We start from the raw sequence: 107,589 nt of genomic DNA on the forward strand, positions 1-107,589 counted from the left end.
ACTGGCCTTTAGATAAATATGTCCCAGGGAGAGCTGCCAATGCTGTGGTGTAACTGGCCTTTAGATAAATATGTCCCAGGGAGAGCTGCCAATGCTGTGGTGTAACTGGCCTTTAGATAAATATGTCCCAGGGAGAGCTGCCAATGCTGTGGTGTAACCGGCCTTTAGATAAATATGTCCCAAGGTAGGCCTACCGTCATTTCCGGATTATATAAGCCGCTATACCTTTTTCCCCATGCTTTGAACCCTGCGGCCTATACAACGGTACGGCTATAGGGGACCTTCTAAATCTATCTCTAGGGCCGGCTATGGCCTCTATGCGGCTTGAATACAGTATGTACATATTCGTTTTTTCCCCCTAGATTTAGCTGGTGCGGCTTATATTCACGTGCGCTTTATAGTCCGGAAATTACGGTATATATAAATATGATATGATGGAACTTGTTGTTTGTTTAATGATATCTCTGTTTACTGTATACTAGCATATATCGTCATAGATCTGTTTACCTTTCAAATTGATTATTTATTAGATAATTGTAAATTCGTAAATGAACATGCACTTGTGGAATGACGGCACATCTGCTCACAGAAAGTAATAAATTAATGCATCGTAAAACAAACATATTGTAGTCTTTTGCTTCTTTGACGGTATTGATTTCAGCCGTTTACAATTCCAAACACTTTAATTACTTCATTCATGACTAGTATTAAATGACTAGTACTTATAATGACTATAACTAACTAGTATGTTATTGTCTTTTGTGTCCATTATAGTTATGTTAACAGTTCATAAAGTTAACTATAACTATAACTAAATGCATTTGAAATTCAATAAAAAAGGTTATTTTTCAGGATTCCAATTAAAAAATAGCAAAGAATTATTCAGGTTTTCAATTGAAATATATGAATGGGACCGCGTTTTGAGCTTGTAGATCAGCTATTTTAGCTACGATAGAAATATGCACTGTGGCCCCTCTGGAGTGAGGGTGGAAATATATTGGCCCTCTCCATCGTCAGATTTGCCCACTCCTGGCCTAGGTGGTCGTTCTTGCTTAATGTAAATCGCTCTGGATTAAGAGCGTCTGCTAAATGCCTACATTGTAAATTGTCAAGGTCGGGAGTTTTGTTTAACCAGCTCTGCTTTGCGTCGGTGGTTAAACCAGCCAGCTGTTGTGTTCAACGTGATTCATTCTCCACGCCACGGTGCTTTGCAGATGGGTTTGCTCAAATCGTCAAATAGACAATATTATGTCATTTATTTTATTCACCTCGATAAATACCGTCTCACAATATGGATACCTTGCATGATGATAAGAATACGCTGTTGTCCATTACATTTACGTACTTGTCTTCGGCACACCGGTAATAAATAAAAACATCACATAATAAATACACAAATGCATTAGAATACTACTGTATATAAAATGCATTCTCTGCAATAGCGATCATGGGCTGTGGGGATTATAGGTGGTGGAACCATTTAAGGTGAGACACCCCAGGTGAAATCATGATTTTTCTTTTTTTTTTTTTTTTTGCTATTTTGCTTCCTAAACATGTTTTCTTTCAAACTAAAGCAAAATACACATTAAAAATACAGATTTAGATGTTTAGTTGGATAGTTTATTTTAGCCAATGACAGCTCGTTTTTCGGGGTGAAAAGCCACCATCTCTATTTTCATGATTGGTTGTTGGTACAAAGGAAGTGACCATATTTGGATCAGACCACAGTCAGCTTGAGGTCCAGACCTTTCCAATGATATATGCCATTATATGTTGTTGCCAAGGTTTGGATGAGATATTTTGTCTCAAAATAGTGGCTTCAAATAAAACGTTTTGGAATTTTACAATACAAATCTTTAAAGGCCGTTTTCTCAAAATGAGTTTTCCTCATACTTGGGACAAAGAATTTCCACTTCAGTTGAACTCACATACACCAAACTTTCCAGTCTTATTCATAACTATATTCCGCAGACATTTACACATGGATTTGTTGATATATCATTCACAGCCTGATTTACATCACATTTTATACCAAAAAAATGCCGAAAATTGGGTTTTTTATGCCTGTTGACACTATTTTCTGATTTGTGGAGTGATAATTAGAGATATCAAAAATCCCATGTGTAATTTTCTTTGTCTCTAATGTGTCAACAAAATGAAATGATCATTTTGAACCTGGCTTTATCCGATCTTCAGATTTATCGTCCCGAAATGTATGCAAATTAGCGCATATAATGCCTAATTTGCATATTTAAACATATAATTTCAGAAAACTTGTAATACAAAAAATCTTAGTTTTAATATAAGTAATCAACTGGAGAAGTTTCATTGTGATAGCTATTATTTAACTTTTTTTCCCTATTCACCTGGGGTGTCTCGCCTTAAACATTTTCGTATTTAAATGTCCACAGCAGTCGGCACAAAGTCTTGTAACCCTTCTTTTAAGACAATTGATACCTCGTTGAAGGTAATTTTTTTAAATTATATAGGCCTACCGATATCTTGCAGATTTAGGCCTGACATCGAAATTAAAAAAATGTCTTCCTGACAGTTTTCTGAAATACCTCATGTTTCTGTATCAGTGGTGCTCAATATTTCATGTAAAGGACCCCAAAAATGCCTCCACCCCGACATCTGAAAATATGTTGTTCCTCCAGGGACCTCCCCAGAAGCAAAGATTTGAGTTAAAAATGTTCACTCTGTAATAATATAATATTCAAAGATATGAGGCACATTTTCACGATTTTTCAAAACTAGCAGACCTACAAGAGTGCCGCGCTATGAGCTTGTAGATCTGCTATTTTTCAATAGCTAAAGTATAACATAATGTTTAAAACACCAAAAGGGGTTCCCGCCCCAAAAATGGGTTAAATAGCTCACAGTCACACAGACTCAAATAAGATGCAAAAAAAAGCATATAGTTGCCAGAGGAGAATTGTTTATTTTAAGGCCTCAGGAAGTTGATACAAATGCCATACAGTACATTATAAGTGAATCACACTGTGTTACAGTATTCTGAAGCAGGCCCACCGTACAGTATGTATGTAATGTATACATTCTAACGTCCCACTTTAGATCTATACGGAAGACACAGTCGGGGTTAGTCTGGTGTTCAAAGAAATGTCAATACTGTGGTTTTTTCAAACGCCAAAAACATCGTTCAGAAGAAGGAAGGAAGGGGGTGAAGAGTATACTTCACACAAGTTAATGGCCATTTTGAACGTTTACATTTCACAGTGGTGGAAAGTAACTAAGTGCTTCTACTGTACTGTAAATACTGTACTTATAATAAGTACCATTTTGAGGTATTTCACAGCCAAAATGTTAACCTTTACTAATTATTTGAAAACTTTAGTTACTTGTTACTTTGGAGATTTAAATTTTGATTAGAAAACATACATTAAAACCACTTCAACCGCATACATTTCGGGCCATTTGAAAATAGCCGATCTACAATGCGTTGCGACGCATTGTGAGCTTGTAGATCTGCTGTTTTCAATAGATCTTGTACACATTTTGAACTTGCACATTCTGGCACAATGAGTACTTTTACTTTTAGTACTTTTAAGTGCATTTTGATGCCGATACTTTAGTACTTTTTACATTTTCAATTCCGTACTTTAACTTGTAACGAAGTAGTTCTAAATTCCATTATTGGTACTTTTACTAAAACAATGGGAGTACTTTAACTTGTAACGAAGTAGTTCTAAATTCCATTATTGGTACTTTTACTAAAACAATGGGAGTACTTTTTCCACCACTGTACTGTATTTGTAAAGTGTGTACTTTAGTTTACAACAAAGACGTGTACGAGAGTTGATGAAATGTTCTCAGACTCTGTTCTGCATCACAGGTGGCTCCGTAAAGGCATGGGGCAGCTGGCCAGTTAATTAACCCATTCTGACCTGAGATCAGATTCTAAAAAATGTCTTCTACATCCTGACAGTTTTCCATTCTGACCCGAGATCAGATTCTAAAAAATGTCTTCTATGTCAGTCGCTCTTCGATTTTTCAAAAAAATAGCAGACCTACAAGCTCATAGCGCGCCACTCGGTGGCGCGCTATGAGCTTGTAGGTCTGCAATTTTTCAATGGCTAAAGCATAACATAATGCTAACACCAAAAGGGGTTCCGGCGCAAAATGCGTTAATTAAAGGGTCCAATGGAACGCAAAACACTCGCATTTATTTTTTGTCATTCGAGGTGAGAAAAAAATATAAACTCAGGAATTATGTTGGACAAAAAAAGCCACGTTGTGAGCTTATAGTTAGTAGATCAAACTTTCGTTTACTTTGAAAATATGTTCACGATTTTGAACATTTTTTCTTTTGTTTTTTTGCAAATAGGGCTTATTAATAAACCACAGCATTCTACGAGGAAGTCATTGGTTTCTGTACCATGACAACAATCCTCTATTCTACCTAACAGTACATTTGGCATAGAAAAATACTTTTTCTTTTTTTTTCACCCTGTGTGCTTATATTTCTAACCCTAACCCCCCCCAAACCCCCCCCCCACACCCACAAAACAATCTAAATGAAGTTGAAAGAGACTGGATGACATTCTAAGTAACCCAGCGGTCGATCCGTGACCACCCCGAAGATAAATCACATTTTGAACAACAAGGGACCCCCAGAAACTAGATTTAAAACAAAAAAAAGGTCCTTCAATAATGTCACTTCACTGTCATCCCGGCCGGGACCCCGTTTAAGGGGAGAACACACTGTTCTATAACCAACCGTACTATAATAATATCTCACACACACACACACGATGTATTATCGGGACAAAATGGGCAAAACTTTAAGACTGAAGCGTTGCTTCTGAAAGTGGCAGGAATGTTGGGGCAAATATATGGCATATCATCTATCATCTGGGCAGGGGGGGGGGGGGGAGATTGCTTAGAAGGTACAGTACTGATGACGAGTGTACATTATTCATTCTATGAAATAAATATGGTTTTGATCTGCCCTCTCTCACGTAATACTTTGCATAGAGCTATAACAACAAAAAAAAACAAATTAAGTAAAATTCTTCATTTTTTTTTCTCTCTTCTCTCTCTCTCCACAACATAATGTGCAAAAAGTATGTACTTGGAACAAATACTTAGAGCTTTGGTAGTACAGTTGGGAATAAAATTCAAGCTATTTTTTTTTTAACATACACAAATTTAGAAGAAAAAAAAAAGAAAGTGAGGATAATCGAAAAGCTTGAGTGAATGCTGCCCTCTAGTAATGAGAAATTAAAACTACATACCGGTATGCTCTATTGTAGCACGTTGTGTTAAAACAAAATACAATCATTAAAGACAAAAAAGGTAGCAATGGCTCTATAATAATTATGACATCAGATAGTTTCTTTCATTTTCTCGAGCATGAGATCATTGTGCAAACGTAAAACAATGAAAAACAGAAAAAATAATATTTGACATGACGTGCTCTCTGCTCTGTTCAGTTCTTTGACTTTCCTCTTATCAAGCTGGGCTCACACTGCAAGGTGGTTGGGCTGATTTTGGGTCCGATTCGCCCCGGTCCGCTCCCGATAATCGTGCAGGGGATGTGTTCCCGATTCCAGGCTGGTCGGAAAACCGATTATCTGCCGAAATTATTTTTTCACAGCTTTTCTGAAAAACTGCACGAAAACTGCAAGGACCGAATCCGAAAAGTGCAGCAGCCATTTCAAATTCGTCGTCCGGGATTTCAAACAATCTTGAGTGTGTGTGTGTGTGTGTGACTGTGTGTGTGTGACTGTGTGTGTGTGTGAGCCCAGCTTTCAGTCTGAAAACAAGTCTCACGAGAATTGCTTTGAGGTTTCCAAGTATTTGGAATAATTATATTCCATTAGGCACAAATTAGCTTAATAATATCAAGAAACATTATTCGATACTTAAAGCTGCATTGTGCGACGTTGCATAAAGTTATAACAAACTTTTTTGTGTTAAGTTTGTCTTAAAGTCTGATGGGCGCATGTGGGGGGGGGGGGGGGGGGGGGCTTGATTTGACACAATGGAGCAATTCCAGGTATTTACAGTATGAGTACAGTACAGCAGGCGCAGCATATCGCACAATGTGGCTTTAGAGGTATAGAGAGGAACTCTGTACTGTAGTATCAATGGCCAATATTCCATTGGATAATTAACAGCCTCATGCATAGGAATTTCAAAGTTCTGGTATATTTTGACAATAAGGGGTGCATAAAAGTGCAGGTTAGACATACCAACAGTCCTAGAGCCATTATTATAGTCAGACCCACAAACACAGTAACTGCAGGTTAAAAATGCGTGGCGGGTTACAACTATACTCTGTGTGCTGCGGGTTAAAACTCACCCCTGGCCTCCTGTGAGGTTAGGGTTAGGGTAGCTCTGGTCCATAGCCCTAATGCCCTTTGCTGCCGTTGCATTGAGGCTCTGCCACTCTTTGCTTCCTGCCTCGAATTACACACAAAGCGTCTTTGTTTTGGTGAGATAAGGTAAAACGTTTGTTATATTTACGCTACAGACGAGAGGCCGGTCTGCATTTACAGGAGCGTATATAGGAAGAGAACAGGTCCATAGCTCTAATGAAAGGCATTAGAGCTATGGACCTGATCTAGGGTTTGGGGTTAGGGTGTTTGACTCATGGGGCTCCATTTTCGTCACCGCTAAACCCCTTATCCCTAAACCCCTTATCCCTAAACCCCTTATCCCTAAACCCCTTATACCTAAACCCCTTATCCCTAAACCCCTTATACCTAAACCCCTTATCCCTAAACCCCTTATCCCTAAACCCCTTATACCTAAACCCCTTATCCCTAAATCCCTTATACCTAAACCCCTTATCCCTAAACCCCTTATCCCTAAACCCCTTATCCCTAAACCCCTTATCCCTAAACCCCTTATACCTAAACCCCTTATCCCTAAACCCCTTATCCCTAAACCCCTTATCCCTAAACCCCTTATCCCTAAACCCCTTATCCCTAAACCCCTTATCCCTAAACTTCTTTGCCTTTTATTTTCTTTATTTTTTTTTACTATTTTGCAAAACATTTTTGAATAGTTCAACTAGCCAATCTACATTGACACGTTGTGAGCTTGTAGACTGGCCATTTTAAAACTATTCAAAAATGTTTTGCAAAATAGTAAAAAAATAAATAAAGAGGCAAAGCAGTTTAGGGATAAGGGGTTTAGCGGTGAGGAAAATGGAGCCCCTGGCGTGTCTGACTGTTGGTATGTCCAACGCAGTGCCAGGCACTGTTTGGACAGCCTTACGTTTCCTTCAAAAAGCTGCAATTCAGAACTTCTTTTAACCCATATATAATTATAAAACCCGGGAACCCGGTGTCATTTTAGAGTTCTTGCAACGACAATTGAAAAAAAAAAAAAAAAGAAACAGCAGATCTACAAGCTCACAGAGTCACAGGCAGCGCGTCGATTCGTGCCGCGCCGCGAGCTTGTACATCCGCTGTTTTAAAAAAAATTAACATGAAAAATAAATGTGTGAGAACTGATTATTTTTAGAAGGCATTTGTAGAATTGGAACAAATGTCACCTTTACCACTGGCATGAGACACCCCCCCCCCCCTACACACACACACACACACACACACACACACACACACACACACACACACACACACACACACAATAGGCCTATAGGGTAAAATCAGCATGGAAGATGTCCCGTTCTCATCCTCCGATGGCTATATGTGTTCTCATGTAAACTTTACCTTTTAATTATTGGAGATATATATACAGTATAATATATATATATCAGAAACCTTGCATCTCCATGTTTTCAACCTGTAATGTGTTTCTTTACTGTACAAATAATGCCCTAGTTTACAGTATGTGTGCTTTTATAGATCTGCTATTGTCACTATAAAATATTTAAATAAAAAAACACTAATAAAAAATGAAAAACATAAATCATTCTACGGCAAAGTGGTTAACTGTGACTTGTTTGTTTGTTTGTTGGGTTTCATAAATATTGAACGAATGAAAAAGGTGTATTTAAAAAAAAAAAGTACATGTTTTGGACATACAAGCTTTTCACTTTCGACAGTGACTCTCCTTCATCTCTCTGTGTAGATCTTAACGTCTGTCTGTCTGTCTGTTTACTTAAACCTTCCTTCAAGCTGAACCCCACATTAAAAAAATAAAAATAAAAATAAAAGCCAGTAAATCCGAATCAGATTCTTATGTTAGGCCCGTTGGGGAAATGGACCGTAATATTGCAACTATACATATATATATATATATATATATATATATATATATATATATATATATATCAAAAAGTGAAATAAACCTTCCAAGGAAGGAACTGCACACTCGGGGAACAAAGACGGACAACGTACTGCAGTGGCGTGCACATAACAGACATTTAGAGGGGCAGGCGGTGCTCAAGTGGAAATAAAAGGGCACCTTGTGTAGCGTGTGGAAACCGGCCGGTTGCGAGATTTATAGATTTTGGGGCCTAAATAATATATTAGGAGCTTTTTTTTTAATCAAGAATTGATCAATGTCACCATGGTCCACATACTGTACACTACAGTGTACACTGTACTAAAACAAATAAAAACATAAAAAACTAAGTTTGTTCCCAGAGTGTGCATTCCCTTTACTCCCTTCCTTAATTGGAAGGGTGGTTTCTCTTGTTGAAGTCTATGCCCGCTAACTAGACTTGCACCTCCCACAGGGTTGTTTTTTAATGTGCAGGAGTCCCCTTTTTTGTGTATATATATATTATGTAGAGTCCTCTACACTTTGAGGTTTAAAAGTTCTCAACTGTTTCGATATAAAGTCAAATGAACAAAAAACGTTTTAACCATTATGACTTATTATTAGCAGTGGTGGGGAAATAAATAGCACAAGTACATTTACTTTAAGTACCGTACTCCAGTACAATTCTTGAGGTATTTGTACTTTCCCTTGAGTATTTCCAATTTTTGATCTTGGAAACCCAAATATTGTACTTTTAAGTAAAAAACATGCGAGTACTTCTCCCTCACCACTGTCTCTTATTAGCTATTCCTGACAGTGATTACTGTAATTACTGTAACACATGCACTGAAGACGATAATAATCTAAATCAAAGTGAAATGCACTGGTTTCAAGGATCAACGGTATCAACGGTGGTTTACAGTACAGGAACTACTGTGTTCTTATTATTATTACATGATCATACCAACGTCTCTTATTCAGCACCATGGGCAGGATTACAAAATAGACTAACTAACTATCTATAGGCTCTGATTAATTGCATAATATTCCTGACAGCACCACGCAGGGAGGTCGAAGCTGCAACACACACACACACACACACACACACACACACACACACACACACACAGCAACACATACACAGTAACGCATGCATGCGCTCAAACACATGCACAATCTAACACACATCTACAGTACACACACACACGCGTGTACTACACACATACATAAACTACACACACACGCGCTCACACCAGACTCCGACTGATATATCGATTTGGCCAAAGTATATATATCGGCCATTATTTGTTGACTTTGACTTTTTTTTTGTGTCCTGATTTTTAAGCACAAAAAAAAGCCGATCTAAAATGAATAAGGGCTAAAGTGGTTAAATAAAAATAAAAGTTCAGCGTATGCGTATTTTATATTTTACTCGTTTGGTTGTTCATTGTATAATTGTAATTTCTTATTTATATATAAGTTAAATGTTCTCAAATATATATTATTATTATTATTATTTTAAAAACAAAAGTACAAGTAGATTTTGCTCTTTTTTTTTTGGACAAAATACCGGCCAAAGCAAATAAATGAAAGTAATGTAAATAAAAGGTAAATCGTTGGGACTGGCGATCGGTTCGGTCTCTTCCGTCTTATCTCACACACACTGAAGCATTCTTCTTCTCTTCTGTCTTATCTCACACACACTGAAGCATTCTTCTTCTCTTCCGTCTTATCTCACACACACTGAAGCATTCTTCTTCTCTTCTGTCTTATCTCACACACACTGAAGCATTCTTCTTGCCCTTGTGTGTCAGTCAAGACAGAGAGCTTCTACTGAGGTGATCTAGTTGGGTGTTTATATTCCAAGACAAAAAGCCCGATTCATGCTCTGCCTCGCGACGGTGTGGCGCTGCGCCGAGAAAGGTGGAGAGTTGTGAGCTTGTAGGTCGACTATTCGAGCGGGTGAAGTGTGACGTATTTGACGCATCCTACCTGGTCCCATTCTGAATCCCCACAGACGTGTTGAATATCGTCTCATACGAAGAACTGTGTTCCAAAAGGATTACAAACAAGCACGGCGGCTTTGACTCATATTATGGTTATGACACATCGGCTGACAAGAAAACTATCCTATACTACAAATGAAAACATGTGAGCAAAAGATGTGCGCAAAAGATGTGAGCAAAATCTTTCACAAGTCTATGAAAACAAGCCCACAAAAAAATGCCATTCAACACGCTACTTACACACACTACGACTCGCTTAAAACTCGCGGACCTGGCAACTCCACTGTTGCCTCCGCTTAATTAGTCACATTTTGGCCAGAAACAGAACAGTATGGAATCTGAGTGACTGACAGAGTCACCTCCCTGACAATATCACCAGGACAGTTGTTTATCTTTTTGGACCACAGTGCTTATATGACACGACTTCCACCACGAACCAGGTAGATGAACGAATGGTTGACGGCACGACTTCGGGGCACAACTCTATTTCTCGGCTTAGCGAAACACAGTCGCGCGACAAAAGTATGAATCGGTATGAAAGTGTGTGTGTGCGTGTGTGTGTGTGTGGGGGGGGATTCACTCTGTGAGGCATCCGTGCACGCCTCCTACTACCGCGGCGCTGTGGTGGCCCTTGGCGTAGTCTCGGTGGTGGAGGCTGCCGTTGGCGTGCAGGGCCAGGGGCCCACGGTGGTGGTGGTGGAGGCCCCCGTTGGCATGGAGGGCCAGAGGGCCACAGGCCGCGATGCCACAGTGCTTCAGGTTGGGGTTGAAGTGGGAGGGCGTGGCGGTGGTGGTGGTGGGGGTGGGGGTGTGGGTGGCGCAGGGAGGGGGGAAAGGCCTCATGGTGGACAGGATCATGGCCAGACAGTCGGCCACGTCCTTGTTAGGAGCACACGCCAAGGCTGGGGTGTGGCCTGTACGCACGGAGACAGAGACAGGGGACAGAGACAGAGAGAGGCAGAGACAAGGGACAGAGACAGAGACAGAGACAGAGAGAGGCAGAGACAAGGGACAGAGACAGAGACAGAGACAGAGAGAGGCAGAGACAAGGGACAGAGAGACAGAGAGACAGAGAGACAAAGACAGAGAGAGAGAGGCAGAGACAAGGGACAGAGACAGAGACAGAGACAGAGAGAGGCAGAGACAAGGGACAGAGACAGAGACAGAGACAGAGAGAGGCAGAGACAAGGGACAGAGAGACAGAGAGACAGAGAGACAGAGAGACAAAGACAGAGAGAGAGAGGCAGAGACAAGAGACAGAGAGGCAGAGACAGAGGCAGAGGGAGAGACAGAGAGACAGAGACAGAGAGACAGAGACAAGGGAGACGAGAGACAAGAGAGGCAGAGGGAGAGACAGAGACAGAGGCAGAGGGAGAGACAGAGAGAGAGAGAGAGAGAGAGAGAGAGAGAGAGAGAGAGAGAGAGAGAGAGAGAGAGAGAGAGAGAGAGAGAGAGAGAGAGACAGGAGACAAAGATATCAGGTTTGCCGACTCGGCTCCTCGTTTTAAAATCACTCCTGAAGACCCATTTCTATGAAGCTGCTTTTAATCCGTTATGGTTGTGAATGTTATGTATTTTCTGATGTATTTTTCACTTTCTGTTATCCACTGCTTTGCTATTATTATCGTGTTTTTTATTGTTCTCTCGTTCGGTGCAGAAAACCGTGAGTATCACCTCGTTAAACCTCGTTTTTCCACCAGAAACGACATTCATTGAAAGCAGCACATACAGTATTACAGTAGAGTGCAAGTGGATATTTGCAAGTGGATATTTTGGTCATTGTGTACAAGCATAATAAACAGTTTTACATCATGTGGTCTAGTGCGTTACTAGTCCCTGGGCCCCACTATGAGAACCACTGTCCAAGATTTGTCTAAATCACACACTGGTATAATCGGGTTACTCGGCATCGACCAATACACAAGTTATCGATCACTCAGTGATCGAAACGTTTGACGGCAATACAAATACAGCGAAGCTTTATAGGTGTATTTCTCCAGGGCTTACTGTACTTACCCTCATGATCATATAGGATTATTTCTCCAGGGATAACTGTACTTACCCTCATCATCAACAGCCATTACAGCTGCTCCTCTGCTGAGCAACACCTGCACTACTGTGGCCAGACCATTCCTCGCTGCAATGTGAAGAGGCCTGAGGACAGAGGACAAAACAGGACAATGTGAAGAGGCCTGAGGACAGAGGACAAAACAGGACAATGTGAAGAGGCCTGAGGACAGAGGACAAAACAGGACAATGTGAAGAGGCCTGAGGACAGAGGACAGAACAGGACAATGTGAAGAGGACTGAGGACAGAGGACAGAACAGGACAATGTGAAGAGGCCTGAGGACAGAGGACAGAACAGGACAATGTGAAGAGGCCTGAGGACAGAGGACAAAACAGGACAATGTGAAGAGGCCTGAGGACAGAGGACAGAACAGGACAATGTGAAGAGGCCTGAGGACAGAGGACAGAACAGGACAATGTGAAGAGGACTGAGGACAAAACAGGACAATGTGAAGAGGACTGAGGACAAAACAGGACAATGTGAAGAGGCCTGAGGACAGAGGACAAAACAGGACAATGTGAAGAGGCCTGAGGACAGAGGACAAAACAGGACAATGTGAAGAGGCCTGAGGACAGAGGACAAAACAGGACAATGTGAAGAGGCCTGAGGACAGAGAACAAAACAGGACAATGTGAAGAGGCCTGAGGACAGAGGACAAAACAGGACAATGTGAAGAGGCCTGAGGACAAAACAGGACAATGTGAAGAGGCCTGAGGGCAGAGGACAAAACAGGACAATGTGAAGAGGCCTGAGGACAGAGGACAAAACAGGACAATGTGAAGAGGCCTGAGGACAGAGGACATAACAGGACAATGTGAAGAGGCCTGAGGACAGAGGACAGAACAGGACAATGTGAAGAGGCCTGAGGACGGAGGACAAAACAGGACAATGTGAAGAGGCCTGAGGACGGAGGACAAAACAGGACAATGTGAAGAGGCCTGAGGACAGAACAGGACAATGTGAAGAGGCCTGAGGACAGAGGACAAAACAGGACAATGTGAAGAGGCCTGAGGACAAAACAGGACAATGTGATTTGAGCAATGAGTAAAATGCTCCAAAAATGTCTCTGTTAAACATCTAGGGGGCCACAATCTGCATTCAAAGATGTTCCTAGAAAGCTTTGTCATTGGTCGAAAAAATGTAAACCCCGGTCTAAATGACTAACCAATCAGGAAGTAGTAGACAGGCAAATCGACCAATCGTACACTATTCCTCATCTATTTTTTCCTAGTACAATATTAACGTTACAGATGGCCTACATCTGTAAAATGTGTAGATAGATGTGTAGATAGATAGATGCCCTAAACACATTTTAACTAAATAAATAATAGTCTTACAGCTCAGGAATTCATCATCATGATTCTCGGGCCCGAGAATCAATTTAGGTTAAAATGTTCCTCATTAACCCATTCTGACCTGAGATCAGATTCATACGAGGTTTCCACTGGACACACACTGGTCTGATGAACCCATTCTGACCTGAGATCAGATTCTAAAAATGTCAGTCGTTCTTCGATTTTTCAAAAATAGCAGACCTACAAGCTCGTATCGCGCCACTCGGTGGCGCGATATGAGCTTGTAGATCTGCTATTTTTCAATAGGTAAAGCATAACATGATGCTAACACCAAAATGGGTGCCCGGTCAGAATGGGTTAAAACAATGTGTTGTATACTTTGTAAACGTCACCACGATCTGCTCCACTGCTTTTCCCCCTCGTCTAAAACACTAATCTATTCACCAACGATAGACGATCTACCGCCTCACAAGTGTAGGTCTGCACGATATCTTTAATTTAAGTTGACGATGTCCATGTGTATTTCTGAGGTTTCGTATAAATCACGAATTGCAAATATTTACAAAATAGCGGAAATAGTTGATCTACACAAGCTTTTAAGTTTGTTTCAACATGGAAACGATTGACGATTATGCAAAACAATAATTGCGATGAGGGGGATTATGTAATAATTTGCGACAGGTCTACCCACAGGACAGGGGATGCTAGGGGTTCGAGGGGTTAACAGAAGGAGTGCTTGGGGGGGGGGGGTTTCAAAGGCCAACGTTCACTTTCACTCACATTTGGAGAGCACTGTTTGTAGCGTTTATGAGGGAAGAGCCACTGATCTCTCCTAGGATTAACAGCGCACACATCTCATGAGCCTGCAGAGTCAAATACATGATCCACAAGTTGTGGTTACAAAAAAAATGGACATTCGACCAAAGTAGCAGTCCATGCAACTACCGACCTAACCAGACTCCGCCAGCAGGTGGCAGCAGTGAGTTGTTCCTCCTCATCTGGTTCCCTCTCAGGGCAGAGACGATGCACTCCGGGTCATTTCTGACCCAATATGCGGCCGAAGGCAACGAATACTGATGACATATCGAAGCGCTGCCACAGCGCGGATGTAAACACAACCTAACAGGACTACAACTCTAATGTAAACACAACCTAACAGGACTACAACTCTAATGTAAACACAACCTAACAGGACTACAACTCTAATGTAACTAAGACCTAAAACTCAACATTGTCATGGAGATAATCCTTTTTGTCCCACTGCTTCCGGGTTCATCATTTCTGCTTGAGAGAGAGCCCAGATCCAGGCAGGAGGAGGGAACTGGTGAACTCAATACTGCCACCATCTGGCAGGGTCAGGTTACTACCTCCAACCAGTGGATAGTATATATATGTTTATAGTATATATATGTATGTTATAAGACTAGATATCGTGTGGGATCTTTGATATCGTAATATGGCAAAAGCCTATTTTTGCCGTTTTAATTACTTTATAGACATGCTTGTTTATACTAGTCAAAAATGGCAGAAATAGCCGATCAACCGGCTCAGGTGAAGGGCTGTGTTATCGTAATGAAGGGCTGTGTTATCGTAATGTGAACCTTAATGCAGGCCAGGTGAAGGGCTGTGTTATCGTAATGAAGGGCTGTGTTATCGTAATGTGACCTTCATGCAGGCTAGGTGAAGGGCTGTGTTATCGTAATGTGAACCTTAATGCAGGCTAGGTGAAGGGCTGTGTTATCGTAATGAAGGGCTGTGTTATCGTAATGTGAACCTTCATGCAGGTTAGGTGAAGGGCTGTGTTATCGTAATGAAGGGCTGTGTTATCGTAATGTGAACCTTAATGCAGGCTAGGTGAAGGGCTGTGTTATCGTAATGAAGGGCTGTGTTATCGTAATGTGAACCTTCATGCAGGTTAGGTGAAGGGCTGTGTTATCGTAATGAAGGGCTGTGTTATCGTAATGTGAACCTTAATGCAGGCCAGGTGAAGGGCTGTGTTATCCTGGGCATCGAGGAGGGTCAGGTCTGGCTTAGCCTGGTGCAGCAGGATCTCTGAAACACACAAAAAAACAAGACATCTCTGACATTAATAGCGCTTTCTTTCGCGTTGACATTTTGTGTCCATTTAGGGGACGTTCTAGCCGGAGTGATGTTACAACAAGGAAGGACAACATTAGGGGGAACAATCTAACATTCATACTACAAGCAGAAAATAGTCTTATATAGTCTTAGTCTTCTGTCTTTAAAGCACTTTGAGCCAAAGCGAGTCAAATCGACACTGACTGACTTCGAGTCAAATCGACACTGACTGACTTTGAGTCAAATCGACACTGACTGACTTCGAGTCAAATCGACACTGACTGACTTTGAGTCAAATCGACACTGACTGACTTTGAGTCAAATCGACACTGACTGACTTTGAGTCAAATCGACACTGACTGACTTTGAGTCAAATCGACACTGACTGACTTCGAGTCAAATCGACACTGACTGACTTTGAGTCAAATCGACACTGACTGACGTGACGGTCTTACCAACAGCAGTGGTCTGTCCCTGGTCCAGCCAGCCCTCCACCATCAGAGCATCAGAGGTAACAGGTTCAGGTCTTACCCACAGCGGTGGTCTGTCCCTGGTCCAGCCAGCCCTCCACCATCAGAGCATCAGAGGTAACAGGTTCAGGTCTTACCCACAGCGGTGGTCTGTCCCTGGTCCACCATCAGAGCATCAGAGGTAACAGGTTCAGGTCTTACCCACAGCGGTGGTCTGCCCTGGTCCAGCCAGCCCTCCACCATCAGAGGTAACAGGTTCAGGTCTTAGTCTTACCCACAGCGGTGGTCTGTCCCTGGTCCACCATCAGAGGTAACAGAGGTAACAGGTTCAGGTCTTAGTCTTACCCACAGCGGTGGTCTGTCCCTGGTCCAGCATCAGAGGTAACAGAGGTAACAGGTTCAGGTCTTAGTCTTACCCACAGCGGTGGTCTGTCCCTGGTCCAGCCAGCCCTCCACCATCAGAGGTAACAGAGGTAACAGGTTCAGGTCTTAGTCTTACCCACAGCGGTGGTCTGTCCCTGGTCCGCGGCCACCATCAGAGGTAACAGGTTCAGGTCTTACCCACAGCGGTGGTCTGTCCCTGGTCCACCATCAGAGGTAACAGGTTCAGGTCTTACCCACAGCGGTGGTCTGTCCCTGGTCCACCATCAGAGCATCAGATGTAACAGGTTCAGGTCTTACCCACAGCGGTGGTCTGTCCCTGGTCCACCATCAGAGGTAACAGGTTCAGGTCTTACCCACAGCGGTGGTCTGTCCCTGGTCCACCATCAGAGCATCAGAGGTAACAGGTTCAGGTCTTACCCACAGCGGTGGTCTGTCCCTGGTCCACCATCAGAGCATCAGAGGTAACAGGTTCAGGTCTTACCCACAGCGGTGGTCTGTCCCTGGTCCACCATCAGAGCATCAGAGGTAACAGGTTCAGGTCTTACCCACAGCGGTGGTCTGTCCCTGGTCCACCATCAGAGCATCAGAGGTAACAGGTTCAGGTCTTACCCACAGCGGTGGTCTGTCCCTGGTCCGCGGCCACCATCAGAGCATCAGAGGTAACAGGTCTTAGTCTTACCCACAGCGGTGGTCTGTCCCTGGTCCGCGGCCACCATCAGAGCCGAGCGCCCGGCGTGGTCCACGGCGTTGACCTCTGCCCCCTCCACCAGCATCAGCTTCAGACTCATCACGCTCTCAGAGTACGCAGCCGCGTGCAGCGGCGTCCTGCAAACGGCCACACACGCAGGTCAGTGCTGAAGTGTTTAATGTATGTTTTGCAATAATAATCGGTAGTCATCAATCATGCAGTACTGTACTGAGTTACTTTCCACCACTGAGTTTAACACAAGGCACCACTAACTGACCTTCCTTTGGTGTCTCTAATGTTAATCATACTGTAACTGACCTTCCTTTGGTGTCTCTAATGTTAATCATACTGTAACTAACCTTCCTTTGGTGTCTCTAATGTTAATCATACTGTAACTAACCTTCCTTTGGTGTCTCTAATGTTAATCATACTGTAACTAACCTTCCTTTGGTATATCTAATGTTAATCATACTGTAACTGACCTTCCTTTGGTGTCTCTAATGTTAATCATACTGTAACTAACCTTCCTTTGTTGTCTCTAATGTTAATCATACTGTAACTAACCTTCCTTTGGTGTCTCTAATGTTAATCATACTGTAACTAACCTTCCTTTGGTGTCTCTAATGTTAATCATACTGTAACTGACCTTCCTTTGGTGTCTCTAATGTTAATCATACTGTAACTAACCTTCCTTTGGTGTCTCTAATGTTAATCATACTGTAACTAACCTTCCTTTGGTGTCTCTAATGTTGATCATACTGTAACTAACCTTCCTTTGGTGTCTCTAATGTTGATCATACTGTAACTAACCTTCCTTTGGTGTCTCTAATGTTGATCATACTGTAACTAACCTTCCTTTGGTGTCTCTAATGTTGATCATACTGTAACTAACCTTCCTTTGGTGTCTCTAATGTTAATCATACTGTAACTAACCTTCCTTTGGTGTCTCTAATGTTGATCATACTGTAACTGACCTTCCTTTGGTGTCTCTAATGTTGATCATACTGTAACTAACCTTCCTTTGGTGTCTCTAATGTTAATCATACTGTAACTAACCTTCCTTTGGTGTCTCTAATGTTAATCATAACTAACCTTCCTTTGGTGTCTCTAATGTTGATCATACTGTAACTAACCTTCCTTTGGTGTCTCTAATGTTGATCATACTGTAACTGACCTTCCTTTGGTGTCTCTAATGTTAATCATACTGTAACTAACCTTCCTTTGGTGTCTCTAATGTTAATCATAACTAACCTTCCTTTGGTGTCTCTAATGTTAATCATACTGTAACTAACCTTCCTTTGGTGTCTCTAATGTTAATCATACTGTAACTAACCTTCCTTTGGTGTCTCTAATGTTAATCATACTGTAACTGACCTTCCTTTGGTGTCTCTAATGTTAATCATACTGTAACTAACCTTCCTTTGGTGTCTCTAATGTTGATCATACTGTAACTGACCTTCCTTTGGTGTCTCTAATGTTGATCATACTGTAACTAACCTTCCTTTGGTGTCTCTAATGTTGATCATACTGTAACTAACCTTCCTTTGGTGTCTCTAATGTTGATCATACTGTAACTAACCTTCCTTTGGTGTCTCTAATGTTAATCATACTGTAACTAACCTTCCTTTGGTGTCTCTAATGTTGATCATACTGTAACTAACCTTCCTTTGGTGTCTCTAATGTTGATCATACTGTAACTAACCTTCCTTTGGTGTCTCTAATGTTGATCATACTGTAACTAACCTTCCTTTGGTGTCTCTAATGTTAATAATACTGTAACTAACCTTCCTTTGGTGTCTCTAATGTTGATCATACTGTAACTGACCTTCCTTTGGTGTCTCTAATGTTGATCATACTGTAACTAACCTTCCTTTGGTGTCTCTAATGTTAATCATACTGTAACTAACCTTCCTTTGGTGTCTCTAATGTTAATCATAACTAACCTTCCTTTGGTGTCTCTAATGTTGATCATACTGTAACTAACCTTCCTTTGGTGTCTCTAATGTTGATCATACTGTAACTGACCTTCCTTTGGTGTCTCTAATGTTAATCATACTGTAACTAACGTTCCTTTGGTGTCTCTAATGTTAATCATAACTAACCTTCCTTTGGTGTCTCTAATGTTAATCATACTGTAACTAACCTTCCTTTGGTGTCTCTAATGTTAATCATACTGTAACTAACCTTCCTTTGGTGTCTCTAATGTTAATCATACTGTAACTGACCTTCCTTTGGTGTCTCTAATGTTAATCATACTGTAACTAACCTTCCTTTGGTGTCTCTAATGTTGATCATACTGTAACTGACCTTCCTTTGGTGTCTCTAATGTTGATCATACTGTAACTAACCTTCCTTTGGTGTCTCTAATGTTGATCATACTGTAACTAACCTTCCTTTGGTGTCTCTAATGTTGATCATACTGTAACTAACCTTCCTTTGGTGTCTCTAATGTTAATCATACTGTAACTAACCTTCCTTTGGTGTCTCTAATGTTGATCATACTGTAACTAACCTTCCTTTGGTGTCTCTAATGTTGATCATACTGTAACTAACCTTCCTTTGGTGTCTCTAATGTTAATCATACTGTAACTAACCTTCCTTTGGTGTCTCTAATGTTGATCATACTGTAACTGACCTTCCTTTGGTGTCTCTAATGTTGATCATACTGTAACTAACCTTCCTTTGGTGTCTCTAATGTTAATCATACTGTAACTAACCTTCCTTTGGTGTCTCTAATGTTAATCATAACTAACCTTCCTTTGGTGTCTCTAATGTTGATCATACTGTAACTAACCTTCCTTTGGTGTCTCTAATGTTAATCATACTGTAACTAACCTTCCTTTGGTGTCTCTAATGTTAATCATACTGTAACTGACCTTCCTTTGGTGTCTCTAATGTTGATCATACTGTAACTAACCTTCCTTTGGTGTCTCTAATGTTGATCATACTGTAACTAACCTTCCTTTGGTGTCTCTAATGTTGATCATACTGTAACTAACCTTCCTTTGGTGTCTCTAATGTTGATCATACTGTAACTAACCTTCCTTTGGTGTCTCTAATGTTGATCATACTGTAACTAACCTTCCTTTGGTGTCTCTAATGTTAATCATACTGTAACTAACCTTCCTTTGGTGTCTCTAATGTTGATCATACTGTAACTAACCTTCCTTTGGTGTCTCTAATGTTGATCATACTGTAACTAACCTTCCTTTGGTGTCTCTAATGTTAATCATACTGTAACTAACCTTCCTTTGGTGTCTCTAATGTTGATCATACTGTAACTGACCTTCCTTTGGTGTCTCTAATGTTGATCATACTGTAACTAACCTTCCTTTGGTGTCTCTAATGTTAATCATACTGTAACTAACCTTCCTTTGGTGTCTCTAATGTTAATCATAACTAACCTTCCTTTGGTGTCTCTAATGTTGATCATACTGTAACTAACCTTCCTTTGGTGTCTCTAATGTTGATCATACTGTAACTAACCTTCCTTTGGTGTCTCTAATGTTGATCATACTGTAACTGACCTTCCTTTGGTGTCTCTAATGTAAATAATACTGTAACTAACCTTCCTTTGGTGTCTCTAATGTTAATCATAACTAACCTTCCTTTGGTGTCTCTAATGTTAATCATACTGTAACTAACCTTCCTTTGGTGTCTCTAATGTTAATCATACTGTAACTAACCTTCCTTTGGTGTCTCTAATGTTAATCATACTGTAACTGACCTTCCTTTGGTGTCTCTAATGTTAATCATACTGTAACTAACCTTCCTTTGGTGTCTCTAATGTTGATCATACTGTAACTGACCTTCCTTTGGTGTCTCTAATGTTAATCATACTGTAACTAACCTTCCTTTGGTGTCTCTAATGTTAATCATACTGTAACTAACCTTCCTTTGGTGTCTCTAATGTTGATCATACTGTAACTAACCTTCCTTTGGTGTCTCTAATGTTGATCATACTGTAACTAACCTTCCTTTGGTGTCTCTAATGTTAATCATACTGTAACTAACCTTCCTTTGGTGTCTCTAATGTTAATCATACTGTAACTAACCTTCCTTTGGTGTCTCTAATGTTGATCATACTGTAACTAACCTTCCTTTGGTGTCTCTAATGTTAATCATACTGTAACTGACCTTCCTTTGGTGTCTCTAATGTTAATCATACTGTAACTAACCTTCCTTTGGTGTCTCTAATGTTAATCATACTGTAACTAACCTTCCTTTGGTGTCTCTAATGTTAATCATACTGTAACTAACCTTCCTTTGGTGTCTCTAATGTTAATCATACTGTAACTGACCTTCCTTTGGTGTCTCTAATGTTAATCATACTGTAACTAACCTTCCTTTGGTGTCTCTAATGTTGATCATACTGTAACTAACCTTCCTTTGGTGTCTCTAATGTTAATCATACTGTAACTAACCTTCCTTTGGTGTCTCTAATGTTAATCATACTGTAACTAACCTTCCTTTGGTGTCTCTAATGTTTATCATCTGAGTCCCAAACGTCTCCACCAGGAACATGGCGGCGTCATCGTGGCCGTTCATCCTGTCACACAGAGAGAGGGACACGGTTAAATGTCACACACATCCTGTCACACACAGAGAGGGACAGGGTTAAATGTCACACACATCCTGTCACACACAGAGAGGGACACGGTTAAATGTCACACACATCCTGTCACACACAGAGAGGGACACGGTTAAATGTCACACACATCCTGTCACACACAGAGAGGGACACGGTTAAATCAAAGAGATTCTATATAAAGAGGCGACACTCTCAAATATTTGGAATCACCACTAGATGGCGCATCGGTAGCGCTTTGACGTCATCACACCAAGATGGCGGCGGGAGAGGATAATCTTAGAAGTGGAATAGAATGACTTCAAAGACTCTTTTTGGAAGCGTTCGGAAAGAGCGCACTGTGCAATGCAAACTAATACGAGAGTGAGCTCCCGGTGAGCATTTGCGAACGCACCCATGTTTTTTAGAGCAACCGGAAGTTGCGTCATCACACCAATATGGCGGAGGCACTGGGCGCTGGTTGTTACTATGGGGTTTAATGAGAGTGTCGCCTCTTTATATAGAATCTCTTTGGTTAAATGTCACACACATCCTGTCCTGTCACACACAGAGAGGGACACTGTTAAATGTCACACACATCCTGTCACACACAGAGAGAGGGACACGGTTAAATGTCACACACATCCTGTTACACACAGTCAGAGGGACATGGTTAAATGCCAGATTATAGTCACCGATGTACACCGTTTTTAAATGTACAAATATCATACTCACAGGGCACACAGAACACGGTGGGGGGATACTCACAGGGCACAGTGCAAAGGGGTGAAGGAGTTTCCTTCCTGGATAGTGAATGGTTTGTTTTCAAGTAAAATGTGCAAACAGTCCTCGTGTCCTGAAAGATACAAACAAATTATTATTTTAGGTTTAATAAGAATAAAAATAATAAGAATAAGAAGGGAAGTCTGCACACTGTATAATTTCTGCCAGTAGAACATTTATTAGAGTGTGTACAGTACCTACTGCAATACATTTTATATTTTGTGCGTGTGCGTGTGTGTGCGTGTGTGCGTGCGTGCGTGCGTGCGTGCGTGTGTGTGTGTGTGTACGTGTGTGTGTGTGTGTTTGTGTGTGTGTGTGTGTGTGTGCGTGCGCACCGTGGTACGCCGCCCAGTGGGTGGGGGTGTAACCGCTGTAGTCCAGCATGGAGTCCAGGGCGTCGGCCTTGCCCGCGGCCTCCACCAATCGGAGGAGCAGCTCTCGGTGACCGCGGGAGGCCGCCAGGTGGAGCGGGGTTCTGCCGCGGGAGTCTCTGCAGAGCGCCGTGGCCCCGTGCTCCAAGAGCGCCGACACACAGCCCTCACTACCTATCCCGGCCTGCAGGGGGACGGGACCCCGCGGAGCAGGAGAGGGAAAAACGTCTGTGAATGATACCTCCGTTCTATGGTACAAGCATTTATTATTTTGCAACTCCCCTTCAATACCGAAGTAGAGGTGAGAATGTGACCGTAGTCGACTAAATTGTCAAAAACCTTAGTCTTTTAGTCTTAGGGCGCTTTCACACCGGACATGTACGGTATGGTACACGTGTACGCTTGTAGATCTGTTTATTTTAAGCATGCGTGTGTGTGTGTGTGTGCGCGTGCGCGCACATGGGGGGAGAGACCCGATATATTTATATGGGAGAGACGCAGAGATAGAGAAATATTTAAAATCATCCTGTCTCGCTCTAGTGCACGGCCGCACGTATAATAGAGAAAGAGCCAATGGAATGGAGCAAATGTTAAATAAGCAGGTGGTCCCAAATGATTCATTGATTGCATCACTATAGCAAAAGACGTAAAACTAGGTCAACTCAATTAGCTGCAGCGGAGCTGTTCTGACTTGAAGCTCAATACTAACTCACCACCTTCAAGTTTAAACCATAAGATGACATGGAAATTATTTGATGCGCAGAAATAACATATATCTAATCGGGTCAAGGTGCACACATGAAGTAAAGTCATTTTTATTGGGGATACCTTGTTGTAGGGAATGTAGGCTATAGCCTACGTCTCCGTGAATTGTATACATCAGCAGCAATCACATTATTGTTCAAACACCTGCTCCTCTGTTCACCTGTTGCTCTTATTTGGCTGATAAAATAATTATTAAGAATGAATGCAATAGCAAGTTGTTGCTGTGTTCTCTTCTCTCTCTGTGTGACTGAAGGTTGCGCCCAAAAATTGTAGACAGTGATTTCTCTTCATGTTCTTTTTCCCTCCATCGTAAAATTACCTTTTCTTTTTTTCACTATTTGGTTCGCCTAACATGTCCACGTGTCATTTGTTTACATATTTATTTGGTACGCTTTACAAAGTCCTGTGTGAACACCAAACGGACCAAAATCTAAATGTTAATAGTTGGTCCTTGATCCGGGACCTTCTAAGGGAACTTTGGGTGTGAAAGCGCCCTTAGTCAACAAAATGACCAGTGCTCACCGCTCTGTGTAAGGCGCTGTGACCTCTCCGGTCCGCGGCGTCACATCTGGCTCCTTTCTCCAGCAGGATGTGAACACAGTCGGTGTGACCGCCCAGCGCCGCCAGCATCAGAGCCGTCCTGCACACGGTCAATAATAGCACGTTACAAGTAATCCCCCTCACTCACTGGGGACAATTCCAGGAGGGCAAAACGGGCAAGCACCGGGGTGAGTTGTCCAGTACTATCCGTACCATCTGGTTAATAGCGCATCTGGTCTGATCTTTTTTGTTTTACTCAAATTACTTTGCTTCTGGGGCTCCCTGGAACAGAATATGTGACCAAATTTGACTAGGAGAAAGCAGGGAATCATAGCTTCAAATTGACTGGTTGTTCAGTTTGACCCACCAGTTTTGGAGATATGGCTTATAGAGTAAATGTCTTGCAGAAAACAGCGAGTTGAGAAAACAGGCTTGAAACGTTCACTTCTGTGGACTCTAACATTACACCTACAGTAGCTACATGTTTAAGCATTTATTTCATATTTGCATGTCTTCTGTGGTCTCTAACATTACACCTATAGCTACATGTTTAAGCATTTATTTCATATTTACTTGTCGATTTAAGCTTTGACACTTATTTCAGACATGCTCTAGTATGTGAGAGTCTGCCTGTGCTATTAACTCATTTTTTGGGGGGGGGGAAAAGAAAAAAAACTTTTTCTCCTCTGGTGAAAAGCTGGAATGTGCGCAATGGCAGTCTCTCAGTCAAATCTGGTCACATATGTTGTGTTGGGGGTTCACGGCCAAATGGATATAATTCTGGGGGACCTTGAGAGCACCACTGATAATATAGTATAGCAACATACATTTTGCATGTCTTAGAAGACTTTGTATAGAATCGAGAAGTCTAACAATTAGAATGTAGAAGAATTGTTATTTTTGATCGTTTGACTTTTATCTCTCCTATGGTACCAACATCAATACTGCATGGAATTGTGAACAAAATCTTCAACGTTTTGAGTCTGAGAGGAAAAATGTCATCAAATAATGAGGGGGTGCATACTTAGTTTAGACTAGTCATTGGTTAGACATGGGTTAAGGTTAGGTTTAGGTGTGCTGCCCCGTGGGAGGTTAGGGTTAGGGTGAGGGTTTGAGATGTCAATGAAAACGTACAGTATGTTTTCTCATGCCAATAAAGCTCCTTTGAATTGAAATGTAATGTGTGTGTAATGTGAAATGTAATTGAACTCACTGTCCGCGTGTGTCTGCGCTGTCTATGACGTCAGCACTCTCCTCCCTGTTGACCAGGATGAGGAGGCAGTCCATCTGGCCCTCGGAGGCTACCGTAGATAGATATATGCCAAAAGGTCAAATACCGACGGAATACAATTCAATCATAATAATAACACAATATTTGCGATTATCTCAAATCATCGCGATCAGGCGACTATGTAATAATGGTGACAGACACACACGCACGCACACACGCACACACACACAGTGTTGATTTTGTCGACTAAAACTAAGATGAAAAATTTCGTCGACTACCTTTTTCCACTGACGAAAACGAAATGGAAACTATATAAAAACGTGGCTATGGTGACTAAAACTAAGACTAAATATACTGACGATATCGTCAATGATTTTTTTTTTTTACAAAATCTTTAAAAAGGGACTATAGTGGACAAGAGATCCAGCATAAGTCATTTTACACTTGGTTGCATGCTGAAAATAGCCGATCTACAAGCTCACAACGCGCCGCAGCGCGACGCGTTGTGAGCTTGTAGATCGGCTATTTTCATCAAGTGTATAAAATCAACCATTACGACGGCATCAAGGCACCGCCAAAACACATTTCAGTCGACTAAATCAACTGTAGATTCAGTCGACAAAAATCTTATGACATTTAGTCTAAAACTAAAACTAGACTAAAACACTAAAACATTCCGTGTGAACTAAAATGTGATTAAAACTATTCAAGGAGACTGCGCCTAAAACTAAAATAGAAATTTGCTGCCAAAAACAACACACACACACATGCACACGCACACACACACACACACACACACACATGCACACACACACACACACACACAGTCACACACACACCTGCCACGTGCAGCGGCGTCCACTTGCGCGCGTGCTCCTTGAGCAGGCAGGAGGCGTTGTGTTTGAGCAACACCTCCACGCACGGGGCCACGCCCCTCTGGGCCGCCAGGTAGAGCGCCGTGCGGCCCCACGTGTCGCGCACGTCCAGGTTCACCAGCGTCTCCGCCAGGACCGTCAGCGCCTCGGTGTGGCCGTGGTACGCCTTTTAGAACAACAACAACATCAGGGTTGCAGATTTTAAATGACGGGTTTTCGATATATATTCCATAATAATTGCTGAGCCCTGTAAAGGCCCATTCATAGTCTGGATTATCGGTGGTGAGGTGACCACCGCTCCGGTGGTGAGGTGACCACCGCTCCGGTGGTGAGGTGACCACACCGCTCCGGTGGTGAGCTGACCACCGCTCCGGTGGTGAGCTGACCACACCGCTCCGGTGGTGAGCTGACCACACCGCTCCGGTGGTGAGGTGACCACACCGCTCCGGTGGTGAGGTGACCACACCGCTCCGGTGGTGAGCTGACCACACCGCTCCGGTGGTGAGGTGACCACCGCTCCGGTGGTGAGGTGACCACCGCTCCGGTGGTGAGGTGACCACCGGAGCTGAAATAACGTTGAGCGGTGGTTGAGTAAAAACAGAGAGAAGGGCTGGAGCGGTGGCGGTGGTTTGCTCTTCACCGCGGCTCAGTGACGTCATGTTGTAGTTCGGTGGTCACCTCAGTGACGTCATGTTGTAGTTCGGTGGTCACCTCAGTGACGTCATGTTGTAGTGCGGTGGTCACCTCAGTGACGTCATGTTGTAGTTCGGTGGTCACCTCAGTGACGTCATGTTGTAGTTCGGTGGTCACCTCAGTGACGTCATGTTGTAGTTCGGTGGTCACCTCAGTGACGTCATGTTGTAGTGCGGTGGTCACCTCAGTGACGTCATGTTGTAGTTCGGTGGTCACCTCAGTGACGTCATGTTGTAGTGCGGTGGTCACCTCAGTGACGTCATGTTGTAGTTCGGTGGTCACCTCAGTGACGTCATGTTGTAGTGCGGTGGTCACCTCAGTGACGTCATGTTGTAGTGCGGTGGTCACCTCAGTGACGTCATGTTGTAGTTCGGTGGTCACCTCAGTGACGTCATGTTGTAGTTCGGTGGTCACCTCAGTGACGTCATGTTGTAGTTCGGTGGTCACCTCAGTGACGTCATGTTGTAGTGCGGTGGTCACCTCAGTGACGTCATGTTGTATTGCGGTGGTCACCTCAGTGACGTCATGTTGTAGTTCGGTGGTCACCTCAGTGACGTCATGTTGTAGTGCGGTGGTCACCCCACCACCGAAAATCCAGACTATGAATAACGCTTTAGACATATTTACTTACAGCTAAGTGCAAAGGACTGACTGGAACGTTGCTCTCAGCTTCTCCCAGACAGTTGAAGGACATCTCCAAGAGCTACAGAACCACAGACAGAGACATGTTCCATTAGTACAAACACTACAGAACCACAGCCAGGACAGAGACCAATTGTTCAATTAGTATAGACTTGTACTGGATCTCTTGTCCACTAGTCCACTCCATTCCTAACATTTGAGTCTAGTTTTTATTTGTTGACGAAATTGTCAATATATTTAGTTTGTAGTCAGCATAGCTTAGTTACACAGACAGACAGACAGACAGACAGACAGGAGGACACCACCACCTACTGACCAGTTCCAGGTACTGCTTGTTCCCGTGAGCAGCTGCATAGTGCACGGCACTGTAACCTCTGGAGTTCTTCAGGGTGGGGTTTGACCCGTTGTCCAGGAGGAACTCCAGACACCTACAGACAGTACAGACACACATATTATGACCCGTTGTCCAGGAGGAACTCCAGACACCTACAGACACACATATTATGTACATACAGTAGGGGTAGGCAACCTTAGGCACGGGTGCCAACAATGGCACAGGGAACGGTAGTCACTGGCACACTGGCACAAGTGTGAGACGGATACGTTTTTTTTCTTTAAAAATGTCATATTCCAAAAAGTCAGTTCAATTAAGTCTACTCACATCTACGAATTACATCCTTCACATAATTGTACATTCATTCAAACTGCCAACTCTGGGACACAAGGAGTTTAATGATCATTACACCCTGATGTGAAAGAAAACACTGACTATCACGACAATTAAAACATGGCACTTCATGTGAAAAAGGTTGCAGACCCCTGAGTACATGCATGTATATGGACAGTCGTTATTAATTCATTCTTTGGTGTGGTTTGGGCTTCAGACATAATTTCTGTGACTTACAGGAAGGCATCTTTGTCTCTCTCCTCACTGTGGTAGTGACTTACAGGAAGGCATCTTTGTCTCTCTCCTCACTGTGGTAGTTACTTACAGGAAGGCATCTTTGTCTCTCTCCTCACTGTGGTAGTTACTTACAGGAAGGCATCTTTGTCTCTCTCCTCACTGTGGTAGTTACTTACAGGAAGGCATCTTTGTCTCTCTCCTCACTGTGGTAGTGACTTACAGGAAGGCATCTTTGTCTCTCTCCTCACTGTGGTAGTTACTTACAGGAAGGCATCTTTGTCTCTCTCCTCACTGTGGTAGTTACTTACAGGAAGGCATCTTTGTCTCTCTCCTCACTGTGGTAGTTACTTACAGGAAGGCATCTTTGTCTCTCTCCTCACTGTGGTAGTTACTTACAGGAAGGCATCTTTGTCTCTCTCCTCACTGTGGTAGTTACTTACAGGAAGGCATCTTTGTCTCTCTCCTCACTGTGGTAGTTACTCACAGGAAGGCATCTTTGTCTCTCTCCTCACTGTGGTAGTTACTTACAGGAAGGCATCTTTGTCTCTCTCCTCACTGTGGTAGTTACTTACAGGAAGGCATCTTTGTCTCTCTCCTCACTGTGGTAGTTACTTACAGGAAGGCATCTTTGTCTCTCTCCTCACTGTGGTAGTTACTTACAGGAAGGCATCTTTGTCTCTCTCCTCACTGTGGTAGTTACTTACAGGAAGGCATCTTTGTCTCTCTCCTCACTGTGGTAGTTACTTACAGGAAGGCATCTTTGTCTCTCTCCTCACTGTGGTAGTTACTTACAGGAAGGCATCTTTGTCTCTCTCCTCACTGTGGTAGTTACTCACAGGAAGGCATCTTTGTCTCTCTCCTCACTGTGGTAGTTACTTACAGGAAGGCATCTTTGTCTCTCTCCTCACTGTGGTAGTTACTTACAGGAAGGCATCTTTGTCTCTCTCCTCACTGAGGTAGTTACTTACAGGAAGGCATCTTTGTCTCTCTCCTCACTGAGGTAGTTACTTACAGGAAGGCATCTTTGTCTCTCTCCTCACTGTGGTAGTTACTTACAGGAAGGCATCTTTGTCTCTCTCCTCACTGAGGTAGTTACTTACAGGAAGGCATCTTTGTCTCTCTCCTCACTGTGGTAGTTGTCAGACTCGTGTTCGTCCACTCTGTGGAGAAGAAAACAATGGAGCAAATTTACAAACTGGATTTTGTTGAGGCTTGAAATGACTTAAGGCTCAAGTCTTAAGCGCTATATAATATATAATACACAGTCCATCCATTTGTGTGTGTGTGTGTGTGTGTGTGCGTACCTCCTGAAGGCGTGTGAGGCTGCAGCGTAGTGCAGTGTGTGTGTGTGTGCGTGCGCGTACCTCCTGAAGGCGTGTGAGGCTGCAGCGTAGTGCAGTGTGTGTGTGTGTGCGTGCGTGTACCTCCTGAAGGCGTGTGAGGCTGCAGCGTAGTGCAGTGTGTGTGTGTGTGTGTGTGTGTGTGTGTGCGTGCGCGTACCTCCTGAAGGCGTAGTGCAGTGTGTGTGCGTGCGCGTACCTCCTGAAGGCGTGTGAGGCTGCAGCGTAGTGCAGTGTGTGTGTGTGTGTGTGTGTGCGCGTGCGCGTACCTCCTGAAGGCGTGTGAGGCTGCAGCGTAGTGCAGTGTGTGTGTGCGTGCGCGTACCTCCTGAAGGCGTGTGAGGCTGCAGCGTAGTGCAGTGTGTGTGTGCGTGCGCGTACCTCCTGAAGGCGTGTGAGGCTGCAGCGTAGTGCAGTGTGTGTGTGCGTGCGCGTACCTCCTGAAGGCGTGTGAGGCTGCAGCGTAGTGCAGTGTGTGTGTGCGTGCGCGTACCTCCTGAAGGCGTGTGAGGCTGCAGCGTGCAGCGTAGTGCAGTGTGTGTGTGCGTGCGCGTACCTCCTGAAGGCGTGTGAGGCTGCAGCGTAGTGCAGTGTGTGTGTGCGTGCGCGTACCTCCTGAAGGCGTGTGAGGCTGCAGCGTAGTGCAGTGTGTGTGTGTGTGCGTTAGGCATGTGAATCTCGTCTCATCTCACGATTCGATACGCATCTCGATGCACTGCCAGCGATACGATACATTAGAGATACATGGAATCCCCTGGCGATACGATGCGATACGATTCTACCTCTTCCCGATGCGATGCGATGCGATAACCATTTAGTTCAAATCAATGCGATACGATGCGATTCACCCCTCTACCGATACGATGCGATTTGATGGAGATTCATCACAATAGAAAGGATTTATATTAAAGCTCTATTAATTTCCCAAAACATGTAAAAATGCATTACATTTAAATTCAAAGCAATTTATTGTTTTACTGTAGGTTAGTATTATAGCTCTGCATCTCAAACAACCCAACTTATAGAATTATGTAAGTAAACAAAGGGTCTGCTCTCTGCTGGTTATTGTGGAATTGTTAGATTACTAATAATCATAGGCTATAGTATAATAATTATATCTCAAAGGTCAATTTGAGGTTTTGAGTATAGAGGGTTCAAGAGATTAAAATGTAATAGCCTATGTAATAGCTCAATTAATGTTACCAACATATAAATAGAAAATAAACAAATAAACAAAACAAAAATGACAGGTCACACTCGTAGTGCTGTCAAACAAGTAGTTTAATCTGCAACACAGTTTTATAATATAATTGCCTATGTATAGTGGGGGTCCCTGCTTGATCTCTCACTCTCAGCTAAGTGGTCCTTGGCTTGACCTAAAAAACATTGAAGACCCTGGCCTGCATGTATTATTAACGTTATAAATACATAGCAGATGTACAAGCTCACAACGCGTCTCATCCACGCCCCGCTGTGAGCTTGTGGATCTGCAATTTTAGGCGTGCGACCCCGTCTTGCTGCAGAATATAAATAAGGCTTCTATCCCAGAGAACAGCAGGGGAAAGCTGGACAGTGGAAAGTTGTGGAACGGTTGTAAACGACTTTAAACGCAAGCAGTACAACCAGCTGTGGCGTTGTTGGTGTACACGTGTGTGCAGACTGCAGAAGCTTTCTTTAATTACAAATTGATGATCGCGAGTCACAACGCAGATTCGCGTCGGAGAATCAGCTAGAACAGCTGTGGGGTGTGGATCATTAGCAGCACGCAGCGCTACAGTGAAAAGTCAACTGATCGACGGACAGCTATTTTATAAAGCTAAAGGTTGTGCTTCCTTTGTGCGTGGGGTTCACTTCTGTTCGTCGCGGGTGCTCTTTATAGTCTGTTGTCTCAACGTGTCTACTCTACGGTGCAGAGTAGCTGCGTGCTCGCAGCGCACAGCCGCACACTGTGCGGAGCTGGCTGCGAGAGACCTTTTTTTCCCTTCCTTTTCTGATGGTACGTTCAATGCGCCTCGGAAAAACAGGATAGGGTGAAATTTACCATGAAAAAACAGTGCAACCACGGATTTTACCGGTGCAAGCACTCCGCGAACGATGCATCGAGATTTCACCCGTCAATTTTACCGACACACAGTGAATGAACCGATTCACTCGCATCGCGCACGTCATAATCGATGTATCGATACGTATCGATTATTTTCCACATGCCTAGTGTGCGTGCGCGTACCTCCTGAAGGCGTGTGAGGCTGCAGCGTAGTGCAGTGTGTGTGTGTGTGCGTGCGCGTACCTCCTGAAGGCGTGTGAGGCTGCAGCGTAGTGCAGGGGGCTGCAGCCCGTCACGTCGGTGTCGTTGACCTCTGACCCGGCTCTCACCAGCGCCACCGTACACTGGCTGTTCCCATTGGCTGCCGCGTAGTGTAGCGGAACCCTGACACACACGCACACACACACACACACACACACAGACACAGACACAGACACACACACACACACACACACACACACACACACACACACACAACGGTCCAGTAAGCGTGGCAAGTCCACAGGGGTCCAGGGTTGTTTTTTGTCATGATTTTTACAATTTAGGCATTCATCAGACACTCTTAATCCAGAGCGATGTACAGTAAGCAAGAACACCACACGGTACTAATTATAAATAACATCAAATGCATAGAAATAGTCATCAAGGATCATAAGTAAATGGTCAAATGTAAATGGTGCATTTATATAGCGCTTTACATAGATTGTGCATTACATTCATACATTCATACATTCACACATTCACACACCGATGACGGAGGAGACCATGCAAGGCACCAACCTGCACATCATCAGGAGCAATCAGGGGTTCAGAGTCTTGCTCAAGGACACTTCGACACTAACTCTGGGGGGAGCCCACAGGGTTCGAACTGGCAACCTTGCGGTTACTATCCGGCCACTCTACCGCTGAGCCACCGCCGCCCCGACCAATAACCAATAAACCAATAACCTATCATCAGTGAGCAGAGATTAAAATAGGGTGCATTTTGCATCCCAAAACGCAGTTTATAGTTAACCCATTCTGACCTGAGATCAGATTCATACGAGGTTTCCACTGGACACACACTGGTCTGATTAACCCATTCTGACCTGAGATCAGATTCATACGAGGTTTCCCACTGGACACACACTGTGGTCTGATTAACCCCATTCTGACCTGAGATCAGATTCTAAAAAATGTCAGTCGTTCTTCGATTTTTCAAAAAATAGCAGACCTACAAGCTCGTAGCGCGCCACTCGGTGGCGCGCTATGAGCTTGTAGATCTGCTATTTTTCAATAGCTAAAGCATAACATGATGCTAACACCAAAACGGGTTCCCGTTCTGAATGGGTTAATAAAACAACGACCTCTGCATCCACGGGATGCACTACTGTATACTGTTTTTATTATTTATATTATTTATTCTAGTTTATTTTGCTAGCTTTAGTTATAATAACCTTCATTCCTTCTTCTGTTTTCTACATGAATATAACCACATTATAACCATATAAAATGAAATGGTGCAATTTGTAAAAATGGGGCAAAATATGACTCCTAACGTCGCTGAAGTGGGACTCATAAAATGTCCCTGGGACTCATTTCTAAAAGACCATCCCTGCATCCTGGGACTCATCTCTAAAAGACCATCCCTGCATCCTGGGACTCATTTCTAAAAGACCATCCCTGCATCCTGGGACTCATCTCTAAAAGACCATCCCTGCATCCTGGGACTCATTTCTAAAAGACCATCCCTGCATCCTGGGACTCATTACATTGAAAACCTATTTACATCACTGAGTGAGTCTAACAGTAGAATATCCAAAGAAAATGAACCAAGTCTTGGTGTTTATTGCCATAAAGATAAAGGTCTTAATTAATATAGAATAAACACCACTCACCTTCCCAAGTCGTCCTTGGCACTCAAGTCAGACCCGCTGCTCAGCAGCAGGTTGAGACATTCAACGTTTCTGACACAGAGAAAAACACATATGAGAGTTAACAGCTAAGCCCATCCTAATATAAGTATGTGAGTGTGTGTGTGTCTGTGCGTGTGTGTCTGTGCGTGTGTGTGTGTGTGTCTGTGCGTGTGTGTCTGTGCGTGTGTGTGTGTGTCTGTGCGTGTGTCTGTGCGTCTATGTGTGCACTCACCCTCCGGAGGCTGCGGCGTGCAGGCAGGTCCGTCCCAGGTCGTCGGGGGCGTTTATATCAAACTGGGCCGACAGCATGTGAGCAGAGCGGGGGGGAGACACCATGCTGTACAGCTGACCTGGAGACACACACACACACACACACACACACACACACACACAGGCACAACACACACAGGCACAACACACACACACACACACACACACACACACACACACACACAGACACAGACACACACACACACAGGCACAACACACACACACACACACACACACACACACACACACACACACACACACACACACACACACACACACACACACACACACACACACACACACACACACACACACACACACACACACACACACACACTTTTATTTGGATCTGCACAAGAGAGAGATACAATAGACGCAAACACTGATCAGAATAGAGCGTCGCAGTCCCGCCCCCCCTCGAGAGACCCAGAAAAGAAATCCCCGTTAATTCAGAAAGTATTTATTTAAAGACGTTTACGCCACGGACAAAGACAACTCTTGTCGTGACAAATCATGACAATAAACACAATGTTTTGGGCCAAACAAAGAATTAGAAAGTAGAAAAAAACGGCAGGTTACAACCCTTTTTTTGTTGTTTTTCTTCTTTGTAATTATTTGTTTGGTCCAAGATATTGTCATGATTTGTCACGACAAGAGTTGGCTTCGTACGACGCTTAAAAGGTCTTTAAATAAATACATTTGAAATGCCTATGGGACAAAATGCATTGGGATTCATTTCCTGGGCCACTCGTCGTTCTGAAAGGGGGCGGGACTGCGACGCTCCATTAGGTTACATGATATGGTCCAACCGAATATAACTGCTGCACATGCTTAACACACAGAGGGAAAAAAGATGATGACATACTATTACTAGACATGATGTTTTTTGTTTTTTAAGCCACCTAGGGATAAAGGAAACAACGCCTTCTCCAGACAGACAGACTGCCCATAATAGCCGAGACAGAACAGTATTTAGCCAATTTTGTTTTGCATTTGTCTTTCGCAATCCACCCAATTGCAGAAGTTTATGGACATGGCCCAGACTTCCAAACACAAGGACAATAAGTTGACAGTTATATCCCATAATAAGGCCATAATACGTTCCACCAAAAGCTGATAATTCATAAGTTTGGATGTAAAACAAGTGTCCATATACAGATCAAACGGGCAGCCTACCGTATATTACCAAATAACAGCCCATGCGCAAATAACCGCCCAGCACCAAATAACGGCCCGGCTCCTTATAACAGCCCGGGGTCCGAATCGATTTTGCATATTAACGGCCCGGGCTACTATTTGGTAATAAACGGTATTTCAAATATAGTGACAGTTTTTCTAATTTCATTGATGAACACAATATCTGGGGTATTTGGAATATCTTGCAGTGCAGGGGTTCTCAACCCGTGGGTCGCGACCCCTCTGGGGGGTCGCCAAATTATTTAAAAGAAAAGAAAAAAACATTTGTTTTTTCTTTGTTTTTGCAACTGAATGGCTGGAAAATGGAAATGAAGGGTTTACATATAATACACATAGTACATACATACACCTTCCCTAATGATTAGATCTGGTTTCAGTATTTATTTATGGTGTGTATAGAGCGTCGCAGTCCCTCCCCCTTTCAGAACGACGAGTGGCCCAGGAAATGGTTCTGCATTCATTTTCTCCATGGGCTTTTCAAGACGGTTACGCCGCGGACAAAGCCAACTCGGATCGTGACAAATCATGACAACTGGAACTGGTTGGAATACCGTGTTCCTTCCACGCGCTACGTCCAACCAGGGAAACTCCCCCCTGTCAGGTGTAAAGGAGCAACTTGGACACTCAAGCATGAAGGAAGCATGAGTTAAGTCCGTTGCTCTCCCCAGGTTGGCGGAGTGTGTGTAGAGCCCAGGATCACAGTAGATGATTGACACAGGGGTGAAAAATGGGTTACAAAATCGTGGGATAAAAAATATATTAAAGAAAAAAAAAAATCATGACAACAAACACAATATTTTGTACCGATCAAATCATTATAAAGAAGAAAATAAAGTCAGGAGACAACACTATTTGTTTTGTTTTTCTTCTTACTAATTATTTGATCGGCCCAAAACATTATGTTTGTTGTCATGATTTGTCATGATCCGAGTTGACTTTGTAACCGCGGCGTAACCGTCTTTAAATAAAAAGCCTATGGAGAAAATGAATGGAGAATAATTTCCTGGGCCACTCGTCGTTCTGAAAGGGACTGCGACGCTCTATAGTCTCTATTATTAAGGTTATTGTAGTGGTCAATTTATATTGGGGGGTCGGGAGGGGACGGGGAGGGGGTCCCGAGACAGTGCCAAAGCCTCTCCGGGGGTCCCCGGAGAGGCCGAAAGCGTTGAGAACCCGTGTTGCTGTAGTGAGTTGACATTGTGTGGCATTGTGATCAAACCAGTCTATTTTTTACAGTGCTGTGTTTATACATTCTTGTTGTCCTGTCCTGTACTCCTCTGGTCTTGTCTGAGACCAGGTCCACCAGACGGTCATGTCTGGCAATGTACAGTACACGCACACACACACACACACACACACACACACACACACACACACACACACACACACACACACACACACACACACACACACACACACACACACACACACACACACACACACACACACACACACACACACACACACACACACACACACACACACACACACACACACACACACACACACACACACACACACACACACACACACACACACACACCATGCTGTACAACTGACCTGAGGCACACACAAAATAGTGAGACGAAAAATCACTGACGAAAACTAAATGGAAACTAAATGAAAACTAGGCTATGATGACTAAAACTAAGAAAATAGCCGATCTACAAGCTCACAACGCGTCGCGCTGCGACGCGTTGTGAGCTTGTAGATCGGCTATTTTCAGCAAGTGTAAAATCAGTCATTACGACGGCATCAACTGTAGAGTTAGTGGACTAAAAATCTTATGACATTTAGTCGACTAAAACTAGACTAACTAAAACTAAAACATTCCAGGGGACTAAAATGTGACAAAAAAACTACAATGACTATAACTCGACTACCTTAAAAGTAAAATAAAAAGTAAAATACTAATGACTGGTTGAACCAGACACTCACCTGAGGTGAGTTAATAGTAATGACTGGTTGAACCAGACACTCACCTGAGGTGAGTTAATAGTAATGACTGGTTGAACCAGACACTCACCTGAGGTGAGTTAATAGTAATGACTGGTTGAACCAGACACTCACCTGAGGAAAGCAGCTTGCGACAGCAGTCTGGAAAGCCGTACAGCACAGCCAGGTGCAGAGGAAGCATGCCGTGAATGCCTTGCCTGGAGGAGGAGGGGACATTTTTTATTCATTATTAATTTGATTAATTCATAAAAAATTGCTCATTAAACCAAGGGTCTTCAACGTTTTTAGTTTTTAGTTTTTCAGGCCAAAATTAATTGCAATTAATTGAGGGCTTATGGTAGGGGAAATAGCCAATGAGGAGCTTTTGCACAAAATAACATTTTTGGTGGGGACGTAACAACTACAAAGAAAGGTAAGAAAGATAAGAAAGCATTCTAGCATGGAATTCTCCTTTAACTTATTGTTATATCACAACATAATGATATACCATTGACCTAAATGGCCTTATATCAACAATGATAGGCTAGTATGATTTAAAAAAAGGTTAGGCTTGCATGTGTCTTTCTTGTGTCTGTCTTTTTCAGAAATGACTTTTGGACATGTTGGAAAACTTTAGTCAAACATACAGAGTGACGTATTGTATTACTTTACCGGGGTGACATCATCATCTTCTGATACTTGAAGGTTTTGACATGACATAATTATCCTGTACACACAGTCACCCTGTGGTGTTTAGTTTCATCAGCGCCATCGTGATAAAATAGTCTGCAGCTGTTGTTGGTCCACTGCTGGCTGAGGCTGAGCACACATGAACGCTGTAAAGATACCAAGGACTGGACAGTGATGTCACCGTTATGCTATACGCAACGCGGAGGTAACACGGACTCGAAGCCGTTCATGAATCACAGTCACTCTGACGAATCCTTGGTATTTTCATTCGACCAGACGGAGTCAACATTTCACCGCCGTTTGGAAAATCCTGGTGGCGATCTCGGGAACACTTTGGATTCCCTTTCTCGCGTACCAGTTTTGGGTGTTAGCATCATGTTATGCTTTAGCTATTCAAAAATAGCAGATCTACAAGCTCGTAGCGCGCCACTCGGTCCACTCGGTCCACTCGGCGCCACTCGGTCGAAGAACGACTGACATTTTTTTTTAAATCTGATCTCAGGTCAGAATGGGTTAATCAGACCAGTGTGTGTCCAGTGGAAACCTCGTATTAATCTGATCTCAGGTCAGAATGGGTTTACCTGGCCGTGTCAGCACCGTTGGTCATCAGGGTGCTGATCAACAGCTCGTGACCGTATTTAGCAGCAACGTGAAGAGGAGTATTCCCATACGCATCCACACAGTCAATCTCTGCACCTGCGGACATTAAAAAAAGGACATTACAACGTTAAAGAGATCGTGACGTTAAAAAAAACAAGTTTTTGTCATTTTATTGTGTTTAGGGTTTAGGTTTTCTGAGCTCAATTATTGCACCCAAAAAACCTGAACTTGTAATTCATACATAGGACGTCTGTGGACATCTTGGACACAAACTGTGATAAGACGCAGTAGATTTCCTGTGGTCGGGGGTAGTCTGGCTCAAACAAGAAGAGTCCAAATAATAATTAATGTATTAGTGAATTAAAAATGTGCACCCCACGGCCACAAGGGGGGGGGGGGGGTATCTCACAACGGGTAAGGGCTAGTACCTACATATAATTGTGGGGCTCCTTGACATGAAAACGTTTGAGAACCACTGACATAGAAACCACTGACATAGAAACATACATTTATTACAGCCTCAGGTCTTAACCCATTCTGACCTGAGATCAGATTCATACGAGGTTTCCACTGGACACACACTGGTCTGAATAACCCATTCTGACCCGAGATCAGATTCTAAAAATGTCAGTCGTTCTGTCAATTTTTCAAAAATAGCAGACCTACAAGCTCGTAGCGCGCCACTCGGTGGCGCGATATGAGCTTGTAGATCTGCTATTTTTCAATAGCTAAAGCATAACATGATGCTAACACCAAAATGGGTGTCCGGTCAGAATGGGTTAATGGGTAATAAAGCAGTGGTTTTCAACCAGTGGTCCTTGAGGGGGTTCCAGGGGGTCCCCAGCTGAATGATATGAGCGTTGATAACCAAATGGCCCCCTATTGGATCTTGAGTGTCAAATGGAACGAACAGGTCCATTTTGGTTTCATTTTACGCTCTCAACAGAGTTACATTATTGTTAAACTTCTGCACTATACTTAAGTCAATTTACTAGAAGACTACACAATTAGAGAATGTATAAAGAATTGTAATGTTGATCAACGTTTGCCTGTCATCTCTCTTATGGTACCAACATCAATACAGCATGGAAATGTATAGTCCTATTCTTTAGTTTTTTTTAGTTTTGACTAAATCTCATCAAATGGTGGTTCCTTCCGTGGCTCAAAAATGCAAGAATAAATAATGAGCCTTGTTATTGAAAAGGTTTGAAAAAACCCACTGGGGTTAAAAGGATATACAGTATTGGAGACAGGAGTGGTAGAGTACAGTACAGTACAGTACAGTATACGTGCTTTGAAGTTTCACAGGAGGCTCACATACAGTAGGTCAGTTTAGCAGCGAGAGAGAGAGAGAGATACTGGAGCACGTGTTGGTTCTGATAATGCCACGGGGCCATTAACACATTCTGAACGGGAACCCCTTTTGGTGTTAGCATCATGTTATGCTTTAGCTATTGAAAAATAGCAGACCTACAAGCTCATAGCGCGCCACCGAGTGGCGCGCTACGAGCTTGTAGGTCTGCTATTTTTGAAAAATCGAAGAACGACTGACATTTTTTTAGAATCTGACCTCAGGTCAGAATGGGTTAATCAGAACCAGTGTGTGTCCAGTGGAAACCTCGTATGAATCTGATCTCAGGTCAGAATTGGTTATTATCCCAGGAGTACTGTGCCACTATCAGCTGGTGTGTACACAGTACACACTTTACAGTACACGACATGCTTGATATCTGCTGCTAGGTGGTGTCTCTCAAGTACGCAGGAGACTGACTGCGATTCTATGTCTGTCGCAGTTTATATCCACGTCTTCAGATGTTTCTCTCTCTACTTGCACAAGAAGCCCTTCTGCCGCGTTCCGTTTCCATTTACGTGTATTTGGCGTTGTATGTGCGTTCGTGTTATCAGACTTTGTTTCCCTCGTTTCTTTCTGAATTCTTCGCTCTCATAACTCTTCTTAATAAAACTGCTAAAATGTTTGCAGCTTATGCAGCCTATAGCCTAAAAGGTCATTTTACATTTGGTTATTGCAGGTATCAAATGGAAATAATAGTGTAAGTCAGCTTTTCACAAATCAGACATGCATTGACCCATTTTGGGTGGGAACCCCTTTTGGTGTTAGCATCATGTTATGCTTTAGCTATTGGAAAATAGCAGATCTACAAGCTCATAGCGCGCCACCGAGTGGCGCGCTACGAGCTTGTAGGTCTGCTATTTTTGAAAAATCGAAGAACCACTGACATGGCTTTTTCAAAAAACTGTCAGGATGTAGAAGACATTTTTAGAATCTGATCTCAGGTCAAAATGGGTTAAAAAAAAAGGGGCATTTAGAAGGCTAGGTGCATTTCCTTGGTTGTTTGTGGTGCTTGCATTAGTCTTAGTTTTAGTCTTAGTATTAGTCTTAGTTTGTGGTGCTTGCGTTAGTCTTACCATTCTGGATAAGGATCTGGGAGCGGGTGAAGCGCCCATGGAGAGCGGCCATATGCAGAGGGCTCTTCCCTTCCGTACTCTGTCAGAAAGAGGACATAAAACAGAACAATTGGTCGCGGCGAAATCCGCCTTTTATATAATTTGATCAATCCATGACATTGTCGTTAGAAGAACAGCTCAAATATTGAATGTGAAGACATAGGGCTGTATTTTGCGTGTCTTAAGTACCAGGTCTTATTCCCTAACTTGAGTAAACTAAAGACCTGGAGGCGTGATCAATGCTCTTTGGCCACTCAGAATAGCCAAATGGCATTGATCACGCCTCCAGGTCTTTAGTTTACTCAAGTTAGGGAATAAGACCTGGTACTTAAGACACGCAAAATACAGCCCATAGTGTAGTACAAATCCTGGTGTGATCTTCTTAAAAGTGGAAAGGATCATAACAAACGTCTAAGGTATTTTTTTCCCCTGACTTTCTGTTGGTAAGGTTTAAACTCTTTCACATCAGTGCACGGCTGATTCAAGCCATGCATTTAGGGGTAAAAAGGTACCTTAACTACCTTTGCACATATTAATAATGTAATGTAAACATACAGCATTTTTTGATTCAGCAATTAAAAGCATGGGTCTAAAACTACAAGTACATAACTTCATGGAATAAATTATAGCCTACTTGCAGTGTTAGCTGCAAGTAGTTTTACTCCACTTATTTGAAAACTCAATTAGCCTACTAGTTACTTTTTAGATTGTATTATTACAAAACATACACTAAACAACGTCCGTCCTATATTTCTACATTGCAATATTGATACTTTCTACATCTCTATTTATTCTTATTCTAAGAGTTCTAGATGACCTTAGTCTTCTCTTTGGGAATTTTGTCCAGCTACCTACACATACAATTATACTGCTTTACAGTGCATTTAGCAATTAAAAGCGCTACAAGTAGCTTCATGGAATAAATGATAGCCTACTTGGTTTTACTAAGTGTCATTCTAAGTGGTTAGTGGATGGGGGGGGGGGGGGTGTTTATCCCATTCTTTACCTGTGTGCTAACATCGGCTCCGTTGTTGACCAGCAGCTCCAGACACAGCGCTCCGTTGGTGGAGATGGCGGCCAGGTGCACCGGCGTGTAGCCCTGCCCGTTGGCCTGGCTGACGTTGGCGCCGCGGTTCACCAGCTCACACGCCACGGCGTCCTGGCCCGTGTAGCACGCCATGTGCAGCGCCGTGTTCCCGAAGCCGTTGGGCTCGTCTATCTGCAACGGGAGGGGGGGGGGGGGGGGGGCACATTTAAAACGCATTAAGACCTGGAGCGCATCTGTGTCACTGGAGCTTTTAACCGCATTAAGGACCATGGGTTTAAAACGCATTGACCCATTCTGACCTGAGATCAGATTCTATAAATGTTCTTCTACATCCTGACAGTTTTCCTGAAAAAGCTACGTTTCTATGTCAGTCGTTCTTCGATTTGTCAAAAATAGCAGATCTACAAGCTCGTAGCGCGCTACTCGGTGGCGCGCTACGAGCTTGTAGATCTGCTATTTTTCAATAGCTAAAGCATAATAAGAGGAAGAGAGAGAGGGAGAGAGAGGAGGGGGGGGGGAGGGGAGTTGCACCACTCAGTTCACACGGGTGAGATTTATTTTAAAACACTTGATGCAGCAATGAATAAACATACTGTACATGCATGTACATTTTACTGTATCCGACATGTAAATACCCCCCTCCCCCCAATCAAGGTCAGAACAGGACAAGTAAAACAAAACAAAGACAGACAGTACAAGACAGTAAAAGTAATTAGTAAACTATAGTATTGAAAGTACTATTGAACATAGGAAGACATTTTCCATCAGGGTATGGTATCTAAATAGCCATATGAACCCTCCAGAACCCTGAGGTCATCTGAGGCTGGCCTACTGATAGTTCACCCCATAGCTGGAACAAAACATGGTGAAGCAGCATTCCACCATTATGCACCACACAAACCTGGAATAGCATTCCAGGTTACATTAGAAAATCCCCAACCATAGCCGTTTTTAAGTCAAATTTAAAAACGTATTTATTTAACATTGCATATATCCCAATTAACTGTGTTTCTATTAAAGGTGGGAGTATCTGTTGTAATGTAATGTAATTGTATCTATTATCTGTATTCATTTTAAAGTGCACTGTTGCACCCCGTTTGTTTATATTCTGTAAAGCACTTTGAGTATGAAAGGTGCTACTGTATATAAATAAAATTGCCTTGCCTTGCCTTGCCTAGGTTACATACTGTACATTGTAGTCACAGTACTGTAGCTTTTAACCACATGAAACGTTATTTTATACTTTAGCTATTGAAAAATAGCAGTGTACTGTAACTGTAAAGGAGAAACTTTGAAGGAAGCATGAGTTCAAGCCCGTTGCTCTTCCCTTGTCCCCCATATATGGGGACTATAGGTTGGTGGAGGGTGTGTAGAGCCCATAGGGTCACATTAGATGATTGACACAGGGGTGAAAAATGGGTTACAAAATTGTGGGATAAGAAATATAATGATATAAAAAATAAAAAAAAATAGCAGATCATCATCGCGGCATCGCGAGTGCACAGGACTGGAAGAGTCACTCCAGGTCCTGAGGAAAGACAACGGGGTTTTTAACCACATTGACTCTAGTCTATAGCATGGGGTTTTCAACTGATTATGAACCAGGGACCACCACCACCCTGACTGATAATCAACCTGGGGACCACTGGTTTGTTATTATATTGGTTATATGGGCACATTTCCTAAGGTAACAAGACTACTCGCCCCGTTTCTGTTTTCCTCCCAGAATTTTCCCCAGTGAGGGGTGGGAGAGGCAGAGGACAGCAGACGGCTGGACTTTGAATTTCTCTAACTATAAACTTTCATGACAGCAGAACAGCCTAAGTACAAATATAATTTATGAAAAGCTACTACAGTGAAGTCTGTTCACAGAAGTTGTTGTATAGGATATGTGGGGGATTATCTGACGAGGTACCATTTGAGGGGGCAAAACCTTACATATACTAAATAACACTAAATTGTTTATAGGGTCAATATAAGTCAAATAATATAGCCTTTCCACAGCAGTATCTTTTTATATTTTTCCAAAAAGAATACAAACAGCCAATAGCATTATTACAAAGTTATCCCCCTCACTGGGGAAAATTCCGGGCACGCACCGGGGCGAGTAGTCCAGTATTCTTTCCTAATAATGGTGACTCAACCAGTCAATCGGGGGGGGGGGGGGGGGGGGGGGGGGGGGGTACACTTTCCCGTACGACTGTGGAAGTTCTTGACATCCAACTTTCCAGTGAATGACAACATTGACGTGTCAGTTATCAGTCACCTATTTGTGCAAATAAAGCCACTTGTCACAGCATCGGAGCCCACAGTGTGTGTCTCCGAGCGCATACTATACTCGCCGCTCGGCACCACCTGCCCAAGTTTGGGTTGGATGTGCATGTTTTTGTACTTTTTTCGTGTGAAACATTGACGTGTCATCATCATCATAACCAGGTCATTTAATTTAGTGCACTCTGTTTCGCAACTTTGCATGGTCAGACGGTATAATTGAGTTATGCAGCTGTACTAAACACACACACACACACACAGGCTACTGTATAGGCTACTGTAACTTTTTTTAGTATACTACTTTATTTAAAAACCTCTGGCCAGCTGGTGGCGCCTGATGGAGGGGAAAGGAACTGGTTGGAATAACGTGTTCCTTCCACGCGCTACGTCCAACCAGGGAAACTCCCCCCTGTCAGGTGTAAAGGAGCAACTTGGACACTCGGGCATGAAGGAAGCATGAGTTCAAGTCCGTTGCTCTCCCCTTGTCCCCCATATATGGGGACTAGGTTGGTGGAGGGTGTGTAGAGCCCAGGATCACATTAGAATAATTCTAATGTGTCAATCATCTAATGATTAGATGATTGACACAGGGGTGAAAAATGGGTTACAAAATCGTGGGATAAAAAAAAATATATATATATAAAAAAAATACTACTTTATTCAGTGTTTCTGTTGTGATTTTATTCCTATTTGTGTGGCTGTAGTGTACATCTTGTTGCAATGTCTAGGGACTGAGAATGCAAGAATTATACTCTTGTTGTACAATCAAGAATCATGAAATCTTAGGCCTGTGGGCGGGCGGGCGTTCGTGCCAGTTTGAATAGCTGTGTTTTAACTGAATGTAGCCTAAAGTACAACATAACAACATTAAGATAGCAGAATATGCAGGATCTACTGTACATGATCTGATCTTAGACCAGCCTTGACATGTTACTTGTATGTTACTTTTATTGCTTATAATTATTTTATTTTCTTCTTCTCCCCCCCCCCCCCCCCCCTAATAAAGTTGTCCTTTTATATGTTCCCTCCGCACAGACGTTTTAATTGATAATTTCAGTTATATAATATCTCAAAGCACAATTTAAACTCATGGTGCAATTACTTTAAAACGACAGCTGAGTACATTAAACATATTCACATCCACTCTTTTCAGAACCATGATATACAAAAGTTGCCAGATCTTATCAGAGCACATGTTGCCGTTCTCAGGTGGGTCCTTGACACCGTCTACTGTCCCGTACACTAACTTTCCACTGTGGGCACGGTGACGCGTTGTCTAGTGTTGGTGGACGAGCAGGGAGAGGATATAAGAAGCAGCCGCACGGTATCACAGTGACTCGGCTTCAGGATGAAAGGCTGTGTGTTTCTGCTTGTTTTACTGTCCTGTCTGTCTGGGGCGGTCGGGGCTACTCCGGGGGAGAGCGGACCGCTCAGCGAGAGACAGAGAGATGATGCCGAACCACCAGGTTCCCTCTTCACACCTGAACTCTGGGGGGCGCTGTTTCAGCTTCGAGACATGGTGGTGGTGCAACAGGAGAAGATGAGGAGCATGGAGGAAGAAGCCAAGGAACAGAGGATGTTCATGACAGGTCAGCATACGTGGTCACAATGGAGCTGGAGGGAAGAAGTCTGTAAAGGTTTACTTTACAGGCTGGAAAGTGTTTGAAATGTTTCATAGTTTAACATAATGTTGCTCTTTTGATCTTTTTCAGTAATGGCTGCCAAACTGAGCACTAGCGAGAGCCTCGTGAAAGACCTCCAGGTCCATGTTGCAGACCTCCAAACCAGACTCGGCACCAGTGAGGTCCAAGTTGCAGACCTCCAAACCAGACTCGGCACCAGTGAGGTCCAAGTTGCAGACCTCCAAACCAGACTCGGCACCAGTGAGGTCCATGTTGCAGACCTCCAAACCAGACTCGGTACCAGTGAGGTCCAAGTTGCAGACCTCCAAACCAGACTCGGTACCAGTGAGGTCCATGTTGCAGACCTCCAAACCAGACTCGGCACCAGTGAGGTCCAAGTTGAAGGTTGATGCCTATTATAATCCATATTGGAAAGCTTTACACACTAAACACTGAAACTGCATTTATATGATTTATAATGATTGTATGATTGACTTAACTCATTTTGGGGCGGGAACCCCCTTTGGTTTTTCATTATGTTATGATTTAGATATGGAAAAATAGCAGATCTACAAGCTCGTAGCGCGCCACTCGAGGTCTGCTATTTTTGAAAAATCAAAATCAACGACTGACGTAGAAGACATATAGCTTTCTCAGAAAACCGTCAGGATGTAGAAGACATTTTTAGAATCTGATCTCAGGTCAGAAATGACTTAATGCTGATGTACTGATTTCAGCTCATCTTGCTCAGCTGACCACCATAGAAACCAGGCTGACCGCCGCCGAAGGCCAAGTGCACCAACTGTGGAGTAAGTATGCTTTATAATACTTTATAATACTTTATAATACTATTACTAACTATCTATCTATAAATGCACCAAGTCTCTGTTCGTCTCTGTGCGTGTACCAGTGTTGTTTTTATCGACAAAAACTAAGACGAAAAATGTTCGTCGACTACCTTTTTTCACTGACGAAAACTAAATGGAAACTAAATGAAAACTAAGCTATGATGACTAAAACTAAGACTAAATATACTGACGATTTCGTCAACAGCTAAAAACTATAGATTAAAATGTTAGGAAGGGACTATAGTGGACGAGAGATCCAGTACAAGTCATTTTACACTTGGTTGCATGCTGAAAATAGCCGATCTACAAGCTCACACTTGTGAGCTTGTAGATCGGCTATTTTCAGCAAGTGTAAAAACAGTCATTGCGACGACATCAAGGCCCGCCAAAATACATTTTAGTCGACTAAATCAACTGTAGATTTAGCCGACTAAAACTAGACTAACGCTAAATCATTCCAGGTGACTAAAATGTGACTAAAACTAAATGAAAACTATTCAAGAGACTAATGACTAAAACTAAAATGTGCTGCCAAAAACAACACTGGTACAGTACGACCGTACGTCTGTAATCCACCGCTGTTATTATTATTATTATTTCAAACAATTTGATAAATGCTCCTCGACAGACAAACCAAAGGTGGCCTTCGGTGTCGGTTTGGGTGGACCAACTGGAACGTTCGGTTCCGACACCACTCTGGTCTACAAGAGAGTCCACAGTAATGTTGGCAACGCCTACAATCCATCTACAGGTAAGGTGGTGATTAAACTACAATCCATCTACAGGTAGGTGGTGATTAAACTACAATCCATCTACAGGTAGGTGGTGATTAAACTACAATCCATCTACAGGTAAGGTGGTGATTAAACTACAATCCATCTACAGGTAGGTGGTGATTAAACTACAATCCATCTACAGGTAGGTGGTGATTAAACTACAATCCATCTACAGGTAGGTGGTGATTAAACTGCAATCCATCTACAGGTAAGGTGGTGATTAAACTACAATCCATCTACAGGTAGGTGGTGATTAAACTACAATCCATCTACAGGTAGGTGGTGATTAAACTACAATCCATCTACAGGTAGGTGGTGATTAAACTACAATCCATCTACAGGTAGGTGGTGATTAAACTACAATCCATCTACAGGTAGGTGGTGATTAAACTACAATCCATCTACAGGTAGGTGGTGATTAAACTACAATCCATCTACAGGTAAGGTGGTGATTAAACTACAATCCATCTACAGGTAAGGTGGTGATTAAACTACAATCCATCTACAGGTAAGGTGGTGATTAAACTACAATCCATCTACAGGTAGGTGGTGATTAAACTACAATCCATCTACAGTAAGGTGGTGATTACAGTTACAGATTAGCACTCACCAACTCATTACCAGTGGTGTACTCAAAAGTGTTTTACTTAAGTAAAAGTATCAATTCTGCTAAATAGAACTACTCTGTTACAAGTAAAAGCCCAGAAAAAGCAGAATTCAAAATGTACTTGAGTAAAAGTACAAATGCACTTAAAGTAGTAAAAATAAAAGTACTCATTATGCAGAATATGTGCAATTTAAAGGTTTCAAATTGGCTATTTTCAAATGGACAAAATGTATAGGGCTGATGTTTTGTAATAATCAAAATCTACAAAGTAACTAATAACTGTTAGTAAATGCAGTGGATTAAAAAGTGCAATATTTGGATCAGAGATGTAGTGGATATTGGATATTGAAAACACTCAAGTAAACTACAAATACTCAAGTAAACTACAAATACCATATACATTTTTACATTATTTTAAGTACGGTCACCACTTTTCAACTTCTCTATTAGTTTCTATTAGTATTATAGCTTGGATTCCCCATCGATGATGTCACTGGTCTGGTGGACGGTTTTCTGAACTGCCCACATCCCTCCCACCATGAGACACAGAGCAGAAACAAATGGTGGCATTTTATCAGGACCAATTATATTATGAAGATTGAAGGTTGAAAAGTGGTGAACTGGTCCTTCAATTGAATGTGCTCTCTCATGTCTTTCAGGGGTCTTCTCTGCGCCGGTCAAAGGACTCTATCACTTCACATTTGCTCTAACTAACCTGACAGGGGAGACTTTCTGCGTCCGCATCTATAAGAATGGGCAGAGCATCTTAGCTAACTGTGGATACAATCATGGAGGTCATGCACTGGTAACTAACGGAATGATGGTGGAGCTGGTGAAGGGGGACAGGGTTTACATGGGTTTATTTGCAGGGCAAAGACTCTATGATGACGGGAACAACCACAGTGTGTTCAGTGGTGTCCTGGTCTATGCTATGTAACACTGTCTGCTACTGGTAGTCTGGTACCTTTATACAGTGTTCTGGTCTATGCTATGTAACACTGTCTGCTACACCAGGGGTTCTCAACGTTTTTGGCCCGGGGACCCCCAGAAGTGCTTTGGCAATGTCTCGTGACCCCCGCCCCCGCCCCCCCTCCCCTCCCTCCCCACCCCCAATACAAATTGACCGCTACAATAACCATAATAATATAGTGAAAATACATCATGAATAAATACTGAAACCAGATATGATCATTAGGGAAAGTTTATGCATGTACTATCTGTGTACTACAGTATGTAAACTCTGCTTATCTCTTTTACAGCCATTCAGCTGTAAAGATAAATAAAAATAATTTGGCGACCCACAGGCTTAGAACCCCTGTGCTACTGGTACCATTACTTTATACAGTGTTCTGGTCTATTCTATGTAACACTGTCTGCTACTGGTACCATTACTTTATACAGTGTTCTGGTCTATTCTATGTAACACTGTCTGCTACTGGTACCATTACTTTATACAGTGTTCTGGTCTATTCTAGTTAAACTAGGAACATTTAACCCCATTTTATATTTCGACTCTTCGGAAATCGATGATTCACAACATGTTGCAATGCAATACGTTGTGATTCATTTTCAAGATGATTTTTTTTTTAAAGAAAGAAAGAAATCTGAAAGTTTAAATCCTGTTGAAACATTTTAACAATACAAATCTATTGGTCTATTGGCAGAGACAGGGGGGTCCACAGACAAATAGACCATTTTGGGGTCCTTGACGTGAAAATGTTGTGAGTTAGCATTATGTTAAAGAACCCTCCATAATGCTCATATTCACCCTGTCAATAAACACATTGAAAAGTATTGTTGTCTTATTATTGCATGTTTTACTGATTAATATCAAGACTGTGAAAGATACAAGATGTATTTTTATCGTCAGATGACGCCATACAATGGCCGAGTCGAGCGGCCTGGAGAGCATGGGTTCTCAACAGGTGGTCCGTGGACCACTGGTGGTCCCGTGAAGGTATTGCATGTGGTCCCCTGACCATGCATTTATAGTAATGTAGGAAAAGTGAAGATTTGTCTATTTTAATTCATTGTATTGACCACAAGTTGAGAAACAATGCAGTAAATGACGTGGTGACATGTCGATGTTGTCAGTTACCGGATCGCCTGGTTGAGTCACCATGATACGGAAATGTGCCCATAATTCATTGCATGTGTCTGCTCGCTCATACTGTACATACAGTAAGTTACAATCGCAACATGATTTTAATATGGAAGGTTAATTTCCCCCTGGTGGTCCCCAGGTTGATTCTCAGTCAGGGTGGTCCCTGGTTCATTAGGGACCACCCGTAGCACTTGCCCTAGCCCCTTAGATAGCATTTTATGTCGACTTGGATAGTATTTTAGACAGACTTATAGCTCGTTACGTAGACAGCACTAGAATTGCATTTTACGTAGTCATAGCACTTTACACATGCATATTATACATGTACACATGTATAATATATAAATATAGTATAGTATGTATAGTTGACATAGATACTCCACTGTTACGTTCTTAGTTTATACATGATTCATGATAACTACTTTTATCGATTAAAGACGATATGCAATATTCACAATAAGCTGGTCTGTTTGGGTACGAACAGCTGCAGGTAGGCCTGGTAATAATCGACTGATGACCTAATTAAGATAGGTTTCAGATTACATACATAACGTGTATACATACTGTATACATAACCTTTTACCCACCCGACATTGAAACATATCTTAATCACGCCACCATCAACAGCCAATTATAAGTAAAGTTACACACACGTCAACATATAAGAAACACACACACACACGTGTCAACATTTAAGAACCACACACACACGTGTCAACATTTAAGAACCACACACATTCGTGTCAACATTTAAGAACCACACGCATACGTGTCAACATTTAAGAACCACACACATACGTGTCAACATTTAAGAACCACACACACACACACACTTAAGAAAGTGTTAATAACATTGTACAGCAGGAAATCTCATCCATGAGTGCATCCTTCTGCAGCAAAAGATATACTGCACAGTGCAGTTGGCGAGCGTTGTGGTGGGAAATAGTCCTCAATGTAACCATTCACGAGGTCTGAGGACCATCGTGAGAAAAAACACGTCATGGTTCCTGGACAGAGAGGTTACTGTTGAGTGTATTTTTAAAAACCAAACACTGACTGAAACTCAAACACTGAACTCTATTGTCCTTTGGGGGGGGGTGACGTTTGCAGATTATATTTGCATGTGCAACGCATGGCTAGAGATCACACTGTATCTACAGTAACACACAGAGAACACACGGTGAACTGAACACGCACGTCTAGGACCACAATGGAAAACAAGCACTCAGGGCTTTTTGTGTCATCCTTTTAGCGTTGCTGTATAATAACCGTACCTCTGTGCTTTTTTTTTTACAAAACTGTAAATAAGGTATTTAATCAGCAGACAGACACATCAGTATGCAGACATCTCCAATCGGCCTGCAGGCTACACAAGACAATTTTCCATCTATAAACTACTGAATCATAGCACGCTCTTTACTGTAAATACTATATACTATATTAAAGCCATTTTGGGTCGGGAACCCCTTTTGGTGTTAGCATTACGTTATGATTTAGCCATTGAAAAATAGCAGATCTACAAGCTCGTAGCGCGCCACTCGGTGGCGCGCTACGAGCTTGTAGATCTGCTATTTTTTATTAAACGACTGACATTTTTAGAATCTGATCTCAGGTCAGAATGGGTTAATCAGACCATTGTGTGTCCAGTGGAAACCTCGTATGAATCTGATCTCAGGTCAGAATGGGTTAATCAGACCAGTGTGTGTCCAGTGGAAACCTCGTATTAATCTGATCTCAGGTCAGAATGGATTAAAGCCATTGATTAAATGTAATGTAATGTCTAAAACTCTGTGGAAACTATTTAGTTAAAAAAAAAATATATATATATATAAGAATAAAAAGTACTTTAGGGCATATTGGAATGGTGATTTTAGTTTCCAAAGCAGTGGGCGTATAGGACGGTTTGTCTGTGGCCGTTTTCTCCGTCTCTGCCACTACGCTGCATTTAAAATGTCACCGCTCATATCGGTACAGTAGGTAATATTAACAGTTTGACTCCATAACATTTAAAATGTCACCGCTCATATCGGTACAGTAGGTAATATTAACAGTTTGACTCCATAACATTTAAAATGTCACCGCTCATATCGGTACAGTAGGTAATATTAACAGTTTGACTCCATAACATTTAAAATGTCACCGCTCATATCGGTATAGGTAATATTAACAGTTTGACTCCATAACATTTAAAATGTCACCGCTCATATCGGTACAGTAGGTAATATTAACAGTTTGACTCCATAACATTTAAAATGTCACCGCTCATATCGGTACAGTAGGTAATATTAACAGTTTGACTCCATAACATTTAAAATGTCACCGCTCATATCGGTACAGTAGGTAATATTAACAGTTTGACTCCATAACATTTAAAATGTCACCGCTCATATCGGTACAGTAGGTAATATTAACAGTTTGACTCCATAACATTTAAAATGTCACCGCTCATATCGGTATAGGTAATATTAACAGTTTCACTCCATAACATTTAAAATGTCACCGCTCATATCGGTACAGTAGGTAATATTAACAGTTTGACTCCATAACATTTAAAATGTCACCGCTCATATCGGTACAGTAGGTAATATTAACAGTTTGACTCCATAACATTTAAAATGTCACCGCTCATATCGGTACAGTAGGTAATATTAACAGTTTGACTCCATAACATTTAAAATGTCACCGCTCATATCGGTACAGTAGGTAATATTAACAGTTTGACTCCATAACATTTAAAATGTCACCGCTCATATCGGTACAGTAGGTAATATTAACAGTTTGACTCCATAACATTTAAAATGTCACCGCTCATATCGGTACAGTAGGTAATATTAACAGTATGACTCCATAACATTTAAAATGTCACCGCTCATATCGGTACAGTAGGTAATATTAACAGTTTGACTCCATAACATTTTTTATCAAATATTCTACGCTGCAGAGATTGTTTTATTACCTTGTTTAGAGCATAATTATATGCTGAAGTATTTGGGCTTTTGATCCGTGAAAATCCAGCGAAAAATGATCCGTCCGTTTGTTATGATAATCAGCACCAGCAGCCATGATGTGGTGAGGCACAAGATCAAACCCCCTCTCCCCCCCCCCCCCCCCCCGACAAACCCCCCGTCCACTTGCATTGGCCTCAATTTCCCAGAAGCCCTAGCAGCCCACAGCATGTGTTGATCTACAAGCTCATAGCGCGCCACAGAGTGACACGCTATATATTCGACAGGTCAGGCCTAGACAGAAAATGACATATGGAATCCACGTAGGGAGTAGGGAGTATAGGAGTAGGGAGTAGAGAGTAGGGAGTAGGGAGTAGGGAGTAGGGAGTAGGGAGCAGGGAGCAGGGAGCAGGGAGTAGGGAGTAGGGAGCAGGGAGCAGGGAGCAGGGAGTAGGGAGTAGGGAGTAGGGAGCAGGGAGTATAGGAGTAGGGAACAGGGAGCAGGCGCCACGTTACCTCCACCCCCAGCTTCAGGAGGTACTTGACGGCTTCCAACTCGCCGCTGGCTGCCGCGGCGTGGAGGCCGGTGTAGCCGTGTTTGTCCTTCACCATGACGTCAGCACCGTGAGACACTAGCAGCTTCATGACGTCCACGTGTCCTGAGGAGAGACGTGTGTGCGTAGGAAGACAATTGGTGCCGGAAGTGCATCAAAATAGAAGCTCCGGGGTGCCAGAGTTGTCTGATCGCTTTTACTCTGAAAGCCATGAACCGGAAACACTTTCTTAAAAAAGTTGACTTGACAAAGTGACCTCACAATCCCTTGATCATCTTAATATATTTATATACGCTCCAAAAAGCGTTCATATTTTGCGGGAGAGACGGATGAGGAGCAGAAATGAAGCGCCAGCATATCGATCCATTCAACACCACGGAGAGCGCCCTGGATGAGGAGATACGAGTCATTCTTTCCGCCGCGCTAACATGGGAGTCAATGACAAGCTAATAGTTGCACAGAGCGTTAGCATACGGCAAGCGAAAAGCGAAATGCCAAAAAAAATAAAAATAGGAAAAATTCTGAATATTCTTATCTCGCCCGTGTCGTTTGGACGTCGCTAGGACGTCCACAGACGTCGAAGGCACCTCTCGGTTCCAATCCCTATGACGTTTCTAGGCGTCCTATGTACAGAAAGTGTTTTAAGAGGAGGAGGCCTCCATTTAATAGTCTTGGAAATACGTTTAAAATGTTCATACAAATGCAAGAAAACATAGGCAGCAAACGGCAGGAAACACCTTTGGCATTACAACTTTAACCCATTAATTAACACAATCATTCCCGGGATTCCCTCAAAATAGGAGCCTGGGAAAGGTGCCGGAAAGACATGGCCTGAACCCTGAACCAGAGACGAAACAAAATGTTTTTATAATCGTCATGGGGGCCTGCCCTCTCCCCCCCATTATACACCCCCCCCCCCCCCCCCCTTTTTAAAGGTGTCAGTGTTTAGATTATAAACAGAAGAGCATGTTTAGCATGCCCACCCACATCCATCCATCCATCCATCCATCCATCCATCCCGCGTGATTATGCATCTATAGCATCATGACACAAGATAGTAAATACCTGTAGTAGTATTTGGGCTTAAAGTATTACATTACCTACTTAGTAGGACACATAATTACTGCTCCCAGAGAGATGCACGGGGGAGTGACAGTGAACAGCTGTCCCCGTTTCCTTAAGCCATTCTGGGCGGGAACCCCCTTTTGGCGTTAGCATCATGCTATGCTTTAGCTATTGAAAAAATAGCCAGATCTACAAGCTCATAGCGCGCCACCGAGTGGCGCGCTATGAGCTTGTAGATCTGGCTATTTTTGAAAAGAAATCGAAGAACGACTGTCAGGATGTTGTATAGAAGACATTTTTAGAATCTGATCTCAGGTCAGAATGGGTTAAATCCCTGCGGTCTTAAGCAGCGTACTGTACACATAATCTACTTGGCAGCGTGCATGCAGAGACTGTCCAAACAGCAGTAAGTAAGGCTGGGCTAAAGATAGGAGATCCTCCTGGTAAGCCATCTTTGCATCGACATGGCTGTTTGCATTGACGCTGCAATTATACTCCCCCAAAGAATTGTGCCAAAATGGCAAAAATGGTTGGTATTCATATTCAATCACCATTGCTTTGAGTTGCTTAGCGGATTTGGATGATTGCACTCTCCCACAGTAATAATAACAAGGGAAAAAACAACACACAAGTTACAATGTCTAATATTCAAAAATGTCTCTATAGCCCCATGGCATAATTGCCTAAGTCACATTTTTAACGTTTTCAGGAAAGTGACTTAGGCAATCTTGTTGCCTGCATTTATTTATATAGTGCCTAAAACTGTTGATTTATACTGTACGGTCTTATTCTCAACCATGTATCAGAACGGTTGGGAATTTCAATAAGGCAAAAAGAAAGGTGACTTAAAAGCACTTTCTTCGTGACAATTACGATATACATGATTGGTTGTGAAGTATCGCCCTTCACAGACAGTGGCCTTGTGGTTAGAGTGTCCGCCCTGAGACTGGGAGGTTCGGGGGTTCGATCCCCGGCCGGGTCATATACCAAAGACTGTAAAAATGGGACCCAATGCCTCCCTGCTTGGCACTCAGCATCAATGGGGTTGGATTGGGGGTCAAATCTACTAATCAAATGATTCCCGAGCGCGGCGCACGCTGCAGCTCACCGCTCCTTGGCTGCAGCTCACCGCTCCAAGAGAGATGGGTCAAATGTTGGAGAACAAATTTCACTGCTGTGACGTGTGTGACTTTGACTTACCGAGGTACGCAGCCCAGTGGATTGGCTGTCTCTCCTTCTTATCGCTGGCATTCAGGTTGGCCCCTTTGCTGAGAAGCAGCTTCACCATCTGTATAGACAAACAGCAGGGTAAAAACAATGACATAAACCTGGCTTTAACATTAACCCATTCTGACCTGAGATCAGATTCATACCAGGTTTCCACTGGACACACACTGGTCTGATGAACCCATTCTGACCTGAGATCAGATTCTAAAAATGTCAGTCGTTCTTCGATTTTTCAAAAATAGCAGACCTACAAGCTCGTAGCGCGCCACTCGGTGGCGCGCTATGAGCTTGTAGATCTGCTATTTTTCAATAGCTAAAGCATAACATGATGCCAACACCAAAACGGGTTCCCGTTCAGAATGGGTTAAACAAATGTTCTAACTGATGCATCAATGGAGTAAATAGGAATTTAATTAAAGCCCGGTTTAGAAAGACTATATAACCGACCTAATGATGGTACTTTGTCAACCAATTATGGACGGGTCGGGAACCCCTTTTGGTGTATTACGCATTATGATTTTGAGTATATCTGCTAATTTGCTTATAGCAGATCTACAAGCTCATAGCGTGGCACGAGCTTGTAGATCTCCAATTTTTTAAAAATCTTGAAAATGTGGCGCAAATCTTTGAATATATATTCTTTCACAGCAAACGTTTTTAACTCAAATCTTTGCTTCTGGGAGGGTTCCTGGAATAACATATGTTCAGATGGGGGGGGGGTCGGCGGCCAATTACATATAATTTTTGGGGTTATTGACATGAAATATTGAGCACCACTGATATATAGAAACATGAGGTATTTCAGAAAACTGCCAGGATTTAGAAGACATTTTTTTATAAATTTCGCCGTCAGGCCTTAACCCATTCTGAACGGGAACCCCTTTTGGTGTTAGCATTACGTTATGCTTTAGCTATTGAAAAATAGCAGATCTACAAGCTCATAGCGCGCCGAGCTTGTAGATCTGCTATTTTTGAAAAATCGACTGACATAGAAACATAGCTTTTTCAGAAAACTGTCATTTTCAAAGGGACATTTTTTAGAATCTGATCTCAGGTCAGAACGGGTTAGCGTCATACGTCACCTCGGCGTGGCCGCTGAGCGCGGCGTGATGCAGCGCCGTCCGACCCGACCTATCGGCAGCGTTCACGCTGGTCAGGTGGGGTATGAGGGCCTCGGCGCACGACGTGGCCCAGTTGGAGGCCGCCGCGTGCAACGGAGTGTTCCAGAACTTGTCCCTCGTGTTCACCTCCGCGCCCTGCCTCACCAGCAGCCCCACAGCCTTCTGGAAGAGACATAGAAATATATATATAAATATATACAGTATATATATGACCTCCGCGCCCTGCCTCACCAGCAGCCCCTCAGCCTTCTGGAAGAGGTAGAGACATAGAAATATATATATATATATATTTTTATTTTTATTTTTTTTCCATAGTGGCTTCAAAAATAAATATCTGTCTGACTGCCCCCCTGGTTGTGACCAGGCTTTTCTTTTGGCAGATAAGTAAGCCTGGGACCGAGGCTACACTGAGATCACTAACAGCCCCTTTACACCGTTAGCGGTTAGAAAAAACACAAAGTTCACACACAGTCTCCTAGAGCAGATTTCATGGCCCGTTCACCCGGGCTAAAGTAAAAAGCATCAATACACTTTCAACATTTGTTTTTGAAAATGTTCAAAAATAGCAGCTTGTAATAGCTGCTATTTTTGATTAGCATCTAAAAATGACACAGATTTCAATGGATTAGTAGTTAACCCATTCTGAACGGGAACCCATTTTGGTATTAGCATCATGTTATGCTTTAGCTATTGAAAAATAGCAGATCTACAAGCTCATAGCACGCCACCGAGTGGCGCGCTACGAGCTTGTAGGTCTGCTATTTTTGAAAAATCGAGAGTCGAATGACATTTTTAGAATCTGATCTCAGGTCAGAATGGGTTAATCAGACCAGTGTGTGTCCAGTGGAAACCTCGTATGAATCTGATCTCAGGTCAGAATGGGTTAATTAATTTCACCATGTGCAATTAATTAATTAATTACCTCGTTCCGGGAGGCAGCTGCCCGATGGAGGGGAGTCAGCTGGGATTGGTCCTTAGCATTGACACTGGCACCTGAGAGAGAGAGAGAGAGAGAGAGAGAGAGAGAGAGAGAGAGAGAGAGAGAGAGAGAGAGAGAGAGAAGAGACAGAGAGACAGAGAGACAGAGAGAGAGAGAGACAGAGAGACAGAGAGACAGAGAGACAGAGAGAGAGAGAGACAGAGAGACAGAGAGACAGAGAGACAGAGAGACAGAGAGACAGAGAGAGAGAGAGAGACAGAGAGACAGAGAGACAGAGAGAGAGCGAGAGAGAGACAGAGAGACAGAGAGAGAGAGAGAGAGAGAGAGAGAGAGAGACAATTTACAATTTAGGCATTTATCAGACGCTCTTAATCCAGAGCGACTTACATTAAGCAAGAACAAAAAAGCATGGGAATACGTCACATAAAACATTTATCATGAAACATGCGTAACCTAAGAAAGTAACAGTGGAATATCTATATAATGAAACTATACATGTAAACTATACATCTATACTACTGTGCGATACATCTGTACTATGACTACATACAATGCAATTATAGTGCTGTCTACATAAAAGAGAGAGAGAGAGAGAGAGAGAGAGAGAGAGAGAGAGAGAGAGAGAAAGCAACAATGAGGCCATTATCTTCACCGTTACAAAACTGCGTAACTAGCTACTATAGAAAATTAAATAATTTATATGCCAATGAAATAATAATGATTGGATCACACCCACCATCTGGCTGTATTTAAGGGTGACTAATTAGCCCAGATGGTAGATAGACGACCCTGGCTGACCTTTTGGTCGAAAAGGCGCCGTAGGTCCAGCTGTTTATATTTATTTGCTTTGCTCATCAATAAATTATATGAATCTTTTTTTTCACCAAAGACGGAGTGCAGCCCTGGATTCCTTTTATTTTCTTTGCAAGTCTGCAATTTACACCTTTGGGAATTAAGCAGTAGAACTTGAAGGAAAGATACCTTTTCTTTGTTTATATATAATTCTACCTGTATCGCCTAAAGAGCACCCAACTAAGGGCCGATTCATACTCCTATTTTAGAGCCGAATAAAAGTCTGTTCGGCGCTGTAGAGCCTACAATGTGACGTCATTTGGCTCTGTAGAGCCTACAATGTGACGTCATTTGGCTCTGTAGAGCCTTTAATGTGACGTCATTTGGCTCTGTAGAGCCTACAATGTGACGTCATTTGGCTCTGTAGAGTCTACAATGTGACGTCATTTGGCTCTGTAGAGCCTACAATGTGACGTCATTTGAGGTTCGGGGGGGGGCGGAGACCGTCATAAAGTCGTCTCGGTGATACTGAAAGTTTCTGACGAGCCGAAATCATTTCGGCACTACAGCACCGAAACAGCGGTAAAATAGGAGTATGAATCGGCCCTAAGAGCCACTAACTGATTCCTGCATTCATCCTTTTATGATTAATTCCTGTTCTGTTCTTTAACTATTTAACAAATACTGTCTATTTGTACGTCTCTAAATGTTTTGATGAATTGAACATGGTGGACCCTCTTGTAAACAAGTGTAGGTAAAGCTTAATTGGGTCGTCCGCTCACAGTTAACAGTCTTTGTATTGAGTTTGTGCTTGAAATGTACTGCAATTCTGCAAACTGTTAATAAATATTTCAATCAATCAATCAATGCAGAGCTTCCATTCCTCTGTTCTTTATGCTGTAGAAATAGGTTTAGCTATAATTGCAACAAAGGGGGTTCCAATTCCAACAGGTTTTATTTACCAGAAGTGATGAGGAGGTCCATGATCTGAACGTTACCCAGACAGGCAGCAGCATTTAATTATTATTATTATAGGTTTTATTTACCAGAGGTGATGAGGAGGTCCATGATCTGAACGTTACCCAGACAGGCAGCAGCGTGCAGGGGGGTCCGGCATTCTTGGTCCTGGATGCGAGGACAGATTCATTAGAACACCGAAGGTCACATTTAGCCCTGGTTCTTCTAGTGCAGTGTTGCAAATTTGGATTTTAGTTTTAGTCATAGTCTCTTGAATAGCTTTCATTTAGTCTTAGTCACATTTTACTAGTCACCTGGAATGCCTTAGTGTTAGTCTAGTTTTAGTCGACTAAAATGGCATGTGATTTTAGTCGACTAAATCTACAGTTGATTTAGTCGACTAAAATGTGTTTTGGCGGGCCTTGATGCCGTCGTAATGGCTGATTTTACACTTGCTGGAAATAGCCGATCTACAAGCTCACAACGCGTCGCAGTGCGACACGTTGTGAGCTTGTAGATCGGCTATTTTCAGCATGCAACCAAGTGTAAAATGATTTACACTGGATCTCTAGTCCACTGGTCCCTTCCTAACATTTTAGTCTAGTTTTTATTTGCTGACGAAATTGTCAGTATATTTAGTCTTATAGTTTCAGTCATCTTAGCTTAGTTTACATTTAGTTTACATTTAGTTTTCGTCAGTGGAAAAAGGTAGTCGACGAACATTTTTCGTCTCAGTTTTAGTCGACGAAAACAACTGTTCTAGTGGTGCCAAATCAAAGATTCAAAACAGAGGAATACAGTTATTACATGTATTGTATTAAAACTACTTGTTTAGCAAAAGGCCGATGCACACCTCAGAAGGCTAGTGACAGGCAGGGACGGATTAGCCTCTCAAGGGCCCCTGGGCCGATCATTTTTGAGGGCCCCCCTGCGCAACATTTATCAGGTTTTTATTAGCAATTTGCACAGCGCACAGATGAGAACACAAAATACAGTGCGCGACCGTGCGCCGGTGCGCGATAAGGCATGCAGCATAGCATTAGCATGATAGCACAGATTCAGAAGGAATTGCTTGCAAAGTTTGTTTGTAATGTTCAAAGTTTAAACGTATCTTACTTTTAACCAAACGCGGGTGAAACAGCGTGCAGCCGTGCACGCACGCGCGCGCACACACACACACACACATGGAGTGGACGGATTGATGTTTATCAAAAACAACCCTTGTTTAGCGTTTGCTTACAAAAGCGTGTGCCCAGCGTAAATGATAATGCGAATGACCGAACTGGCTGGATTACCGTATTAATATCAGTCAGTCAGTCAAAGCCAAGGAGAATGTGACAATACTAATTCACCATCGAGCAGCCTCTGCACTGTCTGAATGTCACACTAACATGATGGCAGGATAAAAACGGATAGCCTGTCTATCCATCCATGAGCAACATATTATCTATCTAGCTCTGGTCCATAGCTCTAATGTGTTGCACGTATTAGAGGTATGGAATGGAACAGAGCTACTATCGATCTATCTACAAAGTATTAGCATAAAACAAATTGATTATATATATTATATGAAAACAAACATAACAATGATATGATGAATATCACTATTTTGTGATAATTGCTGAAAAGATAGTGATATAATATTTTGACATATTATTTCCACCCCTACCTCATATCACTTCATTAAAGAAAAATCACACCCATGTTAAGTGAGGGGCGCTCTTGTCATCATACATCAGATATCATCTCATACTGGCCAATCAGAATGCCTGTTGCCTGTGATTGATTAGCTGATTTGCTCGTTTACATATGACATACATTTTCCCTTCAATGTCAATGGCGTCATATTTAGCAGAATTTTGACGAAATTTCTCTGTTGATAATTTTATTCATTTCACTAAGGTCCAAGGCCAATAAGGGTAACAAAATACAAATACAAAATATGTAATTTTCTCAACAATTATGACAACATTTATTTAAAGTAATAAGTGATGATAGCCTATAACGTTTTTGGTGCTGCACAAAAAAAATCACAATATTTAATTATTCATAATATATTTGAGCATTTTGAGGCAACAACATATTAATATTTGCAAATCTGCCTGAAACAAGTAATCAACATAATAATCCATTATATTTCTAGTCTTTATAGCTTCAGGATATACCTATAACTCCTGGTGGTCAGGGACGGGGTGGGAGTGACTCCCATTAACTTACAGCCTTCAAGGCCCCCGGCGGCCTGTGGCCCCTCTTCAATGGGACCTCCAAAGTGGGCCCCACTTTGGACCACAGCTTCACAGTATGGTGGAGCAGTGGTCTGCAAAGGGCCCACTTTGACGCCCAGCCTGTAGGGCCCCAGCCCCCAGGATCCTGCGCTGCGTTTCAGGCTCCCCTGTGGCCCCTCCTCAATGGGACCTCTCAAAGTGGGCCCCTTGAGGACCACTGCTTCACAGTACGGTGGAGCAGTGGTCCTCAAAGGGCCCACTTTGACGCCCAGCCTGTAGGGCCCCAGCCCCCAGGAGCCTGCGCTGCGTTTGAGGCTCAGACCGAGGGAGAATACAGAGCAGAGGAGGGGCCCACACACATTTGAAATTGGTCCTCAAAGGGCCCACTTTAAGGGGTCCCCAGTAGGGGACCTCCATTCTGGGGGGTGTTAGAGGCCGGGCTCCAGGGGCCCTTGTCAGTGCCTCAAACCCAGTACTGCGCGACGCGGTCCAGTTTCCCGCGAAGGGCCCCTGGGAGCCAAGGGCCCCTGGGAGCCAAGGGCCCCTGGGCCGCGGCCCAACTGGCCCTATGGCTAATTTGTCCCTGGTGACAGGTGCGTAGAGCATATATTAAAATGGGAATGGGTATCTTTGAAAAACAAAGAAAAGGTCCCACACACTGTCAGACACAAATGTTGCTCTTTTTCAAAGAGCAACATTTTGGCAAGTGTCTGACAGTGGGCGGGACCTACCCTTTTTAATGTATTAAAACTACAAAATAAGAATAATTTGTTTTGTAAAAAAAATTTAGCACTACTTTAGCACCACTTTCTTTGGGGTGAGTAACTGGCCATGTTGGGTCACATTTACATGGGAGCATAATTGGAGCAATTAGCTTTTCACAATCACACATGCAAATACAGAAGGATTCATGAAATTAAATGCTACGGGAAATCTTGACCAGACATAATGAATTAACCTATTTTGATTACAACTCAATAAAGAATGTTTTTTTTGTCATGATGCAAAAGGGATAGTTCTAATTGTTATGGCAATGTGGTGACAGAACAAGCAAAAATAGAACAATGCTTGCAATGAGTGACAAAATGTGTGTTACAGCAGTGGTTCCGAAACTTTTTCATGTCAAGGACCCCCAAATTTACATTTATTAGCCTGCGGACCCCCATAAGAGAAGATTTTTATGGCAGTGATTTTCAACCCGTTTAATTCCAAGGACCCCCAGTTTGACATGCATTACTCTACGTACCTCCCATTTAATAGCATTTCTATCTCTGGGACCCCCAATTTATATTGTAAAATCAATGCTAATTTAACTCTGAGAGTGTACAAATGGAAACCAAATATTTGGTTCCATTTGTACACTCTCTGAGTTACATACCCATAAGGTTCCATTTGGTTCCAAATTATCATTTAGCTTATGGGTCCCCCTTGGAACTCCCTCAAGGACCCCAGGGGGTCCCCAGACCCCACTTTGGGAACCACTGTGTTTACATACAGCTTGAAAAGGTGATAAAAAAATAGTATTTGTACAGTTTGTACAGAACATCATTACCAGTGTATTGACATCTTCATTGTGGTGCAACAGAAACTTGACATCCTCAGCATTTCGGCTGAATATTGCCTGGACCAATGGAGACTGAAAGAGAAGAGAGGTATACGTCATTAATATGCATAAGAGAGACACACACATACAGTAAGTATGAACAGCTTTTAGCGATAACATAGCCTCGGTACCCAGGCTTTCATTTCCGTCTGCGCAAAAACATGAAAGCCTGGAGGAACGCATTGGCCGCTCTGGTCTGAAAGGGGGAGTCAACCCTTCCGGATGTAATAACTCTGTGAGGGTACAAACAAACACTCTTAGAGTTATAGACCTGTTACGGTCATTCAGGGCCATCATTCAGGGCCATCACCTACATGACTGCCTGCCTAAATATGTCCCAAAGCGCCCCCTAAGGTCTTTCACTGCTGGCCTGCTCGCTTTGCCTAAAAAAATGGCAACTAAAAAACACGGTGAAGCAGCTTTTTGCTTCTAGGGGCCGACGGCATGGAACAAGCTCCCACTGTACCTTCGACAGGCAGCCTCTGTAGACATTTTTAAAGCACAGCTCAAGACCCACTTCTACAACATTGCTTTTAATTGATCTTTTATTTTTTGTTGTTCATGTCCTCACTGTATTGCATTACTGCTCTTGTTTTTTTAATGTTTATGCCTTGCTTTTCTTTTCTTTTATTCTCCATTGTTCTGTAAAGCACTTTGAGCTGCATTTTATGTCATGAAAGGTGCTATACAAATACAGTTGAATTATTATTATTATCTCTTTGTGTGTTTCTGGTAATATTATTATTATTGTCCTCTCATTTTCTATGTCCGTGGCAAAAATGTCCACCACAAAACCAACACCTAATACGTCGTTGGTTGTTAAGAGCTTTCGAGAGTGGGAGGAACGCCTCCGGGTCATTTTAGCCGCTGCTTTATATCACTATTGTCTGTCGGGCAGAAACCTCTTATGTCCATATTGTAACTTTTGGTGATTTGTTTTATGCGATTATGTCACACCACAGCGTCACACAAAAGCAGCAAAAGTAGCAGATCTACAAGCTCGAAGCACGGCGGCAAAGCCACGCATTTTGAGCTAGTCGATCAAATGCTACATTTGATTATGAATGTGAATACAGTTTCCAACCCGACAGAGACGAGATATATATATATATATATATATATATATATTTTTTTTTTTTTTTTTTTTTTTTTGTTGTTGTTTAAGCTTTTCAGAAACCTTAAGAGGATTTAGAAGCCGTTTTTAGAATTGGCCTTTATAGGTTAAACTTCTTTGATTCACTATTTTTTACCGTCTTATAAAAGCCTGTGGGTGTGAATTATATGTACCAGTCACAGAGTAGGCCTATAATAGATCTGACTGGTATAGACCATAAGAAAAGCCTACACTAGTATATCTCCCCTGACCTGAAGTAGGACTTCCCTCTCGTCCTTTATAGAGCGTCGCAGTCCCTCCCCCTTTCAGAACAACGAGTGGCCCGGGAAATGAATCCCAATGCATTTCTCCCATAGGCATTTCTTAAAGTATTTATTTAAAGACGGTTACGCCGCGGACAAAGCCAACTCGGATCGTGACAAATCATGACAATGAACACAATGTTTTGGGCCGATCAAATAATTTATAAGAAGAAAAACAAAACAAATAGTGTTGTCGCCTGCCTTTTATTTTCTTCTTTCTAATGATTTGATCGGCCCAAAACATTGTGTTCATTGTCATGATTTGTCACAATCCGAGTTGGCTTTGTCCGCGGTGTAACCGTCTTTAAATAAATACTTTAAGAAAAGCCTATGGGCAAAATGCATTGGGATTCATTTCCTGGGCCACTCGTCGTTCTGAAAGGGGGAGGGACTGCGACGCTCTATAGTGGTAAATGTTTGCTTTCCCATGATGACTCAGGGAGACCCCGGTGGGGTTTGTATCTAGGGTTACACGGTGTCTGCCGTGAACCCGGGTCGGGTGTCCTGGCCTGGGCCGGTGGTGGGGTGGGCCGGTGGTGAGGTGGTGGGTCAGAGAGGGGTGAATAAAAGCACTGTAGCGCTGGCCTGAAGCCCAGAAGCCCAGGGAGAGATGTAACTAACGTAACATCTCTCCCTGGCCAAGGGAGGGAATCCCTCTTGACCTACTGTAGCACTAGCAGGAGACCTGCGAGTACGGTACAGGGTTCGACTCTTCTCGTGCTGCTGGCATAAAGCATGATTCATTTACAGCTGCAATTTAATTTGCAACACTAGATTTTATTTTTTTATATAATTGAGTTGCAGCAACACCAGCCATTCATTGACAGCCCATGTAATGGTACGTATCAAACAGAAAAGTCTGTTATACTTTAGCTATTGAAAAATAGCAGATCTACAAGCTCATAGCGCACCACCGAGTGGCGCGCTATGAACTTGCAGGTCTGCTATTTTTGAAAAATCGTAAAAAAAAATGCGGTACAAATTTTTGAATAGGTACTGTATATATTCTTTCAGAGCGAACGTTTATTTTTATTTCGACGTCAGGCCTAAATGGGTTAAACGACGCTAAACTCACCAACATTACAGCCGTACGAAAAGTGTTTGTTTCATAGGAGGGGCCTAGTATGTAAGCGACTGCGGCAACCACACTTGCATCCATGCATGGGTGATCATTTTTCCTAGTTTGGAAGCACTCGTTGGAAATCACCCTATACCACCTGGATGTTGCGTTGTTGAAAACCCTTCCTAACTACAACACTTTTATTGACAGGAATTTATTGACAGAGAGTAGCTCATAACATGTCTACGGTGGATTCATTTATAATTGATTGACAGAGAGTATAGCTCATAACATGTCTACGGTGGATTAATTTATAATGTATTGACAGAGAGTATAGCTCATAACATGTCTACTGTGGATTTATTTATAATGTATTGACAGAGAGTATAGCTCATAACATGTCTACGGTGGATTTATTTATAATGTATTGACAGAGAGTATAGCTCATAACATGTCTACGGTGGATTTATTTATAATGTATTGACAGAGAGTAGCTCATAACATGTCTACGGTGGATTTATTTATAATGTATTGACAGAGAGTATAGCTCATAACATGTCTATGGTGGATTTATTTATAATTTATTGACAGAGAGTATAGCTCATAACATGTCTACGGTGGATTTATTTATAATGTATTGACAGAGAGTATAGCTCATAACATGTCTATGGTGGATTTATTTATAATTTATTGACAGAGAGTAGCTCATAACATGTCTACGGTGGATTTATTTATAATGTATTGACAGAGAGTATAGCTCATAACATGTCTACGGTGGATTTATTTATAATGTATTGACAGAGAGTATAGCTCATAACATGTCTACGGTGGATTTATTTATAATGTATTGACAGAGAGTAGCTCATAACATGTCTACGGTGGATTTATTTATAATGTATTGACAGAGAGTATAGCTCATAACATGTCTACAGTGGATTTATTTATAATGTATTGACAGAGAGTAGCTCATAACATGTCTACGGTGGATTTATTTATAATGTATTGACAGAGAGTAGCTCATAACATGTCTACAGTGGATTTATTTATAATGTATTGACAGAGAGTAGCTCATAACATGTCTATGGTGGATTTATTTATAATGTATTGACAGAGAGTAGCTCATAACATGTCTATGGTGGATTTATTTATAATGTATTGACAGAGAGTAGCTCATAACATGTCTACGGTGGATTTATTTATAATGTATTGACAGAGAGTATAGCTCATAACATGTCTACGGTGGATTTATTTATCATTTATTGACAGAGAGTAGCTCATAACATGTCTACAGTGGATTTATTTATAATGTATTGACAGAGAGTAGCTCATAACATGTCTATGGTGGATTTATTTATAATGTATTGACAGAGAGTAGCTCATAACATGTCTACGGTGGATTTATTTATAATGTATTGACAGAGAGTAGCTCATAACATGTCTATGGTGGATTTATTTATAATGTATTGACAGAGAGTAGCTCATAACATGTCTACGGTGGATTTATTTATCATTTATTGACAGAGAGTAGCTCATAACATGTCTATGGTGGATTTATTTATAATTTATTGACAGAGAGTAGCTCATAACATGTCTACGGTGGATTTATTTATAATGTATTGACAGAGAGTAGCTCATAACATGTCTATGGTGGATTTATTTATAATGTATTGACAGAGAGTAGCTCATAACATGTCTACGGTGGATTTATTTATCATTTATTGACAGAGAGTAGCTCATAACATGTCTATGGTGGATTTATTTATAATGTATTGACAGAGAGTATAGCTCATAACATGTCTACGGTGGATTTATTTATAATGTATTGACAGAGAGTATAGCTCATAACATGTCTATGGTGGATTTATTTATAATGTATTGACAGAGAGTATAGCTCATAACATGTCTACAGTGGATTTATTTATCATTTATTGACAGAGAGTATAGCTCATAACATGTCTACGGTGGATTTATTTATAATGTATTGACAGAGAGTAGCTCATAACATGTCTACGGTGGATTTATTTATAATGTATTGACAGAGAGTAGCTCATAACATGTCTACGGTGGATTTATTTATAATTTATTGACAGAGAGTAGCTCATAACATGTCTACGGTGGATTTATTTATAATTTATTGACAGAGAGTAGCTCATAACATGTCTACGGTGGATTTATTTATAATGTATTGACAGAGAGTAGCTCATAACATGTCTACGGTGGATTTATTTATAATTTATTGACAGAGAGTAGCTCATAACATGTCTACAGTGGATTTATTTATAATGTATTGACAGAGAGTAGCTCATAACATGTCTACGGTGGATTTATTTATAATTTATTGACAGAGAGTAGCTCATAACATGTCTACAGTGGATTTATTTATAATGTATTGACAGAGAGTAGCTCATAACATGTCTACGGTGGATTTATTTATAATGTATTGACAGAGAGTAGCTCATAACATGTCTATGGTGGATTTATTTATAATGTATTGACAGAGAGTAGCTCATAACATGTCTACGGTGGATTTATTTATAATGTATTGACAGAGAGTATAGCTCATAACATGTCTACGGTGGATTTATTTATAATGTATTGACAGAGAGTATAGCTCATAACATGTCTACGGTGGATTCATTTATAATTGATTGACAGAGAGTATAGCTCATAACATGTCTACGGTGGATTTATTTATAATGTATTGACAGAGAGTATAGCTCATAACATGTCTACGGTGGATTTATTTATAATTTATTGACAGAGAGTATAGCTCATAACATGTCTACGGTGGATTTATTTATAATTTATTGACAGAGAGTATAGCTCATAACATGTCTATGGTGGATTTATTTATAATTTATTGACAGAGAGTATAGCTCATAACATGTCTACGGTGGATTTATTTATCATTTATTGACAGAGAGTAGCTCATAACATGTCTACGGTGGATTCATTTATAATTTATTGACAGAGAGTATAGCTCATAACATGTCTACGGTGGATTTATTTATAATGTATTGACAGAGAGTAGCTCATAACATGTCTACGGTGGATTTATTTATAATGTATTGACAGAGAGTATAGCTCATAACATGTCTACGGTGGATTTATTTATAATGTATTGACAGAGAGTAGCTCATAACATGTCTACGGTGGATTTATTTATAATGTATTGACAGAGAGTAGCTCATAACATGTCTATGGTGGATTTATTTATAATGTATTGACAGAGAGTAGCTCATAACATGTCTATGGTGGATTTATTTATAATGTATTGACAGAGAGTAGCTCATAACATGTCTACGGTGGATTTATTTATCATTTATTGACAGAGAGTAGCTCATAACATGTCTACGGTGGATTTATTTATAATGTATTGACAGAGAGTATAGCTCATAACATGTCTACGGTGGATTTATTTATAATGTATTGACAGAGAGTAGCTCATAACATGTCTACGGTGGATTTATTTATAATGTATTGACAGAGAGTATAGCTCATAACATGTCTACGGTGGATTTATTTATAATGTATTGACAGAGAGTAGCTCATAACATGTCTACGGTGGATTTATTTATAATGTATTGACAGAGAGTAGCTCATAACATGTCTATGGTGGATTTATTTATAATGTATTGACAGAGAGTAGCTCATAACATGTCTACGGTGGATTTATTTATAATGTATTGACAGAGAGTATAGCTCATAACATGTCTACAGTGGATTTTTGAGCGGTGGCAGCACCGTCTCCAATGCACAGCAATGTGTCCGTCTGTCCGTCCGTATGAGTAGGACCTTTTGACCCCCGTCTCTGAGTATAGCACCTATTGATTGACCCGGGAACCGGCAGCTGCTTTTAACACATTTTGGTCGGGAACCCCTTTTGGTGTTTTAAGCATTATGTTATTATGCTTCAGCTATTGAAAAATAGCAGATCTACAAGCTCGTAGCGCGCCACCGAGTGGCGCGCTACGAGCTTGTAGGTCTGCTATTTTTTTGCAGACCTGGGAGGTCCTTGACATGAAAAAGGTTGAGCACCACTACTGACATAGAAACATGGGTTGTTCCGAAAAATGATAGGATTTTGAAGCCTTTTCTTTTTAATCGACCTCAGTCCAAAATGGGTGTCAGCAACAGTGCTTGGCTCAAAGGCACAACAGCACACACACACACGAGAACACGGTATTATAGCACAAAGTCACTATAACAAACAGTAACTACAATAATAATATGAAACACTTTACAGATGGAAAGAGGATAACTGTTACTCAAGCTTTCCGTACAGCTGCGATGTTGGTGAGTTTAACGTGGTTTAAAAACCCATTTTGACCCGAGATCAGATTCTACATCCTGACAGTTTTCTGAAAAAGCTATGTTTCCATGTCAGCCGTTCTTCGATTTTTCAAAAATAGCAGACCTACAATACAAGCTCGTAGCGAGCCATCAGACAGGACTTTTCTGTTTGGATGAATGGGCGGTCAGCGGTGGGTAGTGGTTGGTACCATGTTGGAACTCTAGCCTAAGTTTTAGACTTAGTTTTATCGATTTGCTGACGTTAATGTCAGAATCGATAAAATACTATCTATGAGAGTCTAAATCTTAGGCTATTGCAACTCTAGATTCAACCCATTATATTTAAAAAAAAATCTTAATTTAGGTCACACAAAAATGTGCAGTCATCCATTTATTAATTTTTTTACAAACTACATTTGGGAGTTATTATGTGCGATCTGGTCTCTGCTCTCAAGAAAACTCTATATATCTTCAAAACATTTACAATCACAGCAATGATTTATTATCTCTGTTGTAAGGGGAGGGGCTAATGGGCACATTTTACGGAAGCCAGGGTAAGGGTATATATGTCAAAGGGTCTCCCTAGGGCACAAGATGTCCCTGACGTGAGTGCAAAGCTTAATTGAACGCTAAATACGTTATTTTTAGTCACCTATAAAGGCTCATTCAGAGTCTGGATTTTCGGTGGTGAGGTGACCACCGCTCCGGTGGTGAGGTGACCACCGCTCCGGTGGTGAGGTGACCACCGCTCCGGTGGTGAGGTGACCACCGCTCCGGTGGTGAGGTGACCACCGCTCCGGTGGTGAGGTGACCACCGGAGCTGAAATAACGTTGAGCGGTGGTGAGTAAAGGCTCATACATAGTCTGGATTTACGGTGGTGGGGTGACCACCGAACTACAACATGACGTCACAAGCCGCTGTGAAGAGCAAACCACCACCACCGCCACCGCTCCAGCTCTTCTCTCTGTTTTTACTCACCACCGCTCAACGTTATTTTCGGTGGTGAGGTGACCACCGGAGCGGTGGTCACCTCACCACCGAAAATCCAGACTATGAATAGGCCTTAAAAACAGAGAGAAGGGCTGGGGCGGTGGCGGTGGTTTGCTCTTCACCGCGGCTCAGTGACGTCATGTTGTAGTGCGGTGGTCACCTCAGTGACGTCATGTTGTAGTTCGGTGGTCACCTCAGTGACGTCATGTTGTAGTTCGGTGGTCACCTCAGTGACGTCATGTTGTAGTTCGGTGGTCACCTCAGTGACGTCATGTTGTAGTGCGGTGGTCACTGTCTGACTGTACCCTGTACCGATTACATTTCTGTCTGACTGTACCCTGTACTGATTACATTTCTGTCTGACTGTACCCTGTACCGATTACATTTCTGTCTGACTGTACCCTGTACTGATTACATTTCTGTCTGACTGTACCCTGTACTGATTACATTTCTGTCTGACTGTACCCTGTACTGATTACATTTCTGTCTGACTGTACCCTGTACTGATTACATTTCTGTCTGACTGTACCCTGTACTGATTACATTTATGTTTGACTGTACTGATTACATTTCTGTCTGACTATACTCTGTACTGATTACATTTCTGTCTGACTGTACTGATTACATTTATGTTTGACTGTACTGATTACATTTATGTTTGACTGTACTGATTACATTTCTGTCTGACTGTACTGATTACATTTCTCTCTGACTGTACTGATTACATTTCTGTCTGACTGTACTCTGTACTGATTACATTTCTGTCTGACTGTACCCTGTACTGATTACATTTCTGTCTGACTGTACCCTGTACTGATTACATTTCTGTCTGACTGTACCGATTACATTTCTGTCTGACTGTACCCTGTACTGATTACATTTCTGTCTGACTGTACCCTGTACTGATTACATTTCTGTTCGACTGTACTAATTACATTTCTGCCAATAAAGTATTCAATCAATCTCTGTTTGTCAATAACTCAATAATAGATCTACTCATCTCTATAACATCCTGTTTTTCATCAAAAGGAGGAAGAGTTTCTATGAAAACTGACCCTGACATATATTCATTATATAAACATGTCAACAGTGAACCACACAGATATTACTCTCTCGCACACACACACACACACACACACACACACAATGTGGGATACTCAACAAAAAAAACCCACTGAAGGCTATAAGGGAACAAAGTGCGGTGTAACATGTCCAGACCATGTAACTGTACTATAGTAACAGTTACATTACCAGGCTGCTACATTAGTAGCCAACGGTACAGTGTAACAGCAGAATAGCAGCTGTGTGCACGGCTCACCTGCTCTGTGATGTCTAGGATCCCCATTTCTCTGTCAACCGGGACGCTCTCTCATGAGGACCGACCGGAGAGGAACCGTTTATGTCGGACTTTTAGCTGGCAGACATTTCTTACAAACATTAGCTAGTGATTTAGCTTCGCTTATGCTAGCTGGCTCTATGGTCTTCACTCCACAGCCAGCTTTACTCGTGGGTAATATCGCGAGAGAAACCAAGGAGCAGGAGACAAGAGCTGTACTTTAGAAGGGAAGGGAAGGGACAGGGACGTCACGGCCACGGCCACACTTTCCGCTGTTTCAGTGTTGCCAGATTGTGTGAAATAAATAAGCATAAAAGATCAACACTGAATGAATTCTGTAGCCTACTTCCCATATAAGGAGCATGTATTGAGTGTCTGTCTACAGGGTTTGATGAGGTTAGATCAACATATGGAATGTCAGAACAGGTCAGCTCGATCCATACAGCATATGGAGATCTAAGGGTGGTAGCGGGGACATTAGAGTAGAGTAGAGTTTATTTATTTTGGTCATTATGACAAATCAATACAGTGCCTGCTTTTTTTGTTGTTGCAAAATAAACATTGAACAAAAAGGTGTTAGGCTGAAGCCTAAGCTTATAGTGCCTTAACCCTTCTAACAGATAAATGGCTTTCATAGGTAGAATAATACAACAAAGCAAACAGAAGGGAGAAAAAAAACAAGAAAACAAAACAAAAACAAACAAACATAAACATAAACATAAAACAAAGACAGACAGGACAATACAGTTAACAGGAACAAAGAAAAAAAACAACAAAAACAACAAAACAAAATGAGAAAACAAAACAAAAACAAACAATACAGTTAACAGGAACAAGACAAAAAACAACAAAAACAACAAAACAAAACACAAAACGAGAAAACAAAACATCATATCAATGTTCTATAATTACGTATCTACTATTTTTGATCTATACAAAGTGAGTGTACAGGGTTTGATGAGGGCCCAGGTAGGGCCGGGCCTTCATTTTCGGCCTGTTGAGAACTCTAGTTTTCGCCGGCTGCCGGGCGCGACACTGCGACAGCACTAATAAAAACTTTGGGGCAGGCCCGTCTGGAGTTTGAAAGGACAGGAAGAGGAAGAGGAATGATGGGGAACTCAACATATGGTTCCATATATGGAGATCTGAGGTCAGATGTAGAGTTGCTGGCCAATAATTGATGACATCAGGGATCTCCATATATGGGGCTTAACTGTGACAGCAGGTCGCATTTACTATAACCCAGAGTAATCTAGTAAGAGAGTGACGACACTAGCGTTGACTCCCATTGTAACAATGGAATGCGGAAGTGCTCATTCTATCTCAATGGGATAGTTCCAATGTGTGGAACTATAGCCCACAGGCACCCCGCTTTGAATCAATGGGATAGTTCCAATGTGTGGAACTATAGCCCACAGGCACCCCGCTTTGTCTCAATGGGATAGTTCCAATGTTTGGAACTATAGCCCACAGGCACCCCGCTTTGTCTCAATGGGATAGTTCCAATGTTTGGAACTATAGCCCACAGGCACCCCGCTTTGTCTCAATGGGATAGTTCCAATGTTTGGAACTATAGCCCACAGGCACCCCACTTTGTCTCAATGGGATAGTTCCAATGTGTGGAACTATAACCCATAAAAGGCACCCCGCTTTGCGGCGAGATCAAAGCGTGTCGCCACTCTCTTACTATTCCACTCCCTGATGATGTCACGTGATGTCACGATGACCTATAGGCACCATATATGGGGGCTGGATGTCACGTGATGTCACGATGGCCTGGGGGGCTTGCCTGGGGAGACCAACCAACCAACACACTGACGGGAAATGCTAGATTCCATAGTTAAGGTTGGGTTGTGTGACCCGCGGTCGCAACAACATTATAGGAAACAATACAAGCTGCAACTACACTTTAGAAACAATTAGCCCCAAGCCTGGGCCGTGGCTCAGCGGTCCAGGCACCTTGGCTGGTAATCCAGTCTGGCAGTGTGAAAATAAACAAGCCCCAAAACACGCAACCCTCAACTACATGTTTATATGACTACATTACATCTAACAGTAACAAGCAACCTTTCAGAAATAACACGCCAAACATCGCGTATAATAAGCGGACATGGCAACCCTGCCTGGGTTTCTATTCACTGTTTCCTTGTCTACAACCCGCCTACTGTTTCCGGTCATTTCTCCTGCACACATACGCACCGTTTCCGCTCCGTCCACTCAGACCGGATGCGCAGCATGCTCAGTGAATGGACCATCCATCCCATTCAGTCTTGCAACACAACACATGCTTTATCTTCTTGTTGTTGCCAACTTGCCACGCTGCAAAACTGGCTATCTGTCTGCTTATTGTTGTGGTCTCCCGAGTCCCGATCGAGTCCCGATAGTTATTTATGATGACAATGATAGGGGATGAAGAGTGTGTGTTCCCCGTGGACGACGTCGGTCTCTTCGCGGACACCTTCTCGGAGGACAGCATGTACAAGTTCATCGGTCAAGAGCTAAAGATCAGCCAGGTGTACGGCGCCAACCTCGGCGTGGCTGCGCCGGTTTGGGACGCCGTAAAGATAACTTTAATATTATCACTTAATACTATTAGGCTATGTAATCTGTCTGTCTTCTACAACTGCATTATTATACACCACTTTACTGTTCAATATTTACACTCAAGTGTTGTTCATGGTTATATTTTAGTGTGTGTGTGTGTGTGTGTGTGTGTGTGTGTGTGCGTGCGTGTGGAGAGAAACCCTATGGATGTGATCAGAATTGCAGTGTAGATAGCATTTTATGTAGGCTAGACATAGCACAGCACTCTATAGTGTATAGGTTCATTATATAGATATTCGACAAATTGACATGCTCTTAGCTTATGTATACGATCCTAGATTACTATTTTTATGTATTTGATTACCATGCATGTGTTCTTATAATAGCTTGTTATTGTGTGTGTGTGTGTGTGTGTGTGTGTGTGTGTGTGTGTGTGTGTGTGTGTGTGTGAAATAGAAATTGATCTATTGAAGATTCTGACTTTCAAATGTACATCATTCTTGTTTTGATTGTATTGCTGTATTGTTGTTGTATTGTTCTTTCTGCTTTGGCAATGTAAACGTATGTTTTCTCATGCCAATAAATTAAGCCCTTTGAATTGAAAATTGAAATTGAATGTGTGTGTGTGTGTGTGTGTGTGTGTGTGTGTGTGTGTGTGTGTGTGTGTGTGTGTGTGTGTGTGTGTGTGTGTGTGTGTGTGTGTGTGTGTGTGTGTGTAGGCTCTACACTTGTGTCGCTATTTCGAGGAGCAGTCGTTTGAATTGAGAGGAAAGCGGGTCATTGAACTGGGAGCTGGGACTGGCATAGTTGGCATTCTGGCAGCACGCCTGGGTAAGAACGGATGTCATCATCTGTATAGCAATCTGTTGACACCCTTTTGGTGTTTTAACTTATGTTATGCTTTAGCTGTTGAAAAATAGCAGATCTACAAGCTCATAGCGCGGCACCGAGTGCCGCGCTATGAACGAAAACTGCTATTTTTTGAGAAATCGTGAAAATGTGCCTGACATCTTTGAATATAATATTCTTTCAGAGTTTCAGTTTTTAACTCAAATCTTTGCTTCATGGGGGGTCCCTGGGGTTCATGGGGGGTCCCTGGGGTTCATGGGGGGTCCCTGGAACAACATGTTTTGAAATATTGAGAAACACTGATGTAGAGGTTGAAGTTTGAACATAAAAATAATTTCGACGTCAGGCCTAAATTTAAAGTATTCATCTTTCCGTCTTCCTCCTGGTTTCCAGGAGCCCACGTGACCCTCACGGACCTCCCGCTGGCCGTGGACCAGCTCCAGAGCAACGTCTCGGCCAACGCTCCGCCGTCCGGCTGGCCGTGCGGCGCCCCGCCCGCCGTCCTCCCCCTGTCCTGGGGGCGGGACCAGCGGCGCTTCCCCTCCGACGTCTGGGACGTGGTGCTGGGCGCCGACATCGTGTACCTGGCGGAGACGTACCCGCTGCTGCTGGACACGCTGGCGCACCTGTGTGACAAGGCCGGCGCCGTGGCCTACCTCTCGTCCAAGATGCGGCGGGAACACGGCACGCCCGGGTTCTACCAGGACTGCCTGCCCCGGAGGTTCCTGGTGGAGCTGGTGGCGCGCGACGCCAAACAGAACATTAACATCTACAAGGCCTCCCTGAGGAGAGAGCACTGACCCCCTGGGGACCGGGACGCCAAACAGAACATCAACATCTACAAGGCTTCCCTCAGGAGAGAGCACTGACCCCCTGGGGACCGGGACTGACCCCCTGGGGACCGGGACTGACCCCCTGGGGACCGGGACTGACCCCCTGGGGACCGGGACGCCATAAACAGAACATTAACATCTACCGGGCATCCCTCAGGAGAGAGCACTGACCCCCTGGAGACCGGGACTGACCCCCTGGGGACCGGGACGGGACGCCAAACAGAACATCAACATCTACAGGGCCTCCCTCAGGAGATAGAGCACTGACCGCTTTAACCCATTCTGACCTGAGATCAGATTCATACGAGGTTTCCACTGGACACACAATTCAATTCAATTCAATTCAATTCAAAGGGCTTTATTGGCATGAGAAAACATACGTTTACATTGCCAAAGCAGAAAGAACAATACAACAATACAGCAATACAATCAAAACAAAAATTATGTACTTTGAAGGTCAGAATCTTCAATAGATCAACTTCTGTGTACCAAGATAACTCGATGCAGGTATAGTGCAGGAATATACACAATTATTAGTCTTTAGGGTGGTTGTGTTCCATTTGATATCCTTCTCCTATCACAGCAACTCACAAATCTTGCTGCTGTGTTTGCACATTGTTGTACTTCGCCCAGCAGATATGGGAGTTTTTTGTCATTGGTCATGTTTTCAAAATCTCCGTGTGTGGTTGTAATCTGTGGGAAGTATATGTCTCTGATGTCTTGGTACAATGGGCAGATGGTTAGGAAGTGTAGCTCGGTTTCCACTCGGACACACACTGGTCTGATTAACCCATTCTGACCTGAGATCAGATTCTAAAAATGTCAGTCGATTTTTCAAAAATAGCAGACCTACAAGCTCGTAGCGCGCCACTCGGGAGCTTGTAGATGACACTTTGGATCTGTGACTCTGCGAGTGTACACATGGAACCAAATGGACTCTAAATGGGGTTCCATAGCCTAATGCATGTCAAACTGGGGCTTCTGGAAAATAAAATGGTTGACAATCACTGACAATCTCTTATGGGGGTCCCTGGCATCTCTCTTCAAATGGGAGTCAATTTGGGAGTCATCCTTGGCATGGAAAAGATTTTAGGACAGCCTAAAAACAAAAAATATTAGACCTTTATCAGTCTATTGAGAACTCTGCAATCTCAGAGTCACTGCACTTATATAAAATATATAAAATATGTTTTATAATTATATATTTTTTGCTGGTCTAGTTTTTGCTGCTAGTCTTTAATTGTAAATAAAATATTTTGAGCTGTGCCTTCAGAAACCTTGTATCTTACTTTTTTATGATTTTAATGAGTTTGTAAATTAAATGTCCTTCATGAATTGCCAAAATAGCAGATCTACAATCTCACAACAAGGTTGTTGATCAGAGCGCACACAATTATATTCTCTAGAGTCTAGTGTGTTTGTGTGTGTGTGTGTGTGTGGATATGTTTATACAGCCAACCAGTTGATGACATCACATATTGAGGCTCTAACCTTGAATGACATCACATATTGAGGCTCTAACCTTGAATGACATCACATATTGAGGCTCTAACCTTGAATGACATCACATATTGAGGCTTTAACCTTGAATGAAATCACATATTGAGGCTCTAACCTTGAATGACATCACATATTGAGGCTCTAACCTTGAATGACATCACATATTGAGGCTCTAACCTTGAATGACATCACATATTGAGGCTCTAACTCTAAGCTTGGATTTTCTTAGGGTTTATGGAAGATGCTTCTGAACATTCTATTGCTAGTTTGACCAATTCAAATTATTATATTTCATCTTAAAACAACAAATACATATTATTACTCGAGGCCATGACGTTGCCAGTCCCTAGTAGTGTGTAAGCAGGGCAGGGTCACGCACGATCCAAAATGTGAATCATGGTTTTGAATCAAATAAGCTTTTATTTATTTTTTTGAGCGGTGCAACCACTCCCTTATACGGAGCTATGTGTGTGGCTGGCTGGGTGCCTGCCTGGGTATGAGCATGAAAATAGCATGGTTGTTTTCAACCACCTGTGCGCAACCTAACACACACACAAACACATGAACTGATGATTTCGCGTGTGCCACTACAGTAGAGTAGAGTAGACGGACCCCCACACGGTAACTCTGTCATTTCTCAACAGTTTCGGACGTGGGGCGGCTCGCTGGAATCGGCCCGGCCCCCCTGGGCGCTTTCCCGGGGCCCTGGAACATCCGGGGGACCCCCCACACGAAGTTGCACCATGCACTCACTAGATGTGATGCACTACAAGAGCGGTAGGTTATGCGAGCTAGCAGATATAGTGTAGGTTGCACCAGTGATTCTGTGTGTGTGTGTGTGTGTGTGTGTGTGTTTGACCCCAATTAGCCGACTGTTCAGTGTGTGAATGACCCCGCTGATCTGCAGGGGTCAATAGGTCATGCTACAAACCATTCTGTGCTCCAAACATACAAACAGACCAACACACAAATAAGCCCTTTATTGTGAGCGCTATAAAAAAGAACATTTCCTTGAGAAAATACGTTAAAGAAGCAGTTCACCCCCAGAAAATACTTATTCCCCATCAATTTGATGGGAAATCATCACAATTTTGGCTTTATACGTATAGGAATGCGATGAAATTATTTAAAAATAAATCTCCATGAATTCAAGGCATCATGGGGGCTGCAAAATACTACATAGTACATCAAGCTGCCTCTCGCTAAGGAAACAGGAGATAGGCTCCTGCCCCCCATGGGCCTCATGGCTTACTCACTTACTCCTTTAAATGGGCCTCATGGCTCGACAAGGCTTACGTACTTATACTCCTTTAAATAGCAGCTTATTAACTAACTACATTAGTTGTAGTTGATCCAAGCCGAAACTCCATTGATGGATCATTAGAATAAACAGACTCTGAAAATACACACTGACCACCCATCATCTGACCACTGGGTTACCATGTGTTGAGTGAGTGGTAAAATACACATCTGACCACCCATCTGAGCACTGGGTTACCATGTGTTGAGTGAGTGGTAAAATACACATCTGACCACCCATCTGAGCACTGGGTTACCATGTGTTGAGTGAGTGGTAAAATACACATCTGACCACCCATCTGAGCACTGGGTTACCATGTGTTGAGTGAGTGGTAAAATACACACTGACCACCCATCTGAGCACTGGGTTACCATGTGTTGAGTGAGTGGTAAAATACACATCTGACCACCCATCTGAGCACTGGGTTACCATGTGTTGAGTGAGTGGTAAAATACACACTGACCACCCATCTGAGCACTGGGTTACCATGTGTTGATTGAGTGGTCAGACGTCTTTTTCAGACTCTCAAGTGGGCCCTGGTCCAGAAACAGGTTGAGAACCACTGGGCGAATTAACCGTTAGTCGTTGGCAGGGCGAAAACATCCCCCCCCCCCCCCCTTCTGTCACATCCGGGGGGTCCCATCGATAAAAAACAGAAAGATTAATGATTCCTTTTCCGCGCCGAAGCGAATTCTGTCAACATCAACAGGATTGCAGCTCTAGAGGACCGCGGCTGTCTGTGTGCTTCATATCCCTCTACTCTCCTGCTGTCTGCTGATGGTCAGGGTTTCTGTTCAGAACGGAAAAGCCTGTTTGTTACGCTGGGGAGTTCCAAAGAAAGGGACGCGAGCCCCTCCACCCCCCCACCCGCCCCGCGCTCCCTGCGCTACCATTCAGCCAACAAAACAACAGATCCCTATCTCTACATGCACAGTCTGTCTGCCATCGCTCGCTGGGCTCTAAGTCCACGGGCTGGCTGTACTGTCCTGTCCGGGACTGTCCTGACAGCCGGACCGCACAGGGAAACCCGCTGTGGACATTTAACTGTGAAGAGTGTACAAAAAAATTCTCTGTTTGTGGTTCCATTTTGTGCACTCTTCAGAGTTAGGTCAATTACATTTTACTTTAAGTAAATGAATGCAACTCTGGAGTTTGTATACAAACTAAACCAAATTGGCCTGTAAAGGGTCCAATTAGTTAAATTAACACTAAGGATTTACTGTGCAATGGAAAATGTCATCAAGTGAATCCTTTGATTTTGTTTTGAGATATGTCAAATATGTTTCTGGGAAGATGATATACATGCAGTTGGGTTACCATGTAATTTACAGTATAACCTCTTTCAGTCATTCAGATGAAAGGAAAGGTCAAATCCATAACATTTGGGAAATATTGGAACACTTTGTAAAACTACTGTACACCTATTGTTATTAGTGTAACAAATCTGATATCTATAGCATGTACTGTCCTTTGTTAAATTGTTGACCTTCCAATACTTTTAGGACGAGAAGACAATATGGTCTTTATCGCCTCTATTCTCAAGGTGTCGTTAGTCACACATACTTTAATACACTTTCTTGGTTATTGGCGTGATGTTGACCGATTTGTCGCGACAGACAGGGCAGTACAGACATGGAGGCTGGCCTGGCAGCGACAGACAGACAGGGCAGTACAGACAGGGAGGCTGGTCTGGCAGCGACAGACAGACAGACAGGGCAGTGCGGATGTGCAGTGCAAGTGAAGTGGGAGGGGAGGGGGTTTGACTAAACACTGACTTTTTAAAACAAGTGGTCTGGCTTCATTTGGACATCATCGTTCATTCACACCTCGCGAGCAACAACAAGGACAATTATCTGGAAAACAGCAGCCAAAGGTATGTCTCTATATCATACATATATATAATATATATATATATATATCTGCGTCTGTACCTTAATAATTACTGAACAAAAGTATAGAACAAACAAATGTGTGCAAAGTGTTTTGCTTTTCCAATATAAATGTGAAAATCATTTTAAAGGAAACGAAGCCAGTCAGTTTATCTTTTTGAAAAAGTATTCATTGTAAAATAAATAATAAAAAAATAAAAATAAAAGTTTGACCTCTTCCTCCACTTTATGTTTCAGAAGTGTGAATTTTAGACGAAAAGATGCAGGAATTCTGGGCTCAGAATCAAGGGCAGACACCTCCGTATCCCAAATTCGGTACCGTTCCTGGGCGAAACTGTGCACATGCGTGAGTTCAATACTAATGAAAACCTATTTCAGAACACAGTGAACTCTGCGGGGTGGGGGCAACTGTTTTAACCCATTTAGGCCTGACGTCGAAATTTTAAAAGAATGTCTTCTATAAATCCTGACAGTTTTCTGAAATACCTCGTGTTTCTATATCATGCAGTGGTGCTCAATATTCCATGTCAAGGATCCCAAAAATGATAATTATGTAATTGGCCGTCGAGCCCCATCTGAAAATATGTTGTCCCAGGGAGGGACCCTCCCCCAGAAGCAAAGATTTGAGTTAAAAATGTTTGCTCTGAAAGAATATATATTCAATGATTTGCGCCGCATTTTCAAGATTTTTCAAAAATAGCAGATCTACAACTACAAGCTTGCTTGTTTATCTGATATTTTTGAGTAGCCAAATATAAAATGATAATAGTTCAAATCTAAAATGACAGATTATTTTCCCGGTTTTAATGGGTTCAATTGATTTTTTGTTTGTTTGTTTGTTTTTGTTTTTACGATGCTTGTTTGTTGTGAAGAAGGGTTCTGGTGTGATGCATTACGGGAATATTATACTATACTTACTCAATAAGTTAATTAAATATTGATCAGTAAGTAAAGATATAAAGATAGAAAACCCATATAAAATATAGTCTATGGATATATGGGTATACGTAAATAAAACATGAAAAGAACGATCACACATTCCTGCATCATTTTACTTTTGTTACACATTTCAGTGTCTTATTTTAATTTCCAGATTAGTTTGTATTACAGTATTTTGGGCGGGAACCCCTTTTGGTGTTAGCATTACCGTATGTTATGCTTTAGCTATTGAAAAATAGCAGATCTACAATCTCGTAGCGCGCCGAGTGGCGCGCTACGAGATTGTAGGTCTGCTATTATTATTTTTTTATCGTAAAAATGTGGCGTAAATCTTTGAATATATATTCTTTCAAAGTGAATGTTTTTAAATCCGGTCTAAATGGGTTAATTTTAGTACATCGCTCTTTTATTTTGCAAATCACTTTGTAAAAAAGGTGCTATAGGCTATAAATAAAATGTATTATTATTACCGTGTTAGTAAATCTATCACCCTTTTCTCTTTCATAGATATCATGATAAACACCGAGCGACCCAGTTCCAGTCGTACCTGTGTGAGCAGCAGCAGCAGCAGCAGCAGCAGCAGGCTCAGGGTCCGGGTCCGGGCCCAGGCCGGGACCCGGGCCTGTGGACGGTGCCAGGCTCCAGAACCGGAGGAGTTCTACAGGACTACCAGACCAACTGGACCGAGCCGGAGCCCACGGCGGCGGCCACGGCGCCGGCCTCCTCTCACTTCCCCTTCATCCTAGACAGCCAGCCCCGACCGCTGCAGCACTTTGGAGAGTACCCGCCGCACGAGGACCGGGAGAGAGGAGAATGGCTGGCGGGAGGAGGAGGAGGAGGAGGAGGGACTCACAGCAGGGCGGCGGCTGCGGCAGCAGCGGCGCGAGAGAGGGATTACGAGCGCGTGGCGTTGGCGGCGGCGGTCGGTACGGCGGCGCCCGGCGGCTGGCCCAGCCGGCGGTGGGAGAGCTGCAACCCCGTCCACCACTCATACCGCCAGGAGACGTCCAACAAGAGGAGCGACAGCAGCTACCGCGAGCTGGAGGCCTGGGCGGCGCGCTACAGCCACTCGCTGCCCCGCAGGAGGCACGTGGTGGGGGGGGCGGACCCCAAGAGGGCCTCGGTGGTGGGGGGGCTGGGGGCGTCGGAGAACGCCGCCGCCGCGGTCCTGGAGAGGAGCGGCCGCGTGGCGGCGCTGCACCAGGCGGCCAACGCCCGGGAGTTCGCCCAGTGGGCGGACAGGGAAGGAGCAGGACGACAGCAGCAGCAGCAGCAGTACGCGGCACAACAACATCACGCCACGTACGCGGCCAGCGCTAATGCCACGTACGCGGCGGCCAGCGCTAACGCCACGTACGCAGCGAACGCACAACAGGAGCAGGCGGGCGGATACCAGAGGAGGATGGTCAGCCAGCCGCCGGGCTACGTGGCGCCGCCCCCTTACGACAGCCCGCACAAGAACCCGCCTGAGATTCCTCCTCACTACGACAGGTTGTTGTCGTCCACGGGCAGCTGGGCGGCGCAGGAAGGGAACAACCGGCAGCAGACCTACTGCTCTCAGCTCTCGCCCAGAAGGCAGGATCACTCTGTGGACGTGACGGGAGCGAGGGAAGGAGGAGAACAGGAGATGTTTACGAGAGAGGTGTCGGAACACCTCAGATATCAAAGACAGGAGACGGACGGTTTGTGGTCGAGCCCTCTTCCGGCCTCCTCTGTGCAGTCAGACGGCGTCACAGCCGTTCAGCAGCCGTTGGAGCGCGAGGTAAGACCCAACGAGGACGTATCATCGCCGGCGGTCGCCGAGGGACGGACGCTCAGGTCCAACAGGAAGAGAGGCGGGCAGACGATATTTTGCCTGGTGTCTCGAATATGTGACACGGGGTCGTCGTCGAACCCCTCCCTGGAAACGCCGAAAACGACACCGGCGAATATTCAAAGCCCGGGACCGGGGGGGGTCTCTGGGGGTCCAATTAAGGATTACAGCGATATCGACCGAGTGCACAAGCTGGCAGACGAGGTGGACTTCGGCGCCCAGCACTTCACCCCGCCGCAAACCGACACGGATCTCTGCATCGAAGGGAGCAGGACGGGAAACGCAACGGAGGGCGACCAAGGACGTTTATTATCGAACGCGATGGAAAGTGAAAAGGACCACGCGGACGATGCATTTTGGAGACGGAGAGCTCAGCCTCCGTCGTCGGTCAAATCGGGCCCCCTGTGGCGGGAGCCCGGTTACACCGACCGGGTCAAAACGGAGACACCCCCCCTTTTGAAAGCCAGCGCCGTCCAGGAGGGGAAGTGGGGGCTGCTGGGTAACGGAGAGGACCTCAACGTCAGCGGACACCCCGTGGACATCGAGGTCAGGAGGCTGGAGGTCCAGCGAGACACCGAGTCCGAGAGCAGCGGAGGCTTCCTCATCATCGACACCACGTGCGTCGTGGTCAGGATGGAGCTGATCCCGCCTCCTCAGAAGGACCACGTCCATTACTTGTCCATGTTCGGTGAAAACAGTCGCTTAGATACGGAGGCTCCCGCCGTGGCGGAGTCCACCGGATCACATGACCGACGCCATGAGGACGGAGCGCCAGAGCGGCCCGCGGAGGAGACGTCGGCTCACACGCACGAAGGGCCCGACACTGACCCTGGATCAGATATAGGCCGACATCCGGCTGCAGACGTAGACATTATCACGGAGGCAGAAGAAGCGCTTCACCAGACAAAGGGAGTGAGTGATTTCCTTTCCCCTCACAGCCTCATGCCCTCCCTTTCCCTCAGAGAGACCCTGGAGGAGCGCGCCGAGAGGATCCTAGGAATACCTCTCGCTGACGACCCAGCTGAAGACTCTGAGGACCAGAATGAAGACATGACACAGATAACGGGCAACGGGCTCGATAACGACGACGATGGTGATGATGAATGTCTTTCCAGAGATCGTGGTACAGACGTCGTTGACGTCGACGTAGAGGCTCGCTCAGCAGAGGAAGACGAAGAAGGGGACGCCGCTGGCTGGAACGATGCAGATGAAACGTTGCACATCATCACAAACAATGAGGTGGACGACGAAGACATCCATGAATGTGAGGATGAGGAGGATGTGACAGAGGAGTCACAGCGGCAGACGTCAGCATGTGGCCGAGTGGAGGAGGAGGAGGGGGAGGAGGAGGAGGGGGAGGCCGTAGACATGACAGAGAGTCATGTCACTGAATGTCAGCTCCCAGAAGATGGGGAGGAGGAGGAGGATCCTGTGTCCAGTGAGAATCACATTGACTGTCGACCTGAAATAGAGGTGAAATATTTGCTGGAAAGCAACATGACAGAAGAGTTACTTTCCGAGTCTTGCAGTCGAGATGAAGAACAGAGACAGCGTGTTGTAATAACTCAGTGTGCCCATCATCCGACCTCTGACCTCTGTGAGGTTTGCTCACCTCTGCCCTCAGACTCCCTGGACTGTACAATGTCTCCCTCTGCTGGTGATGGTGATGTCATGCACCCAAGTGAGTTGATGTCTGTGTCAAATACATGTGAGTCAGACACCACTACAGATATTCAACCCGAGCTGACTTCACTCTCCTCCGCGGCCAACGTGTGTCTTCACCCCGAAACCCTCCACGACTGCTCAGAAACCTGTCCGTTCACTCAAACAACGTATCTCACTTCTTCTCTCCCGGGTTCTGAATCCCTCCCGACCTCACGGCCCGGTTCCGTTTCCCCCGCAGAAAGCCCTCCTGAAAGTCTCGACCTGTCGGGCGGAACAGAAGCCGCCATGTGCTTTCTGGACTCGTGCATCAAGAAGAGCGAGAATGACGTGGACGATGAAGCGACGCACGACGAGGTCGACAGCGTGCCAGAATGTCACCTCGAAGACGTGACGGAGACGGTGTCACGGCAGCAGCCGTCGGAGGAGGCCGTCGACGTGAGAGAGAGTAACGTCACTGAATGTCGGCTACCAGAGGACGAGGAGGATCTCACAGGTGTTTCGGAGCAGACGTCGAACGTGTCTATTATATACTGTCCACTTGACATAGAGGTGAAATCTTCGCAGGAGAGCGAAATCACGAGCGAGACACTCAATTGCGAGAGCTGCGATCGAGAACGGAGTCAGGAGGAAGACAGATCTCCTTGTGTGTGCGTCCACCCACCATCTGACCGTTGTTCTCATCCACCCTCTGACCGTTGTTCTCACCTGCCCTCAGGCTCAGACGGCCCAGATAGGGTTAGGGTCACTGTGGCAGAGCCTCAGCCTTCCCTCCCTTCCACGTCGAACCCGTGTCTTCACCCCGATGAAGCCCTCTCCTCCTCCGACACCTCCGAAACCTCCTCGCCCTTTCCTCAAACATCATCCCCGCATTTCTCACCTGTCTTTTCCGCCGAATCATCAAACGCCACGTCGTCACACCTGGTCATAACGTCCCCTCAAGGCCCTTTCCCAGGTGACGGCGTTTCCTCCTCCTCCTCCTCCTGTCGTCCCCCACCCGCTAAACCCACGGTGGAGGAGCCCCAGTACCCCATGGCCTTGTGGGACGCCGTGAACCGCATCCGGAAGCACACGGCGCCCGACTCGGAGAACGAGGAGGAGGAGAGCCTGAGCGAGGGAACGTGGGACCCGGACAGCGCCGGGGAGGACGTGTCCATCTCCTCGCTGGACCTGGAGGACCTGGAGGTGGACTTCAGGTCGGAGTCGGAGGACATGCTGCTGCACTACAGCGAGGGCCTCAAGGAGGTGCTCATGTCCTTCGAGGGACACACCGGAGGGATCCTCCACAAGGAAGCGGCTCGGGAGAGGAGAGTCACGCTGACGGAGCAGAACCAGAACCAGACGGTCGAGGAGGAGGCCAAAGGCAGCGAGGAGTCCATGTGTGGAGGAGGAGGCGCCGAAGACGACACGCTGTCCTGCAGCTCCGGGGACACCGTGGTCGTAGATGACGACGAAGAGGAGGAAGAAGAGGAGGAGGAAGAAGGGGAAGGGGAGGTCACGGAGCACGTATCATCTGGTGCTCAGACGGAGGAGACGAAGCATGAGGTGGAAGACCAAACAGATTAGAGAGCCTAGGACAGTATACGGTACAGATTACTAGAGCCTAGGACAGTATACGGTACAGATTACTAGAGCCTAGGCCAGAATACAGTACTGATCCTAGGCCAGTATACAGTACTGATTATACTGTAGCCTAGGCCAGAATACAGTACTGATTACAGTACTGATTAGAGCCTATAGGCCAGTATACAGCACTGCATAATATGCAGTGCTGGAAAATGTATACTCACTTGTTTTACTTATAAGTAAAAGTACTACCAATACTGTAATGTACTAAGTACTAAGTAAAAGTCTGGCAATTCAAATGTAAAAAAGTGCAAAAGTATTGGCATCAAAATCTTACTTTAAAGTAACAAAAGTAGAAAGTATACTCGTTACGCAGAATTTCACGTTATCAAATGTATAAAGAAATATTTTGAAAATAGCCGATCTACAAGCTCACACAATGTGTCACATCGCGATGCATTGTGAGCTTGTAGATCGGCTATTTTTCAAATGGCCAAAATGTATATAGGGCTGGAGTGGTTAATTTATGTTTTGTAATAATAATAATCAAAAATCTACAAAGTAACCAGTAAGTTTTCAAGTAATTGTAGTGTAGTAAAAGTACAATATTTGCCTCTGAAATGTAGTGGGGTAGTAAAAGTACAGATAATTTGACATGCTTATACTAAGTATAGTTCTTACATAAAATGTACTCAAAACGATTCCGGATCCCAACCCTAAACGACAGTGGTTTCCAACCCTTTTCATATCAAAGGTTCATTATTTATTCCGTGTTTGATGACATTCAGCCTCTCAGACCCCAAAAACTAAAGAATATATTGTTGTTGATCAAAATAAAAATAATCTTCTACATTCTCAAATTGTGTAGACTTATTGTAAATTAAGTAATGCAGAGAATGTTTAACAATCATTTAACTATTGGGTTACCGACTCTCCATCATTTAGCTGGGGACCACCTGGACGCCCCCTCAAGGACCACTGGTGGTCCCCGGACCACTGGTTGAAAACCACTGCACTGTGAGAGATAGGGCCGGGTGCAGTATGAAGGGGAAGGTTGCTGGGATAAAAGAGTGTAAAGGATTATTCATCATACTCACCTTTTAGGTGATTATAGGTGACCACCGAAAACGACATGACGTCACTGAGCCGCGGTGGGGTGGTAAGAGACTCACCGCTCACCCAAACACACCTCTCAGTTTTTACTGAAACTACAACATGACGTCACTGAGCCGTGGTGGTAAGAGACTCACCTCTCACCCAAACACATGTCTCTGTTTTTACTAAAACTACAACATGATATCACTGAGCCGTGGTGGTAAGAGACTCACCGCTCACCCAAACACATCTCTCTGTTATTTACTAAAACTACAACATGACGTCACTGAGCTGTGGTGGTAAGAGACTCATCGCTTCACCCAAACACATCTCCATTTTTACTGAAACTACAACATGACGTCACTGAGCCGCGGTGGTAAGCGACTTAAGCGTCATTCATAGTCTGGATTTTTGGTGGTGAGGTGACCACCGAACTACAACATGACGTCACTGAGGTGACCACCGAACTACAACATGACGTCACTGAGCCGCGGTGAAGAGCAAACCACCGCCACCGCTCCAGCCCTTCTCTCTGTTTTTACTCACCACCGCTCAACGTTATTTCAGCTCCGGTGGTCAGCTCACCACCGGAGCGGTGGTCACCTCACCACCGAAAACCTAGACTATGAATGAGCCTTTACCGCTCACCCAAACACATCTCTCTTTAGAGACTCTTTTTACTAACCACCGTTTCGGTGGTCACCATATCACCTAAAACTAGTAGAGTATGAATAGGTCTTTAGAGGCCATCACCTGATTGAGGGGATGGTGAAAAAAACCCATCAATGTGATTTTCAATAATAAAGCAAATAACTGAACCCAACAATGAATTAACCAAGGGCATTTTCATACATTGCTTAACTGTATTGTTCTACAAACTTAGTGTTTATATATTCGACATGTACAGTGAGTAGGCATTTGAATTGTAGATTTAAAATGTCTAGATTAACTCAGACCAAGACTATTTTGTAGCAAGTCCTGCTGTTAATATTTTTGTTCCACACACTCTGTATCGATCTTTCATATTATCTGCTGTGCTTCATGGAAAGGTTTTTTTCTTCTTCAAATTCTACTAATGTAATTATTAAGACAATCTCAGTTGATGCAGTTTACTGATGTGGTGCCCCCCCCCCCCCCAATACAATAAACAGATTAATGGATTAACACTAAACCGCTTTAAAGCTATCACTTCATTCTAAGAGATATCGTGACATGATTGTTTTAAAATAACTTCTCAAAGACGATCATAAAATACAATGTTGATGGATTTTCTTTTAAGCGTTCTTGATAAAATAATGTGACCAGATTTGACTGAGAGCCTTTTCACCATAGGAGAATTCTTCCCCAGAATGAGTTAATAGCATAAGCAGACTCTTCACATGCTAGAGCATGTCTGAAATTAGTGTCAGAGCTGAAATAGACATGAAAAATATGAAATAAATGCTTAAACATGTAGCTAGGTGTAATGTTAGAGACCACAGAAGTGAACCTTTCAAGCCGTTTTTTTCAACTCGCTGTTTCTCTGCAAGACATTACTCTATAAGCCATATCTCCAAAACTGGTGGGTCAAACTGAACAACCAATGTCAATTTGAAGCTATGATTCCCAATGGGAGTCCCTCAGTCAAATTTGTTCACAAATGCTTAAGTTTGTGTGTTGCGGACAGTGCATTCGTATGCCTCTTGAGCATTAGAATACACTAGCCCTGATGCTAGAAAGATGACAGAATGTGGCAGGTCAGGTGTTACATCAAATATAAATGTCGAATTTCACCCACTTCGGCTGTTCTCGTTAATGTTTTTGTTTCAGGTTCTTGGCTGTAAAAAGTCATCCATTTCATGGGATCACAGTTGAGATCGAATGGGAGTCGAGGGAAAGGAGAACTGTACAACATCTCTACACCCCATTTTGGTTCTCAGTTGGCAGGCTAAGAAAAACTAAATCACACTGATTTCCCATGTTTGCAGAAAACATGCAATGAATATAAACTGCCAAATGTGGAGGCCAATAGTCTTAAATAATGTGTACTAAAGAGTGGTACGTAAGTTTATAAAGAAACCATAGAAGATCAAGATACACCCAGAACGATGTTGTACAAATACAGTATATTTAAATTCCATTGTGAGAGATACAAGGAAACAAATGCAGATCTCATACAAAGATTCATAAAAATGGACGTTTCAGTAGAATAAGGATTCAATAAGGCAAACGCATTTCAACCATTGTACAAAAATAAAGACAGAAAAATACCGGACTGTTCTCCTTCCAATAGTACAGCATGATGAACGGCTCTGTTACACAGATATATATACACATGTGACAACATGTCTATTTAACCCATTCTGACCGGAGATCAGATTAATACGAGGTTTCCACTGGACACACACTGGTCTGATTAACCCATTCTGACCTGAGATCAGATGACCAGAGAAATCGTTCTTCGATTTTTTTTCAAAAATAGCAGACCTACAAGCTCGTATCGCGCCACTCGGTGGCGCGCTATGAGCTTGTAGATCTGCTATTTTTCAATAGCTAAAGCATAACACGATGCTATCACCAAAATGGGTTCCCGTTTCAGAATGGGTTAAAGGACAACTTTAGTTTGTTTCAACCAAGGTTCATGTTTTAGGTTGTTGTTAGAGAAAGTAAAAGATGAGCATTATTTTCTTTTTCATTTGCGGCTTTCTTTCGTTTTAGGGATTTTAGCTGTTTTTGACAGGGGGGCTAAATATGTATTTTTTGACAAAGTTTTATAGTGATACATTTTTTCATTATTTACTATAGTCCTACTAGACTCCAAGAAATTACATCTGGACACAAAAGATCACAGGAATCTACTGAATGTGTCAAACTGGCATATTGAGCCTATACATTCCCCCAGTAGGCTACCTTCACATTCAGTAGATTCCGTGATCTTTTGTGGCCAGATGTAATTTCTTGGAGTCTAGTAGGACTATAGTAAATAATAAAAAAAAAGAAAGAAATCGCTATAACATTTTGTAAAATAATACATATTTAGCCCCATGCTCGAATGCCCCAGACACCCCCTGTCAAAAACAGCTAAAATCCCTAAAACGAAAGAAAGCAAATGAAAAAAAAAAAGAACACTAATCTTTTACTTTCTCTAATAACAACCTAAACAAATTAACCTTGGTTGTCCTTTAAGCATAAGCAGTGTTTTAAATTGGAGGACTTGAGTACTATTGAACAGAGCACAATTTCAGATAATTTCTACTTTTTACCCAAAAGAGAAAATCCATCCAGAAAACGACATCGGCATAACTTATTCCTGTAATCACTAAGTATACAGCTCAATAAATACAGTATTTGTAAACATTAACAACTCTACTCCAACGATCCACTGCGGGGATCCGCAAAAATGAAGTCATTTTTTAGGAGATTGACAGGTGAGCGACACAGAAAATGAGTCAAAACTCGCTGCCCTTTAGTGTTTTGCACAGAAGTGAGCTTTGTTTTAACAGTACTGTAATTAATGCCAACAGTAAATCAACAGCTGGAACTCAAACATAAACCACCTTGTACGACTTAGGGCTTAAAGGAGCCAGTGGTTTTCAACTCTTCATATTATTTATTTGGTCAACACTCATATCATTTAGCTGGGGACCACCTGGAACCCCCTCAAGGACCACTGGTTGAAAACCAACTGCTTTAAGCCAATATTAATTCGATGCCTGGCGGAGAAGCTTGTGTCGTCGTTCTAAGGCTCAGATCTATCGTTCCAGCTCTCCTCCAGAAGACCAGAGGAATAATGCATGCAGTTCAGTTTTCCGGGTGGATTTTCATTCATGTTTAAAGACTCGTTGTGCACCTTTAGTTTCACCATCCTCACTCACAGGTACAAAATAGTGTTACCGACTATTATCAGAGTTACAGAGTGTCCCCATCTCAGCTGAGAAGACGGGGCCGGCGGGACGACATCAAAGCTCATCATGGGGGATCGTTAGAGCGTAGTCGCAAAGATCTGCAAGGTATGAAATCAAACAAGGAAAAACGAGAAATGACAAAAAGAAAACAGTGAATTATTACAAATAATGTTTCACCGCGATTTCGTTCAGGTTTCTGTTGCCGTGTTGCTAAACAAGCGGCATTATCCGTATAACGTTAAAACCATTTTGACCTGACACTTCTACAAAATGTCTTGATATTAGTAGTTTTCTGATAAATACATGTTTCTATGTCAGATGGGTTCTTAAGGTTTTTCAAGTCAAGGACCCCTTGAAAAGCAAAGCTTTTGCACACCTACAAATGACAGGTGCGTAGGAGACTGGAGAGGGTACGGTGCCCCAAAATTGAACAAGGAAAAACAACCGCACACTGTCTTCAAATGCAGTGACCACCATTTATTTACAGGGAAACAGCAACGTTTCGGCCTATGCAGCCTTCATCAGGCTATCTTTATGAACACAAATGAGAAAGCATCCTTTTGCTCCTAAAATATATTTGGATTCTCCTATATGTTCCAATCCGGCTTTTCAGCCGGGACTGGCAGACCCGGTTTTTATGTCATGGAAGGAGAAAGGTATTCTGAACCTTCGAAATGTATACTTTAATCAAGGTCGTGGTAAAGGTTATCTTGCCTCTTTTCAACAAATACGAGAATCCTTCCGGCTCCCATCATCACATTTCTTCCGTTACTTGCAATTGAGACATTTTCTTAGAACGCATGTCCCACAATATGAACAACAACCCAGTCATCCAGTCTTGGATAGTTTCTTCAACACTGAGCCCTTTGAAAAAGGTGCAGTTTCTCAATTCTATGACACCTTGCTGACCGTGGTTAACCCATCCTCAAGCTTGTTTAAGGACAATTGGCAAAGAGAATTGGGCATAGAGATTTCAGATGGAGTATGGGAGGATTGTATCACCAACATTCACCATAGCTCTATCAATGTTAGGCACTCGCTGATTCAATTTAAGATTGTTCATAGGCTGCATTATTCCCCAACTAAATTAAAAAAATTAAAAAAAATTAAAATCTTTAAAGATTCTTCTCCCATGTGTGGAAAATGTTTAACGGAACAAGGGAATTTGTCTCATCAGTTCCTTCTATGTCATAAATTGCAACGTTTCTGGAATGAAATCTTTGATTTCTTGGCTAAAGCTTATAAAAGAGACTTCCCCCCGGCACCTCTAGTTGCACTCTTCGGTGTGGTGGAACCAGATCAAGTACAAAACAAATACGAGGCACAGGCCATCTCGCTCGCAACACTGTTAGCTAGGAAATTAATACTACAGGCCTGGAAATCGGATAAACCTCCGACAGTTGACATGTGGCTAAGGGAGCTGGGAGGAGTGCTGCATATGGAGAAAATCAGATTCACCTTGTCAAAAAGGGAACACCTTTTTCAAAAAACCTGGTCGCCCATTATCGAGATGCTTGTTAGTTCTGCCCCGTAATGTCATCTAATTAATGTTTGATATGTGTATACTGTATGTATGTTTGTATTTTCTATGAGGGTACACATGTATGCATATGTCTTCTTTTTCACATCAGAAATGTTTTTTAGAATTGATAGTGATGTTGTTTCTGTCCTCGGAGTGCCGTGTAGTCATCGGCCTTGTTGTTTTTGTCTTTTTATTTGAGTTATGTTTTGTCTCATTTTATTGTAAGTCTCTTGTTTGTATGTTTTTTGCTATTTTTTGTCCGATCTGTCATTTTATCGTTAATGATTACTGAAATGCTTCTATGCCAAAAATTATAATAAACAGATGTTAAAAAAAAAAAAGAGAAAGCATCCTTTTTGTAGGCTGTCTGGCCTAAAGGTAAGTCAAGGACCCCAAAAACTATATGTAATTGAGCCCCATCTGAAAATGTGTAGTTCCAGAGACCTTCCAGAGGCAAAGATAAGAGTTAAAAACGTTCTCTCTGAAAGAATATATATATATATTCAATGATTTGCGCTACATTTTCACGATTTTCAAAAATAGCAAACCTACAAGCTCGTGAGCTTGTAGATCTGCTATTCTTCAATGAATAAAGTATAACATAATGCTTAAAACACCAGAAGGGGTTCCCGGCCGCCCTACCCAGGAGTCAAACCCGGGTCCCGCAGCGTGTGAGCGCCAAATGCAGGTTTTATTTGGGAAGGCTGATCATTTTCATGAGTTTCATGCAATACCTCTTATTGACCAGTAGGTGTCCCCCCCGACCACAGCATCTCTAAATATCTCAACAGGGCAGAGCAGGGAGACCTCCACAGTTGGGCTAGTTATAATATTTGTACCATACAGATTAATTATTAAAATAATGTTTTTTTATTTTATTTTTATATATATTTATTTTATCCCACGATTTTTGTAACCCATTTTTCACCCCTGTGTCAATCATCTAATGTGATCCTGGGCTCTACACACCCTCCACCAACCTAGTCCCCATATATGGGGGACAAGGGGAGAGCAACGGACTTGAACTCATGCTTCCTTCATGCCTGAGTGTCCAAGTTGCTCCTTTACACATGACAGGGGGGAGTTTCCCTGGTTGGACGTAGCGCGTGGAAGGAACACGTTATTCCAACCAGTTCCTTTCCCCTCCATCAGGCGCCCCGGCTGGCCAGGGGGAGGCAGTTTAGAGACCAGGATTACTGCATGTTTTTTGTGAGGGTACCTACCCTAGGGGAGAACATGTGAGGGTACCTACCCTAGGGGACACGGGGAGAACATGTGAGGGTACCTACCCTAGGGGACACGGGGAGAACATGCAAACTCCACACAGAAAGGCCCTTTCGCCAACCCCGCCTTCGGATATGGGCACTGATGACGCGGAGGAGAGGACATGCCACCAGCACCCACAGCGTCCCGAGCGGGATTCGAACCCAGGACCTTCTAGCTGTGAGGCGACAGCACTACCAACTGTGCCACCGTGCCCCCCTAAAATAATGTTTTAAATTAATCCCTAAAAGAGTTATGGATTGCAGCTTTAAAATAAATGTCTGCCTTGTGTGACGACGAGGGTTAGCGAACTTAGCGAGTAAAGTACACACCTGTCCTCATGCTGAGTAAAGTACACACCTGTCCTCATGCTGAGTAAAGTACACACCTGTCCTCATGCTGAGTAAAGTACACACCTGTCCTCATGCTGAGTAAAGTACACACCTGTCCTCATGCTGAGTAAAGTACACACCTGTCCTCATGTAAAGTAAAGTAAAGTACACACCTGTCCTCATGTAAAGTAAAGTAAAGTACACACCTGTCCTCATGCTGAGTAAAGTACACACCTGTCCTCATGCTGAGTAAAGTACACACCTGTCCTCATGCTGAGTAAAGTACACACCTGTCCTCATGCTGAGTAAAGTACACACCTGTCCTCATGTAAAGTAAAGTAAAGTACACACCTGTCCTCATGCTGAGTAAAGTACACACCTGTCCTCATGCTGAGTAAAGTACACACCTGTCCTCATGTAAAGTAAAGTAAAGTACACACCTGTCCTCATGCTGAGTAAAGTACACACCTGTCCTCATGTAAAGTAAAGTAAAGTACACACCTGTCCTCATGCTGAGTAAAGTACACACCTGTCCTCATGTAAAGTAAAGTAAAGTACACACCTGTCCTCATGTAAAGTAAAGTAAAGTACACACCTGTCCTCATGTAAAGTAAAGTAAAGTACACACCTGTCCTCATGTAAAGTAAAGTAAAGTACACACCTGTCCTCATGTAAAGTAAAGTAAAGTACACACCTGTCCTCATGCTGAGTAAAGTACACACCTGTCCTCATGTAAAGTAAAGTAAAGTACACACCTGTCCTCATGTAAAGTAAAGTAAAGTACACACCTGTCCTCATGCTGAGTAAAGTACACACCTGTCCTCATGTAAAGTAAAGTAAAGTACACACCTGTCCTCATGTAAAGTAAAGTAAAGTACACACCTGTCCTCATGCTGAGTAAAGTACACACCTGTCCTCATGTAAAGTAAAGTAAAGTACACACCTGTCCTCAGTAAAGTACACACCTGTCCTCATGTACAGTACAGTAAAGTACATACCTGTCCTCACGTACAGTACAGTAAAGTACATACCTGTCCTCTGGCTGCAAAGCTTGTCTTTGACGTTCTCCGTCTCGTGACCAAAGAATTCGATGAGTTCATCTTCGTGCTGCTCTGCGATGGTCTCACACTGGGGTGCAGAGTCAGGACACGTTGCGTTTAGGCATTACAATTTACAATTTAGGCATTTATCAGACGCTCTTAATCCAGAGCGACTTACATTAGGCAAAAACAAAAAAGCATGGGAACACATCACATTATATAAAAAGCATTAATCATGAAACATGCGTAAGCTAAGAACGTAACTAGAACATATCTTCATAATGACACTATATACAGTACATATAAACTATACTATGCTATACATATTATGTACTATGAAGTGCTGAGACTATATACAATGCAATTATTGTGCCGTCTACATTGCGACAACAAATGATTCACTAGTATATTTGTGTTGTGTACATTCTCAAGCCACCTCATTACATCCCAACAAGCCACTGAGTAAAGGAAAGCAGGTCGATGATGGTGTGCAGTTACTAAAGATTATGCAAAGCGTGCTCCGAGCATGGCCAGGAGGTACTGTATAGTACATGCATGTGACTGTACACCGGCACACAGAGACATTTGCAGTGCATGTACAGTACTATACACACACACGACGACCGACAAGAGAGCTTAGGGTTAGTTTTGTGCCCCTAACAATATTGACAAGGGATTTATTATTTAGCTAGTATCGAGATCGAGATTAGACAAAATAATGAATTCTTTCTTGCACTTAGGGGGCTAAGAATTAATGCCCAACGCTGTGCTCAGCACCAGACATGTTTACGACTTTACGTGGGTGTCTGAATTGTATTTAACTGAGGAATAACAACAAAATACTTGCAGATATTTAACATGAATCGTATCATTCTGTTGCGAGGACATGCATTTTGACAAAAGTGAGCTCTCGACACAGAATCTATTTATTCTGAACTGATATATTTTCACACGTCCTCCACGCAATATATATAATATATTCACGTTCAATATCAGTGATGAACTGCAATAGAGCGTCGCTCTATTGCAGAACAACGAGTGGCCCAGGAAATGGTTCTCCATTAATTTTCACCATAGGCGATTCCAAAAGTATTTATTTAAAGACGGTTACGCCGCGGACAAAGCCAACTCGGATCGTGACAAATCATGACAATGAACACAATGTTTTGGGCCGATCAAATAATTAGTAAGAAGAAAAACAAAACAAATAGTGTTGTCTCCTGCCTTTATTTTCTTCTTTCTAATGATTTTATCGGCCCAAAATATTGTATTCATTGTCATGATTTGTCACGATCCGAGTTGGCTTTGTCCGCGGCGTAACCGTCTTTAAATAAATACTTTTGGAATCGCCTATGGTGAAAATGAAGTATTTATTTAAAGTGACATGAAAGTGTTTGAGAACGACTGACATAGAAAAACTGCTTTTTCAAGAAAACAGTCAGGATTTAGAAGACATTTGCAGAATCGTTCCCAGGTCAAAATGGGTTAAATAAATAAGTTTTGAAATGAAAAAGAAATGCATTGGTAACTATTTCCTGGGCCTGGCGTCGTCATGAAAGGGGGCAGGACTGCGACGCTCTATCTATTAGAAACATACAGAGTGAGTCGAGTCAGTACTTACAGCGAACTTCAAACTGGACGTGACTCTGCTGTCCAGCTTGGCCTCCGAGAGGTCCATGGGCTCTCCGCTCCGTGACGTCACCCTGACGTAGATGGACCTGCTGCTCTCGGTGGGGTCCACCATCTCCCCGTAGTCCTGCATCCTCTCACACACCTCCTCCATCAGCTCCAGGAGGTGCCCCTCCGAGCGGGCCAGAGGAACCTGGTAGGTGTTTAGAGTTTTATTAGGATCCCCATTAGTTGGTGCATAGCAGCAGCTAATCTTCCTGGGTTCCACACATGACATTCGACATAAACAACAGCATCATGCTGTTATCAGTAGTAGGAATGACACATGTATCATTGGTTCCCCAAAGTGGGGTCAGTTAGGGCAGTGGTCCAAAGGTCCAGGGGGTCCTTGATGGGGTTCCAGGGGGTCCCCAGCAAAATGTCTTAATAAGAGCATCACAGTCATTGTGCTGCTGCTGGGGTAGTCCTGTCTGATGAAGCATGACCATAAAACACTCGATTCTGTGAGAAAGAAGATGAAAAATAAATAAACCATGTCTCACCTCTCGAATGGACTGGCTGCCGTCGGGGTTGATCCTGAACGAGCCGGTCTGGATCATCTTCTTTGGGTCTATCTGTGAGATGGCCCAGTCCATCTCATCTACTAGGGCTCTGCAGGCTGAAACACATTACAGTCCATCTCATCTACTAGGGCTCTGCAGGCTGAAACACATTACAGTCCATCTCATCTACTAGGGCTCTGCAGGCTGAAACACATTACAGTCCATCTCATCTACGAGGGCTCTGCAGGCTGAAACACATTACAGTCCATCTCATCTACTAGGGCTCTGCAGGCTGAAACACATTACAGTCCATCTCATCTACTAGGGCTCTGCAGGCTGAAACACATTACAGTCCATCTCATCTACCAGGGCTCTGCAGGCTGAAACACATTACAGTCCATCTCATCTACCAGGGCTCTGCAGGCTGAAACACATTGCAGTCCATCTCATCTACTAGGGCTCTGCAGGCTGAAACACATTACAGTCCATCTCATCTACTAGGGCTCTGCAGGCTGAAACACATTACAGTCCATCTCATCTACCAGGGCTCTGCAGGCTGAAACACATTACAGTCCATCTCATCTACCAGGGCTCTGCAGGCTGAAACACATTACAGTCCATCTCATCTACTAGGGCTCTGCAGGCTGAAACACATTACAGTCCATCTCATCTACTAGGGCTCTGCAGGCTGAAACACATTACAGTCCATCTCATCTACTAGGGCTCTGCAGGCTGAAACACATTACAGTCCATCTCATCTACTAGGGCTCTGCAGGCTGAAACACATTACAGTACCATCTCATCTACTAGGGCTCTGCAGGCTGAAACACATTACAGTACCATCTCATCTACTAGGGCTCTGCAGGCTGAAACACATTACAGTCCATCTCATCTACTAGGGCTCTGCAGGCTGAAACACATTACAGTCCATCTCATCTACTAGGGCTCTGCAGGCTGAAACACATTACAGTACCATCTCATCTACTAGGGCTCTGCAGGCTGAAACACATTACAGTCCATCTCATCTCTAGGGGTGGTCTCCTGGGACCCCTCTAAAAGACCACCCCTGGGCCCTGGGACCTCTCTAAAAGACCACCCCTGGGTCCTCCTGGGACCCATCTAAAAGACCACGCCTGGGCCCTCCTGGGACCCATCTAAAAGACCACCCCTGGGCCCTGGGACCCCTCTAAAAGACCACCCCGCCCTGGGCCCCATCTAAAAGACCACCCCTGGGCCCCATCTAAAAGACCACCCCTGGGCCCTGGGACCCATCTAAAAGACCACCCCTGGGTCCTAGTGGGACCCATCTAAAAGACCACCCCTGGGCCCTGGGACCCATCTAAAAGACCACCCCTGGGCCCTGGGACCCCTCTAAAAGACCACCCCGCCCTGGGACCCATCTAAAAGACCACCCCTGGGTCCTCCTGGGACCCATCTAAAAGACCACCCCTGGGCCCTGGGACCCATCTAAAAGACCACCCCTGGGCCCTGGGACCCATCTAAAAGACCACCCCTGGTCCTCCTGGGACCCATCTAAAAGACCACCCCTGGGCCCTCCTGGGACCCATCTAAAAGACCACCCCTGGGCCTCCTGGGACCCATCTAAAAGACCACCCCTGGGTCCTCCTGGGACCCATCTAAAAGACCACCCCTGGGCCCTGGGACCCATCTAAAAGACCACCCCTGGGCCCTGGGACCCATCTAAAAGACCACCCCTGGGTCCTCCTGGGACCCATCTAAAAGACCACCCCTGGGCCCTGGGACCCATCTAAAAGACCACCCCTGGGTCCTCCTGGGACCCATCTAAAAGACCACCCCTGGGCCCTGGGACCCATCTAAAAGACCACCCCTGGGCCCTGGGACCGACCCATTACATTGAAAATCTATTTACATCACTGTATGATAGGAGGAGAGGAAGTGCACAGTCTCCAGACCATTATATATATATAGGCCAATGCACTTCCCATTGCAATCAGAAGTGCAGCATCACTCCCAACCTTCAGACTCCATCGTAGCCCGTAGCACTTGCCCTAGCCTCGATGACCTTACAGGCGCACTGTATGCAAAGGCTCAACTTAGATAGCATTTTATGCAGACATAGAACTCTATAGTATATATTTATGCACACTGCAGATATTCCACTGTTCCATATTATTCTTCCATAATCAGAGATGGGATATTGGTCATTTCAATATTGTGCATCTCTACATTTAAGATCTTTTCAATAACAAAAATAAAAACGGGTCAAATATTGGCCAAATGTTCATCAGTGGAACATTCATCAGTGAAACAACATGGAATGCCTAGCTCTGGTCCAGAACGAAAATACATGGCATGGATGCACCTGGGACGTATTCCTCAGTGATGTATCCCAAGGTCATCACCTGGGACGTATCCTCAGTGATGTATCCCAAGGTCATCACCTGGGACGTATCCTCAGTGATGTATCCTGAAGTCATCACCTGGGACGTATCCTCAGTGATGTATCGCAAGGTCATCACCTGGGACGTATCCTCAGTGATGTATCCCAAGGTCATCACCTGGGACGTATCCTCAGTGATGTATCATGAGGTCATCACCTGGGACGTATCCTCAGTGATGTATCATGAGGTCATCACCTGGGACGTATCCTCAGTGATGTATCCCAAGGTCATCACCTGGGACGTATCCTCAGTGATGTATCCCAAGGTCATCACCTGGGACGTATCCTCAGTGATGTATCCTGAAGTCATCACCTGGGACGTATCCTCAGTGATGTATCCCAAGGTCATCACCTGGGACGTATCCTCAGTGATGTATCCCAAGGTCATCACCTGGGACGTATCCTCAGTGATGTATCCCGAGGTCATCACCTGGGACGTATCCTCAGTGATGTATCCCATGATGGTCATCACCTGGGACGTATCCTCAGTGATGTATCCCATGATGGTCATCACCTGGGACGTATCCTCAGTGATGTATCCTGAGGTCATCACCTGGGACGTATCCTCAGTGATGTATCCCATGATGGTCATCACCTGGGACGTATCCTCAGTGATGTATCCTGAGGTCATCACCTGGGACGTATCCTCAGTGATGTATCATGAGGTCATCACCTGGGACGTATCCTCAGTGATGTATCCCATGATGGTCATCACCTGGGACGTATCCTCAGTGATGTATCCCGAGGTCATCACCTGGGACGTATCCTCAGTGATGTATCCCGAGGTCATCACCTGGGACGTATCCTCAGTGATGTATCCCGAGGTCATCACCTGGGACGTATCCTCAGTGATGTATCATGAGGTCATCACCTGGGACGTATCCTCAGTGATGTATCATGAGGTCATCACCTGGGACGTATCCTCAGTGATGTATCCCAAGGTCATCACCTGGGACGTATCCTCAGTGATGTATCCCAAGGTCATCACCTGGGACGTATCCTCAGTGATGTATCCCGAGGTCATCGGGGTTTCGGCCGGGTCTCACGAACATACTCAGGTGACCCAGCCCGGGTGATCATCAAGTCCCGTCTTACGTCCCAGTAGCTATACCCTCGATCAGACCCACTACTAGGGAAAGACCAGGGCCACACAATCCGTTGGAACCACTCCGGAACTACTATGACTGAGGTACTATTCAGGCATGTGGAGGGACTATAGGCTCTGTGGGATGCCTCCTGTCCGGTCCCCTCCTCCTACAAGTAGGAATGCCTCAACTCCTACATTCATTTCAAATGCTTGTCAGGGTCAGGCTGGGTCCCCACTTCTAAATCTGTTTGTTTGTTTATTTATTTATTTATTTATTTAGGGGGGGTCCCAGTTCAAATGTGAATATTTCAAACCACTGATTTGTATGGTGGGTGACTGACTCATACAGGCCTACTGTGTGTATGTGTGGCAGCCATAGGTTGGTTGTATGATGAGGTAAAGTAACGTATGCTGTATGCTATGCTATGAATCTTATCTAGATCATTTGATTCATTCTCTATAATAGTACCTCCACATTTGATATCCTGTCCTTGCCTGGCACCTTCTTGGACTGGGAGACCCGCGAGGACATACAGAAGCGTCACACACCGAAAGAAGAGCACTGCAGGTTCCCTCATGATCATGCGATCTGAATTTTAAAACATGTCAGGGCATTATTTACATGGAATAAAAGTAAAACATGCAATTATTGGACTAATGGCAGCAACGACACTCACAGTGAGTAGAGCTTTGCTAGTGTAGAATGCTCTAAATAAAAAGCATTTGAAAATCCCTCATTTCAAAGTGTAAAACGTTCCATTTTAACTTATACTTACATATATCTTTAGTAGTGCCTGAACCAAACAACCACAGCTCATGTACACACCATTTCATCCAGCGTTCCATCACACACACACACGCACACACACCACGTAAAAATGTGGTGACGTAGCAACGGTGTCGCGGTGGCCGAAAACAGCCGATATAAAAGCTCACAGTGGGTCGCCGAGGCGACGCGCTGTGAGCTTGTAGATCGGCTGTTTTCGACACTGTCGTACGGCGCGGCGTAAATTTATAGGTGGCCGTGGAGAATGCCAGAAATTATTCAGGACCCGAAGGCTCAATTCTCCAATAATTCACAATAATTCATAAGATGATAAATATTTACAAAAAAATAGAAATATATATTGGGTTGATACAAGGAAATCATGCCGAGACCCCCCTTTTTGCCGCAGTATGAGGACATAATCATAAACGGTCTTTTATGTGAAACGACCTATAAATAGTTTGTTGTCACACATGCAGCTGGAGAAGTGGGCACTTGTGGGGAGAAGTGGGGCTCATTGCCCTGTTTTACATTTAAAACTTAAAATATGTCTGTCCCTGTTCTTTTTAAAAAAATAAACATTTCTAGCTACTCAATCCATGTTTTTAAATGTTAAAAACTCATTTCTAACCATGATTTACATTTTAAACTTTCCCCCCCCCATTGTGAACAATGTGCATTCATAGAGCATTGTTAATAGAGAGAGAGAGAGAGAGAGAGAGAGAGAGAGTGTGTGTGTGTGTGTGTGTGTGTGTGTGTGTGTGTGTGTGTGTGTGTGTGTGTGTGTGTGTGTCCATCCATCCATCCATCTTCAACCACTTATCCGTAGTCGGGTCGCGGGGGCAACAGCTCCACCAGAGAGCTCCAGACTTCCCTCTCCAGAGCAACATTAGTGAGGGGATCCTGAGACGTTCCAAGGCCAGTGAGTCGATGTGTTTCCTCCAACTGTGCCTTGGTCTGCCCCGGGGTCTCGAGGACCTCCCTAGGGAGACGCCCGAACAAAGATTGTTCGGTAGACAGAGAGCTTTGCCGCAAAACCGCCCCTGCCGCTCCGATTCTCCGGCTGATCTCCTTCTCCGTCCTCCCCTCACTCGTGCGTGAACAAGACCCCGAGATACTTAAACTCCTTCACCTGGGGTAATGCCTCATTCCCTACCCGGACTGCACAATCCACCGGTTTCCTGCTGAGAACCATGGCCTCCTCAGCGTGTGTGTGTGTGTGTGTGATATTACATTGTTAGGCTATATGCGAGTAAAATAAACGATGACTTTTGGCAAAACATTTGTTTTATTTGGCATAATGTTCAGTCATTGCAGATATACAAAATAATCTTTCATTTTCATGAGGCTGTTATTTATCTTTTCTACAAAAATGAAATAAATACTAGATGCTGAAGTGCATGTATAGGAAAATATTACTTATGTACTGCATGCATTTTCATCAGTAGAATGAAAACAAAATTATTCCCGGAATTATGTGGAACCTGGTCTGGAAACTCCAAACACAGTGATGGGTAGTTTTACACACTGACATTTGTGTTATTTCCTTTTCAATATAATCACTCAATGATTCTTTGGAATGCTCTTTAAAACCATATCTAAATAATTCATCAACAACATTTCTGTGGTTTGCATGGGAGGGTGGGGGGAGGGGGTGACACGTCCACACTTAATTGTGTGACATATCAGGCCTTAACTAATTTGAAGTATATTATTACATACAAGTCAAAGCCGTTTTAACTTCGTTGCACTTGAACCTGAAACAAATCTGTTAAACACAAACCTAGTATAGGCAAAGAAAATTGGCAGAGTAAGAATCATGGAGTTTAATTTATCCAATGTTCACATAACATCACATAAAATAGCAAAATAAATATTATATTCTACCACAACAGTGGTAAATATGTTACTGTCCCAGTATCCATGGGGTGTATATATTCTAAATATACAGCAGGATTTATACCACCAGCATTTCTTTCTGTTTTGGGGGTGGCTATAAGCCAGATTCGTAATTCATCGCATGACAGTCAGTGTCACAGTCCGAAAATAGCAGACGTACAAGCTCACAGTGCGTAGCACCCGCCACGCACTGCGAACTTGTAGCTCTGCTATTTTCAGCATGAAATGTCTTTTAATTTAACCCATTCCGGGCGGGAACCCCTTTATAGTGTTTCTAGCATCATGTTATACTTTAGCTATTGAAAAATAGCAGATCTACAAGCTCATAGCTTGTAGGTCTGCTATTTTTTTGAAAAATCGTGAAAATGCTTCTGAGGGAGTCACTGCAACAACAGATTTTCAGATGGGGGGGGTCGGTGGTAAATTACATATAATCTTTGGGGTCCTTGACATGAAATATTGAGCACCACTGATACAGAAACATACCGGTATAGGTATTTCAGAAAACTTTAGAAGACATTTTTTTAATTTCGACATCAGGCCTAAATCCTTGAAAAGTCTCCCCAGCCGACAGAGATGACAGTCTGTGGCCGAGCTGGTTTGTAGTATACGTACTATATGGATGTCCAACACACTGACCCAGTGACCTACATCCTAGAGCTTTCTATAACAAAGGACAATGGCCCAAACATAAAGTTCTGTACTGGGGAGGGGGAAGGAAGGGGGAGAAACTGAGCGAAACGTGGTCAGGACTGAGTCAGAGTCACACACATGCATACTATTTAATTAGTATTCACTGCTCTCCAGACTGGCATATTATAAATACAGTACGGCTGATTGCCACAATCCAGATTTCACGTTCGTCCAGGGTCTTCCACTCTCATAAAACACATGTTTTTTTTACAAGTTATATGAAAATAGCACTTTGCACCGGGAGCATTATTTGACTATAGTATACTGTAGCTGCCTCTTGGACACGATTCAAAACTGATTCAAATATCCTCTCCTCCTCACCTCGCCATGCATTCTATAAGGGCCGATTCATACTCCTATTTTAGAGCCGAATAAAAGTCCGTTCGGCGCTGTAGAGCCTACAATGTGACGTCATTTGGCTCTGTAGAGCCTACAATGTGACGTCATTTGAGGTTCGGGGGGGCGGGTACCGTCCTAAAGTCGTCTCTTCGGTGCTACTGAAAATGTCTGACGAGCCAAAATCATTTCGGCACTACAGCGCCGAAACAGCGGTAAAATAGGAGTATGAATCGGCCCTAAGACATGCAGAGGAGTGCTCTTAGAAGCATTAACTTTGACTTTTTCATTGTTGTTGAACAATGAACCCACAAAGCACATTTTGGAGATAAACTGAAATGGAAAAACAAAGTTAAAATAAAAATAACTATAGCCTACTGTAACGTGAAGAATATTAGCCTAAACCAGAAGCCGCGGCCTGGAACTGAAAAAGCACCAGGATAATTAACCTAGAACCAAATGTATAATTGGATCTGATTGAAAATGAAAATGACAAATGTATACATCTATCACCAAGTATATTTCCGTGAGTAGCCTCTAGTCTTCTCTTCAACTACACACACTATTTAAATACAAAGCAGTTTTGACCTTTTGTATGCTCCCAAATTCTGAAATATTTTGCATGATTTTATGCAAAGAGAAATTAATTCCTTGGTAATCTCTAGTCTCAAAACAGACTAATCTGTCACCAACTCCCGTTACAACAAGGTGGAATGAAAACAAAGATGCACCACCGGAAGAGGAGGGCCCCCCCCCCCCCCTTTTTGCAGATGGGTTCCATCGATTGCTGATTGATTGACTGGTAATGCAACGATGCATATAGAAAATTACAAAATATAATAAAAGTATGACAAACCACATACTGTACATGCAAGCACCTTCTGGGGATGTGATCGTTGCACAATATAATTATTACACTCATATAATACATAAAATATCTCGTTATTAAGGTTCATTTGGATGTTCTATAATTATATATATCACTAATTATGGTTAGAATGGAAGGTTATCTGACCGTCTTGGTTTGGGTCAGATCTAATTGGTCGATAGGAAAAGGCATAACATGTCTTATAAAGGTTTGGGTCAGATCTAATTGGTCGATAGGAAAGGCATACCATGTGTTATAAAGGATTGGTTCAGATCTAATTGGTCGATAGGAAAAGGCATAACATGTCTTATAAAGGTTTGGGTCAGATCTAATTGGTCGATAGCTAAAGGCATAACATGTCTTATAAAGGTTTGGGTCAGATCTAATTGGTCGATAGCAAAAGGCATAACATGTGTTATAAAGGCGTATAACACATCTTTGGATTGTCATACTGGGCTGGCTTTAGTTTAGCAGCATTACGGACATTTGTTTATAGTTATAGTTAATGACAAGGACA

General features: G+C 43.2%; 3 protein-coding genes across 6 annotated transcripts; 1 reads left to right on the top strand and 2 right to left on the bottom strand.

Moving 5' to 3' along the window:
- Positions 1–7,139: 7,139 nt before the first annotated feature.
- On the bottom strand, positions 7,140–72,947 carry ankrd52b (ankyrin repeat domain 52b). Of its 3 annotated transcripts, XM_080783447.1 has the most exons (29): positions 72,782–72,947; positions 63,653–63,736; positions 59,965–60,043; positions 58,109–58,179; positions 57,148–57,348; positions 56,039–56,126; positions 53,736–53,878; positions 42,005–42,217; positions 40,960–41,038; positions 38,514–38,628; positions 37,378–37,460; positions 36,558–36,623; positions 34,073–34,190; positions 33,823–33,891; positions 32,189–32,329; positions 29,662–29,721; positions 27,974–28,085; positions 27,647–27,718; positions 26,287–26,488; positions 25,430–25,517; positions 24,199–24,316; positions 22,876–23,095; positions 22,526–22,613; positions 21,656–21,739; positions 17,182–17,327; positions 15,539–15,621; positions 14,350–14,432; positions 12,268–12,359; positions 7,140–11,119 (listed from the first exon to the last, which is right to left on the bottom strand). In XM_080783447.1, the coding sequence occupies exons 1-29, from the start codon at positions 72,806–72,808 to the stop codon at positions 10,782–10,784; spliced, it is 3,363 nt and encodes a 1,120-aa protein (XP_080639573.1). In that variant the 5' UTR covers positions 72,809–72,947; the 3' UTR covers positions 7,140–10,781. The 3 variants fall into 3 exon arrangements, with proteins under 3 accessions (XP_080639573.1, XP_080639574.1, XP_080639575.1); XM_080783448.1 differs by lacking the exon at positions 36,558–36,623; XM_080783449.1 differs by lacking the exons at positions 59,965–60,043; positions 63,653–63,736; positions 72,782–72,947 and adding an exon at positions 59,881–59,919.
- Positions 72,948–75,114: 2,167 nt separating this feature from the next.
- On the top strand, positions 75,115–77,213 carry LOC308329429 (EEF1A lysine methyltransferase 3-like). Its single transcript, XM_080783729.1, has 3 exons — positions 75,115–75,357; positions 76,063–76,174; positions 76,586–77,213. The coding sequence occupies exons 1-3, from the start codon at positions 75,190–75,192 to the stop codon at positions 76,990–76,992; spliced, it is 687 nt and encodes a 228-aa protein (XP_080639855.1). The 5' UTR covers positions 75,115–75,189; the 3' UTR covers positions 76,993–77,213.
- A 13,660-nt stretch (positions 77,214–90,873) lies between these two features.
- Positions 90,874–103,371, bottom strand: cnpy2 (canopy FGF signaling regulator 2). 2 transcript variants are annotated; one of them, XR_013965389.1, is made up of 7 exons: positions 103,287–103,371; positions 102,980–103,099; positions 99,002–99,117; positions 98,452–98,652; positions 96,822–96,918; positions 91,334–92,771; positions 90,874–91,262 (listed from the first exon to the last, which is right to left on the bottom strand). XR_013965389.1 is itself a non-coding variant. In XM_080783742.1 (6 exons), exons 1-6 carry the CDS (start codon positions 103,354–103,356, stop codon positions 92,728–92,730), a joined length of 648 nt encoding a protein of 215 aa, XP_080639868.1. In that variant the 5' UTR covers positions 103,357–103,371; the 3' UTR covers positions 90,874–92,727. The 2 variants fall into 2 exon arrangements, 1 of the variants encoding a protein (XP_080639868.1); XM_080783742.1 differs by having other exon boundaries at positions 90,874–92,771.
- Positions 103,372–107,589: the final 4,218 nt, after the last annotated feature.

Source organism: Protomyctophum bolini (genome assembly GCF_963924005.1).
Source record: "Protomyctophum bolini genome assembly, chromosome: 2".
Lineage (NCBI taxonomy): Eukaryota > Metazoa > Chordata > Actinopteri > Myctophiformes > Myctophidae > Protomyctophum > Protomyctophum bolini.

What these genes read in the sequence shown, in the direction of transcription:
- ankrd52b (XM_080783447.1), bottom strand. Translation starts at nt 72,808, where the DNA reads ATGGGGATCCTAGACATCACAGAGCAG. An exon ending in TCCTAGACATCACAGAGCAG is followed by an intron (nt 63,737 to 72,781) that starts GTGAGCCGTGCA and finishes CTTCTCTTTCAG; the next exon opens with TCTCCATTGGTCCAGGCAAT. An exon ending in CAGCTGCCTCCCGGAACGAG is followed by an intron (nt 57,349 to 58,108) that starts GTAATTAATTAA and finishes TGTCTCTTCCAG; the next exon opens with AAGGCTGTGGGGCTGCTGGT.
- LOC308329429 (XM_080783729.1), top strand. Translation starts at nt 75,190, where the DNA reads ATGATGACAATGATAGGGGATGAAGAGTGTGTGTTCCCCGTGGACGAC. An exon ending in CTGCGCCGGTTTGGGACGCC is followed by an intron (nt 75,358 to 76,062) that starts GTAAAGATAACT and finishes GTGTGTGTGTAG; the next exon opens with GCTCTACACTTGTGTCGCTA. An exon ending in CATTCTGGCAGCACGCCTGG is followed by an intron (nt 76,175 to 76,585) that starts GTAAGAACGGAT and finishes CCTGGTTTCCAG; the next exon opens with GAGCCCACGTGACCCTCACG.
- cnpy2 (XM_080783742.1), bottom strand. Translation starts at nt 103,356, where the DNA reads ATGGAACGCTGGATGAAATGGTGTGTACATGAGCTGTGGTTGTTTGGT. An exon ending in CGTCCAGTTTGAAGTTCGCT is followed by an intron (nt 96,919 to 98,451) that starts GTAAGTACTGAC and finishes TCTGCACCCCAG; the next exon opens with TGTGAGACCATCGCAGAGCA. An exon ending in GCTTTGCAGCCAGAGGACAG is followed by an intron (nt 92,772 to 96,821) that starts GTATGTACTTTA and finishes CATACCTTGCAG; the next exon opens with ATCTTTGCGACTACGCTCTA.